Source organism: Procambarus clarkii, chromosome 66 (assembly GCF_040958095.1).
Source record: "Procambarus clarkii isolate CNS0578487 chromosome 66, FALCON_Pclarkii_2.0, whole genome shotgun sequence".
NCBI lineage: Eukaryota > Metazoa > Arthropoda > Malacostraca > Decapoda > Cambaridae > Procambarus > Procambarus clarkii.
Genome location: NC_091215.1, coordinates 19348921 through 19493099, shown reverse-complemented (window position 1 = coordinate 19493099; position 144179 = coordinate 19348921). Strand labels below are relative to the sequence as shown.

Below are 144179 nucleotides of genomic sequence, written 5' to 3'. Positions count from 1 at the left end.
GAGTTAGCCAAAGAATATGCACCCAAACAAGGATCTGACAATAAACTAGAACTGCCTGTGTATACACAGCCTGAAAATAATAATGCTCCAAGAACTCCAACAAAACTTTGCAGACCTGATAAGTGAGATCTACACTATCTATTCTATCTATCATCACTCTATCATGTGATTTAAAAAAAAACATATCTACGCATCATTCAGAAGAATCAGGAGATTCTTAGATATTTTTTGACTTGATTTATATAAAGTGAAAGTACCCAACGGGTGGGCGGGAAGTAGGTACAGTGGAAGACTAACTTCAGGCGAGGAGTGGCTATAGCAGGAGAAAGGTGTCAAGGCTTGGCCTAGGTGTCAAGGCTTGGCCTAGGAGTCAAGGCTTGGCCTAGGTGTCAAGGCTTGGCCTAGGAGTCAAGGCTTGGCCTAGGTGTCAAGGCTTGGCTTAGGAGTCAAGGCTTGGCCTAAGTGTCAAGGCTTGGCCTAGGAGTCAAGGCTTGGCCTAGGAGTCAAGGCTTGGTTTGCACAGATGCATATAGAAGCAGACTTGGCATCTGACAGTTTCACATACTTCACAGATAGATCAGTAGACCAGCAGGGACAAAAAACTGGAGCTGCAGTTAAGACAGGAATCTCTGTAAATAGTTGGAGACTCTTGAACAGGTGTTCAACTTTACAAACAGTGATGCTAGCCATTCAAATGGCTTTGAAACATGCTCTTGCAGAACACCGACAAAATATTATCATACACACAGATTCGAGAACAGCCATTGAAACCTTGCAACAAGAACACATATGTGATAACATCCATCGGATCACAAATGTCATATCATTACTGCAAACACTCAAACGACAAGGCCGACGGGTACTTATCAACTGGGTGTCAAGTCATGTGAGAATAATAGGAAATGACATTGCCGACGAAGCTGCAAAACTTGCAACGTAGACATTTACATACCACAGAGTCTATCACATATTAAGAAAGTAATTAGAAACAGAGCAATGCAAAAGATGTACAACGACCACAACACAGCAGTTGCAACATCAGGATTTACGGGTTGGTACAAGAATTCAACCAACTACGAACCAGTTATTTTGATGACAGGGAGCAGTAGAACAACAGAAGTACACTTATATCGCATCAGGCTTGGATACCCATGTGCAAGGGAAATAGGCTTACAGGTTCCAGAAGATGAGAGGAAATGTCGAGAAATGCCCGACTGACCACTGGAACATTATCTAACACAGTGCACAGTTACAAACTCAATAAGATTTCAACTTAGATTAAAAAAAAACAGAAGTTGCTGTTAAACACATGGGGGAAAATCTTACTGAAGCGACCATACGAGTCAATAATACTCTCACTCTGCCTTAGTAAAACAGAAACAAGCAACACTTAGTGGGCCAGCCAGAGGTTTACGGCCCGCGCACGAATATTCCTGCAAAAAAAAAAAAAAAACTTGGTGTAGTGTCAGGGCTTGTTCTAGGAGTCTGGCTGCTTGACTAATAATGGTTCAGGAGCCAATTATGATGTAATCTTTTTATTCCTTCTTGAAATTCTTCATTCTTGCTGGAGAAGCTATGCCGAAAAAGTAGTTCTGCCTCTCCTTCGTGACTCGTTGTTACACATGCTGCCGCCGCTGTCACTTTGTTATGGACTTGGCTAATAACCCGTTTTCCTGAATACTACATCACACTTTAACGTAAAATTTCCGTAAGGCCTGTCATGACCAGGGTATTCTTGGATGTCATATATTGTTGTTTATCAGCCTCTGTTGAGGCTGATAAACGCATAAGTCTTGCCTCCAGTCAGTAGTCAAGCAGTCCTCTCCCAGTTGCCAGCGGGTCATTTCAAAATATCTTAATTTATTAACTTAAAGTTAACACAGAGTAACAGCGATAATATATTTCATTTAGACAGTCACAATGATTAACAAAATAAAATAATAACGAGCAAAATACTTGAGAAAGTAAGTCGTCAGATGCTTAAAATAGTACAACTTACTGGCTACTACAAGACTGCGCTACCAGCTCCATATCCGCCTCACATGCAACTATTTTGTCGACATCACAACACACTGCACTTCTCAGTCGCGTCGACACACTCCTTGTCATCTTGATAACAGAAGCACCACATCATCTGTGTAATCGTGTGTAATGTACACAACAGCTGCCGACTGACTATAGTTTTCAACTCGCACACAACACAGGCACGTGGTCCTTGTTGACGGCGGCCACACAACAGTAACAAAGAAAACGCTGCAGCAGGAAACACCATTGACGCTAGTTGTCACACCCCACTGCCTGGTGGCTCTTACACCCCACTGCCTGGTGGCTCTTACACCCCATTGCCTGGTGGCCATTACACCCCACTGCCTGGTGGCTCTTACACCCCACTGCCTGGTGGCTCTTACACCCCATTGCCTGGTGGCTCTTACACCCCATTGCCTGGTGGCTCTTACACCCCACTGCCTGGTGGCTCTTACACCCCATTGCCTGGTGGCTCTTACACCCCATTGCCTGGTGGCTCTTACACCCCACTGCCTGGTGGTTCTTACACCCCACTGCCTGGTGGCTCTTACACCCCACTGCCTGGTGGTTCTTACACCCCACTGCCTGGTGGCTCTTACACCCCACTGCCTGGTGGCTCTTACACCCCATTGCCTGGTGGCTCTTACACCCCATTGCCTGGTGGCTCTTACACCGCACTGCCTGGTGGTTCTTACACCCCACTGCCTGGTGGCTCTTACACCCCATTGCCTGGTGGCTCTTACACCCCACTGCCTGGTGGCTCTTACACCCCACTGCCTGGTGGCTCTTACACCCCACTGCCTGGTGGCTCTTACACCCCACTGCCTGGTGGCTCTTACACCCCACTGGCTGGTGGCTCTTACACCCCACTGGTTGGTGGCTCTTACACCCCACTGGTTGGTGGCTCTTACACCCCACTGCCTGGTGGCTCTTACACCCCACTGCCTGGTGGCTCTTACACCCCACTGCCTGGTGGCTCTTACACCCCACTGCCTGGTGGCTCTTACACCCCACTGCCTGGTGGCTCTTACACCCCACTGGTTGGTGGCTCTTACACCCCACTGCCTGGTGGCTCTTACACCCCACTGCCTGGTGGTTCTTACACCCCACTGCCTGGTGGTTCTTACACCCCACTGCCTGGTGGCTCTTACACCCCACTGGTTGGTGGCTCTTACACCCCACTGCCTGGTGGCTCTTACACCCCACTGCCTGGTGGCTCTTACACCCCACTGCCTGGTGGCTCTTACACCCCACTGCCTGGTGGCTCTTACACCCCACTGCCTGGTGGCTCTTACACCCCACTGCCTGGTGGCTCTTACACCCCACTGGTTGGTGGCTCTTACACCCCACTGCCTGGTGGCTCTTACACCCCACTGCCTGGTGGTTCTTACACCCCACTGCCTGGTGGTTCTTACACCCCACTGCCTGGTGGCTCTTACACCCCACTGGTTGGTGGCTCTTACACCCCACTGCCTGGTGGCTCTTACACCCCACTGCCTGGTGGCTCTTACACCCCACTGCCTGGTGGCTCTTACACTCGCACACTGGTGGTGCTTGTCATTCTCTTATAAACAAAATACCGTAACACTGCAGTAGGCATATACTGGCTAATGCTACTTTAATTAAATTATTAAACAGCCCATCTGCTGCGCCACGCTGTGATCGAGCGGTAGTTGAAATATTACAGGTACTTGTGCGCACACGCACGCGCGCACAGGGGGCTAGTAGCTGATTGGACAGCGCTCAAGACTCGTGGACCTAGGGACCGGGGTTCGATCCCCGGCGGAAAAAATGGGCAGAGTTTCCTTCACCCTGATGCTCCTGTTACCTAGCAGTAAATAGGTACCTGGGAGTTAGACAGCTGCTACAAGCTGCTTCCTGTGTGTGTACTCACCTAGTTGAGTTTGCGGGGGTTGAGCTTTGACTCTTTGGTCCCGCCTCTCAACTGTCAATCAACTGGTGTACAGATTCCTGAGCCTATTTGGTTCTATCATATCTACATTTGAAACTGTGTATGGAGTCAGCCTCCACCACATCACTACTTAATGCATTCCATTTGTTAACTACTCTGACACTGAAAAAAAATCTTTCTAACGTCTCTGTGGCTCATCTGGGTACAAAGTTTCCACCTGTGTCCCCTTGTTCGTGTTCCACCCGGGCTAAAGAGTTTGTCTTTGTCCACCCTGTCAATTCCCCTGAGAATTTTGTAGGTGGTTATCATGTCTTCCCTTACTCTTCTGTTTTCCAGGGACGTGAGGTCCACCTCCCTTAGCCTTTCCTCGTAACTCATTCCTCTCAGTTCCGGGACCAGTCTGGTGGCATACCTCTGAATCTTCTCTAACTTCGTCTTGTGTTTAACTAGGTATGGACTCCAGGCTGGAGCTGCATATTCCAGGATTGGTCTTACATAAGTGGTATACAAGGTCCTGTACGATTCCTTACACAAGTTTCTTAAGGCAGTTCTTATGTTGGCCAATCTAGCATATGCCGCTGATGATATCCTTTTGATGTGGGCCTCTGGGGACAGGTTCGGTGTGATATCAACCCCCCAGATCTTTTTCTCTATTTGACTCTTGCAGGATATCACCTCCCAGATGGTACCTTGTATGCAGCTTTCTGCTACCTTCGCCTAATTTTTTTACTTTACACTTTCCAGAATTGAACTTTAGTAGCCATTTTCTAGACCTGGACCGTTTGTCCAGGTCGTCCTGTAGTCTCTGTCTATCTTCATCTGTTTTGATTCTTCTCATAATTTTTGCATCATCAGCAAACATTGAGAGGAATGAGTCTATACCCTCTGGAAGGTCGTTTACATATATTAGAAACAGGATGGGTCCAAGAACAGAGCCCTGTGGAACTCCGCTGGTGACATCTCGCCACTCTGATGCATCCCCTCTTACAGTTACTCGCTGTTTCCTGTTGCTTAGATCCACTGGAGCACCTTACATTTTACTCCTGCCTGTTGCTCCAACTTTTGTAACAACCTTTTATGAGGTACTGTGTCAAAGGCTTCCTGACAGTCCAAGAAAATGAAGTCTGCCCACCCTTCTCTTTCCTGCCTAATTTGTGTTGCTTAGTCATAGAATTCTATTAAATCTGTTAGACACGATTTACCATCCCTGAACCCATGTTGGTGGTGTGTTACAAAGCTGTTTCCCTCCAGATGCTCTACGAGCCTTTTCTTCACGATCTTCTCCATCACTTTGCATGGTATACAAGTTAGAGAAACTGGCCTGTAGTTCAATGTGTGTGTGTGTGTACTCACCTATTTGTACTCACTTATTTGTGCTTGCGGGGGTTGAGCTTTGGCTCTTTGGTCCCGCCTCTCAACTGTCAATCAACTGGTGTACAGATTCCCGAGCCTACTGGGCTCTGTCATATCTACATTTGAAACTGTGTATGGAGTCAGCCTCCACCACATCACTGCCTAATACATTCCATCTGTTAACTACTCTGACAATGAAAAAGTTCTTTCTAACGTCCCTGTGGCTCATGTGGGTACTCAGTTTCCACCTGTGTCCCCTTGTTCGCGTACCACCAGTGTTGAATAGTTTATCCTTGTCTACCCGGTCGATTCCCCTGAGGATTTTGTAGGTAGTGATCATGTCTCCCCTTACTCTTCTGTCTTCCAGTGTTGTGAGGTGCATTTCCCGCAGCCTTTCCTCGTAACTCATGCCTCTTAGTTCTGGGACTAGTCTAGTGGCATATCTTTGAATATGGGCTGGAGGACGGGCTGGTGGTGTCAGCCCGTCCTCCAAACAAAGACCCAAAAGTGATTCCATGCACCCGCCAAACCCCCTGTTTATGAATGAAAAACGGTTTAAACGACTCACAACTGTTGACGTTCGAACATTTCCGGAACAAGTGCTTCAATGACGACTTTTGTTCAAACCACAACGCTGTAAATGCTTCACACACGTACTACAAATACAAATAATCGCAAACAGAACCTAAACACATAACCTAACCTATGCACAATATGCTATTATAATATTATTTTATATTTTAGAAAATTCCCGTTTTGAATGAACTGCATGTATTTATTTATGAATGCGTCTGTGGGGTCGACCGATGGATGTAATGGACTTGAGTCGAGGACGGGTTGGGTGGTGTAGTGATCTAGAGCATTTGCTTAAGTACCAAGTGAGCAGGTTCGAATCCCCTTCGTGGCTTCTACTGAATTACTCAAAGGGAGAATTGTCGACCACTTACATGTGTGTGGCTGGCCTCGCAACCCTAACAAAACTTAAGTCCAAGGAAACTGCTTTAACACTACCGCACGTATGCGTGTGGTCTTATCCTGCTGGAAGCCTTATTGCACCAGAATAACAAGCAATAAACAGGCCTACCAAACACACAGATTAGGTATGCCTAGTTACAAATTTCTCATCTACTTTCCTTGCAATATTTTATTAAGAGTTCATGTTTTCGTGTCATCTTACACGTTAGAATTATCAGAGATCACCAAAACTCACCTGTGAACATTGTATGTATGCATGTATATGTATGCCAACGGCCATACCACGTTGAAAACACCGCTTCTCGTCCGATCAGCGAAGTTAAGCAACGTTGGATTTGGTTAGTACTTGGATGGGTGACCGCCTGGGAACACCAAATGCTGTTGGTAATAATATTTGGAGCCGGTCGGCCGAGCGGACAGCACGCTGGACTTTTGATCCTGTGGTCCTGGGTTCGATCCCAGGCGCCGGCGAGAAACACTGGGCAGAGTTTCTTTCACCCTATGCCCCTGTTACCTAGCAGTAAAATAGGTACCTGGGTGTTAGTCAGCTGTCACGGGCTGCTTCCTGGGGGTGGAGGCCTGGTCGAGGACCGGGCCGCGGGGACACTAAAGCCCCGAAATCATCTCAAGATAACCTCAAGATATCATATAGGTAAGAACAGATTAATAATATTAAATAATATGAAATCATATCATAATGATATGATATCATATGAAATCATGTTTCTGTTTATGCAAGATGAGGGTACTAGTACTATACATTTGTACATATGTCAGTTGGTCATGAGGTTTATGTATAAAATTAAACTATATTATAAATACTAACATAGTCTTGTGGCGCAGTGGTAACATACTCGCCTGGAGTTTCGCGAGCGCTTTGGCCGGGGCCAAAGGGAAAGGTTTTCCTGGCCGGGAAAGATTGACCGGGCGCCAATCTTTAACTGTAGCCCCTGTTCATCCAGCAGTGAGTGGGCACCTGGATGCTGAACGATTTGGCGGGTCGTATTCCGGGGGAAAGTAGGATCAAGGACCTGCTCAAAATGAAATGTGTGCTAGTGCCTTTACAAGAATGTAAGAACTCTTCTATATATAAATAAATAAATAAAAAACTGCGTTGCGCTCGAAAAAGTTTGAAGAACCCTTCCTTAGAGCATTCATACCTGGAGATGACATGGAGCGATCAAGACAAATGAGTGTCAAAGATCAACCCCCAAAAGTTTAGCAGAATCTTTTTACAGAAGGGGATTATCATAGAGACAAAGAGGGATGAAGGATTTAACTTGGACCTGCGTCCAAGTAAAAGTCATAACACAAATTTTAATCGTAGAGAACTTGGTCATGATTGGTGGCCCGACGTCACGGAATCAATTGCAAGTTGAAGCTGGTGTTGGAGGAAAGTGGAGTCATCACTCCTACAGCAGAGAAGGAGATCATCAACATAAAAGGTCGAGAAAATGCCAGAGGGAAGGAAGGAAGGAAGGAAGGAAGGAAGGAAGGAAGGAAGGAAGGAAGGAAGGAAGGAAGATTATTTAGAGAAACTAGGAAAGTAGTAGTGCCTTGTGGAACACCTTCGTATTGTTGAAAACAGTTAGAGAAAGTGGTACCAAGTATCACTTTAAACAAATGACCAGAGAGGAAGCTTTGAAAGCAGAGCGAGAGATTGCCACGATAGCCAAAAGAACGTGGTTGGGATAAAATATTTTATCTCCAGGTGGTGTTATAAGCCTTTTCCAGGTTTAAAAAAAAAAAAAACAGCAGCAACGGAGGTCTTCACATTAAAGGCAGTATGAATGTAAACAAAGTCCACCAAAATATCAGTCGTGCTGTGACACTTGCGGAAGCCAAATTGAAGAGAAGAGGTAGCAATAGTTTTCTAAGAACAACATTAGACGTACATTGACCATATATTCAAAAGTTTGCAAATGCAACTCATCAGGGCAATGGGGCGAAAATCCTTAAGAGAAAATTCCTCGAGCAACGGATTTCTGAATATGACGAACAAATGCCTTGGGAACTGACGAAGTCTCCCATATACGGTACCAACCACTTGGGCTGGATGGTAGAGCAACGGTCTCACTTCATGCTGGTCGGCGTTCAATCCCCGACCGTCCAAGTGGTTGGGCACCATTCCTTCCCTCCGTCCCATCCCAAATCCTTATCCTGACCCCTTCCAAGTACTATATAGTCGTAATGGCTTCGCACTTTCCCCCGATAACTCCCTCCCTCCCTTCTACATACGGTTATAGATATTCAGCAACTACAGAAAGGTGTACTGAGGGAGGAGACTAAGCATCTCATAATGAATGTCATCTGAGCTCGCTGCCGTAGAACTGCAGAGGGTCAGGTCAGACTGGAGTTCAGAGAAGAGAGATCATTATTAGGCAGCTGGTGGGGAGTGCGAACACCCAAGGAATAAGATTCAATAATGGGGCTTACGTGTAAAGAAAGTAGGAGGAAGAAGAGTACCGGAGCTAACGGATGAAAAATGCAAACCCAGTTCGTTTGCGACTAACGAACTACAGACGCCCGAGGACCATTTAGGTCCAACATCGGATCTGTCACGACAGAACCATGGAGATGAAGGATATAGGTGTTATAAAATTGACATCCACACTTCCGTGGAAATAAACATTCCATTCACCTGAACTGTATGGGTCTCGAATCGTGGACCCCATGCTTGTGAGGCCGTAGCACTATTGGCTATGAGCCAGCCCGTCCTCCAGACAAAGACACAAAAGTGATTCCATGCACCCAACAAACCCACTGTTTATGAATGAAAAACAGTTTACACACGATTCACAACTGATTTCGTTCGAACACTTCCGGAGCAAGTGCTTCACTGACGACTTTTGTTCGAACCACAACGCAGTAAATACTTCACCCACGTACTACAAATACAAATAATCGCCAACAGAATCTAAACGCCTAACCTAACCTATGCCTATATATGCCCAATATGCTAATATTATATAATATTAATTTATATTTCAGAAAATTCCTGTTTTGAATGAATAGCATGTTAAAATTTATGAATGCATCTGTGGGGTCGACCGCTGGATGTAATGGACTTGAGTCGAGGACGGGTTACTATAAGCTGTCTTAAAAGAAAAGTTTTCAGAAGCAGCATCCTGCTGCATATTGAAATGTTCAACTTTCCCTGACTACTACTGACGCCCAGAGGAATTAATGACCCAAGTCCATGTCATATAAATTGCCATCCCCCGTGGAGTCCGCTGTTCGAGACCATACAGTCCAGGTGAATGGAAGGGATAGGTGTTATGTCTGGAGCATTGTTGTTGTTGTTTTAGATTAGCTACTCAGAACGAAATGTCCATGTAGCACGGGCTATGGTGAGCCCGTAATTGAGTTCGGTTATTCGCGATAACCTTGTTACTGTGATATTTGGGTCAAAGTTTTAAATGGAGGTGGGGTTTCCTCCTTTTTCCGTTTCTTTTTTCGTTTCTGTTTTAGTGCACTGGTGCACTGGTCTCGCTGTCTGGAACAAATTTATCTGCAATTTTATGGATTTTCTTCCAGATCTGAGGGTGAGGTGTGTCAACTGTAATGGTGGAAATTGGATTTTAACAGTGTATGGATGGCCCTACGGGCTATCACACTCACCTTCCAAAACGAAATAAAAGAATCAGACGTCTATAGGCGTCAGTGCTTTTTCCAGGCTGAACACTTACAGCATAGTCTGAATTCCATGTGCAATGGCAGGTATAGTAGAGAGAAGACGACACTATGTAATGTGTGAAAAAGGAGGGTTCGAGGGAGAGGCAGATCAGAGAGGTCGGAGAGAAAAGCATGGAGGGTGAATAGATTCCAGTCCCCCTTGTCAAACTGCCATCAAAGGGCGGGAAGAGATCTTGGCATTCAATGGTCATTGCTATGGAAGTCATTAAGAATCTTCCATGTCAGGTCTATATAAATATAAGAGCAGAGAGAAAGATCAATACAGGAAAGGGTGCAAGTGCATGAGGCAACACGAGTTGGCTTACCGGAATTCAGGAGACAATTAAGATGAGGAAGAAAGATTCTATATAGGAGGCCACAGGTATTTGTTACATCATCGCCCAGAGGGCATGCAGACAGTTAAAATCAATCAAAATGAGCAGAGGAGAGGGTGGAGAAGAAAGATGGGGTCGAAAGGTGAAGGTCACAAGTGGAAAGAGAAGAGGGAGGTGGTGAAGTGACAACAAGACAAAGGGGAGAAGACTGGGAAGGAAAGGCCAGTTTCCACCATTCATTAGGATGTTGATTCATGAGAAACACCCTTGGCTTCAGCAGATCGCAGATCAAAATACTTTGGTCACGTAGCGGGGCCAAATAAATCTTGGAACGTAACAGTGTTCACAGAAATCATACACGTTGCACTCTTACCACCCATCAACCCTGGTACTGCTCACATGTGTGTGATGAAGGATTGGTGTTATGTCTGGAGCAAATTTTACCTGTAATTTTACCTATTTTTTTTCCCCACATCTGAGGGTGAGGTGTGTCAACCATAATGGTGGATACAAGATTTTGTGCACAGCTTAATGGTGCACAAGAAAAAAATGTTTTAAATTTTGTTTGTATTCTAATATTATTAAAATGGGTTCCATGATCATGGGAAAGCTTACATAAATTCCATATCACACTTTGGCTGTAGTGAAGGGAAAAAACGTCACAATGACTTCACAAATTCCTGAGGACTCCTGGAGCCATTGCCCTGGGCAGGTCGTGCAAGCCATTTAAGCGGTATTTTTTTTTTTATCAGAGGAAAGCGCCAACCCATTACTACTTTATAGCACTGGGAAGTGGCCAGGATAATGATTTGAGATGGGACGGGGGGAAAGGAATGGTGCTCAACTACTTGGACGGTCGGGGATTTTAACGTCAACCTGCATGAAGCGAGACCGTCCACCACAAGTGGTAGTGTTAGCTTAAAGTAGTGTAAATCATTTAAGCGGTAAGAGTTGCTGTGATTTATATTTTCAGACCTTCATCAATGCAACCCGTTCTCGCACTTGCTTATAGTCAATATTGGCTTATTTAATAAGTGCTTATGTAACATACTAATTGATTGTAAATATTTTAGTTTACCTTGAAAAGCTTCATAGAAAACACCGACCTCACCTAACCTTCTTAGTATGTTAAGATAAGCATCTTATTGCTTCTTATTTACAATTATTACGTAACCTATACCGTTGATAAGTTAAGTAATAATTGTAAATAAGAAGCAATAAGATGCTTATCCTAACATACTAAGAAGGTTAGGTGAGGTCAGTGTTTTCTATGAAGCTTTTCAAGGTAAACTTTAAATATTCACAATCAATTAGTATGTCACATATGCACTTATTAAATAAGCCAATATTGATGGTAAGCAAGTGCGAGAACGGGTTGATCAATGTCATCCATTGTTTTTACTTAGTTTTTACACTGATATTGTGCATTATGATGTCATAATGTGAACTGATGCATTAGGAGGTACAGAATATTGATATACACAAATAAATGCATCACTTGTAATATGTGCACCAGTATGGTTTATTTCCTTCTCATTTATATTTTTCCCCATTATTATATATATTTACACTTTCACACACTATGTACTCCATACTACACACTCGGACGTTCTGTGGGGTGTTATAATCTTGGAAGCGGTTTACAACTCTTTTACATTAAGCGGTTTACATAAGGCAACTCTGCATTCCTTGCATCTAATAGTAGCTACCTTCCATGGCCTCTCTCGCATGTGTGCACGCTTAGATAATGCACTCTTGCTCTTTTTGCCTTTTTCTTTTCGAACAATATGTTCAAGCTGTCATAAGGGCATCTTTGTAACCAAGTCTGTTTGGAGCAGTATGAGGCATTACTGCCAGGGTAACTCCTGTTGCAACATGACCTTGTCCAAACTTTACAAGCAATTGTGGCAATGGCAAGACTAAGTAAACACATTTTTGGTTTTTGCCTGAGTTCACTAAATACATGAGGTAACTGTTCAACACAGTTATAGCCACAATGTGAAAAAAACATTTTCTTTGTCCACTTAACACTTTTTACACACATTCCCAGCACAGAAATGAAAAGGAGTTCAAAAGGGTGACGCTGAGCAATAAGACTCACGTCCCTAAGACTACCTATTCCACAGCGCCAATCATGTCAAATTAATCAATCTAACGCATGTTTATATTATAGTCCATGTCACAATTTGGTTTACATATTTTACCTTTGGCTGTATGCTTCACCTTGCCATTGTCTACCATCTCACCAGTGTGAATGTTAACATATTTACTACGTGTCTGTCTTTCAAACTGCAGGAGTTTTAAATCTTATGCTACACCTAAAAACAACTCTAGTTGGTATGTGCATAACTGATAAAACAACCCTGATTAAGTGCAGTTAAAGGGTTAAGGAGGGGGGGAAGAGTGTAAAAGGTACCATTGTCACAACGAAAGACAAAGCCACTCCAGGTAACACAGAAGTCACCACTGGGGCTTGGGGTTCAACCCTGACACAGAAGTGGATAGGGGAAATGGAGAGAGGTCAGTTGGAGTAATCAAATAAATCCTGATCTGGGCCCAATGTAGCCCTATCTTCCATCAATGGCTGACTCCGAAAGGCCTTATTTCCTATCCCATGAGCCTGTATTACAGAAGTCAGTTCATTTTTCATGTATCGTTTACATAAGTTTGGGTCCCAAAGCCAAGGCATACATCCTACCAGGACACCAAGGGAGGCCGACCATTGGACAAAGCAAAAAGGGATGTGTCGTCCTAAGCAGTGCTCAATTTTTTTATCAGGAGTCCTACTGCATTGTACATTCTCCCACACTGGTGCAAAGGCCTCTTTCTCCCTCTTGCCTTAACCTGGACACCCAACCATTGTCCAAGGGTAGCCACTCATAGCCAACTCCTCCAGTGAGTGGTCCTTTGATAACTCGAACAGGACCTCTACAATAATGTAATTTTGCATGTACTGCCTGGATATGGGCAGAGGAGGGGGGCCGAGGCAACTCCCCACACCAACCCCAGGGAGTCGTATATGAGCACCTTCCCCACAACAAGGCGACCTGCAACCAAATATCTGACCTAGCTGCACAAGATGGCCACTTCATAATTTCCTGTCATTTTATCCAGTCAAATATGCCACCTGGAGTAAAGGTCAGAGGTGGTTATGAATGTACAATGTGTAAAGCAAAGAAATCTTGTAGCATTTTAATTAATGAGGATAATATGTAATGTAATGCAGGAATTTACTTTTATTTACACCATTTCTACAAAATATATAAAGCTATACATACTGTATTTTATCAATTTATTCCGACCTTTTCTACCCAATTTTCTGACAAGCTTATAATCTACATATTTCAATTAAAGTGAAAAACCATTAATGAAGTATGGCGAGGCCAACACCATCTTTTGAGGTCATTTATTAAAAAGGAACAAAATGATAAAATCTGTGAATTACACGTGTTGTGTAATTCAGTACTTGTACAAGAACATCAAGATTTATTGTTTTATTGTAAGAAGTATTATACAGTACATCAGAATTATACAAGAGTGCATGGCTCTGTGTGATGAATTGCAATAATTTGTAATGCAGTCTTTGCAAGCCATGCAAAGATTATATATATATATATATATATATATATATATATATATATATATATATATATATATATATATATATATATATATATATATATATATATATATATATGTATATATATATATACAGTACACAGTATATATATACTATATATACACACACACACACACACACACACACATATACACACAACAAGAAGCTGACTAACTCCTGGGAAACCTATCAAATCAGAAGCAAACTGCACCATTGTGTGATTGGAAATGTACCTAACTATTTCTGTCCCACCTGAGATTCGAACCTGGAATTCCTTATTGAGAGTTGACAACGAACCCAATTATACTACCAGGACCCGCATGTAAATAATGTTTTTATTTGTAATAAATTTTAGTTAAGATTATTGACATTGATCAACACTGCAGATTTTACCACTGCAATACAAAAGTAAATGTTCCTGCATGATTAAAGTACTTTGATGTAGCCTGGAATGATGGCTGTACTTCAAAATTGTTCTTTATGAATTTATTATGCATGTTTGACATATTTAGTCAACTTGGTAAACGAGCACATGACTCAGTCAATATACGGATAGCAATGAATGGGTAATGGTGCAAATCACCATTACTGAGATCACCTTCAGCTAGGTATTGCCGGCAAGCCTAACTCTCTATCTGTCTCTAACAATGACATACAATACTAAAATGTTGACCAAACCACACACTATACAATACTAAAATGTTAACCAAACCACACACTAGAAAGTGAAGGGACGAGACGTTTCGGTCCGTCCTGGACCATTCTCCAGTCAATTGTGAAATATTAATCGACATAAGAATGGTCCAGGACAGACCGAAACGTCTCATCCTTTCACTTTCTAGTGTGTGGTTTGGTCAACATATTTCAGCCACGTTATTGTGACTCCTCGTCTGCACAATACGAAAAAGTTTGCTCAGTATAGCAAAAGTATTATTTAATGTTATACATGGAAGGTTGTTTAATACTCTACAATAAAAACCACGGCAACATTATTTTCAAAACAATCTATATTAAGTAAGGTACAGTACATTGAGAAAATCCACAGGAACCGTGATGAGGAGAGGATTCTAACTTAGACGCTGGGTGTTCCCAGATGCGCGCTCTAGTTGACTACGCCACGACATGGTAAAAGAACTGCAACTTGGGTACTACTGCACCCTCAAGGATTCCAGAGGCTTCCACTGAAGCCAAACCAGGGTTTCACACAATTCCCAATGCACTCTGTCTCATCAACATCAATTACCTCCGATGTCCGGTAATTCTACCTCTGAAGCCCCCTCTTTCAATACACTGAGAAATCATGTTATTGCGATAATGGGATTTCTGTGTATTGTCAGAAGTAGAATTACTGGACATCTGCGCCAGAGTGCATGGGGGGAATTGTGAGAAACCCTGGTTTGGCTTCAGTGGAAACCTCTGGAATCCTTGAGGGTGCAGTAGTACCCCAGGTTGCAATTCTTTTACCATGTCGTTGCCTAGTCAACTAGAGGGTGCATCTGGGAACACCCAGCGCCTAGGTTTGAATCCTCATCACAGCTCCTGTGGATTTTCTCATTGATATATCATGATAATGTGATTTCTATGTGTAATGTACAGTACATTATTACTAGACATGTGAAATGTATCTCAGCACTACAAGAGACTACATAAATCAGTAAATCCATTATCTTTCTAATAAATATTCACAACCAAATTTTTACTAATCATTAATTACATACTAAATTGATGAACGAATTAAACTACTGTATTAGTAAAATTGACATCCACACTTCCGTGGAAATAAACATCCCATTCACCTGGGCTCTAGGAGACTTAAACCCCGGACCCCACACATGGGGTCCATGGTTCGAGTCTCCTAGCGCCCAGGTGAATGGTACTGTATTAGTATTGCAAATAGATAAAATGTTACATTACACCAGTCCAAGACTTGACTCTTCCCCTGAACCACTTACTTCAAGGCTAGCTTATTCATGAGTCTTTATTTTAAATTTCACAATGAATGTTTATGAAATGATTGAAAAAATTGTATCATGTTTGGGAAAACAAGCAGAAAATTATAGGTGCTATATTTTTGCCATGGTAGACTGATAAAGATGACAAATCATGAACGTATATTTTTGTTTGCTCATTAGCTTAAAGTCTCGTACACACTTATTTCTTTAAATACAAAGGACTCCGTTTTAAATGGGATAACTGGATCTGGAATCTCTTTTATTGAATTTGATTTTTCATTGAACATGAGCCTTGATATTTCTTCAAATTTGTGCCACTTTCTTATTTTTGTGCAAATTACAGAAAAAAACACTTTAAATAATGTTTAATATAAATAATAATAATTTAACATTTGTTTATGCTAATATGCATGACAATTCCTCTTATTTAGCAGATTGGCATCTTCTTGATACAGTATATTTGATCTTCCATCTGAATTGGTTTCATTGGAGCAGCAATCTAATGTACACTATACATAAGAATGCTAACAAATATATGACTCAATTGACACTGGTCATAGCAGTTAAAACCAATTTATATATTTAAGAATATTAAAGTAAATCATAATTAAATTTTCTCATTGTATACCATTTAATAAATACCCATTCTAACTTCAATAATTTAGTATCACTTAGTATAAAAAAAACACCTCTTAAAAATAACTTAAAACTTAAAATACTGTAATAAAATAAACTATACACCTTTTTCATCTAAACTTCCTCTTTATGCAGTATATATTTTCTCTTAATAGGTCATCAGTTTCTTTACAGCACTGAGGCAGCGCCACTTGTCTGGTAAATAAAATGGTTCAAAGATGTGGGGAAATGGAGTATCGAAGCCACAAACACGTTCAATTGGGGCTTCTAGATGAAGGAAGCATTCACTCTGTAAAAATTTAAGAACCGACTGTAATAAAACGCCCTTTGCTGGTGGGCCTCTCAGTAGCTTCCTGAGCTTAAAAACTCATATAGCATGTCTTAAACTGTAGCAGGCCTCTGAGACCCACCCTGACCTACCAGGAGCCAGGACCAGAATCTGGAACTTGACAAAGCAAATGAAGCCTTGGGATCCACCCAAAACAAAGAAAAAATCTACCAGAAGACTAGGTGTAACAAAACAAAACATGCAAATGTCTGAAGGAAAATAATAACTCTGACATAAACAAGGCAAACATTATTACTGTGGGGGAACTATTCTAAAGTAATGGGCCCAATTGTCACCAGATGCTAGCTCAAGTTTCAAGGAATCCTGACCAGCCACACACCACACTCACACCACAGCCTGGTACATTTCTGGTTTGTGGGAAACAACCGAGGAGCAAAAACCCAAATCAAGGATGGACTACCAAAGAACCCCAAGCCCAAATAATAGCAGTGGACCTAAAACCAATAACGAAGCCACAGCAGCAAAAAGGCCCTTCACCATGGAAATATAAATGACCTCCAGACCTTAGAGAACATGGAAAAGCCACACCGGCAACCTTGGGGTAAAAAGACTACTGGCAAAAGGAAGTCAGCACTCAGACAATGAACCAGACCAGACACAACTAGAACAGAATATCAAAAGGCACCAGGAAAGAGCAAGAAACCAGGAAAAAACCCAAGACCCCCAAAGGTGGATTCGAAAGGACTACAAGATCAGGTCACTGATGGAGAGCAAGCCACTGGAGGAAATCAAATATCATCAAGGCTCAATCACTAATCCCAGTAGCTGTGAAAGAGGAGACCAGCAAAGCACTGATCCAGAGAGCAGAGATATGCTACCCAGCTGGGAAAACAAGTGACCTAAAACTCCTGGATTGACATCAGGCATTCAGATCCCAAAAGAACATGACACAGGGGAAATGGAAACAATCCCATAACCTTTGGAACTGCCCATTAGGCCAGAGGACTGGAAACACCCGTCTGGGTTAATCAGCATGGGACAAAGGCCATAACTAGAAGCCAGGAGCCCCTTTGTCAAAATAGAACACCATCCTGACAATCAGAAATGCTACCTGAAAACTCAGGACACCTGCCGAGAAGGCAGAGAACATGGAGTCTGTACAGCACTGGGTATGTAGTGCAATGGAAAATAACCCTCCAGTTCCTATTCAGAAAAGTTGACGACAACAGGACAGCCCAAAAGAAGAAGGTAAAAACAGCCGAACGCTTACAGCACACATTAGGGGATAAGACCAAAGAGCCCAGAAGAAAACCAAGCCCCCAGAACCAACAGGTAAAGAGATGCCACTGCAACAGCTAGGCAAGCAAAATATCAGACACAAAGAAGTTAATACTAGAGAATTAAATGCATACCAGGCACAAAAAATCTCAAACTCCACACAAATGCACAACCCAGATGGGTACACTGTACAGGAATCAGTGGGCAAACAAAATGGGAACTAGCAAGCATACAGCACATCAACTGGCAAGTACACAGCATGAAAACCAGCAGTCATGGGAACTGGCAGGTACACAGCATGGGATCTAGCAGGCACAAAGCATGGAAACTGACTAGCAGTGGTGAGTACTATTAACCCTTAGGCTGTGATTATCCTCTATGGATGATCCCTAGGATACTGTGGTTATCATCATATGAAGAGTTAAGCAATTATTGTCTGGGTTTTAAATGAATGATGCAAATATGGATTTATTGGTCTCTGTGGATGTAAGTAAGAAAAGCAAGTCATAAAACAATCTCAGTGAAACATCCGATGATAAAACAGAAGGCGTCAGCAAAGTCAAGCACCCAGCTTTGACAAGTGCCAGTTGCAGCCTTGCAGAGTGCTTCCACCCAGTGAAATGTTAAATGTTCACGTTCACTATTTTAATGTTTTTCTTACATTTTGCATATAAATGAATAATGCTATAATGAAAAAATATTTTGGGGAATTTTCTTATTTTTTGTGCATAGGCAGGCATGACCATTTCTCCACAGCTGCTGTCTAATGGTTAAGGAACTCCAGCTGATCTGTTTACACCCAGATCAGACATTTTGTACATGCTGGCAGGTAAACAAATAGCCAAGAAGAGTAAACACAGAGTGCAAGTGACGGGGAATATGTAAACACTCGGCCCCGAGGGATGGAAAACCACAACTACATTTGCATCTCTTAATGATTCAGGTTTTCTTCACAGCTCTAAAGATTTATTACTTAAGCAAGACATGGGTTCACTAAGCTCACACAGTATTTACATTCTTTAAATATCCAGGTAGAACTTTATCTAATCCTGGGGACTTGTTGGGCTTAAAGTTCTGTTAATAAATTACTCCCTGGTAAAACTAAACTTTCTTCTCTTCTCTGTCTATATAAGATTTCTTCAACTGCAGGTCAAATTTCAAGTTCTTCTCTTGTAAGAAAAAATACTTGTTTAAAATATTACCAAATTTTGTCATCATTTACACTGTCCCATTGTTCAGTGGCCCAGTCTTCTCCTTAATTATAGCACTTTAGGATTTAGCTTAGCCTGCCCAGCTATATGCACTTCATATATTACTTTAGCTTCTCTTATCGTTCTTCCTAACTGCAACTAGTTATATAATTTGTTCTATATAATCTTTCCCATCTTAATATATTTGTTTATAGGTTTCTTTTTTTCCAATCAGGTCTTTTACCCATATGTTCACTCATTCTGGTTCAGTATTATTTGACCTGAATGATTTATGTAATCTACTACAATCCCCAGGTATAAATAAAATAGACTTAATAGAATGGCTTCCTTGTAGCAATGACTGTTTTACCTTCCTTACCTTAGGGTTACTAATTTCCTTCAAAGCAATCACTTATTTTGTAATGTTTAACCTATCTATTATGGCAAGATTTTGCTTGGTTTATGAAGACTTGCTTTGCAATGGAATACAAATAATTCCACTGTAAAAAAATTAATTCAATTGAAATCAGTAAATAAAAATCATCCATAGATTACTGGTGTAATCACATATGCTTGTTGCACCAGCCAAGCCTACGAGAAACACGAGAAGCATTAAAAATCAGCAATAATTAGTGTCACATCCATTTAATATTAGGGTGTCAAAAGTCTATTAGAATATCGTTAGCATACATTTCTTACATTAAACATTAAATAAGATTGTATTAGACCAATACCAAAGTGTATTAGGCATAACAGAACTTAGTGAATTTAAATACTGTAAATTAGAAATAAAATAAGAAATCATAGAGGCTGTCCCTTTTTCCATAATATGAAACTGACTTAAATGACGAGCTAATGACTTGGTGTCACATGAATGTAAGTGAGCAACAACAAAGGTAAGGATGCTGGCATCAGTTTGTCACTAGACATGCATAAACATTATTGGCCAAAAAGCACATACTAGTGCCTTTGATTGTGCCACATAATAAACATAACTGTGCCATGTTGAACTATAAGGCAAGTTGGCATAGTTAAGTCACTGTAAAATTTGGACTAAAATAAATAGCATAGTACATTATTGTGAAGAGCCCATAAAAACCTCATTATATCACTACCAAGCCATTGTCTTCAGGACCAATACAGTCATCACTTTCTTGTACTGTAATGTATAATGAATATTCTATAATGTTGATGGATCCACAACTAAATAACAATATAGCACTGTATACAGGTCTCCAATTATAAAGTGGGAAAAATCCCACAAATAGGCCAGTATTTTAAGATAACTATGAATATTACCAAGTCAGTGGTTAAAGGAATCATAAGAAAATACTGTATTTAATATTGAACAACAGTTAGTATTATTCTACAATGTAAACTAGGTTATTAACCTCCCAAGCTGCTAAGAGCTATTTGGCCTTTGTCACCCACAGGCGCATTAAAAAAACTAAATTTTTTCCTTTTATAAACCTGTTAATTTGTGTTCCCTGATCACGGAAAAAATAATAAAAAAAATCGTAGGTGGCATATTTTGGCCACAATAGGGCGGGGAAGTCTGGCAAAAAAGAGGAGCTGACTCGGCAAACGTCCGAGGCGGTTTGCTCTGCCCCAGCTGTCAGGCGGGAGTTGCCACAAAAATATAATTACCTAATTATTTCAATGTCTCTGATTGATATTTTCTTTGTTTTTTTGCTGTATTATTATTCAATAGTGTGTAGTGTAATATATTTATGTAATAAAATGTGTGAATCATCGCTGTACTCAAAATTATGGTGTGCATATTATTGATTCAATTATTGTGTTCATAAAACAATAAACAAATACTTTGTTGGTTATTACACTATATACGCAGGTTACATATAAGTATCTACATGTTTTGTTCACCATAACGAACCACAAAGTTGATATTGCGAGTCAAAAAGCAGCGAGGTGTGGCCACCATATCTGCCTGTCAGCCTCTCGCTGCCACTCCCTCCCTCAATGACTCCTCACTCGCCAACATCCTCCTCCCACCATACTGTTTTTGCTTCTATTCACTATATACAGATGTTATATGTAAGTATCTACATGTTCTGTTCACCATAACTGTTCATCTAAGCTGGTATCGTGCACAAAGAGCATAGTGGTCATCCTTACACAGCATGACAAGTCAGGAAGATGATGCCACCTCCCTCACCAAAATGGCTTCTCCCAATACTTCTTTTGCTGTTATTACACTATATGTACATGTTATATCTACATTTGTGTTCATCATAGCAAACCACTAATCTTGTATGGTGACGGCAGACAGTAACAGGTGGCCACACACAACTAATGCTCCCTTCCTCACTGGTTCAAGGTCAGACGCATTAACATTCCTCCTTCAAGTATACTGTTTGTGGTGTTATTACCCTATATACACACACATTATATATAAGTATCTACTTGTTTTGTTCACCATAACTGTTCAACTAAGCTGGTATAGTGCCCAAAGAGCATAGTGGCCACCCTTACCCAACATGACAAGTCATGCAGATGTCGCCCCCTCCCTACCCAAAATGGCTTCTCCCAACACTCCTTTTGCTGTTATTACACTATACAGTATATACACGTTATATATAACTATCTACATTTGTGTTCACCATAACGAACCACTAAGTTGATATGCTGAGTAGCAGTGGCATTGGCAGCCAGTGGCAGCCCGCCACTGGCTGCCACCCACTCCCTCCCTCCCTCCCTCACCTCACCTGACTCGCCAACATTCTCCTCCCACCATACTGTTTTTGCTTTTGTTCACTATATACAGACGTTATATATAAGTATCTGCATGTTTTGTTCACCATAGTGAACAACTAAGCTGGTATAGTGAGTCCAGACAGTAAAAGGTGGTCACACACAGTCAGCAGACAACGCTACCTCCCTCCCCACCAAGATTACTCCTCCCACTACAGCGCTAATTATCACAACAATCCTGCTATTATCAGAATCCTGGTCATTTTTATCACAGTCAGGGGTCTTCTGTAATACTATCATCGCTAAATAATAGCATGTACATATATATTTTGATATTTTTAGGCAATGCTGTGGTCACAAGCTGAACAGTAGTGCTGAGTGCGCCAGCCTTGGTGACTCACTCAGTACGGAGGCCCTGACACCCAGGAATGTTGGCCACGATTTTTTTTTTTAAATGGTGTCCATTTACAAGAGTCCTGATGAAGGTGAGGTGAACCCTGTGTATTCACGGGCCGTTTAAATCTTGCGTAGCACTCCAACACGTCATATGACATGATGCACACTTTTGGGCAAGTTACTCAACACGTCATATGACGTGTTGCGCAGTTTAAGGGTTAAATTTTAGCAATTTTTTCTTAATATTTAACTGTCATCAACCAATGCAAAGCTGTGTTATTTCATAAGATAATTATTATAAATTACAGATACTAGATCTAAATTACTGGAAACTGAAATGCAGCCATCTCGTATTGCACCAATCATCCCATTTAGACCCATTCAGAGGCTAGCCCATGATATCTGGACACCTGTGAAGATGCCAAGAACAGCTAAGCCTCTTAAAATTTAAAATTTATGCCTTGACCATGCCGACACAAAGAGGTCCACCTCCGGGAGCCCGTATGTCTGGCAAAGCCAACTGAACGAGGCGGCATTGATCGCTCATTCCGTGAACAGGGGAATGAACCGAGAGAGGCCATCCGCCAGGACATTGGACACCCCCCCCTGAACGTGAACTGCCAGGAGAGCCAAACCCCGATAACTCAGCAGACAAGTCACCCAAAGCGACCAGCCCAAAAGAGCCAAGGACCGCATCAAACCCCTGCACTTCAGACAATGAACCACTAGGGAGCAGTCCGAATGGAGCCGGATCGTTGAACCTCGAGTGACTCGAACCCTCCGAACCGCCAGTCACACTGTCATGAGCTCCTGTACTGTGCTGTGAGCCCGATGGAAGGACAGACCCCCACCGCCCCTGGCCAGCCTAGTGAACACTGATCACAAAGCCCCAGAAAGGAGACGATGCATCTGTGAACACATCGAGCGCCAAGGCACTGAACTCCGAATAACCTAAGAGGAAGCCGGCAACACAGCAGCCTATGTAAGGCTCCCAGAGGCCGAACCCAACGATCGTCAGAAAAGCGGAAATGACGTTCCCGAAGGAACCAGAACAACCGATGCAGCCACACCCAACCCAGTGGGTAGACAATCATGGCAAAGTACAGGTTCCCGCACAAACCCTCGAGCGACTGCCTCGTGGCCCGAGAGCCCTTCAGAAACAGGTGAAGGGGAAGCCGCAGCCGAGCCGCCGGTGGAAGAGACTAGGAAGCGGTCCGAGAGTCCCACACTATACCCAGCCAAGACCGAACTTGAGAGGGACCCAGATGGGACTTCCTCCAGTTCACCAGAAACTCAAACCCTGCGAGCAGGGAAAGAACCAAATCCCTGGCGAGCAGACATGCAGACTGGCTGGGAGCCCACACCAGCCAGTCATCGAGGTGGGCCAGAACCCGAACCTCTAACAGACGCAAACGGGCCACCACAACCCGGGTAAGGTGTATGAAAATGTGAGGTGCCAGATTCAAGCTGAATGGAAAACAAAAGCGGTAAGCCTGATGCCCCACAATAAAACCAAGGCAGTCTCTGAACCCCGGATGACTTAGGATGTGCCAACACACGTCCTTGAGGTCCAGGGACACCATCCAAGTGCCCGGCTCCAAGAGAAGATGGATCTGGGACAGAGTAATCATCCAAAAGAAGGGCAATAGGCCCAGGGGTTCAGACGGGACAAGTCCAGAAGGAACCGCAGGTCCGCGCAGTCTCGCTCAGAACTGGAAACAGGTGGGAAACCCACCTGATCGACAAGGTCTTTTCGACCACACCCAAGCAAACCCACTCCAAGATAACCAGACAGAGCACAGGAGAAGCCTGCCCCGCCAGCCCTGAACCCCCCGAAGAAGGAGGGGCCACCCAACGCCGCCACAGGCAGCAAGAAATGCCCCGAAACGCCCACGAATCGTGGGACCAGGCGTGAGCAAACAACGCAAGCCTCCCCCCCCCCCAATAGCCCCGTCAATGGAATGAACCACAAAAGGCCCGATGCCTCATACGAGAAGCCGACCAATGAGCAGAACGATCACTGCGCCGACCAGTTGTTGTTTGTTCCGAAGGCTGCGCCGGCTTTGAAACTGGCACAACTGGCCTACCATGACCAGAGGAAACCCAAGCCCTGGCACGACCCTTCCGGGAAGACCCCCACAGGCCCACCCAGAGAACCAACAAGTCCGACATAGGATGACAACTCAAAGAGGCCGCTTGCAGACACTGCACCACTCCATACTCTGCAAACAGCAAAGGATAAAAAGATGTAGAAAACTTAAGACCCAGGGCCCAAGCGGATTCCACGGATTGAGCGAGCACCGCCTGCTGGCACACGAGAGAAGAAGCAAAGAACAGAAACACCACCTCCCACAGGATTGGTGCAAACAACTTCAACAGGGCAGCCAATGCCCGCACCGCCGAGACCAGCGCAAAAGACACCGGATCAGCCCCAAGCACCTCCACGTCCTCCTCAAGCCAGTCCGAAGACAGCTAGAGAAAGGAAAAGAAACGCAAGACTGAAGCCAAATGGCCACGGGCGAGCAAGTCCTCAGCTACCTGGGCAGCCGAATGGGAGGGAACCTGCACGTGAAGCTGTACAAGGCCAACATCCCGAGGAACAACAGCAGGGAACGAACGACAGCAGGGGACGAACGACAGCAGGGGACGAACGACAGCAGGGGACGAACGACAGCAGGGGACGAACGACAGCAGGGGACGAACGACAGCAGGGGACGAACGACAGCAGGGGACGAACGACAGCAGGGGACGAACGACAGCAGGGGACGAACAACAGCAGGGGACGAACAACAGCAGGGGACGAACAACAGCAGGGGACGAACAACAGCAGGGGACAAACGACAGCAGGGGACGAACCAACAGCAGGGGACGAACCAACAGCAGGGGACGAACGAACAGCAGGGAACGAACCAACAGCAGGGGACAAACAACAACAGGGAAAAGACAAGGGGGCACGGACGGAACAAAAGTTGAGGCGACTAACACCCCAAAGTCTGGGTCCTTATAACCAAAACGGGGCAGCCTCTGGGCTTCCGGGTGAGCAACCAAACCTAACGCGCTGCAGCAACCTATAACGTGCATGCTACGCCGAAGCTGCCTACACCCGAATATCAAGATCAGTGAACTGGGTGAAGCAGAGTATAGTGACACCTTGGCTTACGAATGTCCCTCTTTACGAACTTTTCGGGCTATGAACCCAATTTCTTCATAAAATCTGAATTGGGTTACGAACTTTTGCCTTGGGAAACGAAGTATAGGGGTACCTCGGTTTAAGAATTTAATCCGTTCCAGGAGACGGTTCGTAACCCAAAAATTCGTAAACCGAAGCGAATTTCCCCATAAGAAATAATGGGAACTGAATTAATCCATCCCTAACTCCCCAAAAACTTCACTTCAAAGTAAATTTTATACCTAATTCACCCAAATCTACACTACAAAAGTATGTTCAAGTTATTACTTACCCTTGCTGATGACTCCTGTTGGCGTATGGAAGATGGTAAGGAGGGGGGAGGAGAAGAGGTTTTACTGTTTGGAAGGGGAGTCCCCTTCCATTATAACTTCAGACAGTGAAGATTTCTCTACAGTGCACTCTCTGGTACGTTTTGCCTGCATACCACTAGGTCCTGGTTGTGGCTCCCTGCTTGATTTTCTCACAACGAAACGATCCATTGAAGATTGTTTTTCCCTTCTTCGCAACATTTGTCTGTAGCGAGGCATCACATTGTCATTGAAAAAATTAATGCAATGGCCTACTACAGCTTTTAATGGGCGAGTCGTTTCAATAAAAGTTTGCATTTCTTCCCACATCTGACACGACTTCCTAATTGTTGAGGAAGGGACATTCTCTTCTGCCTCATCCTCCTCTGAAGAAATATCCTCAGCTGCCTCTTGTTGCTGCTCCTTTTGAAGGGCTTGATGTTCTTCGGTAGTCAGTTCTTCGTTGTGTTCTTCCACCAACTCCTCCATATCAGCACCAACCAATTCCAAGTCCATTTTCTGGCCCAGAGTAACAATTTCCTTAACAATAGGCACTTCAGGTCCAGGCTCAAACCCTTGAAAGTCTAGTTCTGACACACATTCAGGCCACAATTTTCTCCAGCCAGAGATCAGGGTTCTTTGAGTCACTTCTTGCCAGGCTGTGTCAATGAGTTTTAAAGCACTACAAATGTTAAAATGGTGTTTCCAGAATTCTTTGAGGGCGAGATTTGTGGCTTCAGTCATTTCAAAATATTTCCGGAAAAGTGCCCTTTCATAAAGTTTTTAAAATTTGCTATGATTTTCTGGTCCATAGGCTGAATTAGAGGAGTGGCGTTAGGAGGCTATCTTGAGGTTATCTCGAGATGATTTCGGGTCTTAGCGTTCCCGCGGCCCGGTCCTCGACCAGGCCTCCTTTTTGTCACAACCCCCCATCCCAGGAAGCAGCCTGTAGCAGCTGTCTAACTCCCAGGTACTTATTTACTGCTAGGTGAACAGAGGCATCACTGGGTGAAAGAAATTCTGCCCACTTTTGTTTCCACCTCCAAGGGGGATCGAACCCGGAACCTCAGGACTACAAATCTGAAGTGTTGTCCACTCAGCTGTCAGGCAGGAACTTTATTGTGAGAAAATTAAATCTGTTCAACAATGCATCTTCCAAGCCTGGAGGATGAGCAGGAGCATTGTCGAGGAGAAGCAGGGCCTTGAGTGGCAAACGTTTCTCCTGCAGATATTTTTGTATGGCAGGGCACACCACATCATTCACTCACTCCATAAAAAAAATCCTAGTCACCCATGCCTTATTATTAGCCCTCCACATCACACACATTTGGTTTTTCTGCACACCATACATTTTGAAAACCCTTGGATTTCCAGAATGATACACAATTAACCCTTAAACTGCACATGGCGTATATATACGCCCTGAGTAACATGTCCCATGGTGCGCATGGCGTATATATACGCCATAGGGTGCCAGGCCTGATTCAAATGGCCCGCGGCTACACGGGGTTCACAGTAGCTTCTTCAGGGCTCTTGTAAACAGATGCCATTTAAAAAAAAAATCGTGGGCAATATTCTCAGGTGTGAGAGGCACAGTACTGTTGGAGCAACCAAGGCCGGCGCACGCAGCATGAGCGAACAGCATTGATGTTCAGCTTGTGACCACAGCATCGCCGAAAAATGTCAAAATAAATATATAATTGTTATTATTTAGCGATGACAATATTACAGATGACCAATGACTGTGATATAAATAACCAGGGTTGTGATAATAGCAGGATTGTTGTAATAATTAGCGCTGTGTGAGGAGTGATGCTGAGAGACGGAGGGAGACAGCATCGTTTACTGACTGTGTGGCCACCTGTTATTGTTTGCGTTCACCATACCAGGTCAGTGGTTCTCTATGGTGAACACAAATGTAGATACTTATATATAATGTGTGTATTAGTGTAATAACAGCAAAAGGATTATGCTGGGAGGAGCCATATGGGTGACGGAGGTGACGTCGTCTGCACGATTTCTCTAGCTGTTTAGAGGGTGGCCACTATGCTCTTCGGGCGCTCTACAAGCTTAGGTGTACAGTTACGGTGCATAAAAAATGTAGATATTTATATATAATATGTGTATATAGGGTAATAACACTGCAAAAGGTATTGTTGGGGGAGAAAGTTTAGTGCGTGTGACCTTGAAAGAGTGAGGGAGCCGCCAGCCGCCATCTGTGTATAGCGACGACTCTTAGTGCCTGAACTAACTATATCAGCTTAGCTGTACAGTTGTGGTGAACAAAATATACACATATTTATATATAACGTCTGTATATAGTGTAATAACACCACAACTGGTATTGTTGGGGGAGAAAGTTTAGTGCGTGTGTTGAGGGAGTGGCAGCGAGTGGCTGGCTGGTGTGTGGCGGTAACTCCTCGTTGCTTTTCGACTCTCAATACCAGCTTAGTGCAGGCGATGAGTCACAATAACGTGGCTGAAGTATGATGACCAGACCACACACTAGAAATTGAAGAGACGACGACGTTTCGGTCCGTCCTGGACCATTCTCAAGTCGATTGTCGACAATCGACTTGAGAATGGTCCAGGACGGACCGAAATGTCGTCGTCTCTTCAATTTCTAGTGTGTGGTCTGGTCACCAACTTAGTGGTTCGTTATGGTGACCAAAACATGCCAATACTTATATATAACCTGTGTATAGAGTGTAATAGCAGCAAAACTATTTGTTTATTGTTTTATAAACATAATAATTGAATCACTAATATGCACATCATACTTTTGAGTATAGCGATTATTAACCACTTTTATTATATAAATATATTACAATACACACAATTGAATAATATTACTGCAAAAAAACTAAGAAAAAATCAATCGGAGACATTGAAACAATTAGGTAATAATATCTTTGTGGCAACTCCCATCTGTCAACGCGGGTGACGCTGACCGGGTCTGACGACCGCTCTGTCAACGCCCACTTTTTGCCAGACTTCCTCGGTCAATTGCGCCCAAAATATGTCACCTACGATTTTTTTTTTATTTTTTCCGTGCTCAGGGGACACAAATTAACATGTTTAGAAGACGAAAAAAAAATTTTGAATTTTTTTTTTTCTTGCGCACAGGGGTGTAAATGTCCATATGACCCCTGAGCAGTGTAAGGGTTAAGGGCTTAACACTTTCATGCGCGCGGCACTCGGGAAAAAAAAAGCGCATTGTGCGTGCGGCGTTCTGGGCACTCAAGCGTAAACACAAAAAAGTGTATAATCTTTTCACGCTCCCAACATCAATTCTCGAGCTACGTTTTTCATTTTGGTATCAATGCGTTGGCAATAAAATTCTCTACAAGATCATATGCATAAAATGTCACCAAAGCATTTGCTATCCCACCACGAATTAAATAAACACGAAGATGACTCGCCGTGACACCCAAACAGGAAGTAAATGTTCATACTCTTTCGTTTGTTGCCAGCTTCACAGTCATCCTACAGTGTTGATTTTGATATCACTGAACTCGCAATAAAATTCCCCACCCAGACATATGCCTATCAATGTCTAATTATGGTAGGGGGTGACCCGCACGAGTGTGGGAACTGGCCGAAGCGTTAGCCGTGATTTCAGCAGCGACGACACTGTTGTGATGCAGCGCTTTGAAAGTTTATACTTATTTCACTGTCCTGACATTATTTCTTGAGCTACGCATTTCATTTTTATAGCAATGTGTTCGCAATAGAAAGTTCTATAAGAACATGGGTAGAATTGGCCAACAGAGCGTCAAATAAATTTGCGGCGAATAAAATCTTACGCGTGTTTGTACCTGTGAGCGTAAAAAGTTTTTACTTTGCTCATGTTTTTCAAGTTTATACTTGTTTCACACCGTTTTTTTTGTTTGTATAGTGTTCGGAATAAAATTCCCTACACAGACATATGCCTATCAAATACAATTCCTTGGAATTCACAGCTGTAGAGATGACGGAACACACACAACCGGAACCCGCTCTGGACACTCCAACTCACACCCGCAACACCCACAAAAAAAGTTTCTCGTGTTTTGTGTATACTTACTTTAGTTTTCGTGCTACAGTTGTCATTTAGGTATCAAAATATTCCTAAGAAAATAGACTACAATACTACAACAATCTAAGACAATTATGTGTACTTACCAAAGGAAAGACGATTGTAGTAAAATAAGTTGAGCATTTTATCTCCACTCCACCTCCTTCAGGTACCGATTCCTGAAGTTGCTCAACAGATGTTCCTAGGTGGAGTGAAGCTGGTGCGGGTGGTTATTTCTTGTCCACCCAATACACCCTTTTCCTGTGATAAGTGGTGTAACACGGTATGACACAAAGTGGAACATCGCATGTCTTGCACGCTATACCAGTTTCCTTCCTGATACCCGACTTTGAACACACTTGACACCTGCGACGTATGGGGATTTTTACAAGCTCATGTTTCAATTTACAGTATAGTTCAGGCGAGTTTCTGCTAAAACAACACGTTCCTGTTGTCTCTGGGTTGGTAATACACTACAGTCTGAATCGTCGCTCTCACCTCCCGACGGGCCAAGTGTTGACGGGTCAGCAGCAGGATACACAGGACCAGTGTCATCATTTATGTCTGGAGCATGAACTAGATGTGGAGATGGTGTAGTTGTTGCAGGCCACTCTGCCTTGTCAAATTTCAATAAAGACCAAATAGCAACTTCATGGAACTGGAGCAGAGTTAGTTTCTTTCAATCATCTGTGTTGGCCTTGTACAATGCATAAGCATTTTGCAAAGCCATTTGCAAGAAATAAAATGTTATTTTCTTGGTCCACTTGTGACATTTCCTGGCGAAATGGTAATACTTTACCATTTGATCAAAAGTGGTCAACACCCTTCATGAACTTATTGTAGTCAACAATTGCCTTTGGTTTGTTCACCACAACCTGCTGTAGTCTTGTTGTTCCATCTGGCCTGCGAACTCGTTTTCGTTTCTGAACTTTGTCTGCATTGTGGAGGTTGGTAATCATAGAGACAACTCACTTGTCTTTCCACAGCAGAATGAAGGTGTTGTCCTTGCGGTGGTAGACTGTGGTATCCAAATCAATCTTAGTCTTCGCTATTTGTTGCAGGTCTTTTGGGGCGCCACGTAAGAGTCTAATTGTTCCACACGTGTAGACCCCCACTTCTCGCAACTTTATCTGTAAGGGTAACCGAGTTGTAATAGTTATCCATATAGAGGTGGTGCCCCTTGTTCAACAATGGCCGCATCAAACCAGTAACTGTTTCAATGATTGTTCTACCAATGCCAGAGTAAACCTCAAATGAATAAATGTAGCCAGATGTTGATTCGGCTAGCATATAAAATTTGACGCCATATTTGTCTGGTTTGCTTGGATTGTACACTTTGAACGACAGCCGGCCTCGCCATGCCATTGTGCCTTCATCCAAACATAACTCTCTCATTGGGTAATACACTTCTTGAAAACGGTGTTTTAGGTAGTCCATCACTGGTCTCACTTTGATCAATTTATCTGTATTGTTCACTGGCACCGCATTGCTGTTGAACGCATGAAAAAACTGCCCTATGTGTTGAAACCTTTTGCTCGCCATAAACATGTTGAAGAATCTTGTATGCCATGGTTTATTTGTCTGCCAATACATGCGCATAGTGGGGTTTTTGGTTATTCCCATCAACATACACAGTCCTAAGAATCTTGCCATTTCTTTCAACTTCACCAGTTTCCAGATATCATCGACATTTTCATTAGCCAGGTTGAATATTTGTAAAGCGTACAGATTTGTTTCATATGCCAAGAAATGAATCAACGCACGAGTAATAAACAACTGAATATATCCAAGTGCATTAGTTGGTTTTGTAATCCTTAGCCCTGGGCTTCCAGTAAAATCATCGAACACTGGTGGAATATTGTCCTCAAGCCACCCACCACTGGCCCCAGGCTGGCGAGTACGTACCGGACACGTACGCTTGCGAGGAGGCTGGGGTGCCTCATCTTCGTCACTAGGTTCATCCTCACCTGATATTTCAAAGCTGGAATCACTACCACTATCAACAAATGGGGTTATTTTCAAACGACGAGTAGGATGTTGTTTACTTAGCTGGATTTTAGGAGTGCACGCACCATGTGTGCGCCTTGTGGTGAGAGGCGGCGGTGCTGGTGCCCCCTCCTCCTCTTCCTCAGTTTGGCTTTCAGTATCCTCCTCCGTTGAGTCATCCCCATGGGGTCCATGGCCCCCAATTTCAAAATCTTCTTCTAAATCCTCACCTTCTGCATCACTTCCATCGTAATCAACTTTATCAAAGGCATCCAAGACATTGGGAATCTTGGTGGGAGTGAGCCTCACACCAGCAAACCTCCTATAGATGTCGGTAATCCTGTCTTTTCCACATGAATCCGAGCCTCCTGTAGCTGAAACACCGCTTGGGCCTGGTGCTGGATCCATTATTGATGAATGTAATTGGTTACAAACACACAGAAACGGGTAATAATCCTTGAAACTGTGCGAGTTTGGCGGCCGAGGGGAGAGAGATCCGATCGCTCCACGTGACAACAAAACAATGGGCCTGTCACGTGACCCAGTAGGCCGACGTGCCATGCGGCCTACCCGAGAGAACGGGAATTTCATGGCGCGCAGTTTGAAACAAACCCAAAGTAAATCGGATTTAAACTGGATTTTTTACAAATATTTTAAAACGGACCGTAAATGTACGACGCAACCCCACAAGCGGTATACATAAAGCGCCCGTACATCCAAGTGCAGGGGGCATGAAAGTGTTTTAATTTTCAAATCGCCACACATTTCCACACAGCACAAGCGTAAACCTATCTTTCATAGGCTTGTGTCGGGGCAATGATTTCTCCTCCTTGGTAATTTATGTCCTCTAAGGCAATCTTTTCTAGAAGAGTCCTGTCTCATCGCAATTAAACACTTGTTGCGGTAGGTATCCCTCAGCTTCTACAAAATGTTTAAATTCTTCAATAAACCTTTCAGCAGCTGGTTTGTCTGAGCTGGCAGCCTCCCCATGCCTCACAACACTATGAATACCACTTCTTTTTCTAAATTTGTTGAACCATCCCCTGCTTGCCTTAAAGTCTTTCTATCTGCACTCGTTCCAGAGGTTTTCTTTACAAGGTCTTCGTGCAATACTCTAGCTTTCTCACAAATGATGGCCTCTGAAACACTATCACACACTAACTCCTTGTTGTGCATCCAAATTAAGAACAACTTTTCCACATTAAGTATTTGTGGTCTTTGTTTCGTGATTGTTGATACGCCTTTTGCCACTTTAGCACTCATATTGTCCTTTTTCTTGGCAAGTAGAGTGCATATCATTGACATGGTTTTGTTGTACTGCCTAGCTAGTTCAACAACACGAGTACTATTTTCATGCTTACGAATGATCTCTTTTTTTTTTTTCTCTCTATGGTCATTCTCACATGTGATTTCTTGCCTTGAACCTTACCACTGGCTTTCTTGGGACCCATGGCGAGATATATAATAACTTTTATGCTCAAATGGCCAAAAATCCAACAAAAAACTGTAAATTCTTGTGAAGAATTCAGGCGGGATAGTCACTGGGCGCGAGGCACTGTTAAACTGAGGCGCGATCGCCGTGCCACCCCGTGCTAGGTCAGCCGTACACATATCAACAAACTCGTATCCCGATGCAAAGTTCGTATCCCGATTCAAATTTTCTGAACAAATCGAGCTTGTAACCCGAAAAGTTCGTAAACAGAGACGTTCGTAACCCGAGGTACCACTATGTTGATACACGTATGGCCGATCTAGCACATGGTGGCATGGCAATCGCACCTCAATTTACCAGTGCCTCCCACCTAGTGACAATCGCACCTGAATTCTTTATAAAGAATTTCATTTTATTCAGATTTTTGGATATTTGAACATAAAAGTTTTTATATATCTCACTATGGGTCCCAAGAAAGCCAGTGGTAAGATTCAAACCAAGAAAACATATGTGAGAATGACCACAGAGGACAAACAAGAGATCATTCATACACATGAAAATGGTACACGGGTTGTTGAACTAGTTAGGCAGTACAAAAAATCGATGTCAATGATATGCACTGTAATTGTTAAGAAAAAGGGCATTATGAGTGCTAAAGTGGCAAAGGGTGTATCAACAATCACGAAACAAAGAACACAAACACTTGAGGATGTTGAAAAGTTTTTATTAATTTGGATACACAACAAGAAGTTAGCAGGTGATAGTGTTTCAGAGGCCATCATTTGTGAGAAAGCAAGACAACTGCATGAATGAAGACCTTTTAAAGAAAACCCCTGGAACGAGTGATGCAGATACGAATGAGTTTAACGTGAGCAGGGGATGGTTTGAGAAATTTAGAAAAATAAGTGATATTCATAGTGTTGTGAGACGTGAGGAGGCTGCCAGCACAGACAAACCAGTGGCTGAAAGATTTACTGATGAATTTAAAGATTTTGTATAGAGTGAGGGATACCTACCACAACAAGTGTTTAATTGTGACGAGACAAGACTATTCTGGAAAAGATTGCCCAAGAGGACATGCACTACCCAGGAAGAGAAGTCACTGCCCGGACACAAGCCTATGAAAGACAGGCTAACTCTGGTGTTGTGTGGTAGGACGAGTGGCGATTTGAAAATTAAACCCTTGTTTGTGTATCACTCTGAAAATCCAAGGGTTTCAAAAAATATTATGTGTAGAAAAGCCAAATGTGTGTGATGTGGAGGGTTAGGCATGGGTGACAAGACAAATTTTTTACGGAGTGGGTGAATGAGGTGGTTTGCATTGCCATAAAAAAATATCTGCAGGAGAAAAGTTTGCGACTCAAGGCTGTGCTTCTCCTCGACAATACTCCTGCTCATCCTCCAGGCTTGGAAGATGCATTGTTTGACAAATTGAATTTTGTTACAATAAAAGTTACTTCCTCCTAACACCACTCCTCTAATTCAACTTATGAACCAGAAAATCATATCCAATTTTAAAAAACTTTATGAAAGGACACTTTTCCGGAAATGTTTCGAAGTGACTGATTCTACACACCTCACCTTCAAAGAGTTCTGGAAAAAACTTAACATTTGTATTGCTTTAAAACTCATTGACAAAGCATGGCAAGAAGTGACTCAAAGAACCCAGATCTTTGGCTGAAAAAAATTGTGGCCTGAATGTGTTTAAGAACTAAACTTTAAGGGTATTGAGCCTGGACCTGAAGTGCCACTTGTTGAGGAAATTGTTACTCTGGGCCAGAAATTGGGCTTGGAGTTGGATGGTGCTGATGTGGAGGAGTTGGTGGAGGAACACAGCGAAGAACTGACCACTGAAGAACTACTAGCCCTTCACAATGAGCAGCAACAAGAGGCAGCTGAGGAAATTTCTTTAGGGAAGGAGGAGGCAGTACAGAATGTCTCCTAACTCAACAAGTAGGAAGTGGTGCAGACTATTGGAAAAATGCAAACTTTTGTTGAAATGATTCACCACGAGCAAGCTGTAGTAGGCAGTTGCATTACCCTTTTTAATGACAATGTGATGCCTCACTACAGACAAGTGTTACAACGAAGGGTAAACAATCCTCTATGGATCGAATTTTAGTGAAAAAATCAAGCAGAGAGCCACAAGCAGGTCCTACTGGTATGCAGGCAAAACATGCCAGAGAGTGTTCTCCAGAGAAGTCATCACTGCCTGATGTTATAATGGAAGGGGACTCCTTCCTTCCAAACTTCCAAACACCTCTCCTCCTTCCCCCTTCCTCACCGTCTTTCATATGCCAACACACGTCCCCAATAAAGGTAAGTAATAACTTGTACATACTTTAGGACTGAAGATTTGTGTGAATTAGGTATAAAATTTACTCTAAAGTTAATTTTTGGGGGAGTGTGGAACTCATTAATTCAATTTACATTATTTCTTATGGGATAATTCGCTTCAGTTTACGAATTTTTAGATTACGAACCATCTCTGGTAATGGATTAAATTCGTAAAATGAGGTACCACTGTACATGCATGGAACACCACTCGCAAGACTCTGGGTCAAAGATGTCACCGACCCAACAGGCAGCATGACAGAGGCAGAACAGGCAATTGTCACCCTGAGACAAGGGAACAGAGCAACCTTCAAACTTGCACGAAGCGATATGGGACCCAGGGGACGCATCCATTGGACCACTGAGTCCCAGCAGGGGTTTCCAGGACCCTTAGATGCTCTGCTAAGAGAAGCCAAGGCAAGGTAACCGGTGCCGCAAACTGCTAAAAGCTAAACCCCTGGGGACGTGTACACACACACAGGGACCTAGTGGAGGACCACCAAGAATATATATATGTAGGAACCACACCAAGGGCAGACCCTCCATCAGGCAGAAAAAAAAAAAAAACATGGTTGAAATAAATGAAACCCCATTTTCTGGGTGGATCCCAGAGGATCCCTGGAGCTATCCGGGCTGATATCAATGTATTTGACCCTGGCATCAGTCAATGTGCACGGAATACTAGGTGTACCGGGGATCACGAGCCAGACCCTTGGCCCCCTCAGAAAGGAACGAGGAGCAATGGCCTATAGAAACCCCTGAGCGGTTGGAAGCATTCTATGTCTGCCATTGACTGGGTAAGGCATCCAAAAACATAAGCGCCCCCAAAAAAAAAAACCTACTCTGGTTAAAATATTGCTAATGAAAGCCGAACTAGTGAACAAAACTCCCCAATTGAAAGCGAGCATGGCGTCACCACGTCACTGTCTGCGCAACCTCTCCCCAGGATGGGGAGGTTATCTTAACCCTCAAACCGCTAGGGGCCCAAATGGAATTCACATTCACATTCACAAGCAAGCTAAGACCAGGAGCAACAGCAGAACCAGGGGAAAGAGGTAAAGGTAACCACACCTCGACCAGTCCTGCCTGAAGTCATTGACCCCAACGGCCTTGCAGTAGGGAAAGGGCGTCACACATATATCGGGAGACATTGCGACCACACTGACGCAATGTGGTCCACTTTTGGGAGCCTGTACGTCCAGCAGAGAAAGAGTGGGTGTCAACCGTCCATTCCGTGGGCAGGGTAATGAACCAAGACAGGCCATCCTCCAGGACACTGGACACCCCCTGAACGTGAATGGTCAGGAGATCCAAACCCCAAAAACTCACGTCACCTGAAGCGACCATCCCCAAAGGGCCAAGGACCACATCAAATCCCCGCGATACAGGCAATGAACCACCAGGGCGTAGTCCGAATGGAGCCGGATCTCAAGCTGCTGTGTGCCTGACAAAAGGACAGAACCCACCGCCCCTGGCCGGCCTGGTAAGCACTGGTCACAAACCCCCAGCCAAGAGACGACGCATCCATGAACACATTGAACAAGGGGCATGGGGGGGCGCCAAGGTACTGAACCCCGAAAAACCCAAAGAGGAAGCCGGCGATGCAGCAGCCAACGTAAAGCACCCAGAGGCCGAACCCAATGATCGCACGAGAGGCAGAAGGGACATCCCTGAAGGAACCAGAACAGCCAACGAAGCCAAACTTGACCTGGCGGGTAGAACATTACGGTAAAGTTAAGACTCCCGCACAAACCCTCAAGCAAGGGCCTTGTGACCCAGGAGCCCCCAAAAAACAGGCGAAGGCGGGACCGCAGCCGCAGCAGAGTCACCGGAGGGAAAGGCAAGGAAGCGGAAGTCCAAAACAAGGCCCAGCCAAGACCGGATATGAGAGGGACCCAGATGGGACTTCCTCCACTTCACCAGGAACCCGAAACCAGCGAGTTGGGAAGAACCAAATCCCTGGCGAGCAGATACGCTGACTAGCTGGGAGCCCATACCAGCCAATCGTCGAGGTAGGGCAGAACCGGAGCCCCTAAGAGACCCCTACGAGCCACCATGACCCGGGTAAGACATGTGAACACGGGAGGCACCAGATTCAAGCCGAATGAAAAGTAATGAAAGCATTAAGCCTGACGCCCCACAACAAAACCGAGGCAGTCCCTGAACCCTGAATGCATCAGGACGTGCCAATTCGCATCCTTGAGGTCCAGGGACACCATCCAGAGGTTCAAACGGGACAAGTCCAGAATGAACCACAGGTCCTGTTTCAGAACTGGAAACGGGCGGAAAATCCACCTGAGGGATGAGGACGTTTCGACCATACCAAAATGGGTATTTAAAAAAAATAAAAAAGACTGATGGTTCGAACTTAATCACACCAAGTAATTTGTTTAAGTGTATATAATTTGTTCACTATGATAATGAAATAAGAGAATTTTGCAAGTTTTAAAAGCCAGCAAAAAAGTAAGTGAAGCATACAGAACACATGCTTACCTGTACAGCTGCAGCAATCTCGGCCCCAAATCCATTAGTTATAGGTGCTTCATGTGCAATTAGCATTCGACCAGTTTTCTTTACAGACTGAAATATAATGATTGAAAGTTAATTAACTTTAAAGTTAACTGTGTACTGATAAATTGCTTGCAATGGACTATAAATAAAACTCTGTGAAGTTCGTATAGCAAATCTGTGATTAATTTGCCTTTTAAAGTCCTAAATTCTGTACAAAATTGAGTAATAAATATAAAACATCAATGGTCAGAACACAACAGTGTAACCAGTTATGAAGACAATGGCCCCCCTTCCTTCTCCACACAAACTCAAAATTGGCTGTCATTTGAATCAAATCTAAAAATTTATTAAGAAATTATCTGTATTACACTTCCTTTCTGGATGATTAACTCTAAAGCCTATGTAGATAAGACAAAGTACAGTACAATAATATTAATAAACAGATTAAGCACAAAATAAACTGTTATAAATAATAGGTATATGCAGTCAAGTTAAAAAAATCAATATTTCATAATACAGGCATAAATCTAAGTCTTCAAAAACCAGCATTGAATGTCATTTTGAATGTCATCACCCAGCCATTTTCTGAGTGAGCCCCAGAGACTCCCTAGAGGTATACCGGGCTGACAAGCATATATTATACTACGGCATCAGTCAATTCACTTGGAGTTCTAGCCTACTGGGGACCACGCGCCAGAACCTGGCCCCCTCAAAGAGGCATAAGCAGCAATGGCCTATAAAACCCCCATGTGATTGGAAGCATTCTATGTCTGCCATCTACCGGGTTAGGCACCCAGAAAGGTAGACTCCATCTGGTGAAAATTACTACCAAAAATTGAACTATCAAGTAGAACTCCACAATCTGAAAAATAGCAAACAAACATGATGTCAAACCTGCCGCAGTTCTGCTGTCTGTGCAGCTCCCCCCCCTCCCCGAGAGAGGGAAGGGGGGGGGAGCCCCAAACCCTTCACGTTGGCTACCCAACCCCAGTTTAGAGGCCGAATATCAACACACGAAAAGCATCGACTGGAGGGAGGGAGGGAGGGTTGCCGGGGAGCCTCCGAGACTTGTTCAGAAAATGGAGTGTCATTACATTCAAAGCTGGTTTTCTGTAGAGCCCCTCCTGCTCCCTGGAGCTACCTAACCACAGAAAAATTAAAGAGGTACTTACCCGGGAAGCGGCCGCCACTCACATCTCAACTCGAAGTTGAGACAACTTACTGCAACCTGCGACCCAAAGTGATACGTGCCCGACAAGGGCTAGGAACATTAACGAGGTAACGGGCGGCCAGGACCCCTGCTTGACCTTTAAAATTCCCGCGCCCGAATGTTGGCCCAAGACACATTACCAAAAACAGCAGCTAAAGCAACAAAGTTGCGAACATCATGGACACCAATAGACCACAGGCTGGCTGGACCAAATAACCCTGCAGACGACCTGGGAGACCCGAGCCCTGGAACAGGGAAGAAGGAAAACCCAGGTCAACCCAGAGTGCATCCCCAGCCACAGAGGCTGTGGCACGCAAATAACAGTGAAGAACCGCAACCAGACAACACATAATGCACCCCGAGCCGAACCAACCAAGCATCAACCACCCAAAGACCCCCATGAAAAGCTGCCATCTTGTTCTTCGCCAGGAAAAAGGAGATGATTGCAACCAAACAAACCTATCACCAGGACCGTAAGAGCAAAAACCCCTGCACCAGAGGAGAGCATGAAGCTCCCCCGACGTGCCCCCAGAGGTCAAGAAAAGAGCCTTGTTTAAACAATTCCGAACCGAACTTTCTACCCGAACTTTGTTCGGGTAGAAAGGGGTCCGCCAAGCATTACACCGGCCTTTGGTGGTGGGTGAGAGATGGTCCAGTTTGCTCACTGTGACTTCACAGATTCACGGCCTATTATTCCTATTATTTTGAATTGTCATAAGGCTGGAATGTTCATTGTGCTTTTGTTTTACATATCTGCACAATCAAGAAACATCTGTGTACCATGTCTGCTCCAAATGCACTCACTGCGTCAGTGATGGCTGACCAGTGGGTGGGTGGATGGATGGGGGAGCTTAGGTGGGAGGCAGTATGAGCGAGAGGGGGAGAATCAGTGAGAGGGGGAGAATCAGTGAGAGGGGGAGAATCAGTGAGAGGGGGAGAATTAGTCAGAAAGGGAGGGAGGGGGAGGTAGGGAGAGATGCTAGGAGGTAGGCAGGTAGGGAGGGAAGTAGTAAGAGGGGAGGGAGGGAAAGGCAGGCAGATAGGCAGGCAGGGTGACAGGCTGAAAGGCTGACAGGCTGACAGGCAGGCAGGCAGGCAGGCAGGCTGGCTGGCAGGCAGGCAGGCAGGCAGGCAGGCAGGCAGGCAGGCAGGCTGGCTGGCTGGCTGGCAGGCAGGCTGGCAGGCTGGCAGGCTGGCAGGCTGACAGGCTGACAGGCTGGCAGGCAGGCAGGCAGGCAGGCAGGCAGGCTGACAGGCTGAAAGGCTGGCAGGCAGGCAGGGAGGCAGGCAGGCTGACAGGCTGAAAGGCTGACAGGCTGACAGGCAGGCAGGCAGGCAGGCAGGCAGGCAGGCAGGCAGGCAGGCAGGCAGGCAGGCAGGCAGGCAGGCAGGCAGGCAGGCAGGCAGGCTGGCAGGCTGGCAGGCTGGCTGGCTGGCAGGCAGGCTGGCAGGCTGGCAGGCTGGCAGGCTGACAGGCTGACAGGCTGACAGGCTGGCAGGCAGGCAGGCAGGCAGGCAGGCAGGCAGGCAGGCAGGCAGGCAGGCAGGCTGACAGGATGGCAGGCTGACAGGCTGACAGGATGGCAGGCTGGCAGGCTGACAGGCTGGCAGGCTGGCAGGCTGGCAGGCTGACAGGCTGGCAGGCTGATAGGCTGACAGGCTGGCAGGCTGGCAGGTTGGCAGGCTGGCTAGCTGGCTGGCTGGCAGGCAGGCAGGAAGACCAGCTGGCTGGCTGGCAGGCAGGCATGCAGGCAGGTTGGGAAGGAGGCAGGTTGGGAAGGAGGCAGGCTGGCAAGGAGGCAGGCTGGCAAGGAGGCAGGCTGGCAAGGAGGCAGGCTGGCAAGTAGGCAGGCTGGCAAGTAGGCAGGCTGGCAAGGAGGCAGGCTGGCAAGTAGGCAGGCAGGCTGGAAGGCAGAGAGGGAAACTACGTGACCTTGAAGAGAGAGTATAGGATAAAGGGGGGGGTGTTGTCGGTGATGGGGGTGGTGGGGGAGAGACCGGCTCGCTCCCGAAGATAAGCCTAACACACTCGACCCGTTAGCATGATGGCAGGGAGGGAGGCAGGCTGGATAGCAGGCTGGCTGGCATGCAAAGAGGAAGGCAGGCAGGCAGGCAGGCTGGCTGGCTGGCTGGCTGGCTGGCTGGCTGGCTGGCTGGCTGGCTGGCTGGCTGGCTGGCTGGCTGGCTGGCTGGCAGGCTGGCAGGCAGGCTGGCAGGCAGGCTGGCAGGCTGGCAGGCTGGCAGGCAGGCTGGCAGGCTGGCAGGCTGGCAGGCAGGCTGGCTGGCAGGATGTGCCTGCAGGCTGGCTGGCAAGATGTGCCTGCAGGCTGGCTGGCAGGATGTGCCTGCAGGCTGGCTGGCAGGATGTGCCTGCAGGCTGGCTGGCAGGATGTGCCTGCAGGCTGGCTGGCAAGATGTGCCTGCAGGCTGGCTGGCAAGATGTGCCTGCAGGCTGGCTGGCAGGATGTGCCTGCAGGCTGGCTGGCAGGATGTGCCTGCAGGCTGGCTGGCAGGATGTGCCTGCAGGCTGGCTGGCAGGATGTGCCTGCAGGCTGGCTGGCAGGATGTGCCTGCAGGCTGGCTGGCAGGATGTGCCTGCAGGCTGGCTGGCAGGATGTGCCTGCAGGCTGGCTGGCAGGATGTGCCTGCAGGCTGGCTGGCAGGATGTGCCTGCAGGCTGGCTGGCAGGATGTGCCTGCAGGCTGGCTGGCAGGATGTGCCTGCAGGCTGGCTGGCAGGATGTGCCTGCAGGCTGGCTGGCAAGATGTGCCTGCAGGCTGGCTGGCAGGATGTGCCTGCAGGCTGGCTGGCAGGATGTGCCTGCAGGCTGGCTGGCAGGATGTGCCTGCAGGCTGGCTGGCAGGATGTGCCTGCAGGCTGGCTGGCAGGATGTGCCTGCAGGCTGGCTGGCAGGATGTGCCTGCAGGCTGGCTGGCAGGATGTGCCTGCAGGCTGGCTGGCAGGATGTGCCTGCAGGCTGGCTGGCAGGATGTGCCTGCAGGCTGGCTGGCAGGATGTGCCTGCAGGCTGGCTGGCAGGATGTGCCTGCAGGCTGGCTGGCAGGATGTGCCTGCAGGCTGGCTGGCAGGATGTGCCTGCAGGCTGGCTGGCAGGATGTGCCTGCAGGCTGGCTGGCAGGATGTGCCTGCAGGCTGGCTGGCAGGATGTGCCTGCAGGCTGGCAGGCTGGCTGGCAGGATATTTCTGCAGGCTGGCAGGAAACATCCAGAGGATGTTTGCCAGACGTCTTAATAATCAGCTAGGAACAATTAAGGACTTTTATAAAGCGGATCAGGACTTCACTTATTGGTGAGTACAAACAAAATACGGTCGCATTTACGCTATGAACCTGTCGATCTTTTTCCCTAGAGTTTTTTCATAAATTTTTCTGAAAAATTTCTTTTTACATTTCTAGTTTATTTTTCCCCTCTATTTCTCGTTTACGAAATTACATGTTAACCGACGGATCTCGTCCCCAAAGGGTTCGGAAACCAAGTGGTGCTCTGTACCACAAACCTAGAAGAGAGAAAAGAGCACACGGTCCAACGATCAGGATGGCTCAGGAGGTGCATGAGCAGGCTGGAGATGATACAACACACGAGACAGCTTGCGAAACTGGGCTAAAGTGACATCCACCCCGAATGAAAGCAGGAGCGGCTCTGCCAGCGCCGCACGATACAAGACGACAGTATTCCTCTTAAGATGACAGTCCTGAAACAACAGAGAGAGAAAGGACAAGACAACCTGATCCAAAACAGAAGACAATCTACGATGAGACCAAAAATAATGACAGGACCGCCAGGAGACTTCATATTGCTACCCAGACGAAACTCACTGGTGGGACACCATCAAAGTATCCACCTTATCACCATACAAATGGAGATAAACCCGCGTCAGAAATACCAGATGCGAAAATCAGAGAAGATCTAACCAGTCATGTACCGGACCGGACCGATCTGCTGAAAGAGGCGGAACGGCAGAAAAAGTCACCGGGTTCGGACACTGAGCAAGCAGCGCCAGAAACCAAGGCTGGGCCTGCCATAAAGTTGCCAACAGGACTACTATTCCCTGGTAAGTCTCCAAACAAGCCAGAATTTGAAGCAACAGCTGAACTGGGGGGGAAGGGGAGTACGGGCAACCCCACCTTAATGAAGGTACAGGCAACCCCACCATGACCAGTACTGCAAAAAATGTCAACCCCGACGGCCTTGAAGTCAGAGAAGGGCGCCACATATACCGGGAGATGCTTCGACCGTGCCGACGCGAAGAGGTCCAACTCCAGGCACCCATACGTCCAACAAAGCCAACTAAACGAGTTGGCGTCGACCGTCCATTCTGTGGACAGGGAAACGAACCAGGCCAGTCTGTCTGCCAGGATGTTGGACATCCCCCGAACGTGAATGGCCAGTAGAGCCAAACCTGGGGAACTCAGCAGACAAGTCCCCCGAAGCAACCAGACCCAAAGAGCCAAGGACTGCATCAAACCCCCCCCCCCCCCCCCCCCGTCCTCAGTTCAGGCAATGAACCACCAGGGCGCAGTCCGAATGGAACCGGATCGCCGATCTGCAAGCAACATGAACCTCCGAAGTGAAATCCACACCGCCACGAACTCCCGCACCATGCTGTGAGCCCGACAAAAGGACAGACCCCACCGCCCCTGGCTGTCCAGGTGAGCACTGGTCACAAAACTCCAGCCAAGAGACTACACATCCGTGAACAGATCGAACGAGGGCTCGGGGAGGCGCCACACACTGAACCCCAAAAAACCTTAAGAAGCCAACTACTACGCAGCTGACACAAGAACCCCCCCCGGAGGCCGAACCCAACGATCGCGAGAGCAGCAGAAGGGACATCCCTGAAAAAAACAGAACAGCCGCTGAAGCTACACCCAACCCAGCGAGTAAACCAGCACAGTGAAGTTCAGACTCCCGCACACTCCTGCACAGGTACTCGAGCAACTGACGAGTGACCCGGAAGCCCCAGAAACAGCCGAAGGCGGGACCGCAGCAGCAGAAACGATGCCGGAGGGAGAGACAAGGAAGCAGCCTGAGAGTCCCACACAAGACCCAGCCAAGACTGAACCTGAGAGGCAACCAGATGGGCCTTCCGCCAAGACACCAGGAACCCGAACCCGGCGAGCTGGGAAAGAACCAAATCCCTGGGAAGCAGACACGCGAACTGGCTGGGAGTTTAAACCAGCCAGTTGTCGAGGTAGGCCAGAACCCAAACACCTAACAGACGCAGGCGGGCCACCACGACCTGAGTAAGGTGTGGGGTAACACGAGGCGCTAGAATCAAACCGAATGGAAGGCAACGAAAGTGGTAACACTGACGCCCCACAACAAAACCTCGGAGGAATTGCCAATACACGTTTGTAAGGTGCAGGGACACCATCCAAACGTTCGGCTCCAACAGAAGACGGACCTAGGACAGAGTAGTCATCCGAAAGGTGAGGCAATAAACCTACGGGTTCAGACAGGACAAGTTCAGAATGAACTGGAGGTCCGTGTAGTCCCGTTCTGGGACCAGAAACAGGCAGGTAAACTCATCAGAGGCACAAAGTCATTTCGACCATGCCCAAGTGAACCCACACCGAGATGATCCAACAGAGCGCAGGAGAAGAGGCCTGCCCCACCAGCTCCGAACCCATTGGAGGAGGAGCAGCAGCCACCCAACACCATCACAGGCCGCACAAAATGAACCAAAAGGCCCACAAATTGTGGGACCAGGCATGAGCAAACAGAGTGAGCCTCCCCTTATCGCCCCAAGAACCGTGAAAGGGCCAACGTACCTTACAAGCACCTAAACAGCGCACAGGGCGATCCCCACACTGAACAGAAACAGACGGCACCAAAGGCTGCGCCTGCACAGAATCTGGCACCACTGACCTACCACGATAGTAATAACCCGGAACCATGGCACGACCCTTCCGGGAAGGCCCCGCCCACAATCTCCCCAGAGGGATAACAAGTCCAAAACAGGACGACAATTAAACGAAGCTGCTTGCAGATACTGCACAACTACTGACTCTGCAAACAGCAATGGGCAAAAAGGCGAAGAAAGCCTAAGAGCCAGGGTCCAAGCAGATTCCAGAGAAGAAGCGAGCACCGCCTGCCGACATGTGGGTCGGGAAGCAAAAAAACGCGAAACACCATCCCTCAGGAGCGGCACAAGCAACTTTAACAAGGCAGACGACGCATGCACCACCAAGGGCAATGCACCAGACCCAGAGGCAGCCCCAAGCTTCTCCACATCCAACTCAAGTCAGTACGATGACAGCCCGAGCAGGGAGAAGAAATGCTGGGCTAAAGCCAACAGGCTACGTATACGCAAATCCTCTGCGACCAATGCAGCCGAAAGGAAGGCAACCTGCACAAGGAGCTGCACCACACCAACATCCCGCAGAAGGGCAGGGGCGAACAAGCACCCATCGAGATGCTTGAATTCGCCCCCCAGGAAAACCTGCAACGCCGTTTGAGCCTCCCACCACTCAAGTGTGCTGGACTGACAGAACGAATGCCAAGCCTCCAATGAGAAGAGGGCAGTCTGCCAACCAGGATGACTCCGGAATTTCACAACAAACCCAGTAAAGACAAAAAGAACCATACACGAAGGAACGCGGATCCACTACGAAGGCATAATCCAGGTCGCGCAGGAAGTAAGCCGCAAGGGCTTCCCGCACCACATGGGACAGGGCGCAGGAAGCCGAAAACCTCCGGAAAACACAGAACCGAAGAACCCACGGGATCACCGAACCGAACCCAGAGAGGGGTAGATGCCAAATTCAATTCGTACGAGGAGGGAGAGTAGAGAACTCCACTCCTTGCAAGACCAAGCCCTGCTCCGAGGGTACAAAACCCCAGGCGGGGTCTAATGCGACCCAAGGCCCCCCAAGTCAACCCCTCCCCCGCCTCGGGAACCTCACTCCGAGGATCCAGAGCCGAGCCGTTCCCCAAACTCCCCACCTCTAGAGAAAAGGCACAAGCCGCCAAAAGAGCAGGATCGACGGAGGCCGACTGGTCAAATCCAGAAGCTTTGGCTGAAGGACCAGGCTCAAATGCCTCTGCTGCCAACCCAGAAGGGGACGCCCTGCCCCCCCTTCCCCTTGAAACCGCCAGTGTCTCAACACCAACTAGACCCTGCACTGACTCCAAAACCCTCAGATGTTCCAGAGCTGGAAGCAAAGGGGGAAGGAACCGGATGCACAACAGAAGGGGAAGGACATGGAGGGGTGGACGGAACCAAAGTCGAAGCAACTCCCACCCCAAAGTCCGGGTCCCTATAACCAAAACGAGGCAGTCTCGAGGCATCCGAGAAAGCAACCAACGTAATGCGTTACAGCAACCTAAACCTAGCAAACTAAACCATGAGAGGTAAAGGCTTGCTGTGCTGTACCCTGCGCCCGTACCAGTGACGAAAACTACCTCCTACCCAGAGGCAAACAAGGGCAAACAAAAACCCCAGTTGACTCCAAGGGCGGCCAAGTACTCAGCAGTAAAAGACACAGCGGAGGTGGATCCCAAGGTGACTTGTGGAAGGTGGCCCCAAGCCTCAGGGGCAGTACTTACAGGGCACTTAGGGAAGCAAACCCTAGGTGCAAGCAGCCAGAGTACCGAAGAATATTACTCCTGGCTCGCATACCACCCGTAGAGACAGACCACGCCACAAAGCACAGAAACAGAGAAAATCTTAAGCCAGAGGCACATGACCTGCCAATATCACATCAGCCAAGAATGGAAGGGTGGATTGCCAGCGCAAGGGTCTGGGGCTCCCCCTTTTCCCTCCCAGGAAGGAAGGGGGGGGCTTCGCAGACAGCAGTGCGGCAACATCATGATGTCATGCACGTTTGCTAATTTTCATTTGGGGAGTTCTGTCCACTTGTTCAGCTTTTGGTAGCAATATTTTCACCAGAATAGGGGTTTGTTTTCGACCACCCACCTTTCTGGGTGCCAGACCCGGTCGATGGCCAACATAGAATGCTTCCAACCACACAGGGGGTTCTATGGGTCACTGCTCCTCATGCCTCTCTGAGGGGGCCAGGTTCTGGCTCGTGGTTTCCGGTAGGCAAGAACTCCATGCACACTGATTGATGCCAGAAAACTAATACAGTACTGTATATTCATATCAGCCTGGATAGCTCCGGGGAGTCGATGGGGGTCCCCCCCAGAAAAAGTTATATGTAATCAGAAAAATAACTTTCTGTATTATAAGAAAAAACAAGTAACAAATGACATTACTAGAAATATTAAATAAACTCACATTGAAAACAGTTTCTGTGTCCCATGGCAGAATAGTGACAAGGTCTATCACTTCACAAGATACATTTAGTTGCTGACGTGCAAGTTCTGCCACTTCTCGTAGTACGTGAACTTGCGTTCCCCATGCTACAAGTGTTATGTCCTCACCTGCAGAAAATCAACATTTTAAATGATACTGTACATAAAAATGTCATCCACACTTCCGTGGAAATAAACATTCCATTCACTTGGACTATATGGGTTTCGAACCGTGGACCCCATGCGAGGGAGGCTGTAGCACTATCAACTGGGCTATGAGCAATCTTAAAAAAAGGAAAATTTCCAGAAGCAGCATCCTGCCTGCCAAACTGGAATTTTCAACTTTCCCTGACTACTACTGAAGCCCAGAAGAATTAGTGATCCACGTCAAATAAATTTATATGACGTGGACGTCGATTTTAGTCACTCAGCATTGAACTTTCTCCAAAACAGATATATCTTTTGAAGATGAGGTCTCCATCTTTCAATACAATAATCCAAGTAGGGGTATACCTGAGACATATAAAGGTGAACAACTGCCATGACAATAACTGCACTGATGATAACTGCATTGGCAAAGTAACATTTTGCAAAGATAACCACATTTACATAGTGGTAGAAAATAATAATAATAAAAAAAAATTACATAGTAAGGTAATCATTAAACGATAGTAGGAATTCATTCAAGTTTATCTTTTTAAGATAAACTCCACTACATCCATAAAGAGCTATTATATCCATATTATCATCATGCAAAACCCAGACAATAATACAGTACAGTAGTTTAAATTAATGAATGATGATAACTGCACTTTAAGGGTTAGCTGATTGTCATAATACAATATTAACCCTCATGAGTTTTATTATGTTTATATTTGCATTCATGTTCATTCAACTTACTCAGAAAGCTCATTCACTGTCACTGCCACCACAATGCAGTCTATATCTCTGACTTAGATGTTCGCGTTCTGAATGTGAGTGCACCCTTCCCACACACCCTCCTTTCCCTTCCCAATCTCTATTTTCAGTACAACTATTCTTTAATTTACCTCTGAGGAATTTAGTTCACAATGTTAAAATAACAAGGTCAATTTTATACTTGGTGAAATTCATTCTTCCTATTTTAACATTTAAAATACCTTCAACAAGGATGTCAGCTGATGAAAGTGGCATTGTGTAATCCTTGGCGGGCACCATTTCCACGGCCGAGCGATAAAGAACCTTAGGCTCAAGAAAGATGCAAGGGTTTTGGTCACGAATACATGCAAGCAGGAGTCCTTTTGCCTTAATTGGTCCTCGGGGCACAACAACCTGTTAAAAGAATTGATTATTGTTCATAATCTCAGCTCAGTATTTGGTTAAATTAAATATATATTACATTTTTAATAAGTAAAGCTAATAACAGTAGACTGTTTGGCCATTATCACTAAACTATATCAAAACTACAAATAGGAAATAAAGTGACTGATGGAAGACAGCAGTCTTCCATCTCAAGTTATACACTACATTATTACTGAAATGTAACTTATCATCTAACATGTTCTCAGATGTCAGACCAACTCTCCATATTTAAATAATTCCCTACATTATTTAACTATTTACATTAATACAATGATAAGCTTACCCTGATTCCTCAAAACATTCTTAATAATCAGAAAGCAGAAGGGCCTTGGTTAATTGCTAAGTTAACCATTAAATATGCAAAATCAAATAAATATTTAAAGTATTGTTGCTGGGTCTCCAACATTCTACTGAGCAAACAAGAGCCCAAAACTCCAAAGAAGGATACTACATGAGCAAGCTCCTCCGAGTACAAAAAGACAAACAAGACAAACAAGACAGTCACCGTGTACTATACCTTAAGGCCGGGAGTGTGAGCAAAATAAGCTTCTGGTGACTGTGAATGATATAGAGCACCATGACCAACTGCACCACATGGGGCTCGGAATGTTAAACTCCCACAGTTAAATATGTTGCCCGATCTGTAGCGATATTTTGCTGCCTCATTCACAATCTGGAGAGAAATTACAATTTAATGTATAGAACATAAATTCATATTGCTAAAGCCACAAACTATAAAGAATTTTTATAAATCTTTATCTTAATGCATCACAACCTTACAATAAAGCAAATACAACAATTCTCATTAGAAATGTTAATTTAATTTAATTATGTTAGCTTTTATTCTGGAATCGTTTTCAAGAGCCAGTCGGCCGAGCGGACAGCACGCTGGACTTGTGATCCTGTGGTCCCGGGTTTGATCCCAGGCGCCGGCGAGAAACAATGGGCAGAGTTTCTTTCACCCTATGCCCCTGTTACCTAGCAGTAAAATAGGTACCTGGGTGTTAGTCAGCTGTCACGGGCTGCTTCCTGGGGGTGGAGGCCTGGTCGAGGACCGGGCCGCGGGGACACTAAAGCCCCGAAATCATCTCAATATAACCTCAAGATAACCTACAGTTGGCGGCAGTCTTGTGTGTCGAGGTCCTCGTGGAGAGGCTCTCTGAGCATGTGTGTGTGGATGAGACATCACTGGGATCTTCTCTAGGGAAAGAGGCCTTGTGGCCTGGGGTTTGACCTAGGCGGCCCTGCCCAAGGTACATCGGGCAGGGCATATGCACTTCCCTTCTTTGGGAGGCAGTGATAGCATTTTTTGGTCCGCCTAACACAGGCCATGTTGACCTATTCCATAGATTCATTTGGTTTGGTTTCTTTCTATTTTGGCTGCCCCACCCATTTTTTCAATTCTCCTCATTCTTGAGGATGCTGTTAGATAGATTGTTTCCACTGGGGCTTTTTCTTGCCATACTATTGATCAGTTGTTTTCTCAGGGTTTTTCCCCCCCCCCCCCCCCCTTTCAGAGGCAGCCTGGTCGAGTGGGGATCTCCCCTGTTGTTGGTCAGGGCAGGTCATCTGGTTAGTTAGATTCCTGGACCGTTGCGCTTCCTGAGGAGGGTTCCTCATCTGCTTGATGTTACAACTACGTGTTGCAGAAGGCTGGTTCTGCTGGTGGCCCTTTTGTGGTTTCCTCCTTTGATACTGCTGTTGGTGGTGGGGGGGGGGGTGGAATTTGACAAATTTTTCCAGCTCTTGGTCCCACAAGTTGTGGGTTTTTCAGATCATTTCCTGTTGCTTTCGTTGGAGCTGGTTGGTTCTGTGTCTTCTCAGTGGGTGTTTCAGTTGATCCAGAAACAGGATTCAGTGGACCTCTGGTACATCCTCAGTCTCTTGGGTCTAAACAGCTTCATTCTGTGGCTGACCTGAATGACCACTTTGGGGCCAAGTCTGTTACAGACTAGAGCTTGTAAGGTGTCCCTGGACCTCAAGGACGTGTATTGACACAGCCCTATAGATCCCAGCTTCAGGGACTTGTTAGGTTTTGTTGTGGGCTTACCACTTCAGGGTTCTTCCCTTCAGCTTGAGTCTTCCTCCCCCCCTCCACATGTTTACCATGCTGGTGCAGGTCATTGTTGCACGGCTGCATCTGTTAGGTTCTGTGTGTTGGCCTACCGTGACTGGTTGGTGTGGGCTCCCAGTCAGGCCATGTGTCAGCTGCCAGGGTTCTGATTTTTTTCCCAGCTCACCAGGTTTGGGTTCCTAGTAAACTGGAGGAAATCCCAGTTGGTTCCAGCTCACCAATGGCTGAGAAAGCCAACCTCGGCATGCCTTGGTTAGGTCTCTTGCTCCCCTGTGTTTGCACCTCTTGCTCCAGCCAAAATTTGCTTCCAACCTCGGGGAAGACCGAAAGCCAAAAACAAATGGACTTGACAAAGGGGAGGACCACCACAAGCGAGAAAGCCTTGTGATGGTCCTCGAACACCGAACACTGGTAAAGAGAACCATGACAGTGCAAGAGCAGTGCTAGGGAGCACACAGGGAAGAAAACTGTGGGCATGCAGCTCCAAGCACCCTATACTCCTGGCTCATGCTGCACAAACGTGTTGGAACAGCCATAAAGCAAAAACCCACCACTTAACTAAAATAGGAAACATGAGCCAGAGTGACAGAGCAGACAGCCAGGGCATTAGCTACCATCAACAGGAACTGAGGGAGGAGCAGCCAGCTGACCCAGTTTGCCTCTTTCCCCAAATGAGGGAGGGGGAGGTGGGGCGAAAGAGTTTGCACAAGTTTCATAAATTTTTTATATATTTACATTATTTGGGGAGTTCTTTTGGGAATTTTGAAGTAGAGTATCAATATTTCTTATAACCTGTGGGTGGCCTGTTGTTTCACTGACTATGTTTTCGACTATTTGTGCTTGCTGGGGTTGAGCTTTGGCTCTTTGGTCCTGCCTCTCATCTGTCAATCGACTGTGGTTGCTTCCCCGGTGATGGTGGACATGATTAAAATCTAACTAACCTGAACGGACTGACTACTTACTGCATATATTGTCTGTATCAATACAATTTTCCCCTCTAGGGAAGATATTCCAAGATCTCAAGTTTATACTTTCTTAATAAAATGATGCTTCCATTATGAGTTAAAACGGACTTTTAAATCACGGAAAAATCATACTGATAAAAACTGCTTCATGTTTACAACAGGTCTTAATCTGGAAGTTAAGAAATGAGTCAAGAAAATTGGGAAACATTGGACATCTTTTCAATTACTATTCCTTTTAGGCCTACTTTTACCTTTTTGACAGCTGATTTGCAATTTCTCAATTTCTTCTTCTTCACGGGTGACCAAAATGCTTTTAGTTTTGAGTTTATTTCATTACATTTCTATATTTTTATTAATGTTAATTTATTAACCTAATGGAGCACAACACTAAAATTATTGTACATGAAATTGACAAGGTCAGTTTTGATTACATGCTACTGAGGCTTCATTGGTCGAAGGCCCTTAGCTTCCTGGTGAGTATAGGTCTTCCAATGTCTTTCAGTTCTCCAGCCAAAACTCCCAGTAACCCAGGTTTTGGTCCAAGTTTGGGAGACAAAAACACAAATTTGATTATGGCTGGATTGCCCAAAGGTCCGGGTTAATGGGAGCTGGAGTAACAAACTCTTACAGAAGCTTCTCTAGAAAATATTGCTGATCTTTCAAAGCAGATAGCAGCTTCAGAAGTTCCTTTATGTCAACTACTACTCCTTTGTTCAACACATTTAGGACACAAACTTGATACAGTACACTATATGCTCAAAAACACATTAACTTTCTTGGCTGAATTTATCAAGTAAACGCATTGCAAATTCCGATGAATTGTAACAGAAGCTAAGCTCCTGTTCTTCAGGAGCTTAGCCACGTTATTGTGACTCATCGCCTGCATAAGCTCCTGTAAACATATTTACCCTCAACAGTGTAACTCTGACAGTTACACGACCAAGATGTAACTGTCAAGAGATTACTGTACTTACTCCTGGACTTGATCAGTCCAGCAACCAGGAGGCCTGGTCGACGACCGGGCCGCGGGGACACTAAGCCCCGGAAGCACCTCAAGGTAGGCTAAATACAATTTTAAGGAAATCAATATGCAAACCAAGTAGGCTCAGTCATTAGCTTGTGTAAATACCTACACAAATTACAAGGAACCTGATAAAAAAAAAATTGTTGTTAGGACCATACCCAAAAAAAATTACACCATCTATGCTAAATTTGGCTATATTGTATTCGATATATTTTTAACCTACTTGATCAAATGCAGGAAAAATATAATCTGCAAATTGTATCTCAGCAATGGCAGTAGCTCCACCCACTGCAACTCCTATAGCAAATCCAGCAATCCCTTGTTCACACAACGGAGTGTTGAATACACGGTCCTTTCCAAACTTATCTTGAAGTCCTATCGTGCATCGAAAAACTCCTCCAAAACCAACATCTTCTCCAAATACCACTGAAATTTTAAAAAATACAATTTATGTTTGGTAATTCATTGTACAGTACAGGTACCCATTTATTTGAATGGGGTTACATTACTGCAATACAAAATTTATATATAAAACACTTAAATAATTCTAAAAGGTTTTCAGTACTGGACTGTATTGGAAAAAACAGCGTTGAATGTAATGAAACGCCAATTTCTGGGTGAGCCCTGGAGGCTCCCTGAAGCTATCCTACTGCCATAGTGCTATATTAGTTGGTATCACCAGTCGCAGCGTTCTTGTTGCCTACCAGGAATCAGGGCCAGAACCTGGCCCCCAAAGAGAGGTACAGGGAGCAATAGAATATGAGCACTTTACATTTAAAGTACAGTATGTCATACTTGCCATCAACCAGGGAAGGAAGGACATCATTAGGCGAATCAAAAAAAAGAGAGACCACTAGCTAGTTGAAAATTGCAAAGCTACATCTTCAAATTATCAAAGAACTCCCCCAGAAAGAAAAAGAGCAACACTCCATCCAACTAGTCCCCCTGCTCATTAGCACTACCTCTACTTCTGCAGGGGGAGGGGAAGCCGGCCCAGGTGAGCTGGCAACCAACCATTTCAGGTCTTGAATGATGAAAGCCACCGACCGAAGGAAAAGAAGGTGTCGGGGAGCCTCCAAGGCTCACCCAGAAACTGCCATTTCATTACATTCAACACTGGTTTTCTGTGGGGAGCCTCATTGGCTCCCTGAAGCTAACTACCCACAGAGAAGGCAAACAGTGACTTATTAGGGAGGCGACAGCACCGCAGATCTCAAAACAAGTGTTACGACCCTGGGTTCCTTAGTTGGAAACCAGAGGTCAAATTGAGCTCTATATAATTACTATACAGTACATTAATTCATAAGATTGGATCATGTGAGAAGGATATTTAAGTACAACAACATTTATACTCTGGCTCCTCCTTACCGCTGATGCACCTTTGTTCCTATTTTCCTTGCCAGACATAAGAGGAACTTTGTTACTCACAGATTATTCAGACTCTGAGCTTGTTGATTATTCAATGGAATATTGAACTAGTTATCAGCTATTCTAAGAACTATTAAAGTAACTAGTAACGAAGGCCGGTGAAGACTTGTATTGTTTGTAGCTGCACGATCAGCTAGGTATCTTCCCGGCAACAAGAACGTGAGAGAGTTCGGGGACTGAAGTCTGCTTCCTCCTTCTCTGGACTATTGTGTTGGGATCAACATCTCTCCTGTGTGGCTCTGTCTCCTCCTTTTCCTACTCCTCTCTTCCCTTACCCCATTCTGGGTGTATTCCACAGTTAAGTTATTTAGTATTAAGGTACCGTGTTACTGGCTAGGTGCGTGTTTTATTTATAAGTATTGTGTAGTATAAGCCAGTGTTTTTGGCATCCCTAAGTGTATTCCGTTGCAACTAGGGTACCACGTGGGGGCTTAGCTACCCCCCAGGCTGCTTCAAGCCTTTCGAGTGCCTCTCTTTAAGTACAGTATCCACTCAATTTAACGGCCTCTTTTATACCGATCTGCCGGTATTAACGACCGGTTTGGGAGCCCAGTATCTAGAGCTTGCTATACCGGTCTGCGGTCGATATTACCGACAGTCGGTATTGGGTTTGTTGTGGCATCAGCGTCCCCTCACATGGCGACCAGGCTGCCACCGACCTGGATCGTCCAGAGTCATATATTACATCTTAATTTTCTTTTAAAATGATTCACTTTAATGAAGAAAATTGTAAATTATTATTAATAAAATATTTTGAAACAGTTTTTATTAAGCAAAAGTCTTTGTTTTCTTATTAAATACCTTTTATAGTATGTATAGGCACTAGGTATTTTTTTTCCCACGGACCTAGTATGTACTCTGCCGGGCCATGTGTTCCCATTGTTTACCGTGAACTCGCGCGGCTAGCTTCAATTGTGAAGGATATTACTGTACTGTAATTGTGATCTTTTTAATTTACAAAATGCCAAAAGTTACCCAAAGGATGCGCCTGACGGTTGCACAGAAGCTGGAGTTAATTAAGAAACTTGATAAAGGATATTCTCATGCACGAGCAGCAGCAGAGTTTAACATTCAACATAATTGTCAATAGTGAAGTAGAATTAGAACTCATGTGAATTAGTAGTAAGGCTAGCTGTTGTGTGAAGTGAGTGCCTGAAAATAAGTGTACTGTACATACAGTATGTACCCTGTATACAATATAAACAATATAAAACAAGCGCTGCAGAGGATGACGTAATCTTCACAGCTTCGTAATCTTCAGCTTCATTAAAAGTAAGTCAATTTACCAATTTTATTATAGTATTACAAGATATTAATTGTTTTTTTTCAACAAAAGCTACATATTAGTCTCTGCAAATGTATATTCTATCGTCAGCAGAGAAAAGGTGAGCTCAAAATATTTCGTCTTGGCTAGCTCTCAGTGACAAGGCTCGATCGCCATTGTTATGGCATGGCCGCCACAGCCTGTGTCGTAACATTAAAAATACATTACCTGCACTGTTCAGGGTAAATCAAAACACATCTCTAAAATTTTATTAAGACAATATTAACTCACTGATTGATACATGAAATATTTTTCAATACAAAGGAATGAATCAATTTTTTCCCACCCATCTGGACTTGATCAGAGCGTGTTCACACATCATCCATGCAGCAGCCAGCAACTGGCTTAATCGTCGGCCGTGCACTAAATTGGAATGCAATTACACAATGAACTTTATTTAATTTTAGTTATACAGTATAAAATATATCCTACCTGAATGTTACTTGAAAAATTACCCGACCCGACTTAACGTCGGAAATAACGGAGCTCCGTAAATAACGACTTGGGCTCAGCCCCATATAGGCTGTTAAATTGAGTGGATACTGGACTTTACCCTAGTTTTTCCAAGTGTAAGCCTTGTATCCTGTCTATTTGGACCAAGGTAGTTAACGTAAGATAGTGTGGTAAAGTGTTTTTATTTTAGTAATGTATATGGGGGTTAGTAGAGGGTTTAATAAATAAGTTAGTTTTTGAGGTGTATCCATTAATCCTGTTGAAGTGGTGTAGGTGATTGTCTACTAGACAACAGATCTGTTTCTAAAACCTTGAAGCATTAACAGGAACCTATGTTACTTGGGGGCCGGGCCTATCTATCCCACTATTTTTTGATACATCTTGATTCAAGCTATTGGCCCTTCTGAGTAACACCTCATACTCCCCCATAACAATGAGGAAGAGTCAGACAGCTGCAACAGTGTCCCAAGGTCACACAAGGCTGCAGAAGAACTGGAACATTCACCAGAGACCAGGCGACCAGGACCCTGTTCGACCTCCAAAACCCCCACACTCGAAAATCGTCCCAAGACAAATTACCAAAGACAGCCGAAAGAGAAGCATACTTTCTAACATCAAGGGCGCAAGGGTAAACCTCAGGCTGGCTAGACTTGATGACAATGCGGACAAACTGAGAAACCACTAGCCCTGGAACAGGAAACTAGGGAAACCGGATCAACCCAGAGCGCATCCACCGACAGAACTGGTGGCCCACAGATTCTGCTCCCCTGATAAGATTCTAGCCAAGCCAGAGCCCGAAGCAACAATTGGACCGGAGGAAGCTGTACAGGAACCCCCACTGCGACCAGTCCTGCCAAAAAGCATCCACTGCGAGTGTCTCGCAGTCTGGGAACGGCGTCACGTACTGTACAACAGGAGACGCCGAGACCATGCCGGCACGAAGAGGTCCACCTCCGGATGCTCGTACATCCGGCAAAACCAAAAGAAGGAAGCGTCATCAACCATCCATATAGTGGAAAGAGGAACAAAGTGCAACAGGTCGTCTGTCAGGACATTAGACAGTCTTTGAATGTGAACTGTGTGGAGAGCTAAACCCCAAGAACTCAGCAGAATAGCTACCCAAAGCAACCAGCTCTAAAGAGCCACAGAACAAAGCAACTCCCTTCCCCCCTTCCAATTGAGACAATGAACCACAGGGGAGCAGGCCGAATGAAGCCGGATCACCATACCCCGAGGAAGCCGAATCCTCAGCAGTGCCAGTCACACTGTCACCAACTCCCACATGCCGTGAGCCTGACGCATAGACGGCCACCAACTCCCCTGGCCGGACTGGCGAGCACTGGTCACAAAGCCCCAGCCAACAGAGAAGAGGGAAGAGGAAGACGCCATGGCACCGAACCACGAAAAACCCGTAGAGGAAGTAGTAATTTGAGTGTACAATAGTAGAATGACCCTTCTCAAGGTCATTCTGGGTTGACTTGAGAATATTCAATTGTTTCCCTTGCACCAGTGTCACCCAACAGCACACATCTGAAAAAATTCTTGTTGTGTCGGTGCAAGATGTTGACCTGCTTTCACTGTGCTTAATACTAGCCACAGAAACAGCAGGACTTCAAATATGGAAATAACTGAATAGAACAATTTGGAAAGAGAGATTAGGTAATGCTGTACTGTATGTATAGACTGTGGATGTAATACCATAAATGGTTTTATTTAATAATTCAATAATAGAAGAGGAGTAAAGTCACACAGGAAGTTGTAATTGCCACTGTCTGCAGTCATACAATACAAATTTACATCTTAGTGTGTTAATGTTCGCACGTTGACCCAAAAAGTCTGGTCTTGAAGGTGACCTTACAGGCTCGGGAACATGAGCTAAGTTGATAAATTGCAGATGATTTGCTTGTGATCTCCCTATCAAACAATCCACCTCAGCTTTATGGGAAGAGCCTAGCTTCTAGCCTCCCATAAAAACAGGCAAGCAATCTCACATTTGGGACTATAGAGGATCCTCTTTCTACATTGAGGGTTCAGCATTGCAAAACCACATAACCAGACCAGTGAGGGGTCGTTGATTAGTCCACCATACCCCACCCTCTCTATCCGACTTACACTCAGAGACCCCTTGGTGAGTGATATTTGTCAGGTGATATCTCTGTGTTCCTATATTATACATTTTGTGTAATCTCAGGGGCAATCAGTCATATAGCATCTCAGTTTCCTATTTCAGTGACTGCTACTATTGGACATTTAATTAATGTTGAAATTGTCAAGTAAAGGGTAAATGTCAATCCAAATTGTTGAATCCTGAAAATGTATACAATATAAATCTATAATTTGTGAATGATTGCCTTTTAATTTGATATCCTAAGAGCTTTGATTTATTCTGATATCATACAGTGTAAGATAAAGTGAGGGAAAATCACCGAGCTCTATGTATTGAATTTAACTTTTTGAAAGATTAAGGCCTAGAAGATAATATGCAAATTTTCATGACTTAATTTTGATTGTGATCAGGACATACAGATAATTGCTGGAGAGAGAAGTTCCATTTCTTGTTTGAAAAATATATACATAGATGGTGGCAGCTCTACCCATCTTTCTCTTTCACTAATCCGATCCATTTGTGACGATGTGCATTGAATTTTGTAACTAGCTCATCCCTTTCCACTACCTCCCATAGGATGGGTATGGGGTGCAAAATAAATTAGCTAAACCTTCCTTCCAAGCACCCTTCTTCCTTTTCTTTCTCCCTTTTCTTCTTAACCCTCTCCTCCTTCCCTCCTACCATTAACTTATCGTATTATCTTATTTTCTTAGCATCTTTCCCTTCAACTTTTAGCTTTCCTCTTTACACCTCTCTCCATCCTCCTTCCTGATATCCCATGGTATTACTGCAGGGAATCATCTTACTAATATTGTAACACTGTTTAATAAATTATTTTATAATAAATATATTATAATAACAAAAATTATTAGGTCTACAAGCTACAAAAAGATTAAAGACACTGACCAGCAGTGTTGTCTGTAGCAAGGGCAGTATCCAGAGCATTGTTGATGGACTGGAACAAATTCAGTCTTTGTGTTTCTCCTGTAAGAAATCAGTTTTCACATTAACATTGGATGAGCCAAGCAAGCAGATTAAAATTTAACAATTTCCAATAAAAATGCCCTGAATTCTAAAATTAAATATCAGTGGTACATGTAAATATTTTTAGAATATAGATCAAATAATGTTCACAACAAATTAACAAATATTGGCAGTGAAAGTTAACAAACTATCTGGTTTAAGAGTAAATATCTGGTAAAAGCAAACTTTCTCAGGCTACATTGAATACTGCCGTTATCTTGAGGTTATATTGAGATGATTTCGGGGCTTTAGTGTCCCCGCGGCCCGGTCCTCGACCAGGCCTCCACCCCCAGGAAGCAGCCCGTGACAGCTGACTAACTCCCAGGTACCTATTTACTGCTAGGTAACAGGGGCATTTAGGGTGAAAGAAACTTTGCCCATTTGTTTCTGCCTCGTGCGGGAATCAAATCCGCGCCACAGAATTACGAGTCCTGCGCGCTATCCACCAGGCTACGAGGCTCCGAAGCCGTGCATTTACAATTAAAACAAAATGGGTATGCATAGAAGAATGTGACATCATATTACTGTATATCATTTATTACAGTACATAATTTTTACAGTAGCTGATCTATCTCTCATATATGGAATCACGAAAATAAAATGTTAAAAACTGGAAGGCTATATATAAAGCACTGTTACAAAATATTTAAAAGGTCCTAGATATCATTCAGGAAGCCAATACAGTACAAGCGTAGAAAGACACAAGACAAGTGACATCAAAGGAGTCGGATACACTGAAGGTTTCATCGAGGGACATGATTTAAAAGGAGCTGTGGGAGAGCAAAAACAATTGGGACAATATGAACATTGTCCCAACAATTAATGGGACAATGTAGTTCTGACATAAGATGTATTGCTCTGTCTCCCAGATAATTATTTACTGCTAGGTGAACAGAGGCATCAGTTTTAAGGAAACGTGCCTGAAAATCAAAATTGGGTCCAATTGGTTGCAAACTAACTACAGTGGCACCTCGACTTACGAATGCCCCTACTTACTATAATTTCGAGTTACGATGTAAATTTCATTGAAAAATGCGACTCGATATCCGATGGTGTCGTCGACTTACGATATTTGTTGGTACACGTTCGGGTCAACCGAGCTCGTGGTTCCCGGTCATGCGGCTGACCTGCCTCAGTATACTACAGCTACCCGCTTAGTGACGATCCCGCCTACAAGAAATTTCGCTTCTGTGGTGATTTTTTGCATTTTGAACATTAAAGTAATTATTATATATCACGCCATGAGTCCCAGGAAAGTCAGTGGCAAGGCTCAACATATGAGATCCCATGTAAGGATGACCATAGAGCAGAAACAAGAGATCATTCGTAAACATGAAGATGGTGTGCGGGTTGTTGGACTGGCTAGGCAGTACAACAAATCTCAGTCAACGATATCCACCATACTGGCTAAGAGAAAGGACATTATGGGTGCTAAAGTGATGCTTCATTACAGACAAATATTAAAACAAAGGGAAAAACAAATGTCTCTTGACAAATTTGTAGTGAGACAAACGAGCACTGAACCACAACCAGGTCCTAGTGCTATTCAGGCAAAACGTAGGAGAGAGAGTACCCCAGAGAAAACATCACTGCTTGATGTGATAATGGAAGGGGACTTCCCTTCCAAACAGTAACAACTCTCCTCCTCCTCCCTCATCACCATCTTCCATATGCCATCAAGAGCCCTCCATAAAGGTAAGATAAACTTAGGTACTGTATTGAAGTTAGAAAAAACATTGTATTCAGTATAAAATGTATTTGTATGTTAATATTTTGGAGGGTGGGGAACGAATTAATTCAAATCCCATTATTTCTTATGGGAAAAATCGCTTCGACATATGATATTTCGACTTACGATCTGTCTCTGGGAATGGATTAGCATCGTAAGTCAAGGCCCCATTGTACTCAACTTGTTGGACCAAGTTATTATATCAGGCCTGGCCCCAGGCCAGACTTAAGTAGAAAACTATTCAGAACCCCATTTCAGGAATACTCTAGGAATACCCCCAATTTAAAGTGACTAGTGGCACCACTCAGTGTTGAATCTGAAGTAACTCACTTGGTTAAACACCATCGGATCTTTCCAGTAATTTGTTGGTTGACTGCATGGACAATCTCTCCCTTGGCTAGAAGCATAGGGTTCAAAAAGGGTCAAAAGATGTCATTCTAGAGCATTACAAATCTTTTTTTTTTTTAAACCTAACTAAAAAAAACTCAATCCAGCCCAGCCCAGCCTAACAAACAAAAATAAACAGTTTTAAATGATTAATTATATATTATTATATGTGCACAAAATCATTTGCTTACCTCCAGGGCACCTTTTTAGATATTACAGAGCAAGAGGGACTGCAATATATGTGACAGACTTCCTGCCACCATCAAGGGGAACAATTTGAATTGAGCTACCTTAGTTTTCGAATTTAATCCATTCCCAGAGACGAGTCGTAAGCAGGGTAAGACGGGTCGAAAATTCGCAATCCAAAACAAATTTTCCCATAAGAAATAATGTAAATTGAATTAATCCATTCCGCACTCTCAAAAATATTAACTTCAAAATACATTTCATACATAGTATGTACACACAAATATTTTGTACTACAGGTATATTTCTTATTATCCTCACACAAATAGAAGACATCGATACAGTAACTTCCAGCATCTGCCAAATTCTGAACATTGATGTGCCACCGAAAGTACTGCATCTATCAACATCACCACTCGTGCAGTCATCGGGAGGAAAACCTTCATGCAAACTGCTGTATCGCGAAGAAGTACTGTAGTATGTACAAGTTATAGCTTATTGATGGCTCATGTTGGCGTATGGAAAACGGTGAGGAATGAGGGAGGAGAGGTATTAGTGTTTGGAAGGGGGAGTCCCCTTCCATTATAACATCAGGCAGTGATGACTTCTCTAGGGTACTCTCTCTCCTACATTTTGCAAGCATACTACTAGTATCTGGTTGTGGTTCACTGCTTGCTTGTCTTACTAAGAATCTGTCTAAAGATGCTTGTTTTTCTTTACATTTTAACACTTATCTGTAGTAAGACATCACATTGTCATTGAAAAGGTCAATGCAACGGCCTGCTACAGCTTTATCTTGGTGAGTTTTTTCAACAAAACTGCAGTTCTTCCCATACTTCACACATTTTCTTAATGAGGAAGGGACATCCTCTACTGCCTCTATTCAACTATTTTCTTAGGTTGAACCTTACCACTGACCTCTTGGACCCATGGCATGATATAAAATAATTACATAAATGTTCAAAAACAAAAAAAGCAGAAAAACAAAGAAATTCTTTACAAACAATTCAAGAGCGATCGTCACTAGGCGGGAGACACTGGTAAATTGAAGTGCAGTCGCCCGTGCCACCAGGAACCACACGCTCGATCGACCCATACGTGTATCAACAAAGTCGCAAGGCGAGGCAAAGTTTATAACCCGATTCAAATTTTCCAAAAAATTTATTTCGTAACCCGAAAAATTTGTAAAGAGGGACATTTGCTACGTGAGGTTCTACTGTATAGGCTATACCACAATAGTAGCCATGCAACTTACTTTATACACAAGATAGTTTTAAACCTTAGCAGTCCCAGTGGCGTAGGGGTAAAACACTTGTGCTATGTCCTGGGTTCGTATCCTGGCCGGGAAGGATTTAACTGTAGCCACTGTTTACCCAACAGTAAAATGGGTAAAAAAAAAAAAAAAAAAAAAAAAAAAGATTTGGCAGATTGTATTCAGGGGAATGTATTATGATTAAGGACTTACCCAAAATGCTATGCGTGCTGGTGGCTGTACAAGAATGTAAGAACTCTTGTATATATAAATAAATACAAAAATTAGAGAAAGAGCTGTGTGAAACATACCTACAGAAGACACGGACGAGCACAAGAGGAATACAGTATGGTCAAATTGTAACAAGGGATTTCCACAAACTATTAACTGTTAAAATGGTTTATAATCATAACTTCTATATCATTAGGTTTGGCTGTGTTAGCTTAGGCTGGGTTCAGTTGTGTCGAATTTGATTCATATTAAATTCTGTGTCCAAACCATCTAGGGCACAAAGAGACTTATATTTCAAGAAGGATTTCCCAAGTTTTGATATAGTATACTGTACTATGATTCGACGTTATGCTTAAAACAGGCAACACACACAAATGTGAAGACCGTGCAGCATGCATCCACAGGGTTCCTTGCAGTACCATCAGGATTCTTTACCTGTCCCTCGAACGATGGGATACATAGGGCCCTTTGCTGTAGCTGCAGCCGGTGTCAAGGGATACAAGTCGCATCGTACACAAGACGATTCACCAGCAGATTTTGAAACTTACTTAACCTAATCTAGCTCAACCCAACCTAACCCAAACCAACCTAACTTTTTTTTTTTTTGAGATAAGTATATACAAGAGTTGTTACATTCTTGTACAAATTCTTGTACTTCTTGTTCTAAACCAACAGCCTAACTTAAGCTAATATAGCCTAACCTAAGCAAATATAGCCTAACCTAAGCTAATATAGCCTAACCTAAGCTAATATAGCCTAACCTAAGCAAATATAGCCTAACCTAAGCAAATATAGCCTAACCTAAGCTAATATAGCCTAACCTAAGCTAATATAGCCTAACCTAAGCTAATATAGCCTAACCTAAGCTAATATAGCCTAACCTAAGCAAATATAGCCTAACCTAAGCAAATATAGCCTAACCTAAGCTAATATAGCCTAACCTAAGCTAATATAGCCTAACCTAAGCAAATATAGCCTAACCTAAGCTAATATAGCCTAACCTAAGCTAATATAGCCTAACCTAAGCAAATATAGCCTAACCTAAGCTAATATAGCCTAACCTAAGCTAATATAGCCTAACCTAAGCAAATATAGCCTAACCTAAACTAATATAGCCTAACCTAAGCAAATATAGCCTAACCTAAGCAAATATAGCCTAACCTAAGCTAATATAGCCTAACCTAAGCAAATATAGCCTAACCTAAGCTAATATAGCCTAACCTAAGCTAATATAGCCTAACCTAAGCTAATATAGCCTAACCTAAGCTAATATAGCCTAACCTAAGCTAATATAGCCTAGAATATATGTAGTTTCAATATACACGACCCCAGGGCAAAAAACCCCGGGGCATAACCCCCATAGCAACATACCCATAGCGGACCACTTGCCCTCTCTCCCTTACCCATGGATTCCGGCACGGTGTCAGGGAAGTAGGTGAAATGTGAAGAGCATCTCTTGGCCAGCGCATTGTATAGGGGTGAAGCCACAGTTGGTTTTAAAACCCGTTTTACTAGCATGAAGTGAGGCAACATGTTGCTGGTCCGGCGGCGCAAACAGCTGAGAGGAGGTCGCCTTCTCCCCGGATACTACACTAGAACAATACACACATGACGGATCCCACACATATATATATATATTTCCCACAGAAAATTTGTACGTTTCGTATATATATATACGTGCTCAATATTAAAACCCCAACATAATGGTATTAACAGTTAAGATCTACTTAATAGGCATATATTTATTAAATAAAGTTTAATGTTAGACATAATCCGGGTTTCATAAGAACGTCGCTCGCCGGCGTAAACACTACATATCTGAATGTCCTCAAACATGATTGAACGGACAAAACATTAGACTATGGGCCATTTTTGGGTAAACTATTATTGCATTTATTGTGATAATTATACTTGTATACCATAATAATTATTAAGGTTAAGTGCCTAATATGTAATATTAATTAATACAAACAAAATCAGAAGCCACACGCTTGTCTCTACATGTAAAAGTATTTTGGACGCTCATGTACTTGTGCGCTAGCTGGCGTTCACAACTGTTCTCGCCTACAAGAAATACAATTAATCCAAGTGTTTTTCGTATTTTTTATTTTTAATATAATAAAAATCATGAATTATTATAACTTCCCCAATTTTAGTATTTAAGATATGCAACGTTGCCCGTGTAATCACTTTCATCAAGTTATATTGTGGTTATTATGATAAACTCAAAATTTGATACAATATTATGTTATGTTGAACTTAGTTCAACATAAGAACATAATATCGACGAGAAAGACATAGTTATTATGTTTTTTCTCATTTATTTAAAATAATACTTGTGGTCGATCTCGAACCCATTGTTGATGTGACGACTTATACTGAATTTTCTAACTAGCTCATCATGATTGTAACTTGCTTAGCTAAATGAATTGTGGGGTTCAGTCCCTGAGCCCATTATGTGCGTCTGTAACCCTTTCCACTACATCCCAAAAGATGGGTATGGGGTGCATAATAAATGAACTAAACTAACTTTATTTATTTATATACAAGAAGGTACATTGCGGTGGGGTGGGGTGGTGGGGGGTTAAGAGAGTACATAGCAATGATGATTTTACATTCTAATAAAGCCACTAGCACGCACATAGCGTTTCGGGCAGGTCCTTAATCTAACACATAATTTTAAATAGGTGATTTCAGACAAAACTGACAAAAAAAAAATTACAGCTACAATGAACCAGTTGATAACACTCAAATTTTACCCTATGTATCTACTAATCTTTGTCATTATTGTGTATTAATCTAATCTTCGTGTATTATGTCAAATTTTCTTACAATGTACTTGTAAATATTTTTGTTTAAATTTTGCTGGAAATTACCTACTTAAAATTATCTGTAAGAATAAGGACCTGCCCGAAACGTTATATGAGTGCTAGTGGCTTTACAAGAATGTAAAATCATCATTGCTATGTACTCTCTTAATCCCCCCCCCCCTCCACAGTGCACCTTCTTAATAATTAGATGGTTTTTGTTCAGTCTGCTATCTAGTATTAGATTTCTAGGGTTAGAGTTGAATTCGGACACATCAGTGTTAGGAATTCTATAGACTGCTCCCACAGTCAGGACAGACTCAGCACCCTTGACTCTGACCTACATAAGGTTTTTGTCACTATCAGCCACCACAACCTTCTTCTTAAATGACATCATTATGGAGTCAGATGTCACTCCCTCCGATACCTTCAGTCTTACCTTAGTGACAGACTCCAGTATGTTTCTGTGAATGATTCCATTTCTCCCACCTTACCCATCAACTTTGGTGTTCGACAGGGCAGCATACTTGGCCCTCTCCTCTTTCTCATTTATTTATTTATTTATTTATTTATTTATTTATTTATTTATTTATTTATTTATTTATTTATTTATATACAATGTAGGAGGCATTACTTGGGTTTTGGAAAAGTTGTTCAATGTCAACCAATGGTATTTAACAATTGCAGGAGGCTGAGAGACTAGCTCTCCAATTTGCAGAAAGAACAGCTTCATATCAGTCACAGGTATGTCAGAGTAAAGTTGCAAGGACAAGTGTCGGACTACCACTTGCATGAGAATGGGACTCCACAAGGAGGAGTCCTCAGTCCTAGTCTTTTTAACATCCTTATGGAAAACCTTGTTACCATGACAATTACAGAAGGGGTTAAATTGCTAAGCTATGCTGATGATATAGCATTAGTCATTACAGGTCCTTCACTTTTAAATAAAGCACAAGGTGCATTAGATAAAGTAACATCTGAATGCAGCGTTTTAGGGCTAAAAATATCTGCACAGAAGTCTAAGGCAATGAGACTAGGCGGCAACACTCCAGACAGGTACCTACGCATTCAAGACATTAACCTTCAGTGGGTTACACAATATCAGTATCTCGGAGTGTGGATAGATTTTAAAATGACATTCAACAAGTAAATTCAATATCTAAAGGAGAAAGCAAAATCACGACTAAATATAATGAGAGCAATCACAGGGCCCCGTCTAGGAGCAGGACAAAGTGTTAAGAATGTTTTACATACACGCCGTTCGTTCCCTAGTTGATTATGCAGCACCTGCCTTACTCACTCTTTCTCCTGGTCAGTGGGCAAACGTTGAGGTTATTCAAAACGATGCATTGCGAATCATAACAGGAGCTCCCAGATGGACTAAAATACTGAACCTAAGACTAGAAACCAAGCTAACGTCGATTGAAATAAGGGTAAAAGGGATCGCTGCGTGCATGCTGACCAAGATATTGACTAGACCTAGAATCAGTTCACTTAAAGATATAATCACTGAAGCACTAACTCTGGACAGAAGAGCCTCCAATAGTAACAGGTGGACCCATTGTGCGAGAAACACCATCAATACATTCGATATAACAAACACAGTCACTGAGAAGAGTGTCGACGAAATACATGCAGACTTTGTTATGCAAGCCCCTTGGGAATCTCCGCCAGCAGACTTTAAGATTATGGTTATTGGAGGAAAAAAGAACCAGACAAATCCTCATCTGCTACGTAACATTGCACAGATGCATATAGAAGCAAACATGGCATCCGACAGCTTCACTTACTTCACAGATGGATCAGTAGACCAGCAGGGACAAGAAACCGGAGCTGCAGTTAAAGCAGGAAACTCTGTAAATAGTTGGAGGCTCTCAAATGGGTGTTCGACTTTACAAACAGAGATGCTAGCCATTCAAAAGGCTTTGGAACATGCTCTTGCTCAACACCGACAACATGTTATCATACATACAGATTCGAGAACCGCCATTGAAACCTTGCAACAAGAACACATATGTGATAACATACATCTGATCACAATGTCATGTCATTAATGCAAACACTCAAACGACAAGGCCGACGGGTACTTATCAACTGGGTGCCAAGTCATGTGGGAATAATAGGAAATGACATTGCAGACGAAGCTGCAAAACTTGCAACTAAGAGAAGAAATGTAGATATTTACATACCACAGAGTCTATCACAGATTAAGAAAGTAATTAGAAACAGAGCAATGCAAAAGATGTACAGTGACCACAACACAGCAGTTGCAACATCAGGATCTGCGGGTTGGTACAAGAATTCAACCAACTACGAACCACTTAGTTTGATGAAAGGGAGCAATAGAGCAACAGAAGTGCACTTACATCGCATCAGGCTTGGATACCCATGTGCATGGGAAATAGGCTTACAGGTTCCGGAAGATGAGAGGAAATGTCAACACTGTGGAGAAATGCCCGACAGACCACTGGAACATTATCTAACACAGTGCACAGGTACAAACCCATTAAGGTTTCAACTTAGATTCAACAGAGCAGAAGTTGTTAAACACATATGGCAAAATCTTACTGAAGCGACCATACGAGTAATAAATACTCATACTCCGCCCAAGTAAAACAGAAACAAGCAACACTTAGTGGGCCAGCCAGAGGCTTAGGGCCCGCGCAGCAATATATCCCTGCAAAAAAAAAAATCACTAGTTGTATATGAAAAGCGCTGCAATTGTTCCAAGTTTCAGTACTGCAGCGTAAATAGAAAGTGAGAAATATATTTTTTTTTTCAACGAATTTTACACATTTTCAAGTTCGAATATAACAACACACCTTTCAGATATAATTCTGTGACACTTTTCTGACACATTAGCATATAATAAAGGAGCTCTAGTTGGGGATTTTCCAAAACATCTTTAATTTTCCTAATACAAATATTCAAAGTTCCCCTCAAAAATTATGCAAATATGTCATGTTTATTGCTATTATAAAATCAATAAATGAACTAAGGAAAAAACGATAACTTGAAAGTTTAGAGACATACACTTTACTTATAAGGTGTAAGTTTCATGTAAATTGAATAAAAAATGTAAAAGTTATTCAAACGTTTATGTTAGTTGAAAATACATAAGAAAATAATAAAGTCTAAGGTGCTGCCATCTGTGGCTGAGGTTGACATTAACCAGTTTTCTCCAAAATTGGCACCCTTACAGATAGGCTTATGTACAGTCAGGTGTATAAGTTTCATGCAAATCGTCCGATAAAAAAAAAAAAAAAAAAAAAATTAACTTAAATTTTTTTCTAATAAAACTAATTATAATATTTTTTTAATGTATGCTATTGAGATAGCAAAGAGTCATAGATATGATTTCAGTTGACACTTGTGTTTGATAATCGTTTTTGACCATTTTGGAATAATTTTGACACCTATTTCAATATTTTTTTCTCCCTTCCTATTTATGCTACGATGCTGAGACTTGGGCCAGATGAAACTCTTTTCATGTACAACTCGTCAAAAAAGTTTGATTGAAATCGAACCAGTTTTCATTAAATGCATTTTTTGGGGAAATCGGGAAGTCATGCCCCCAGAGCGAAGTTCCAGGCTGGTAGGGTGGGTAGATTCAACTTTAGATCAATTTGGACCCCATAGTAGTCGTTTGTAAGTGTGAGCTTAACTAACTATGTTGCTACAATTCTGAGTGTTGATGAAATGAAGGTAAGGTCTAATCTACCTCCTTGGATGTGGGTAGGTTCATTCTTGTTTAGGATTTAAATTTCTGGTAGCTGGTCTAGTGGATGTGCTATGTGAGTGCCGGCTTATTTTCTGTTGTGTTCGAGCCCAGTGCCAAACGATGTGGGCATTAAAATCACCACAAATTATTGTGTTTGAGGTGAGGGGAGGGGGCGTGTTCAAATAACACTGAAATATCCATTTCAGCACGTGGAGACCTATAAACATTAAACACTTCAAGTCTGTTGTGTTCATAACCAGCCTACAATCGGGTGAGCTGGTTATGGGCTTGGAGATCAAGTCACATTTCACATAGATGGCACATCCCCTGGATTGTCTGTTGACCCAGGGAAGGAAGCAGCCTCGATAGCCTGAGATTTTCGGTTCTAATCCGTCTCGAAGCAAGCTCTCCTGTAGTAGCAGGATGTATATGCCTTTAGTTGCTGTAATGCATTGCAAGTGTTGCAACTTTGTGCGTACCCCTTGCACAGTCCATGGCAGGATTTTTAGTCCTCTAGGTCGTTGGAATTTGTATATATTACCGTGGCATCCATGGAGTCAGATGAACTCGCCATAGAAGTTGAAATTGGAGTTGAGGTTCGTGGTGTACTTGAAACTGACTCATCAAGGTCGATTTCAGAAGTACTGGACAGGTACTGGAAGTACCTGTTTTTAGGAGCATTTCTTGCCCTGCGTTCTTGAAGGTAAGTATATTGTTTTTTTCGAATTTCTGGAGCTTGTCCTCAATTGTCTTTCTAGTCTCTGTGGTTTGCTTGATACCGTGTTTCGACAGCAAACTTTCGACCAATTCTGTGACCAAGGCCTTAAGCATTGGCCAGCGGGGTGTCCGGTTGTGAGGGAGCACTACCTACTACTGTGCTGGTTTGGAGCCTGGCTACTCTTTGGCCCTTATCAGTGGAAACTCTGACACTCTTGCCTTCATTATCCCCCAGTGTGCTTACTGGACGCATTGGGTGGGCAATTACGTTGACCTGTTTGCTTGTGGCCCCCAGCCATTCCTCCGTCCTGGACGGAGACCTTCACATCCTCCATATGTGGGTGGAGGGCCTTATGTGCCCCCTCCATATGTGGGTGGAGGGCCATATGTGCCCCCTCCACGTGGTTTGGTTTTGGTAAGCTCCACGCTGTTTTTGTGGCCAGGGGAGCTGGTATATATTTTGGTTGGGACTTCTGCTCTGCCGTTGACTTGGGGGAAGGGGTTCGTTTGAATCCCTTTAAGCCTTTCGGAGCATCTTAAGTTCCAGGCGTAGTGTGCCTTGAAGCAATTTGGTCACTTAGCTTGAACGGGGAGGTTAGCATAAAGGCCTATCTTCGTGTCGTGAGGCTGGCTGCAAACTCCACACCTAACAGGGCGTTGGCAGCCGTCCTTGTGATGTCCAAATCTCTGACGTCTGAAGCATTCGACGGGCTCTGGGATGTAAGGCCTGTGTTGGAACACGCCCCAAATGTCTAGATCAAGCTTCTCTGGAATCCGTCCTTATACCGTGAGAATGACTTGTCGGGTTTCCTGCTTCGTGGATTTTACCTGGCATCTTTCTGTTGACGCCACTTAATTCAGCTTTTCGAAATAAGCTAGGGCCATTTGCAAGGATAGTGGAGGACAATGATTATTCCTTATTTTGTCCTCTGGCTTGAGTTCATTGCATTTCCTGTTATTCTAAGAATCGTTACAGCTGTCTCTGTCTTTGGGCTTCAGAAAATATTCGCCTCTGAGGTTTGGCTTTACTCTGATCTGGGGTACCCTCTTTGCTGGGGGTACTCTTCTTCAAGGTCCACTACTGTGGCATACGAGGACTTGCTCTCAGCATGCTGCACCTTGACTACTGGCAGTGGGGATCTAATTCACTGTGTCGGGGGACAGGAAGCCAGAGTGTATTCATACACGGTTGGCTTTTACCGTGGAAATGGGCCGAATTACTGACTATGCCCAGGATGCAACGCCACAGCAAGTTGACTACCTCCTGCGCACCTACTCACTGCTAGGTGAACAGAGACATTAGGTGAAAGGAAATGTGCCCAACCATTTCTGTCCCGCCCGGAATTCTCGATTGTGCATCGAGAATGAACCCGACTGTACCACCAGGACCCTCGTGGTCTGGGTAGGTAAGAGTATTTATTGGTAGAGTCGTCTTTTCTTGATAGGTCCTAATGGAATGGTTCGTCCTATTGGCTTTAGTCACAGAATGGTAAATGTCCTCACTGTCGGAACTGAAGAGATTCTTCCTTTTGTCACTGGGAGCAGCAACGTTGGTTTGCACACAATTGGTCTGGTGGTCCATACTATCCTAAAGGAGGCGGTCGGCCGAACGGACAGCACGCTGGACTTGCGATCCTGTGGTCCTGGGTTCGATCCCAGGCGCCGGCGAGAAACAATGGGCAGAGTTTCTTTCACCCTATGCCCCTGTTACCTAGCAGTAAAATAGGTACCTGGGTGTTAGACCACAATGAGACACATTGTGGTCTTGCCTATACTGTATACTGAGATCTTTAAGGCTGACAGTCCCCAAATGGGGGACTGTCAGCCCCAGATCAACCCCAAATATCTGGTATACTGTATAGGCTAGACCTAGGCTCTCTCTAGGGACTTGGGCTCAGGCTCTGTCAACCAAATAGTTCTGCATGTATTGAGGTAGAGGTCAGAGGTAGAACTATTTGGTTGACAAGAGCCCCGAGTGCATGGGGAAATTGTGTGAAACCTCGGTTAAGCTTCAGTGAAAACCTCGGGATCCTTGGTGGGGGCAGTAGCACTCCAGGCTGCAATTCTTTTACCTGTCGTGGTACAGTTGCTAGAGCACATCTGCGAACACCCATTGCATAGGTTTTAACCCTCTTCAAGGCCCTTGTGGATTTGTTCATTATTAATATTATTATTATGATGATGAATGTGAGAACAGATTACTGCAGAAAGTTATAGGAGGACCTTGACAAACTCCAGTAGTAGTCAAGACAAATGGTTGCTGGAATTCAATCCCGACAGGTGTAAGGTAATGAGGATGGAAGAGGAAGATAGGAGACCAGAAGGCATCTACACCATTAGGGAAAGGCAACTACAGGAATCAGAAAGAAAGCTTTGGGAGTGGATATAATTCTGACACTCACACTGGAGGTACACAAACAGGATAACATTGGCCACATATGGGATTCTGGGAAATATAAAAGCATCATTTAGGAACCTGAATCAGGACTCCAAAGCAATCTACACAACATTTGTTCGACCAATATTGGAATATGAATCATATGTATGGAATCCACACCTTGTGAAACAAAGCCAAAATTTAAAAGTACAAAGGTTTGCAACAATATTGATGCCAGAGCTAAGAGGGCAAAGCTACAAACTTAGGCTAATGGAACTAAATCTCCCAACCCTAGAGGATAGAATGAACAGAGGGGATATGAGCATAACTTATAAGATACTGAGGGGAATAGATTAGGTGGACTAGGATAGCCTTTTCAGACTGGGAGAAAGCAGGACAAGAGGCCACAGGTGGAAGCTGGAAACGCAAATGAGCCGAAGAGACGTAAGAAAGAATTTGTACCTCTCTATGGATAGTTAACAAGTGGAATGCTCCACCAGAGGAAGTTGTGGAAGCCACCTGCATCCACAACTTTTAAGGCCCGATTCGACAAAATTTTTAAACTCAGAGTACTGTAGTTAGGCTAAAACGCAACGGGTACAAGACTAGTAAACAGGGCATAAAGAGCTAAACCTCACTTACCCACAGACACCAATAGGCAAGTACTAATAGTTAAGTACATCAGATTTGATTTACTAAGCTTGTTGCATTTGTGTAAAAGCAATTTAAGCTCCTGACATTGTTCCTAGGGAACTGAGAGATTGCTCCTGAGAGACTGCAAACATATTCCATACATTGTTACTTAGATTATGTGCCTGTTTGAGTGGTGGAAAAAGCCATCACTGCAGCTGAAAGAACCGGACACAACATCCTCAGGAAACAAGAGGCAAAAAATTAAAGGATAGAATAAACAAGGATAAGCTAAATGATGGACCAGCACGACAGTCAAGTAAAATAAAAGTCCACTACAGACTTGAAAAAAAAAAAAAGAGTAGGCAACTTCCCAGTGGGCACCATTGGTTGTAACATTGGTCTCTTTCAATCAATGGAATCCACTGGGTTCAGCAGTGCTTTTCATGCCCCATCTGTAGGCAACAAAGATTCAACTGCAGGCAACCCAGCTAAGGCATCCAAGCTGCCATAAAGCTGACTGGAGAACCGCTCCATGACAGCCCAACATGGAAAACCACGGCCAAGCTCACATGAGTCCTGTGATTCTCTACAATATTAGGCCCAGAAAGTGAAGGGAACATAACACAGCTGCCATGTACCCACATCCTTGGCCAAAGATAGTGCAAACAGGCAAGCCTGAAGCAGCCCAAAGCCAACACCACCCAAAAATGCCTGACAGACCACACTCACCGTAGGTCATTCGACAATTCGGGTATGGAAAAAGCTATTCCAGGCTCCCAAGGAAAAGAGGGATGCTCACAAGCTAGGACATATCAGAAACGTCATACTGCAACCAATAAGCAGCCAACCTGAATTCAAAAGAAGACAGGAATTCAAAACCTTCTCATATATGACACCTCAGTGGACTCTCTTCAAACTTGAAAGTGCAAATGAGGACTAGGGGGCACAGAGGACTCCATCTCAAGTAACAATCGGTTACAACAAATACTACGTATATATCAAACACTACTCGTTAGAGGGAACCAACAACTAATCAGGGTGAAAACTCTGGACACCCCAGGAAAGGTGAGCACCATAACCTACTCTGGTTATGGCTGGCATTAATTCTTACCTCTGATCATGGTGTACATTTCTGAGAGGGTTTGAGAGTCTGCCCCTTGGGGTTTCCCTCTCTCGAGGGGCTTTTATCTTGTATACTGCACGTATTTTGGGATGTCTGCAGGTTGCAGTGGTTGTGGATGAATGTGATGTTCTTTTTCTTGGGGTGTAATTACCTAAGTGTAGTTACAGGACGAGAGCTACGCTCGTGGTGTCCCGTCTTCCCAGCACTCTTTGTCATATAACGCTTTGAAACTACTGACGGTCTTGGCCTCCACCACCTTTTCACTTAACTTGTTCCAACCGTCTACCACTCTATTTGCAAAGGTGAATTTTCTTATATTTCTTCGGCATCTGTGTTTAGCTAGTTTAAATCTATGACCTCTTGTTCTTGAAGTTCCAGGTCTCAGGAAATCTTCCCTGTTGATTTTATCAATTCCTGTTACTGTACTATTTTGTACGTAGTGATCATATCACCTCTTTTTCTTCAGTCTTCTAGTTTTGGCATATTTAATGCTTCTAACCTCTCCTCGTAGCTCTTGCCCTTCAGTTCTGGGAGCCACTTAGTAGCATGTCTTTGCACCTTTTCCAGTTTGTTGATGTGCTTCTTAAGATATGGTCACCACACAACAGCTGCATATTCTAGCTTTGGCCTAACAAAAGTCATGAACAATTTCTTTAGTATATCGCCATCCATGTATTTAAAAGCAATTCTGAAGTTAGAAAGCATAGCATAGGCTCCTTGCACAATATTCTTTATGTGGTCCTCAGGTGATAGTTTTCTATCTAGAACCACCCTTAGATCTCTTTCTTTATCAGAATTCTTTAAAGATTTCTCACATAATATATAGGTTGTGTGGGGTCTATGTTCTCCTATTCCACATTCCATAACATGGCATTTATTAACATTAAATTCCATTTGCCAAGTGGTGCTCCATATACTTATTTTGTCCAGGTCTTCTTGAAGGGCATGACAATCATCTAAATTTCTTATCCTTCCTATTATCTTAGCATCATCAGCAAACATGTTCATATAATTCTGTATACCAACTGGTAGATCATTTATGTAGACAATAAACATCACTGGTGCAAGAACTGAACCCTGTGGTACTCCACTTGTGACATTTCTCCATTCCGATACATTGCCTCTGATTACTGCCCTCATTTTTCTATCAGTCAGAAAATTTTTCATCCATGTTAGAAGCTTACCTGTCACCCCTCCAATATTTTCCAGTTTCCAGAACAACCTCTATTGTAGAACTCTGTCAAAAGCCTTTTTTAGGTCCAGATAGATGCAGTCAACCCAACCATCTCTTTCCTGTAATATCTCTGTGGCTCGATCATAGAAACTGAGTAAATTCGATACACAGGATCTTCCAGATCGAAAACCATACTGTCTGTCTGATATTATATCATTTCTCTCCAGGTGTTCTACCCATTTAGTTTTGATTAGTTTTTCCAATACTTTCACTATTACACTTGTCAATGATACAGGTCTATAATTGAGGGGGTCTTCCCTGCTGCCACTTTTGTAGATTGGAACTATGTTAGCCTGTTTCCACACGTCTGCTACGATTCCTGTACACAGGGATGCCTGAAAGATCAGGTGAAGTGGAAAGCTGAGCTCAGATGCACATTCTCTCAGAACCCATGGTGAAACGCCATCTGGGCCAGCTGCTTTGTTCTTACTGAGCTCCTTTAGCATATTTTCCACTTCATCTCTAGACACCTCTATCCGCTCTATGTTGTTCTCTGGAATTCTTATTGTGTCTGGTTCTCTGAAGATTTCATTTTGTACAAACACACTTTGGAACTTTTCATTTAATGTTTCACACATAGGCTGTGTGTGTGTGTTCCAGTTCCAGCAGAGAATTATGCCTCTCCTCACCAAGTTTTCCCAGGTTGATGGTTGTTTTAAGTTTTTGCATTTCACTCCCGTGCCTGGAAAAACCCTTCCATTCTTTTTCAAGTTGGGTGCCAGTAGTTTCCCTGCAGGTCATTTTCAGAGAAGGTTCTTTCTTTTCTAAATGTTTCTCAGCTTTGTTGTTTGCTGCTGGTCGCCCTTCTGTCTTCACCAATTCCCCCTTACCAAGTTGGTGATTTTTTGTCAACCCTGATATTTTGTTTTTTGCGGATGCCTCGCCTCCCCTCCCCCAATTTTGGCAACACCCTTTTTTTTTGTGCGAGATTTTGTGGGTGGCATCTACTGAGGTTCAGAGCTTGCTATGTTGCTTTTGTGGCCCTGTTCAGGCTCATATACCCTTAGTCTCTCGCTGTTTTCATCGATGTAGGGCACCAAGTGCTGAAAATTTGTTTGCCACTTGCACTCTCCCTTCATTTCTGGTCATTCCCAATTAGGGTCCAGGCCACCCCATGTGTGTATGCTTGTCTGCTTTGCCCCCCCCATCCTTGGGTGACCCCAGAGCATTTTGAAGCATTGGGGCAGCATTTTCCATGGGTTGGGGTTTGAGTGGGCTTTTCAGGGGGGGATTACCTAGGGCAGAGACAGTTCAGCTTCGAGACCCCAGCTGGTACTTCATGATATCTTCTGGCTGTTTGTAGCAGCCAATGTTCACATGTCTTACACCGAGGCACTTTTGAGGACTAATCTCCTTGGTTATTGTTGATACCTCTAGTTGGGTTCTTGGCTTTGCCCTTTTGCCTTCTTTTTTGTGATGAAGCTTTGGGGGCAGTGGCAGGTCCAAGGCAGCCATAAAGAATGGGGCATACACACCAGGTTGGCCAAAAAAACACGAACCTAAAAAAGAACAAACGAGCACAGGCCCCTACATAATCTAACTGAAGTCCAATCCCACAAAGGAGTGAAGTAATATTAACAGCTGGCATGTGAATGACTGTTAGCTTGCAGGGATCCTCAGGTCACTGGGGCTGCCAAATAGCATAGAGCCCTTGTTGTTAATTAGCAGTTGGACCTAAACGACATGTGTACATCGTTCACATCTGTGTTGGAAATAGTTAACGCAGTTGCTTGTTTTCCTGCAGTCTACCTTTCTGTTTTTTTCCTTCCAATTGCTGTGGTAATTTTGTAACCTCAGAATCCCCTTGCCTGTACTTAAGGGACCAGGGTTTTCTTCTGGTCCTTGGTAGGCACTTTTAAGTCATTAAGAGACTGGTGGTGCAGCCTGTTCTCATGATTTGCCACAATGTACAAATACAACCTAACCAGAAACATACGAACCCATGCAACCCACGTAATTTACCGATGCATAGAAAAACATGGATATTTGTGAAAGCAACACTTCACAGTACTATGTAATTTGTACAATGGGGACCAAGATGTACAAAATGAGACATAGTAGTTTTGAGGCACAAGTTGGGTTGGGTACCCAAGGTGCCTAGGTGGGCAGGTAGCTCAAGGAGACACAGAGGGGAAGCCATCCCAGAAAAGGTCATTCACACCTTATCTTTAGTATAACTATTGTAATTACCTACAATACTGTAGTTTATTGTAGATTGTATTGTAACTACAATAATTATATTGTAGTTATCTTTTATATAACTACAATAGTGATGCCTCATTCATGTTAGCTTTTCCACATTTACTATATCATGATCAGTATTTGTGATAAAATTTAACTAACTATCCTCTTTTTTATTTTAATTCAGAATGTTTAAGTAGCTTCATCAACAGCTGAATAAATCATCCATGCTATAAAAATATTTATTACTTCACATTCTAAAACATTGTTTCTGAAATCTTTTGTACAATATCATTCTAACTTAATTTTTTTGTTAGCAATTTAACAAAACTCTGAACCTTTTGGATGTGTGTACTGAACAATACTGTGCCTCATACAGACTAGTTAATACCAACCTGTCTTGATGTAACATTCCCACATTTGGCATCTAAACTAACTTACAGGAGTCATTCCCCATTAATTTGGAAAACATACCATAATAATGTAACCTTTTCATAATTTGCATAACTGACATAAGGAAAAAAATTTTGACTCAAAGTAGATTTTTTTTTTAGGCAAATCAAGTAAAAAACCAGCGTTGAATGTAATGAAACAGCACTTTCTGGGTAAGTACTGGAGACTCCCCAGAGCTAATTGGGCTGATAAGTATTATTAGACCGTGGCATCAGTCAATTCCAATTGGAGTTCTATGCCTACCGGGGATCACAAGCCAGAACCTGGGTCCCTCAGAGAGGTACGATGAGCAATGGCCTATAGCAACCCCCATGTGGTTGAAAGCATTCCATGTATGCCATCGACTGGGTTAGGCATCCAGAAAGGAAGGTGTCCCAAAACAACCACCACCTGGTTAAAAATTGCTACCATAAACAGAACTATCATGCAGAACTCTCAATCTGAAAACAAGCAAACAAGCATGATGTCACAACTGCCCTCTGCACAGCTGCACATGTCAGCCCAAGATACATTACCAAACACGGCCCAAGTCCAACCAGCCCAAGACACATTACCATTACAAATATGCTAAAGCAGCATATTTGCGAACGTCATGGGCATGAGGATAGAACGCAGACTGGCTGGACCGAATAACCCTGCAGATGATCTAGGAGACCCGAGCCCCGAAATGGAAGAAAGGGAAACCGGGTCAACGCCAAGCACGTCTCTGGCCACCAAGGACGTGGCGCACAGAACAAACTGGAAAAGGTGCATAGACATGCTACTAAGTGGCTCCCAGAACTGAAGGACAAGAGCTACGAGGAGAGGTTAGAGGCATTAAATATGCTAAAACTAGAAGACAGAAGAAAAAGAGGTGATATGATCACTACGTACAAAATAGTAACAGGAATTGACAAAATCGATAGGGAAGATTTCCAGAGACCTGGAATTTCAAGAACAAGAGGTCATAGATTTAAACTAACTAAACAAAGATGTCGAAGAAATATAAGAAAATTCACTTTCGCAAACAGAGTGGTAGACAGTTGAAACAAGTTAAATGAGAATGTGGTGGAAGCCAAAACTATCAGTAGCTTCCAAGCGTTATAAGACAAAGAGTGCTGGGTAGACAGGACACCACGAGCGTAGCTCTCATCCTTTAACTACACTTAGGTAATTAAAACAGCGCCCAAGAGCTGCAACCGGACACAACACATGATGCACCCCCGGCCAAATCAACCAAGCAACGGACAAAAGGGTGACAACCTAAGAGCCAGGGACCCCGTGGATTCCAAGGAGTGAGTGCATCCCCCTGCAGATTCCAAGGAGTGAGTGCATCCCCCTGCAGATTCCAAGGAGTGAGTGCATCCCCCTGCAGATTCCAAGGAGTGAGTGCATCCCCCTGCAGATTCCAAGGAGTGAGTGCATCCCCCTGCAGATTCCAAGGAGTGAGTGCATCCCCCTGCAGATTCCAAGGAGTGAGTGCATCCCCCTGCAGATTCCAAGGAGTGAGTGCATCCCCCTGCAGATTCCAAGGAGTGAGCAAGGAGTGAGTGAGCGCAGACAGGAGAGATACATAATAATTTATGTGTGGAAAATATTAGAGGGGCTGGTCCCAAACCTGCACACAGAAATAACATCACATGAGACCAGGAGACATGGCAGGCTGTGCAGAATGCCCCCATTGAAAAGCAGAGGTGCAACAGGTACTCTGAGAGAGAATTATCAACATCAGAGGCCCAAGGCTGTTCAACACACTTCCACTTCACATAAGGGACATAACTGATCGACTCCTAAGTGTTCAAGAGAGAACTGGATAAGCACCTCCAAAGGATACCTCATCAACTAGGCTGTGATTCATACGTCAGGCTGCGAGCAGCCGTGTCAAACAACCTGGTTGACCAGTCCAGCAACGAGGACGCCTGGTCGACGACCGGGCTGCAGGGACGCCAAGCCCCAGAAACACTTCAAGGTAAGGTAAACACAGCCTGCTGGCACGTGAGACGAGAAGCAAAAAACAAAGACACCACATTTTTCAGAATCGGTGCAAATAACTTCAAGAAGGCAGCCGCTGAGGAAAGAGCACCAGACACTGGCCCAGAAACCAGTGCCTCTACATCCTCCTCAAGCAAGTTCGAAGACAACTCGAGCAGGGAAAAGAAATGCAAAACTGAAGCCGAGTGCCCCCAGGCATGCAAATCCTCAGCTACAAGGGACACCTTGTAGCTGCACATGAAGGATGGGAACCTGCACATGAAGCTGCACCTGGCCAATATCCCTAAGAGGAATGGGGGCAAATAAGCACTCATTGAGGTGCTCCAATCCCCCCCCCCATTTCCCACCATTCAAGCGTGCGGATCTGACAGAACAAATGCCACACCCCCCCCCCAAAGAAAAGAAAGGGCAGTCTGCTAACCAAGATGACTCTGGGATCTCGTAACGCGGCCAATTAGAAAAAGTAGAGCCAAACTCAAATGCGTAAGGGTTCATTATCGAGGCTCAATCCAAGTCACGCAGGAGGTACGCCACAAGGGTCTCCCAAACCTCCTTAGGCGGGATGTGGGAAGCCGAAAACCTCTGGAAGGAAGGGACCGAAGAACCCAGAGGAATCCGGAGAGGATCGGAACCCATATCAAATTCCAACAGTGGGGGTGGGGGGGGGGGGGAGATTAAACCCCTCTCCCTGCAACAAGCAGCCCCACATCGTGGGGTACCAACACCCAAGTGGGGTCAAACGGGGCCCAAAGCCCCCCCCCCCCCTCAAGTCGTCAACTCCCCAGTCCAGGGATCTTCAACAGCAGGACCCAGGGCAGAGCAGCTCTCCAAACCCTCCACCCCAAAAGAAAAAACAGAGTCCAACGGAAAAGCTGGGAAAAGTGGGGTCCGCTGGTCAGACCCCGACACCCCGGCTGGAGGATCAGACTTGACTGCCTCCGTCGCCGAACTGGATGGGGCAACCCGAGACCGCTTGAATCTCGCCACCATCTAAACCCTGCCCCAACTCCGAAACCCTCAGATGTTTGGGAGCTGGTAGCAGGGAGGGAGGAGGGGGGAGGGGGAAGCAGGATAAACAACAGAGTAAGGACGAGGCATCGCAGACAAAACCAAAGTCAAAGAGACTAAAGCCCCCAAGTCCAGGCCCCTATAACAAAAGCACGGCAGCCACGAGGCATCCGGAAAGAAATGCAACCGAGCGCATTGCAGCAACCAAAACCTTGCATGCAGTACCGAAGCCGCCTGCACCCGATTATCAGTATTAGTGGACTGGGTGAATTGGAGCACCAGTAAGGAACATTACTCGCAGGACTCTGGGTCAAAGGTGTCATCGACCCAACAGGCAGCATGAAGGTACCAAACCTGTGCCCCCCCCGAGACAAGGGGACAGAGCAACTTTCGAACTCGCACAAGACAAGATGGGACCCAGAGGATGCATCCATTGGACCAATGAATCCCAATAGTCTTCCAGGGCCCTTAGGCTGACTGCTAAGGGAAGCCCAGGCAAGGGACTGCTAACCAGTTGGCCCAAATTACCGAGAGAACAATTAACGCTGAAACCCTGCGACGTGTACAATCACGGGGACCTAGTGGGGGACCACCAGAATAACAGAGGGTGGACAATGACCAAGGGGCAGACCCCACACCAGGCAACAAACAAAAAGAAAAAGAAAACCCCGCAAAAGTACAACGTCCCCAGGAGGAACAGAACCGGCTGCTGTGATAATAGTTGACAAGCTGCACAGTATCTTGAGACAATACTACCTCCTACCCAAGGTCACACGACAGCTATAAAAAGCTCAGCTGACCTGAAGAGCGGGCAATCACAAAGCAGTAAAAGATCCCTACGTAGGTAGTCCAGGATGACTTGGAAGACTTCTAGAAGATAACCCCCAAGCTGCAAGGGCAGTATTTACAGGCCATACAGGAAGATGGCCCTAGGTGCATGCAGCCCCAGTACACCATGAATTACTCCTGGCTCACACACCACCACATAGCGGAACACTGCCACCTAGGCACAACACTGCTCAGAGACAGGAGCCAGAGTCAAACAACCGCCATGCAACACATCAGCGTCAGAACTGGGGTTAGATGGCTGGCATGGGCGTCTGGGCTCCTACTTCCCCCTTTCCAGGGAGGGGGGAGCTGCGCAGACAGCAGTGCAGCGGCAGTTGTGACGGCCTGCTTGTTTGCTTGTTTTCGGTTTGAGAGTTCTGCTTGATAGTTCGGTTTTCGGTTGCAATTTTTAACCAGGTGGTGCTTGTTTTGGGACGCCTTTCTGGGTGCCTAACCCAGTCGATTACAGACATGGAATGCTTCCAACCACATGAGGGTTTCTATAGGCCATTGCTCCTCGTGCCTCTCTGAGGGGGCCAGGTTCTGGCTCGTAGTTCCCGGTAGGCAAGAACTCCAATCGAATTGACTGATGTCACGGTCTAATACAGTACATACATATCAGCCCGGTAAGCTCCAGAAGGCCAGAGGGGTTCTCCACAGAAATTTTTTAAAATTATTTCTCATACTCATCACAATTCATAGTACAAAATATAAATAAAATTTCTTTATCACAAATATAGAACTACAGTATATTAAAATTTTTAACAAAAACATGTAACTGAAGGATAAAATACATACATAAAAAATATTTTGAAATTTACTTCACCAATATCGTATACAGACAAAAAGGCACCAACTGGAAAACAAAAGAAAATTAAAAAAAAAAAAAAAATTGATGTTAATTAAATTTAAAATTTTTAATCATATAGTTTAGCCCAAATAATGAACCTATTACATTTTGCATAATACCTGAACAAAATTACTCTTGATATATTCTAAGCAAGTTTTTATACCACTTGCATAAGTAGGTATAATGATTAAAACTACGTATTTCATCACTTCATTAGCACCACAGATATTTGTTATACTCTATCTTTGGATCAAATCAGTGCATGTAAATTTTTATTCAAGAGCAAATAATGTTACACATTTTTTCTGGCATAGCTCACTGTGTTTCCTTCGCTTAGATAACCGGCACGAGCAAGGTTTAGTGCACATGCCAGGCTTCTCGGTGACCCTCACAACCTACTAGGGACAAGATATTCAATAGTATCTTGCTAACCCTCATGTAGGCCAGGCAGCATGTGGGGCGGGTCACAAACCCACAACCAAGAAAACTACCCACCATGACACATCAACATTACAAAACATTCATTTTAAGACGTGTCAGAAAAATAGTGAATTGTCAAACAATCCTCAAATTATCAACGAGAAGGTTGGGGAAGACCACCTAATTTTTTTGCCTGGAATGGCTTAGTGCATAACAAACACTTGGCTCTGGCGATCTTTTTTTTTTATAACTTCACAACCCATGTGTTGGGGAAGGGGGGCAAGTTCCATCTTTAAGAAAGCATGCTACTGATTTCATTGTCTTAGTATACCTCTGCATCAGCTTCACTCCAGAGCCTCCTTCCCTGACACCATCCTCCAAGGGGGTTTCCTTCACTTGGTAAAATTCTTGAATATGACCTGTTCAGATCAGTACAGTACTGAGAAACTTTACCATTAAGCATGGCTTTAGAACAATACTTTTAACTGGGTGTTGCAAGAGGATATATTCTTAGATTATATTTTACCCTCAAACATACCAGCGATACCAAGAAGCATGAAACGACAAGAAGCTTGTTGTTGTTTCAAGAAGCTTGAAACAACAACACTGCTGTTGTTGGGCTTAGCCCAACAACAGCAGTGAGGAAACAGGCAGAAAGAAATTTTGAGAAAGGGATAGCAGACAAATGTAAAACAGAACCAGGCCTATTCTTTTTATTTTTATTATATATATATATATATATATATATATATATATATATATATATATATATATATATATATATATATATATATATATAATATATATATAATATATATATAATATATATAATATATATATAATATATATATAATATTGAGATATATACAAGAGTTGTTACATTCTTGTACAGCCACTAGTACGCGTAGCGTTTCGGGCAAGTCCTTAATCCTATGGTCCCTGGAATACGATCCCCTGCCGCGAAGAATCGTTTTTTCATCCAAGTACACATTTTACTGTTGCGTTAAACAGAGGCTACAGTTAAGGAATTGCGCCCAGTAAATCCTCCCCGGCCAGGATACGAACCCATGACATAGCGCTCGCGGAACGCCAGGCGAGTGTCTTACCACTACACCACGGAGACTAATATATATATAATATATATATAATATATATATATATATATATATATATATATATATATATATATATATATATATATATATATATATATATATATATATTTTCATTAAAAGCAAATTGTAGGTAAAGGATAATATTCAGTTTGAAAATGGGAGAGAGATTCATGGAAAATTAAAAGGAAATGTGTGAAACATTAAATGAACAGTTCCAAAGTGTGTACAAAATTAAATTTTCATAGATCCAGACAATAAGAATTCCAGAGAACAACATAGAGCACATACAAGTGTCTAGTGACGAAGTGGAAAAAATGCTCAAGTAGCTAAGTAAGAAAGTATTTGGCCCAGATGGAGTTTCACCATTGGTTCTGACATCAATTTTCGTGTTACATCTTTCATTTTGGTATCAAATTGTTCTCAATCTAAAAGCATGCATTATAAAACTAGTCCCATAATAATAGCATAATAAATAGAATTTTAACAAATAATAAAAAATTTGGCCCAAAAACTTGTTTATAATCTTTCCAGTGTTCTGACATCAATTTTTGTGTTATGTCCTTCATTTGGGTATCAAATTGTGTGCAATCTAAAGGTGCTCATTTTAAAACCACTCCCAGATTGATCGGATAAAATTAAAATTTTTAACAAATATTTTAAAATGTGGACGCCACTCGCATCACCGACTCTGACTCTGGAGAAAAACGATTGCCGCCAGGGGAGTTATCAGAGTGCAAAAGTGTTAATGCCTCTAACCTCTCCTCGTAGCCCTTGTCCTTCAGTTCTGGGAGCCACTTAGTGGCATGTCTTTGCACCTTTTCCTGTTTGTTGATGTGCTTCTTAAGATATGGGCACCATACAACTGCTGCATATTCCAGTTTTAGTCTAACAAAAGTCGTGAACAATTTCATTATTATTTCTCCATCCATGTATTTAAAAGCAATTCTGAAGTTAGAAAGTGTAGCACAGGCTCCTCACACAATGTTCTTAATGTGGTCCTCAGGTGACAGTTTTCTATCTAGAACCACCCCTAGATCCCTTTCTGTCAGAATTCTTTAATGATTTCTTACATAATTTATAGGTTGTGTGGGGGTCTATGTTCTCCAATTCCCCATTCCATAACATGGCATTTATTCTCATCAAATTACATTTGCCAAGTGTTGCTCCATATACTTATTTTGTCCAGGTCTTTCTTCTTGAAGAGCATGACAATCATCTATGTTTCGTGTCTTCCCTATTATCTTACCATCATCAGCAAATATGTTCATATAATTCTGTATTCCAACTGGTAGACCGTTTATGAAGACAATGAATATTACCGGTGCAACAACTGAACCCTGTGGTACTCCACTTGTGATATTCCTCTAATCTAATAAATTGCCTCTGATTACAGCCCTCATTTTTCTGTCGGGAAATTTTTCATCCATGTTAGAAGCTTACCTGTCACCCTTCCAATATGTTCCAGTTTCCAGGACAACCTCTTATGTGGAACTATGTCAAAAGCCTTTTTTAGGTCCAGATAGATGCAGTCAACCCAACCATCTCTTTCCTGTAAAATATCTGTGGCTCGATCATGGAAACCGAGTAAATTCGTTACACAGGATCTTCCAGATCGAAAACCATACTGTCTGTCTGATATCATATCGTTTTCCTCCAGGTGTTCTACCCATTTAGTTTTAATTATTTTTTTCCAATATTTTGACTATTACTCTTGTCAATGATACAGGTCTATAATTGAGGGGTCTTCCCTGTTGCCACTTTTTGTAGATTGGAACTATGTTTGCCTTTTTCCACACATCAGTTACATCTCCTGTACACAGGGATGCCTGAAAAATCAGTTGAAGTGGAATGCTGAGCTCAGGTGCACATTCTCTCAGAACCCATGGTGAAACTCCATCTGGACCAACTGCTTTGTTCTTACATAGCTCCTTGAGCATTTTTTCCACTTCGTCTCTAGACACTTCTGTGTGCTCTACGTTCTTCTCTGGAATTCTTATTGTGCCTGGTTCCCTAAAGATTTCATTTTGTACAAACACACTTTACCTGGTTACCTGGTTATACCTGGTTGATGGGGTTCTGGGAGTTCTTCTACTCCCCAAGCCCGGCCCGAGGCCAGGCTTGACTTGTGAGAGCTTGGTCCACTAGGCTGTTGCTTGGAGCGGCCCGCAGGCTCACATACCCACCACAGCCCGGTTGGTCCGGCACTCCTTGGAGGAATAAATCTAGTTTCCTCTTGAAAATGTCCACGGTTGTTCCGGCAATATTTCTTATGCGTGCTGGGAGAATGTTGAACAACCGCGGACCTCTGATGTTTATACAGTGTTCTCTGATTGTGCCTATGGCACCTCTGCTCTTCACTGGTTCTATTCTGCATTTTCTTCCATATCGTTCACTCCAGTACATTGATATTTTACTGTGTAGATTTGGTACTTGGCCCTCTAGTATCTTCCAGGTGTATATTATTTGATATCTCTCTCGTCTTCTTTCTAGTGAGTACATTTGGAGGGCTTTGAGACGATCCCAATAATTTAGGTGCTTTATTGCGTCTATGCATGCCGTATATGTTCTCTGTATTCCCTCTATTTCAGCAATCTCTCCTGCTCTGAAGGTGGAAGTGAGTACAGTACTGAGCAGTACTCAAAACGGGATAACACAAGTGACTTGAAGAGTACAACCATTGTGATGGGATAACTTTGGAAGTGTTCATTTAATATTTCACACATTTCATTTTCATTTTTTCCTGAATTTATTTCCCATTTTCAACCTCTGAATATTATCGTTTACCTGCAATTTTTTGTTTATGAATTTATAGAATAAACCTGGTTCTGTTTTACATTTGTCCACAATTTCTTTTTCAAAATTTCTTTCTGCCCCTCTCCTCACTGCTGTGTAGTTGTTTCTCGCATCTTTGTATCACTGGTATGTTTGGGGGTTTGGCCTCTTCCTGTATTGATTCCATTTTTGTGTCTTTTGGTCTCTGGCCCTCTCACAATTTGTTGAACCAATCTTGTTTCCTAGGTTTGCATCTCTGCTTTGGTATAAATTTTTTTGTGCCTTTATCATATATTTCACAAAACTTAACATACTTGACATACTTCACAAAACTAGGACATTTACTTCGTCCTAACAGCAAGTCTTTCCAGTCAAATACCTTAAAGAAATGTCTGAGTTCTCCATAAAGATCTCTCCGGAAATCAGTTTTTTCAACTGCTTCAACCTCATTTTCTTCAAGATTGTAATGCATTGCATACTTTATTCCTAAAAAAAACATGGTCACTTTTACACAGCATAGTGTATATCATACTATATGTTATAACAAGCAGTTTTCTCGGTTGTGGGATGATCTCTTGTCCCAACTTACTTCCTGCTCCATATGAGGGGGATAAGACAGCTGAATAGGTCTTGTCCCTGGCAGGTAAAAAAAAGTCCAGCTAAGAGCCTGGTGAGCCACTACAAGCAATTACCTGAGAGATGATGTTACTGTATTGCTGGACAAACCTGGCCCTGGCTGAGCTTGGGGCATAGAAGAACATGCCAGACTGACTACTGTACATATAAACTACAGAATCTAAATAAGGGCAACCACTTAAATGCAACCCAGACATTTTATTTCACAGCAAAATAAAATTTGCAATTAGCTTAGCCCAAAATATCTATATCCTCATTATCATTTTCATTTTGGTCATGCTGTTGTGCACACTCTTGAGAAGTAGCAGCTGAAAGCCACACCACCTCTTCATGTTCAAAAAGTCCACTTCTCTTTTCTTTCATTAGCTGTCTGTATTCTTTCCTGGTTCTAGTACGCTGCAGTTGTAAATCTCGTGAAAGGCACTAAAAGATAAAAGAAAATGGAGAGCATGTAATAAGACATTGTAAAAAATGATGTTACCTAATCATATAAATTTTACTACATATGCCACAACAAATTATACCTTAACAGGAGAAAATACTGAAAAATGTTACTCCTCTAATATCAGCATTCTGAGCCATCTATATTCCCCTACAATTAGGAAATTTTACAGGAACCATGAAGTTCAAATTAGCAGTTGCTACTTACGGTACTTGAATTGAGAACCATGAAAACAGCCTCTGCATGCATATACTGAATCAGTAAAATACAGAAAGAAGCAAGTACAGTAAAGGAAGCACTAAAAAACAAAAAAAAAAAGTAGATAATTTTGTTTACTCTTGCACTATCATGATATCATGATTTGGACAAGGGCATTATTATATAGGAGGAAACAGTAGTTTAAATGGCACTGCCAGGATGAGAAATCCTTGTAAATTAGGTGCCCCAAGGCTCTGCCCTGGGATAGCAGCCCGTCCTCCAAAAATGGGGAGGTAAATGTAACAGCCCCATAACAGCCCCCATAAATGCAATTATGTACTATATACGACAGTCAAGAAATGTACTTATTTTCACTTAGTATTAAACCGTGCTGTCAAATATATTGTGAATATTTGAGTTTACCTGAAAAACTGAATAGAAAACCACGACCTAACCTAACCATCTTAATTTTTTAAGGTAAGCATTTTATTGCTTTTTAATTACAATTACTACTTAACCTATAGCTATACTGATATTACAGTTTTATAAAACTAATAAAACTAAAATATTTCAATAAATTGTAAAGTAACTCAGGATATTTTCAAATTTTGTATAAAATCTCTATTGTGTAATAAAACTGAAAAAAATTCCTGATATTTAAAACTTGTGTATAGCAAACTGAACTTTAAAACTTCATCCTAAAATTCTGAGTGTCTTAATAGAAAACAAGGAGAATAAATGGGGAGGTAAATGTAACAGCCCCATAAGTGCAATTATGTACTATGTATGACAGTAAAGAAATGTACTTATTACACTTAGTATTAAAACGTACTGTCAATTCAAAGGTTAGGTTAGGGACAGGATTCAGCAGCAATATTTGCAAATCTGCAAATGATACTAAAATTTAGCAGGAAATAGATTCAGAAGACTCAAAATCATTTCAAGATGCTCTAGCTAGGCTTTTGAAACAGTCAAAAGATTGGAAGATGCAGATACATGCTAACAAATGGAAGATTCTCAGGCTATTTAATGATGATGAGTTACAGGATATCAGCTGGATGGTATTGAAATGGCTAAGTTTGATTGCAAAAAAATATCTGGGGGGGTCATGATTAGTAGGAATTTTAAGTAAAAATATCAGTGCAATAATGTTCAAAATAAGGAAAATAGAATATTGGGATTTGTCTCTTAGAAGTGTTAGTACCTACCTATTACCTAATGTTATTCTTCAACTGTATCTTGCTTTTGTTAGGCAACATTTAGATTATGCAGTTCAATTTTTTGGTTGCCAAACTATGGATTGGACAAAAATTTACTTCAACATATTTAGTGAAGGATGGAATTAATCCAACAAATTAGAAACCTTACATAAGAAGAGATTGAAAAAACCAGCGTTGAATGTAATGAAACACCATTTTCTGAGCGAGGCCCGGACACTCCCTAGAGCTATCCGGGCTGATATGAATGTATTAGACCATGGCATCAGTCAAAGCAAATGGAGTTCTTAGGCCTACCGGGAACCACCAGCCAGAACCTGGCCCCCCTCAGGGGGGCACGAGGAGCAATGGCTTATATAAACCCCCATGTGGTTGGAAGCATTCTATGTCTGCCATCTACTAGATTAGGCACCCAGAAAGGTAGGCAACCCAAAACAAACCCTATCTGGTTTACCCTTACACTGCTCAGGGGTCCTTGGGACATTTACACCCCTGTGCGCAAGAAAAAAAAAAATCAAAAATTTTTTTCGTCATCTAAACATGTTAATTTGTGTCCCCTGAGCACGGAAAAAAAAAAAATCGCAGGTGACATATTTTGGGCGCAATTGACCGAGGAAGTCTGACAAAAAGTGGGCGTTGACAGAGTGGTCGTCAGACGCAGTCAGCGTCACCCGCGCTGACAGATGGGAGTTGCCACAAAGATATTATTACCTAATTGTTTCAATGTCTCCGATTGATTTTTTCTTAGTTTTTTTTTGCAGTAATATTATTCAATAGTGTGTATTGTAATATATTTTTATAATAAAAGTGGTGAATAATCGCTATACTCAAAAGTATGATGTGCATATTAGTGATTCAATTATTATGTTTATAAAACAATAAACAAACAGTTTTGCTGCTATTGCACTCTATACACAGGTTATATATAAGTATCTGCATGTTTTGGTCACCATAACGAACCAATAAGTTGGTATTGAGAGTCGAAAAGCAACGAAGAGTTACCGCCACACACCAGCCAGCCACTCGCTGGCACTCCCTCTTCACACGCACTAAACTTTCTCCCCCAACAATACCAGTTGTGGTGTTATTACACTATATACAGACGTCATATATAAGTATGTATATATTTTGTTCACCACAAATGTACAGCTAAGCTGATATAGTTAGTTCAGGCACTAAGAGTCGTCGCTACACACACAGTCAGCTGGCGGCTCCCTCACTCATTCAAGGTCACACGCACTAAACTTTCTCCCCCAACAATACCTTTTGCAGTGTTATTACCCTATATACACATATTATATATAAATATCTACATGTTTTATGCACCGTAACTGTACACCTAAGCTTGTAGTGCGCCCAAAGAGCATAGTGGCCACCCACTAAACAGCTAGACAAATCGTGCAGACGACGTCACCTCCGTCACCCATATGGCTCCTCCCAGCATAATCCTTTTGCTGTTATTACACTAATACACACATTATATATAAGTATCTACGTTTGTGTTCACCATAGAGAACCACTGACCTGGTATGGTGAATGCAAACAATAACAGCTAGCCACACAGTCAGTAAACGATGCTGTCTCCCTCCATCTCTCAGCATCACTCCTCCCACAGCGCTCATTATTACAACAATCCTGCTATTATCACAACCCTGGTTATTTATATCACAGTCATGGGTCATCTGTAATATTGTCATCGCTAAATAATAACAATTATATATTTATTTTGACATTTTTCGGCGATGCTGTGGTCACAAGCTGATGCTTGTGACCACATGACCGCAGCATGATGCTTCGCTCATGCTGCGTGCGCCGGCCTTGGTTGCTCCAACAGTACTGTGCCTCTCACACCTGAGAATATTGCCCACAATTTTTTTTTTAAATGGTATTCTGTTTACAAGAGCCCTGAGGAAGCTACTGTGAACCCCGTGTAGCCGCGGGCCATTTGAATCAGGCCTGGCACCCTATGGCGTATATATACGCCATGCGCACCATGGGACATGTTACTCAGAGCGTATATATACGCCATGCGCAGTTTAAGGGTTAAAAACTTGCTATTGGAAGCCGAACTGTTGGACAGAACTCCCAAACTAAAAACGAGCAAACGAGCATGATGTCACAACCGTCACTACATTGCTGTCTGCGCAACTCACCCCTCCCTGGGAGGGGAAAGGGGGAGCTCCAGACCTCCTGTGCCAGCTATCCACCTCCCAGTTCAGAGGCTGGATGTCAAAAACCACGAAAACCGCCGACCAGAGGGATGAAAGGTTGCCAGGGAGCCTTCAGGTCTCACCCAGAAAATGGTGTTTCATTACATTCAATGCTGGTTTTCTGGGGGGGAGCCCCTTCGGCTCCCCGGGGCTATTTTACCAAAGATAAAACAAGAGGGACTTACCCAGGAGGTGATCGCCACTTGCCCCTCAACTCAAAGTTGAGACAACTGGCTGCAACTACCGACCCAATGCGACACACGCCAGGCTAGGGGACAGGAACATTAACCCTTAAACTACACAACACATCATATGATGTGTTGAGTAACTTACCCAAAATTGTGCATCACGTCATATGACGTGTTGGAGTACTATGCAAGATTTAAACAGTCCGTGGATACACGGGGTTCACCTCACCTTCATCAGAGCTCTTGTAAACAGGCACAATTTAAAAAAAAAAAAAAATCACGGGCAACATTCCCAGGTGTTAGGACCTCAGTACTGAGTGAGCCACCAAGGTTAGCGCACGCAGCATGAGCTCACAGCACTGCTGTTCAGCTTGTGACCACAGCATCGCTTAAAAATGTCAAAATATATAAGTACATGTTATTATTTAGCGATGATAGTATTACAGAAGACTCCTGATATGTCCAGGATTCTGATAATAGCAGGATTGTTGTGATAATTAGTGCTGTAGTGAGATGAGTAATCTTGGTGGGAAGGGAGGTAGCATTATCTGCTGACTGTGTGTGACCACCTTTTATTGTCTGGACTCACTATACCGGTATAGTCGTTCCCAATGGTGAACAAAACATGCAGATACTTATATATAATGTCTGTATATAGTGAATAAAAGCAAAAAACAGTATGGTGGGAAGAGAAGGTTGGCGAGTCAGGTGAGGTAGGAAGGGAGTGGCAGCCAGTGGCAGACTAGCTGGTGTGTAATTACCTAAGTGTAGTTACAGGATGAGAGTTACGCTCGTGGTGTCCCGTCTTCCCAACAGTCATATAACGCTTTGAAACTACTGACGGTTTTGGCCTCCACCACCACCACCTCGCCTAACTTGTTCCAACTGTCTACCACTCTGTTTGCCTCTAACCTCTCCTCGTAGCTCTTGCCCTTCAGTTCTGGGAGCCACTTAGAAGCATGTCCTTGCACCTTTTTCAGTTTGTTGATGTGCTTCTCAAGATATGGGCACCACAAAACCACTGCATATTCTAGTTAGGCTTTGGCCTAACAAAAGTTGTGAACAATTTCTTCAGTATTTCGCCATCCGACTTTGGCATCAGTCATGTGTATGGAGTTCTAGAGCCTACCGGGGACCACGATCAGAACCTGGCCCCCTCAGAGAGGTAAAGGGAGCAATGGCCTATAGAAACCCCCGTGTGGTTGGAAGCATTCTATGTCTGCCATCGACTGGGTCAAGCATCCAGAAAGGTAAGCATTCCAAAACAAACCCCTATTCTGGTTAAAATTGCTACCAAAAGCCAAACTAGTGGATAGAACTCCCAACAGAAAACATGGAAACTAGTATGACCTCACATGTCACCGCGCCGCTGTCTGCGCAGCTCACCCCTCCCCGGGAGGGGGAAGAGGGAGCCCCAGACCTCTCACGCCAGCTATCCACCTATCAGTTCTGAGGCTGGATGCCAAAACACACAAAAAACTGCCGACCTGAGGGAGGGAGGGTCGCCGGGGAGCCTCTGGGTCTCGCCCAGAAAATGGCGTTTCATTACATTCAACGCTGGTTTTTTGGGGGGATCCCCGGAGCTAACCACCAACAGAGGAAGGTCAAAGGGACGGAACCGGGAGGCGGACACCACGCACCCCTCAACTGAAGCAAGACAGCCGGCAGCAAACGCCAACCCAAGGTGAGACAGCCCCGAAAGGGCCCGGGAACAACACGAGACAATGAGCAGCAAGGCCCCTGTACGAACACCAAAAGATCCGTGCCCAAATGACAGCAAGGACACGCCGCCCAGACGGCAGCAAGAGCAGCAAAGCCACGAACGTCACGGGCATGGGGAAAAAACACAGGCAGGCTAGCCACAATAACATATCTGACAACCCTGAACACCTTCACCCGCGAACAGGGAAGAACGGAACCGGATCAACTCAAAGCGAACCCCGGACCTAGAAGCTGTGGCACGCAAATAACAGCAGAGGGCCACCACTGAACACAAAACACAACACACCCCCGGCCCAACCAAACACCAACAAACCAAGGACCCCTCTGGAATGCAGCAGCCCCATCCAGTGCCAGAAAAGATGGAGACGGCTGCCACCAAACAACCAAAACACTAAGATCGAAGGAGCAGAAAACCCCTGCAGAGGAGAGCAAGAAGCCCAGCGACCCGACCCCCAGAGGCAAATGCCAACAGGAAAATGAGCCGACAAAAAACAAACCGGAACCGAAGGGGTACCACCAACTGAGGAGAAGACAAAGCACTCTGACCAGAGACCAGGACGGTGCAAGTGGTGCACGAACAGGCCAGAGGTGAAACAACGCATGAGACGGCTTACGAAATGTGCAGAAGCAACATCAAGACCGAAAGCAAGCCGAAGCGGCTCCTCCAGCGCCGCACGAAACGAGGCAACAGTATGTGGCAAGACGACGGCCTTCAACCCCCACCAGAAAAAAAAGCAGACGCTAACAACTGCAGCCACCTAAGAAGGTACAGGAGAAAAAGGAAGGACTGCCAAAATACCCCATACTGCCACCAAGAAGAAGTACGCAAGTGGGACACCAACAACGAAGCCACCAGACCACCAACCGGAGGCGAGACACGCGAGGCAGAACGTAATCAGCCCCGACAAGGCTCATCCGAGCCCAGGAAAAGGCGGAGCCGTGGGTAGATCTCGGGCGCGACAACCAAGCCCAAGCCGGCGCAAAGGAGATGGAACGTCTGCCAAACGGAAAGCTCCCCAATGCAAGCAAGCCTGCCAGGAGAACAGAAACAACGGGTCCGACAAGAGACATTGAAAGACCCTGAAAACTCAACAGGCAGAGCAAGCCAGGAAAACCGAAGAAGGCGTAAGGGTTGCCACCAGAACAGTACCCGAACCAAGGGGTACAAGCAACGAAAACAAACCAAGACACATAAGCGCCCCATATGACACAGGCTGAAGGAACGCCCAAGAAGCCAAGGAACGCACGAAGAAAACCCCTGCGGCAGAGGAGGAAACAAAGGGAATGCACAAGGAAGGGAAGCGGCAGAATCCCCCACCCCCCATACAGCAGCCAGTGTATGCAAAACCGACCAAAAGGAGACACCAGGGAAGCGACAGGGGAGAGGCAGAATGAATGAGCCAAAACTCAAACCCCAGGAAACACAACCAGAGGTGGACAATCAGGCGTGGACAGAACCCCACGCACATGGAAGGGCCAAGCCAGGGACCCGAAGACCACGATAAATAACAAGCAAACCCCCATACGCCAACCCCAGGCACAAAACAGCAGCAAAGTGCCACACCACAACCGGACACAGGAACAAGGACACGCCACCGCGAAACATGTTACCAATGCACACATGCAGCAGCAACATGCACCACACGCAACACGCAACATGGAAGTAGCAACTTGCCTCTGCAAAGGCAGAGAACGGTGTAGGCAGACCCCAGACAGGGCCAACGGAGACACGACAGAACCCAGCAGGCCCAGGAACCTGCACACCAGGCGACCAACAACCGAGATACCTGCTCGATACCTACTTGGTGGGGTTCTGGGAGTTCATTTACTCCCCAAGCCCGGCCCAAGGCTAGGCTTGACTTGTGAGAGGTCGGTCCACCAGGCTGTTGCTTGGAGCGGCCTGCAGGCCCACATATCCACCACAGCCAGGATGAGCCGGAACCTCTATTCGAAAACAGGCTAGTGATCTTTTGAAGTCCACGGATGCACCGACAACATGGTGCATGCACGCAGGGAGGACGGTTAACAACAGCAGACCTCTGATGTTCATACGGTGGTCCCCGAATGTGCGTATGGCACCACTGCACTCCACTGGTACTATCCCGCATGTTCTCCCATATAGGCGGGACCCAAGAGCCAGAGCTCAAACCCCGCAAGCACAACCAGGTGAGCCCTACCACGTGAGTACATAACCAGCACCACAACCCCCACACCTCATAACATGAAGAGGTGGGTCCCCTGAATGACTCTAGCATGGGTTGGACATGCCTATGAGTGGGGCTGGAAGGGTTGAAAAGGGACAGTCACCGGTGTGCCAATGGTCTCATTCGTACATAAACATACCTAAATAAAGACAGGTATATAAACATCTCCGCATCCAGCGCCCGGCCGAAAGATGCCAGACCGCAGAAACTCACCTGTTGAACGGAGGAACGAATGTGACACGACAACAGTGCTAAGAAGATCCTGGGAGCACCGCCAGGTGAAATAGCCAGAGCCGGACACGCAGGAGTAGGGGCGAAGGAGGAGGCCCACACCCATGACACAGGGAAAACCACGGCATCCTCTCCACAGCTGTAATCCAGGACACCCCCGGAGCGATGGGGCACATACCGGAGAAGAGAGAGAGGCAAAGTACCCGAGAAAAAAGGGCGGAAAACACCAGCACTGAAACATACCGCCCAGACCAAAACAAACTCCCACGGCACATGCACAGGACATGCTGGCCGAACCGCACAACCCGCCTTGCGGGAAGGTGCCAACCAGGACTACTGCACAAGAAAAGTAGCAAAACAGAACACAACCCTAGGGAACCGCGAAGTAGAAAAACCAACCCATCACACACGGAACAGGAGCCAAAAGAGGAAGCAGCGACAACATAACCGGCCAAAGAAGCGTAGACGGAGCCCAATGGGAACTCAACTGGGCCACGAGTATCCCAACTGGGCTACAAGTAGCCCAATACGGCAACCCGGACTAGGAGCCGACAGACGTTGTAACAACTGAAGCTGTTTTAAAAATAAGTAATTGTATGGGAGACAGTGGGATACGCCTTTGTACAAAAGTGAGTCACGTTGTAGTTTGACCTGACCCAAGCACGGGGCATCCCCTGGGACTGGCGGTTGAAATACAAAATGGCCGCCACCTTTGTCTTAAAGCAACGTATAATGAATTATTTTACAGAATTCAGTAATTTAGAGAAATTAGTCTTTATTCATATTGTATTCATACATATTCAATAGTGTTCCTGTTTAAAGTATTAAGAGTATCCTAAATTGCCAGAATACTTTAGTAAGTCACCATCAGTGACATCACGAGCCGGGACTAGTCCTTGGCGCGGAGTGACCTTGACGACCTGGCGATCACGGGTCATCAGAGGTTTCCACATTTAGTAATTCTCAACGGTCAAATAGCCATTTTGTAATCGGAAATAGCTCTTCCCTAAGATGCCTGTGCAATTACCTTCAGTTCAAAAGAGTTCAACCATCTGGATCATTCCATACAACAGAGATTAGTTGTTCAACTTAAATCCTGCTAGTAACTTAGTAAGCCAGGCGCAGGAATACCCCCCTCGGGCTAGTGTTGAGCAGAGGGAGGAGAAATCAGTGTGGTCGTGGTCAGCAACTGGAGAAGGTCATCCACCTGCCTCTCCCAATAGATCAGCCTCCATCGAGCTGGTCGACATAAGAGGTATAGTTGCTATAGTTTGGTATAGGAAATTAGTTCATCTCATGCCTTAAGTCAGGAAGTGTTAATGATAGGGAGTGCTTTGATTTAGATTTTGTTTTAGATTTTGAATAAATTATTTAGTTAGTAATTTGCATTTTATTATTTCCATTTCATGTCCCCATTGTCTAATGTCCTTGTCACGTGGTCCCCATGAGGCCGAGTTTTCGTTGGGCCACAAAGCCTAACACAGATTAAGAATTCAGTTATCCCTTTGTTTGTTAATATTTCCCACACTTAACGTAGATTCTTCACTCCTATTCCAAATAACTGGGGACCAAGCCCCAAGGTTTTTTGAGAGCATAATCGGTCCAGACCTCGGTTATTGCTCCCAGTGTTAATGGTCTCGTGGTGGCGGCATAAAGGAGATTCTAAAGTTTGCTTGGGGGTCTAGTTCCACGCCATAAGGCTGTAGAATCTTAACCGGTCAAACAGTTTAAGACCACGTGGCGTGGAATTCAGCTAGAGTATTAGCTCTGGGGTCCCTTGGATTGAAGAGAAACAAATTAGAATACGGGTAGAGTTAAGGGTTAAAGGACAGAGGAGAGCCGATACCCCCCCCTCCGTGTTACAACGTTCCAATAATACGGGAAGTAGCGAAAAACCTTCCCGAACCCTCGAGAACACAGAAGCAAACACCAGTCCCGAAGGTACACAAAGGCACAGTCGCACCCGAGACCAAAAGTCACATAGAACCCCAAGAACGGGGAAACATGACGAAGATACCCCATCCCAAAAAAGGGAGGAGCAACAGAGAAGAGCACCCACCTACAGGACAGAACCAACCGACTCAAAGGACAAGGAACCAAGCCCGGGGAGGGGGTCAACGCCCAACAACTCGTACGGTGAGGGGGAGGAAAAACCCCTCTCCGCGTAATCGCAAGCCCCGCCTAAAGGGGAGAAAAAAAACCTGCGGGGTCCTACGAGGCCTAGGCCCCTCTAAGTCAGCCCCTCCCCAGCCCCGGGAATCCACACGACAGGCCCCGGGGCCAAGCCGTCCCCCCAAAGCCCCGGCCGTACCAGAAAATCGGGGCAGCCGCGAAATACTAAGGAAGGGAGCCCACTGGCAGACTCTTACAACACTGCTGGAGGAACAGGCTCGAATGCCCCCGTCACTACCCTGGAAGGGTAAGTCCCCGAGACCACCCGAGTCTCAAAACCATCGAACCCCGCCCCGAACCTACAGACAGTATGGAACCGAATGGAGGCAGGAAGGGGGATCCAGGGAAAAGACAAGGGGGTGTGGAAGGAACCGAAGCAACCAACATTCCCAAGTCCCAACACAAACCAAAACGGGGCAGCCCCGGGGCTCCCGGGGAGCAAACAAACGAGAGTGTTGCCACCACCAAGGCTCAACGTGCAACGCCCCTGCTGCCTGCACCCACTTGCACAACTGGGTAACTGAGCCACAACGAGGAACAAAACTCGCAGGACTCCGGGTCAAAGGTGTCACCAACCCCACAGGCAGCAGACGGAGGCAAAACAGAGTCACCCTGAGACAAGGGGCGAGAGCAACCCTCAAACTCGCTGGAAGCAAGGGGGGACTCCGGGGTCACATCCATCAGTCCCGCGCACCCCCAGGGGTTTCCCAAGGTCCCCGAGCGTTTACTATAATAGGACTCGTGCTCAAGTAATCCCAGGCAGGGTACTGCTAACCGGTGCCCAAAGCTACCAAACAACTTTCTAAGAGCTGAACCCCTGGGACGTGTACACTCACAGGGGACCTAGCGGGGGGAACCACCAGAACAATACTCAGAACACAAGGGACACAGGGGACAAGAACGAAGGCAGACCCCCCACCAGGTAGATAAACAAAAATAAAAATAAAACCCCGCAAGAGGACAGCGTACCCAAGAGGAACAGAGCCGGCCGCCATGTAGGTGAAAACAGGCTGCACAGCACCTTGCTCCCCACCAGCACAAAACTGCCCCTTACCCTAAGGCGAACATGGGAGACAGAACACCCGAGCACACAAAGAGCGGCCGAAAACCAAGCAGTAAACGGCCTAGCAAGGGTAGAACCCAAGGAACTTGTGGAAGGTGGCTCCAAGCCCCAAGGGCAGTACTTACAGGGCATCTAGGGAAGGGAACCCTAGGGGCATGCAGCCCGAGTACTGGAGACTCACTCCCGGCTCACGCACCACCTAGAAGACAGACACCACACTCTAGGCACAGTGCCGAAACAACTATTGGAGCCGGAGCACACAACCAGTGCCTATAGCATCAGCCGAAGAACTGATGGGTGGATAGCCGGCGTGAGAGGTCTCGGGCTTCCCCTACCCCCTCCCGGGGAGGGGGGGGGAGCTGTGCAGACAGCGGTGCGGTGATGTCATACTAGTTTGCTTGTTTTCTGTTGGGGAGTTCTATCCACTAGTTCAGCTTTTGGTAGCAATTTTAACCAGAATAGGGGTTTGTTTTGGAATGCTTACCTTTCTGGATGCTTGACCCGGTTGATGGCAGACACAGAATGCTTCCAACCACATGGGGGTTTTCTATAGGCCATTGGTTCCCTTGCCTCTCTGAGGGGGCCAGGTTCTGACCGTGGTCCCCGCTAGGCCCTAGAACTCCATACACATGACTGATGCCAAAGTCTGACATTAGCACATCAGCCTGGTAAAGCTCTGGGGAGCCGACGGGATTCCCCCCAGAAATCAGCCGAAGTGGTATGCTGAGCTCAGGTACACATTCTCTCAGAAACCATGGTGAAACTCCATCTAATCCCAACTACTTTGTTCTTACTTGCTCCAAGAGCATTTGTTTCACTTCGTCTCTAGACACCTCTATGTGCGCTATGTTGTTCTCTGGAATTCTTTTTGTGTCTGGTTCCCTGAAGATCTCATTTTGTACAAACACACTTTGGAATTTTTCGTTTAATGTTTCACATAATTCATTTTCATTTTCCATGTATCTATCCCCCATTTTCAACCTTTGAATATTATCCTTTACCTGCAGCTTGCTTTTAATGAATTTATAGAAAAGGCCTGGATCTGGATCTGATTAATGGTCTGCTATACCATTCTCAAAGTTCCTCTCTGCCTATCCTTACTGACGTGTAGTTATTTCTCGCATCTTTGTATCGCTGGCATGCTTGGGGGTTTGGGCTCTTCCTATAATGATTCCATGCCTGTGTCTTTTGATCTCTGGCCCTCTCGCAATTTCTGTTGAACCAATCCTGTTTCCTAGGTCTGCATCTCTGTTTTGGTATGAATGTTTGTGTGCCTACATCGTATATTTTGCAAAATATGGCATACATCTCATTTATTTTCTTACCTAGCAACAAGTCTGTCCAATTATACCCATGAAAAAAATTTCTAAGTTCCCCATAGCGTCCTCTCTTGAAATCGAGTTTAACAACTGTTTCAATGTCCCCATTCTCTACTAGATTATATCGCAAAGCGTATTTAATGTCCAAGAGGATATGATCACTCTTTCCCAAGTGAGGAAGATACTGGATGTCAAATACCTCTTCTTCTTTCGTGGTAAATACTAGATCCAGTATTGACGGAACATCCCCTTCCCTCATTCTTGTGGCCTGCTTGACGTGTTGATACATCATTGTCTCCAAGATGAGGTTCACAAATCTGCAAGTCCAAAAGTCCTCTGTTCTTACTTCATAGGCCTCCTAGTCTATTGCTTTAAAGTTGAAGTCTCCCAGTATCAACAGTCATGATTTATTTTTATCTATCTCCTTGTACAATAATCTCTCATGACCATTATGAGGCCCTCTCGTTTGTCATCCAGTTCTTCCTTTGCCTATGTGTTGCTTGCTGGTGGACTGTAGGCACTTAAAATTATCAGCTTATCATCCTGATTTCAGACCTGCAATGCCATTATGTCAATATCTCGTGGTTTTCAAATATTAACTCTCTTACGTTCAGGTGTTCTTTCACCAGCACAGCCACTCCTGCCTTCCTAGTTTTTCCTGTCATGTCTCAAAACTGAGTAGCCCCTTGGGAGTACGACTTCATTTAATATATTTCCTGCAAGTTTTGTCTCTGATAATGCGACAATATCTAGGACATTAAGCTGAATTATATCTTGCAACTCCAAAGTTTTGACCTCACTCCATCTATGTTGGTATATACAACTTTCAGGAACATGTTCCCTTTCTCTTTGCTCTTTACTCCCCCTTCCACTAATGATTTTGTTGCCTTGTTTTTATGTACCATTTCATAAGCTTTCCAGTCCCTAACACTTTGTAGAAAAAAGAATTTCTGTCTTCTTCATTTCTATCCCCATTTAGACGTTTTGCTTCAATGAGGTTCATTTTCAGGTTTTCTTTGTCCTCCTTAGAGAGGTCTTGTCTTATTGACCAAAGTTTGCCAACCTCATCACTCTGCAATTTCCTAGCATTTCTAAGCACTTCCATCATGATTTTCACTCCATTAAACGTCACCTTTAAGGGGCGGTTCTTGTCTTTCTCATATTTTCCTATTCTTCTAAAATCACTGATATTTTCCTTTGAACCTTCTCCTAAACCCACTATTTTCTCTATGATTTTTCATATCTTCTCCTGCTTGGTCCACCCTAGATGAAATTTCCTTCTCTAAACATCCAAAAATGATTAAGGACTTACTTCTATCTGCAGTGTTTTGTACTAGTTTACTGTTGGTAACCAATGTGGTGGTCACACCTTGCAGCTGTTTGACTCAGCATACCAACTTGGTGATTCCTTATGCTGAACAAAAATGATGTAGATTTGTGTTCCTCCCGCACCTTATGTGGTGGGATGTGAGAGGCCGAAAACCTCCGGAAGGAAGGGACCAAAGTACCCAAGGGAACCCGGAACCGAACCCGGGGAGGGGTTGACACCATATCAAACTCGCACTAGGAGGGGAAATAAGAAAACCCCACTCCCTGCAAGAACAAGCCCCGCTCAAGAGGGTACCAAAATCCCAAGCTGGGTCAAACAGGGCCTAAGCCCCCCCTCAAGTCATCCCCCACCCTGCCCCAGGAACCTCCACACCAGGACCCGGGGCAAGCCATCCTCCAAACCCTTCGCCTCCAAAGAAAAGGTAGAGGCTGCCGGAAAAGCTGGAATGAAGGGGGCCCATTGGTCAGACCCAGAAGCACCGGCTGGAGGAACAGGCTCGAATGCCTTAGCCGTCACATCAGAAGAGGTATCACCCCGAAGCTGCCCGAGTCTCACCATCCTGCCCTGACTCTGATACCCTCAGACGCTTCAGAGCCTGAAGCAGAGGTTAAGGACAAGGGAGTGCGGACGAAACCAAAGTCGAGGCGACTAACACAACCAGGTCTGAGTCCTAAGCCCCCAAGTCATCCCCCACCCTGCCCCAGGAACTCCACACCAGGACCTGGGGCCAAGCCATCCTCCAAACTCTTCGCCTCCAAAAAAAAAAGGTAGAGGCTGCCGAAAAGCTGAGCAGCCTCAGGGCATCTAAGTGAGCAACCAACCTAGGCACTACAGCAACGGTGAAGCTACCTGCACCCGAATATGAAGATCAGTGAATTGGGTGGACTGGAGTATAAGCAAGCAACACCACTTGCAGGACTCTGGGTCGAAGGCGTCCCCGACCTAACAGGCAGCATGACGGAGGCACATCCGGCGATTGTCACCCTGAGACAAGGGGATCTTCAAACTCGCACGAAGTGAGATGGGACCCAGGGGGACGCATCCATTGGACCACTGAGCCCAAGTGGGGTTTTCCAGGGGCCCTTAGATGCTCTGTTAAGGGAAGCCCAGGCAAGGTTGGCTTCCACTGAACATTGCTAACCGGCACCCCAAACTACCAAACAAACTACTAATTGCTGAACCCCCGACGTGTACATACACATTGAGGGGGTTCAGCAACGACGTGTACATACACGTCGGGACCTACCTGAGGAGGTAGGTCCCAAGAATACAAATAGATAAGGGTCAACACCACCAAAAGCAGACCCTCCATCAGGCAGAAAACCCCGCACAAGTACAACGCCACAGGTGGAACAGAGCCGGCCGCTGTTATATGGTGAAAACTTGCACAGTACCTTGCCGAGTACCTTGTTACCACAGTACCATGCTACCAGTGACGAAGCTACCTCCTACCCAGAGGCAAACAGGAGTGCATGAAACACCCCAGCTGACTCCAAGGGCGGGCAATCACCGAGCAGTAAAAGACCACAATGGAGGTAGGTTCCAAGAGACTTATGGAAGGGAACTCCAAGCCACAAGGGCAGTACTTACAGGGCATCTAGGGAAGATAACCCTAGGCGTATACAGCCCGAGTACTGGTGAAATTACTCCTGGCTCGCACACACCATAGGACAGGACCACACCGCAAGGCACAGCGCTGGTAAACGTCTGGAGCCAGAGTCGCACGACTGCCAGGTCTCACACCAGCCCCAGAACTGGGGGTGTGGATAGCCGACGTGGAGGGGTCTGGGGTTTCCCCTTTCCCCTTCCCAGGAAAGGGGGAGCTGCGCAGATAGTGGCACAATGACAGTGAAGTCATGCTCATTTGCTCGTTTTTCGTTTGGGGAGTTCTGTCCAACAGTTCGGATTTCAGTTGCAGGTTTTTAACCAGATAAGTTATTTTTGGAGCGCCTACCTTTCTGGGTACCTGACCCGGTCGATGGCAGATATAGACTGCTACCAACCACACGGGGATTTCTTTAGGCTATTGCTCCTCATGCCCCTTTGTGGGGGGCCAGGTTCTGACTGGTAGTCCCCGGAAGGCCTAAGAACTCCATTCACTCTGACTGATACCAGGGTCTAATACATTCATATCAGCCTGGATAGCTAAGGGGAGCCAAAGAGGGCTCCCCCCGACCAGAAAAAAATGGAAAAAGGACAACAAAATGCCAAAAGAGTTGGACATCATCTCATCAGATATCCCCCAAGAAATGCACATAAAACAAACAAACATAACAGCACATGCAAAGCAAACAGACTTAGCAGCCTTTTGAATACTAAATAGAGGCCAGTTGGACCAGTCCTGGAGCATGCAACAGCAGTATGGAACCCCCTGTTTAGTACTACACATGAAAAACTGAGAAGCTTCAGAGATTTGTCACAAAGGTGATACTGGAAGAATGAAACCTGAACTACAAGGACACGTTCAAAGAACTGAATCTACAAACACCAAAGGGATGAAAAAACCTAGAGGAGAAATAGTTATGCAACCAATATACTGTACTGACACACAATTAAGATGAACAAAGAATAAAGTGAGAGAAGATTGCACCAGAAACACAAAAGTGAAGAAGAGGGTTGAAGAGCACAATAGGCAATAACACCTTTACAAATAAATGCAGTAAAGAGATTATGTGTACAACAATTGATCATTAACATTTATGTTAGCACAGAGTGACTGCACCCACAACTGTACCTTTGGCTAGGGAGACTTCGGTAAACTTAACAACTTTTCTGTTCCTGATGATGGATATTCACCAAACGAATACTGACTGATAGTACAAAATGTGGGAATAATAAGATCAATTATTAATACATAAAATGCAGTACAATATACAGAACTTCCTGTTTTTAACTTAAAATTAAAAATTACCTTTTTTCCTTTTTTATTTTGCTGATCATATTGAGCTAAGTTCTTTTTGGAGCTTTGAGTAGGTGTTGACAAGTGAGTCATGCTTAAATGATCATGTCTAGGAATCTTTGTAGACTGTTGGTTCCTTATAGACTTAATGGTGATGCTCTGACTCGAGCCACGGCTTCCTTTAAGTTTCCCAACTCCTACGATTTTGTGTTCATTTGAGTTGTGCAGTAAATGATAATTTTTCCTCGAGCTATTGTTATCCTTGCATTTCTGTGGTATTTTCGTGGACTGAAAAAAAAAAAAAATTAGTCTCATAAATGGTATGTAAAGTCACCCACCTTCAGACACATAGGAAAGTTATTGACATTATCAGTGGCCTAACAATCAAACTTTAGAATGAGGCACCATATGTCTGAGACACTCATGACTACCAGAAACCAAAACCAGGTACCACCAAAAAACATTAGCACAACAAAATAAGTGCCTTTTTCTGTGGAGGAATCTCTGTGGCTCCCTATTGCTAGCTCTAGACATATCAAGTCACACCAGGCCCATGCAAGTCAACAAATGCCTACTGGGGACCACAAGCTAAAACATGGCTCCCTTCGGAGGCAGGAAGTCTGTTCACCCTCACCAAGGCAACTATCAGAAAGGTAGAGCAAAGCAAAACGAACAATAGAGGGATAAACGTAAACAACTTGGCCAACGTTCCACCCAATAATAAGGTCTTTCACCCAGTAGTTCCCCATCATCAGGTGGGCAGCAGTGGAGATCTACAGGCTACATGCATTGAGGAGCAACAGGCTTCACTAGAAAAACCCTCTAGTCAATTACCTAGTGCAGCCATGGCTATTTCTTCTTCTCAAGTCACTAGCAAGCCCAGGGGTCTCAAAATTTATCCAGATAAGTGTTGGTCATTCTTTGGACTTTGTCCTGTGTTGGCTCATTTACTGGTGCACAGTTTGAATCACAGTTGCTACCCCAAGGGGGGTAGAAATAGCCAAGCTACTCTATCCCTTTGAGATGTATTTCTTGCTTATCTCAATAACCATACTTGAACTTGAACTTGAGTTTGAATCTTTTGTGTTTGCCTCAAGAGCATGTATTTACAAGTCTCACTTGTTGTGTGGACTTTGAAAAACTGTTCACTTCAAGCTGCACGTATCTATAGTTGACTTCAATTGGGGCTCGCTGGTGTTGACCCTGACTTGGTTACCTTTTCTGGTTGGTTTGGGTGTCCATCCCTGAGAGGTGCAAGGGTTTGTGACTTCTATGCAAGACTCAGGGTTAGGGAACATTGGGGTTTCTTTGCTTAGGGGAACACATGATTGTTTTTATGTACTGTAGTATGTTGCTGATGCCCTTCGCAACTGTACCTGTTGACTGAGCTGCATTCAATATCAGTCCTTTGTATTTTTAATGGTAAGACCCAGATATATATATATAATGTACAGAATAAATTGTTGGTACATGGCCCCCAAGCATGGAATCTTTGCTTGGTATTTGCCTTTAGGTCCTGGAGAGCAACCCCCTTGGTCTTTGCCGTGGTTCAGGATGAACCCCCCCACCCCACCCCCCGAGCCCACACTCGCTGATTGCAAATTTAGAGATGCTCACCAGTCTTACGGAATGCCAATGTTCATTATTACTGCATACTTTATGGCATTTGTTGGGTGGTAGTTCACTTCCTCCCTGAGGAAAATGATAGGATGGAGGATGAGAACATTCAAAGTCTGGGATCCCACCAATGTTAAAACCATTTAAATCACTGGTGCTGTCCTACCGTGAATACTACTCATTACTTAGTCCCACTTCCAGAGCAGGAAAGATTGCTGACAGAGGAATACAGAGAACATATACGGCACGACTAAGCATGATATAACATCTTAATTATTGGGACCATCTCAAAGTTCTCAAAATGTACTCGATAGAAAGAAATGTTTATACATATAATAAATGTACCTGGAAGATACTGGAAGGTCAGGTCCCAAATTTACACAGTAGAATAAAAACATATTGGAGTGAAAGATGTGGAAGGAAATACAGTATAGAATAGATGCAATGAGGATCAGAGATCCCATAGGCACAATCAGAGAACGCTGTATGAACATCAGATGTCCACAGCTGTTCAATAATCTCCCAGTAAGCATAAGAAATATTGTCAGGACAAAGGTGAACCTCTTCAAGAAGTAATAGGTAAGTTTCTGCAAGAAGTGTTGGATCAACAGTTTTGTAGTGGATATGTGGCTTGGTGGCTTGGCTGCTCCAATCAACAGCCTGTTAGATCTAGTTATCACAGGTTGACCAAGGCCTGAGGCCATGCTTGGAAGAGTAGACTCCCAGAATCCTATCTAGGTAAAGTCCAGCTGCATCTCTGATTTTACTTAGCTCCCGTCCAAAGAGGTTGGGGGGAGGGTCCCTTCTTCAATCCTCTCTATCCCCTTTCTGGCTCTACGTTCTTCAGTGACTATGCATTGTGTTTTCCATGTGATGTCCTTTGTGTGTGTGGGGGGGGAGGGGGAGGCGTTGCTCTGGTGTCCTTTTCTATAGTCAATGCGGGGTTTTTACCCTACTCTTCCCCGAGTGGGGTCTCACAGGCAGCTGCTGCTATATGGATTTGTTTTCCCATGTGTATTTTGCAGTTCAGTATTGGTGTGGATATCCGAGTTGTCCCTTGTGGTGTTTTTGGCCTCTTATTTCCGGCCTCCCATCAACTCGTAGAGAACCAGATTCTGATTGTGGTTCCTGGTATGTCGGCTTTGATCTCAGTGGCCTGGTGCAATGATTTCCTAGACGTGACAATATCAGGACTTAAAACTCAGGAAGCCGTGGTGAACCGTCCCGCAATAGTTACTCACCTCAGCTATAAATGTACTGTGCCCTTTAAGGGTTAAAAGAAAAAAGTATATGGCATTATGAACATAATGTAATATTAAAATATACTATACATATACAGTATTGTAATGCATGGAAGCATATGAATTAGCAAAACACATATTGAGCTTTAAATAAAGAATATAATGCATCACAATCTCTTACCTTACTTGTAAATAACCTTGTAGAATTGGAATCACTATTTTGTAGTCCTTTTAAATAACATCGTATGCTCTCCAACTTTTCATTGTCTAGAATAGATAGTAAATCATCACCAGAAGTAAGGGATATATCAGACGAGTTGGAGCCGAGAAGATTAAGAAGATCAAGCTTTTCTCGAATATCCAGAGACTGGGATAGCACAACACCTAGTCCTTCACCAACTGCCCACTGCTCACTGCTACTAAGCTCACTCCTGATGAGAAAGAAATATATGCTAAAACCCATCCTTGATTTGTATAAAACAATCAATAAAAGTTCTCTATGGAAAGCCTAACACCTTTCCTGATCCATTCAGTCAATGAATCCCAAAATAATGAAATAAATACTTGTTGTATTTGTATACTTGTATACAGTGGCACCTCGACATACGATTGCCCCTACTTACGATAATTTCGAGTTACGATATAAATTTCATCAAAAAATGCGACTCGACATCCGATGGTGTCGTCGACATCCGATATTTGTTGGTACACATTCGGGTCGGCCGAGCGCGTGGTACTCGGTCACGTGGTCCGACCTACCTCAGTTTACTACAGCTACCCGCTTAGTGACGATCGCGCCTATAAGAAATTCCGCTTTTGTGGTGATTTTTTGCATTTTGAACATTAAAGTAATTATTATATAATACGCCATGAGTCCCAGGAAAGTCAGTGGTAAGGCTCAACATATGAGATCTCATGTAAGAATGACCATAGAGCAGAAACAAGAGATCATTCGTAAATATGAAAATGGTGTGCAGGTAGGTGAACTGGCTAGGCAGTACAACAAATCTCAGTCAACGATATCCACCATACTAGCTAAGAAAAAGGACATTATGGGTGCTAAAGTGATGCATCATTACAGACAAATGTTAAAACGAATGGAAAAACAAATGTCTCTTGACAAATTTGTAGCGAGACAAGCACTGAACCACAACCAGGTCATAGTGGTATTCAGGCAAAACGTAGGAGAGAGAGAGTACCCCAGAGAAAACATTACTGCCTGATATGATAATGGAAGGGGACTCCCCTTCCAAACAGTAACAACTCTCCTCCTCCCCCATCACCATCTTCCATACGCCATCAAGAGCCCTCCATAAAGGTAAGAGTAACTTTGGTACTGTATTGTAGTTAGAAAAAAACATTGTATTCAGTATAAAATGTATTTTTATGTTAATATTTTGGAGGGTGGGGAACGGATTAATTCAAATCCCTTTATTTCTTATGGGAAAATTCGCTTCAACTTCCGATCCATCTCTGGGAATGGATTAGCATCGGAAGTCGAGGCCCCATTGTACTTGTTGTAAATAATGAAATAAATACTTGTAAATGCTTGTTTCAGATTGCTTAGTTGTGCTTGACAGTTCGGTTTTCGGTAGCAATTTTAACCAAGTGAAGTTTGCATTGAGACGCCTACCTTTCTGGGTGCCTAACCCGGTAGATGGCAGACATAGAATGCTTCCAACCACATGGGGGTTTCTATAGGCCATTGCTCCTCATGCCTCTGAGGGGACCAGGTTCTGCCTCGTGGTCCCTAGTAGGCTAGAACTCTAAACAAATTGACTAATGTCATGGTCTAATATATACATATCAGCACGGTATAGCTCCAAGGAGCCGAAGGGGCTCTCCACAAAGACTTCTCATCAACTTGAAAAAACATGTTAAGCACCTTAAATATCTACACATTCTAATACAGTGGCACCTCGACTGCCCCTACTTACGAATTTTTTGAGTTATGACCCCAATTCCGTCGAAAAATGCGATTCGACTTACGACCTTTGCATCGACTAGCAACTTCGTTGATTCACGTATGGGTTGACCGAGTGAGTGGTTCCTGGTGGCACGGGCGACCCCGCCTCAGTTTACCAGAGCCGTCCGCTTAGTGTCAATCGTGCTTGTAAAGAATTTTTATACTTTTTTTTTTAACATAAAAGTAATTATTATATATTATGCAATGGGTCCCAAAAAGTCAGTGGTAAGGTTCAACCTAAGAAAACACATGTGAGGATGACAACAGAGGAAAAACAAGAGATCATTCGTAAACATGAAGATGGTGTGCAGGTTGTTGATCTAGCTAGGCAGTACAACAAATCTTTGTCAACGATATCCAACGTACTTGCTAAGAAAAAGGACATCACGAGTGCTATTGTGGCAAAAGGCATGTAAATAATCACGAAACATAGAACACTAACACTTGAGGATGCTGAAAAGTTGTTATTAATTTGGATACACAAGGAGTTAGCGGGTGATAGTGATTCAGGGGCCATCATTTGTGAAAAAGCAAGACTACTGCATGAAGATCTTAAAGAATACCCCTGGAACGAGTGATGCAGATACAAGAGAGTTTAAGGCGAGCAAGGGATGGTTTGAGAAATTCAGAAAAAGAAGTGGCATTCATAGTGTTGTGAGGCATGGGGATGCTGCCAACTCAGATAAACCAGCAGCTGAAAGATTTGTTGGCAAATTTAAAGATTTTGTGGAGAGTGAGGGATACCTACCACAACAAGTGTTTAATTGCGATGAAACAGTCATTCTGGAAAAAGACTGCTGAAAACATTACTCAGGAGGAAAAGTCATTGGCCAGACACAAGCCTATGAAAGACAGGCTAACTTTTGTGCTGTGTGGTAATGTGAGTGGTGATTTCAAAATTAAATCCCTGCTTGTGTATCATTCCAAAAATCCAAGGATTTTCAAAAAATATAATGTGCAGAAAAGCACGTGTGTGTGATGTGGAGGGCTAATAGTAAGGCATGGGTGACAAGGCAATTTTTTTCACCGAGTGGGTGAATGAAGTGTCCATCAAAAAATATCTGCAGGAGAACAAGTTTGCCACTCAAGGCCCTGTTTCTCCTCAACAATGCTCCTGCTCATCCCCCTGGCTTGGAAAATGCATTGTTCGAGGAATTTAGTTTTGTTACAGCAAAGTCCATTCCTCCCAACCCACTCCACTACTTCAGCCAATGGACAAGAAAATAATTTCCAATTTTAAGAAACTTTATGATAGGGCACTTTTCCGAAGACGTGTCAAAGTGACAGATGCCTCACCCTCAGAGAGTTCTGGAAAACCATTTTAACATTTGGAGTGCTTTAAAACTCATAGCCAAAGCCTGGCAAGAAGTGACTAAGAATCATTATCTCTGGCTGGAGAAAATTGTGGCCTGAATGTGTTTCAGAACGAGACTGTGGGGTTTGAGCCTGAACCTGAAGTGATTCTTGAGAAAATTGTTTCTCTGGGCAGGCAATTGGGCTTGGGGTTGGATGGTGCTGATGTGGAAGAACACAGCAAAGAACTGACCACCAAATAACTCCTAGCCCTTCATAAGAAGCAGCAGCTGAGGAAATTTCTTCAGGGGAGGATGAGGCAGTACAGAATATCCCTTCTTCAATGCTTAAGAAGTGGTGTGCATGCCTTAACCTTTTCAATGACACTGATGCCTCACTACAGACAAATGTTAAAAATGTAGGCAAAAACAAATCTATGGAAAGGTCCTTATTGAGACAAACAAGCAGTGAACCACAACCAGATCCTAGTGGTATGCAGACAAAACATAGGAAAGAGAGTACCCCAGAGAAGTCATCTCTGCCTGATGTCATAATTCAAGGGGACTCCCCCTTCCAAACAGTAACACCTCTCCTACCCCCCTCCCTCCTCCTCACCGTCTTCCATACGCCAACAAGTCCTCAATAAATATAAGATATACATACTGTATTGTAACTAGCACAAAAAAACAGCGTTGAATGTAATGAAACACCATTTTCTGGGCGAGACCCAGAGGCTCCCCGGAGCTTTACCAGGCTGATATGCTAATGTCAGACTTTGGCATCAGTCATGTGTATGGAGTTCTAGGGTCTACCGGGGACCACGGCCAGAACCTGGCCCCCTCAGAGAGGCAAGGGGAGCAATGGCCTATAGAAACCCCCGTGTGGTTGGAAGCATTCTATGTCTGCCATCGACCGGGTCAAGCATCCAGAAAGGTAAGCATTCCAAAACAAACCCCTATTTTGGTGAAAATTGCTACCTAAAGCTGAACTAGTGGATAGAACTCCTCAACAGAAAACAAGCAAACTAGTATGACGTCATACGTCACCGCGCCGCTGTCTGCGCAGCTCCCCCCTCCCCGGGAGGGGGAAGGGGGAGCCCCAGACCTCCCACGCCGGCTATCCACTCATCAGTTCCGAGGCTGGATGTCAAAACACGCGAAAAACCGCCGACCGGAGGGAGGGAGGGTTGCCGGGGAGCCTCCGGGTCTCGCCCAGAAAATGGCGTTTCATTACATTCAACGCTGGTTTTCTTGGGGGAGCCCAATCGGCTCCCCGGAGCTAACTACCCACAGAGGAAGGTCAAAGGGACGGAACCGGGAGGCGGACACCACGCACCCCCCCACGGAAGCAAGACAACCGACAGCAAATGCCAGCCCAAGGCGCCACAGCCCCGAAAAGTCCCGGGAACAACACGAGAACAACGAGCAGCAAGGCCCCCGAACGAACACCAAAATTCCATGCCCGAAAGACCGCAAGGACACGTCGCCCAGACGACAGCGAGAGCAGCGAAGCCACGAACATCACGGGCATGAGGGGAAGAACACAGGCAGCTTAGCCGCAAGAACACGGCTGACAACCCGGGACACCATCACCCGCGAACCGGGAAGAACAGAACCGGATCAACGCAAAACGCGCTCCGGACCCAGACGCCGTGGCACGCAAACAACAGAGGAGGGCCGCCACTGAACACAAAACACGACACACCCCCGGCCCGACCAACAAAGCACCAACAAACCCTGGACCCCTCCAGAACGCAGCAGCCCCACCCCGCGCCAGAAAAGATGGAGACTGCTGCCACCTAACAACCAAAATGCTAAAACCGAAGGAGTAAGAAAACTCAGCGACCCGACCCCCAGAGGCAAATGCCAAAAAGAAAAAGAGCCGACGAAAAAACACACCGGAACCGAAAGGGCACTACCAACCGAGGAGAAGACAGAGCACACTGACCAGAGACCAGGCTGGTGCAAGCCGCGCACGAACAGGCCGGAGGTGAAACGACGCACGAGACAGCTTACTAACGGTTCAGAAGCAACACCAAGACCGAAAGCAAGCCGAAGCGGCTCTGCCAGCGCCGCACGAAAAGAGGCGACAGTATGTGGCAAGACGACGGCCCCCAACACCCACCAGAAAGCCAAGCCGAGAGTAAACCAAGCTAACAAGAGTAACCACCTAAGAAGGGACAGGAAAAGGAAGGACCGCCAAAATACCCTATACTGCCACCAAGAGAAGCACGCAGGTGGGACACCTACCACGAAGCCACCCGTAATTATAAAAAATGTGGAACGCTTCACGATTTTGCGTGTCATCCTTGTGCAGGGGTCATGCTAATCTTCTCTGTATCGTTCCAATTTTAGCATATGTACTGCCGAAGCGAGTACTGAACCAACCCCACAACCCCCACACCACACAACATGAAAAAAGGTGGGTCCCCAGAATGACTCTAGCATGGGTTGGACATGCACATGAGGGGGACAGGAAGGGTTGAAAAAGGGACAGTCACTGGTGTGCGAACGGTCTCAGTCGTACAAAAATATACCTAAATAAAGACAGGTATATAAACAACACCGCATCCAGCGCCCGGCCAAAAGACGCCAGACCGCAGAAACTCACCTGGCGAACGGTGGCACGAACGTGAAAAGACTCAACCGTGCCCAGAAGAACCTGGGAGCACCGCCAGAGCCGGACCCGGCCGGACCCGCAGGAGAGCAGGTAGAGGCAAAGGAGGTGGCCCACACCCATGAAAGGGAAAACCGCGGCGTCCTCCCCACAACTGGGAACCAGGACACCCCCGGAGCAAAGGGGCACAAGCCGCAGCCAGGGAGAAGAGCGAAAGGCGAAGCACTGTAGCAAAAAGGGCGCAAAACACCAGCACTGAAACACCGCCCAAACCAAAACAAACTCTACGGCGCATGCGCATGACACGCTGGCAGAACCGCACAACCCTCTCTGCGGGAAGGCGCCAACCAGGACTACTGCACTAGAAAAGTAGCCAAAAGAGTAAGCAGGAACAATAAAACCGGCCAACGAAGCAAAGACAACCCAAAAAGGAACCCAACCGGGCCACAAGCAGCCCAACAGGGCTACAAGTAGCCCAACCAGGCCACAAGTAGCCCAAAACGGCGACAAGGACGAGGAGCCGACGGACGTTCCAATAATGCGGGAAGTAGCGAAAAACCTTCTTGAACCCTCGAGAACACAGAAGCCAACACTAGTCCCGAAGGCACACTAAGGCGCAGACGCACCCGAGACCAGAAGTCACGTAGAACCCCAAGAATGAGGAAACGTGACGAAAACACCGTCCCAAAAAAGGGTGGGAGGAAACATCCACCCACAGGACGGAACAAACTAACTCAAAGGCCAAGGAACCGAGCCCGGGGAGGGGCCGACGCCCAACAGCACGTACGGCGAGTGTGGAGGAAAGACCCACTCCGCGTAACCACAAGCCCCGCCTAGAGGGGAATAAAAAACCCCACGGGGTCCAACAGGGCCAAGGCCCCCCAAGTCAGCCCCTCCCCAGCCCCGGGAACCTACATGACAGGCCCCAGGGCCGAGCCGTTCCCCCAAAGCCCCGGCCGTACCAGAAAACCGGGGCAGCCGTGAAAACACTAAGGAAGGGAGCCCACTGGCAGACCCTTACAACACGGCTGGAGGAACAGGCTCAAATGCCCCCGTCACTACCCCGGAAGGGGAATTCCCCGAGACTGCCCGAGTCTCAACACCATCAAAACCCCGCCTCGAACCTACAGACAGTAAGGAACCGGATGCAGGCAGGAAGGGTGATCCAGGGGAAAGACAAGGGGGCGTGGATGGAACCGAAGCAACCAACACCCCCTAGTCCCAAAACGAACCAAAACGGGGCAGCCCCGGGGCTCCCGGGGAGTAAACCACGAGAACGTTGCCACCACCAAGACTCAAGTGCAACGCCCCTGCTGCCCGCACCCGCTTAGTCAGCACAACTGGGTAACCGAGCCACAACGAGCAACCAAACTCGCAGGACTCCGGGTCGAAGGTGTCACCGACCCCACAGGCAGCAGACGGAGGCAAAACAGAGTCACCCAGAGACAAAGGGTGAGAGCAACCTCAAACTTGCTGGAAGCGAGGGGGGACTCTGGGGTCACATCCATCAAACCCGCGCGCCCCCAGGGGTTTCCCAGGGTCCCGAGCGTTTACTATAAGAGGACTCGCGCTCAGGTAATCCCAGGCAGGGTACTGCTAACCGGCACCCAAAGCTACCAAACAACTTTCTAAGCGCTGAACCCCCGGGACGTGTACACTCACGGGGACCTAGCAGGGGGTACCACCAGAAAATACTCAGGACACGAGGGGCAAGAACGAAGGCAGACCCCCCCACCAGGTAGATAAACAAAAAGAAAAAGAAAACCCCGCAAGAAGACAGCGTACCCAAGCGGAACAGAGCCGGCCGCCATGATTGGTAAAGACAAGCTGCACAGTACCCTGCGCCCCACCAGTGCAAAAAACTGCCCCTTACTCTAAGGCGAACAAGGGAGACAGAACACCCGAGCACACAAAGAGCGGCCAAAAACCAAGCAGTAAACGGCCTAGCAGGGGCAGGACCCAAGGAACTTGTGGAAGGTGGCCCCAAGCCCCAAGGGCAGTACTTACAGGGCACCTAGGGAAGGGAACCCTAGGCGCATGCAGCCCGAGTACTGGAGAATCACTCCCGGCTCACGCACCACCTAGAAAACAGACACCACACTCTAGGTACAGTGCTGAAACAACCACTGGAGCCGGAGCACATAACCGGTGCGTATAGCATCAGCTGAAGAACTGATGGGTGGATAGCCGGCGTGGGAGATCTGGGGCTCCCCCTTCCCCCTCCCGGAGAGGGGGAAGCTGCGCAGACAGCGGCGCGGTGATGTATGACGTCATACTAGTTTGCTTGTTTTCTGTTGAGGAGTTCTATCCACTAGTTCGGCTTTAGGTAGTAATTTTCACCAGAATAGGGGTTTGTTTTGGAATGCTTACCTTTCTGGATGCTTGACCCGATCGATGGCAGACATAGAATGCTTCCAACCACACGGGGGTTTCTATAGGCCATTGCTCCCCTTGCCTCTCTGAGGGGGCCAGGTTCTGGCCGTGGTCCCCAGTAGGCCCTAGAACTCCATACACATGACTGATGCCAAAGTCTGACATTAGCATATCAGCCTGGTAAAGCTCCGGGGAGCCGACGGGGCTCCCCCCAGAAAGACTGGTATTCATAATAAAATGTATTTTTAAGTTAATATTTTTGGGGGTGAGGAATGGATTAATTCAATTTACATTATTTCTTATGGGAAAATTTTTTTTAGACTTGCAAATTTTTGAGTTATGACCAGTCCCTGGGAACAGATTTAATTCGTAAGTGGAGGTACCGCTGTATTGCAATAAATAAAGTCTTCTATAAATCTAATGCATATTTTTAACAGTTGTTCGTTTGTTTGTTTTTCCAAAGGGTTTGGAGAGGATGGAGGAGGAAGAAGGGTGGGGTAGTGAAATTCTTGGAAGAGGATTTGGATGTTACACAAATTTAACAAGGATATGATAGCCTAAATTTATATTAAGTAACTCACCACTTAATGCTGCTATCCAAAATATTAAAGACTTTTTTTTTTCTTGGAGAAATGCCATTTTCCTTAGCAGATGCTTTGTACTTCTGATATGTGGAAGCACATCGATGATTTGGAGGGTCAGGCATGGTGCAAGGCAGTGCATTAGAATTGGGCAATAGTTGGGATGATGTAGTCAATGGAAACCTAAGTGATTTCTTGTGTTTTCTGAGGCGGTTGGCCCTCTTTCCAGTGCACTCTTTAATTTCTGTCTCAAACTTCAACTTTCTTAAACTATCTTGTGCTAAATAAGTGGACTGGGCTTCAGAGTTCTGTAACTCTTCACTAAACAAATTATCAGGTAGTACACAACTCAGAGATGAGTCCACCAAACTATTATCAAGACTTGAAAACATCATACAAGACTGAGGTGAATCTGAAGTTTGAAGGTCTTCAGGATTTGCTGAAAAATGGTCAGGTAATTTAGCAACCGAGAAAGATGTGAGGGATGAGGACGATCCATTTGATATATTACTCTCTACATCATTGGCCAAACTGATTTCTTCATCTGCATGTAATGAATTAGCAAGAGAAAATACACCAGTCTCACCTGGAAAACAAAGAAATTACTGCTTTAGTTACACAGTACACAATAATCAAACAAAATTCTCTTAATTATTAACATTAGCATTTGAGACTACATATTTGAAAAATACAAATTCTTCAAATTCCCACAATGCGGCATCAAACCTTTTATTAAAACCAGCAATGCTGCATGGATACTACAGAAAACAAAAGCACTACAACAATAGGACTGAGCATATGATGCATCACCAGCCAGACAATCCAAGTGTCAATGATTAATGGACTGGTCTGGAAGACAGAAGAAAGAGGCTGCAGGTGAAGAAAAATATCTCCTGGCACAGAAACAAAACAAAACTTTTTTTTTATGCGCCAAAAATAAATTTTTCACAAATTCTTTTTCTTCTTCTTAGTGTTAAATACCCTTCTCTGATCATATATCAGCTGAAAAATTTTCACTTGTGTTCTTACTTTGGCCGCAGTGGTGTCTAGAAAATGGGGCACGACGTCACGGCTCTGTGGTTGCCCGTGTGGTAGAACTCCGGATGCAGTCGCACGCCAGAATCAACACGAGCGAGTTGTCACAAATTTTTTTTGTTCATTTTTTCTACACAATTAGAAATGTATTTATATTGTGTTTTCTTGCTAATCCTATGTATATTGAACAATATTCTGGCAGTAGAACATCCGTACTGTTCCAAGGCACTGTGTTACATGTATCACACATGTGTCCACAAATATTGATCATACTGTATTTTCAATATTTCATGTTCATATATGTACATTTATAACATATTTACACACTGTACACTATCACACACTATACACATTCCCTATCAACACCCTTAGAACTCCGCGAGTGTGTGATAATCAGAGAAGCAGTCGACGAGGCATAGGGGAACTTTGCACTCAACGCACCAGGTGCAGGTGCATCTTCGCTTGCGTTCCCTACGTTTGTGTGTTCTTGCAGACAACGCAGGCACATTTACCCTTGTCCCGTGATCCTGTGCCTGGCATATAACCAAACTTGTATACACCCAGAATTTTGTTACCCTCGAATCTGTCAGGAGGTGCGTGTGGCATTGTTGCTGGCACCTCATGTGTTGCAACAGAGCAACAATGCTGTGAATATCATAAGTAACATTGTGTTCACTGATATCTGAACATTGTACAGTCTTTATCACAATCAGGTTCATCTATGACACTATCAATGCAAAAAAATTAGTTACCTATTTTATTCATTACTAAGTGGTGCGGTGGCCCCCCTAACTGCACAGTGGTGGTATGAGCTGCTCCTGCATGTGTCACCCTTACTCAGGCTCAGTACTGAGGCTCTCAGCCAGTACGAATACTGACTATTTTTTTTCAAGATGGCGTCTGTTTACTGGAGTCCTGAGGCACAGGCTGTAATCCCTGTGTAGCCACGATTGTTTTGAATCGCTCCCTATACCTAAATGCGCCATATGGCACTCTGCACACCCCATGATTTGGCACCTTTAAGCACTCTGCACAGTGCAGTAGTTAAAGAAGGCTGCTGATGCAGAAGCAGCAGAGACCAAAACCCACTCAAGAGGAGCCTCACTGAGCACCCCAATGTCCTCCAAGAGTCAATCAGAATGAAGTTCTAGGAGACTCAAATGCACTACAGAAGCCAAGTGTGGCAATGCAATGGGAATGCTACACTGGTAATTTCCGTATAAGTGGACAGGCAACCTGGCTACCCAAAGTCAATGGAAAGGTCTAGAGAGCAACAAGGAAGAATTAACTGTACCAAACTCAAGGATAAACTTAAGGCAAAGTGGAAAACACCCAGCAGAAAAGGGTAAAATGAAGAAAAACTTAAAAAGGGACAAAGTCTGGAACCCCTTACCACTTAACCGCAGAGAATGAGCAACCAGGAACAATCGCAACACCAACGAGATATGCAAGCTGGAAGCCGCAGCTTCTTCCAACAAATTGTTCCATCAATGTACAGTACTTTGTTTATTCGACCTACCCAGTGCGCCAGGTAAGTTGCACTAAACATAGTGTACCCTACTAGTAATAAATGCTCCTAACCTAAGGAAAGACTGACAGTCCAAGACAACTGGCTTACCTTAAGGGTGAGAGCCACCTCAAGCAAGGAAACCCCTAAGGAATTTGTATCCTGAACACACCAGGGAAGATAGCCCTAATAGTGCAAGAGAAGCACTTAATCAGCACCCAAGGAAAGGAACCCTGAGCACATGCAGCTCCAAGTACAGTATCCACTCAATTTAACAGCCTATATGGGGCTGAGCCCAAGTCGTTATTTACGGAGCTCCGTTATTTCCGACGTTAAGTTGGGTCGGGTAATTTTTCAAGTAACATTCAGGTAGGATATATTTTATACTGTATAACTAAAATTAAATAAAGTTAATTGTGTAATTGCATTCCAATTTAGTGCACGGCCGACGATTAAGCCAGTTGCTGGCTGCTGCATGGATGATGTGTGAACACGCTCTGATCAAGTCCAGATGGGTGGGAAAAAATTGATTCATTCCTTTGTATTGAAAAATATTTTATGTATCAATCAGTGAGTTAATATTGTCTTAATAAAATTTTAGAGATGTGTTTTGATTTACCCTGAACAGTGCAGGTAATGTATTTTTAATGTTACGACACAGGCTGTGGCGGCCATGCCATAACAATGGCGATCGAGCCTTGTCACTGAGAGCTAGCCAAGACGAAATATTTTGAGCTCACCTTTTCTCTGCTGACGATAGAATATACATTTGCAGAGACTAATATGTAGCTTTTGTTGAAAAAAAACAATGAATATCTTGTAATACTATAATAAAATTGGTAAATTGACTTACTTTTAATGAAGCTGAAGATTACGAAGCTGTGAAGATTACGTCATCCTCTGCAGCGCTTGTTTTATATTGTTTATATTGTATACAGGGTACATACTGTATGTACAGTACACTTATTTTCAGGCACTCACTTCACACAACAGCTAGCCTTACTACTAATTCACATGAGTTCTAATTCTACTTCACTATTGACAATTATGTTGAATGTTAAACTCTGCTGCTGCTCATGCATGAGAATATCCTTTATCAAGTTTCTTAATTAACTCCAGCTTCTGTGCAACCGTCAGGCGCTTCCTTTGGGTAACTTTTGGCATTTTGTAAATTAAAAAGATCACAATTACAGTACAGTAATATCCTTCACAATTGAAGCTAGCCGCGCGAGTTCACGGTAAACAATGGGAACACATGGCCGGCGGAGTACATACTAGGTCCGTGGGAAAAAAAATACCTAGTGCCTATACATACTATAAAAGGTATTTAATAAGAAAACAAAGACTTTTGCTTAATAAAAACTGTTTCAAAATATTTTATTAATAATAATTTACAATTTTCTTCATTAAAGTGAATCATTTTAAAAGAAAATTAAGATGTAATATATGACTCTGGACGATCCAGGTCGGTGGCGGCCTGGTCGCCATGTGAGGGGACGCTGATGCCACAACAAACCCAATACTGACTGTCGGTAATATCGACCGCAGACCAGTATAGCAGGCTCTAGATACTGGGCTCCCAAACCGGTCGTTAATACCGGCAGATCGGTATAAAAGAGGCCGTTAAATTGAGTGGATACTGTACATGAAACTCCCAGATGACCCGGCCTGCCTTTTCTCCTCCCCACAAGCAGGGAAGAAGGTGGGGCTAACTAGTCGCATTAGTTTCACAAATTTTTGATCATTTGTTTACATTGTAAACAAAAGTTTGAGGCTGTGGTCTCATTTCTAAGCCAAACAGTAGTCTGTTTTGTGTTGCTGACTTTCTGGGTGCCTTCCCTTGGTGGTGATAGACATTGAATAACTTTATAAAAGGTTTTACAGTGCCACTGTTCCCTGCGCCTTTCTAAGGAGGCCAGCTCGTGGTCCCTGGTAGGTCAATTAGAACTCCATGACTGATGGCACCTCGTAGTATAGCACTGTATCAGTGTAGCAACTTCAGGGAGCTACAAGAGGCTCCCTCCAGAAGACGCATAAGACAGCTTGCGAAATGGCACTATGCAAGTATTGACTTGGAACACAAGCAACAGCAGCACCGCCAATGCCAAATGATAAAAGGTGACAGTGTTAGGAAAAAATACCAATCAAGAAACAACCAAGAGAAAATAGACAGGACAGACCTGACCGAAACCAAAGGAAGGCAATGAGAAGACAAGAAGTGGTGAAACAAGCATCGGGCAACTTCATACTGCAGCTGTGAGGAGAGACACAGATGGGACACCAACACTATCTGCGCACTTGCCATACAAATAGCAATAAACACGCATAAAAATCTAGATGCAAAAATTAGAGAAGTTCAAACCATCAAAGTACAACAACAGACCGATCTGCTGGAAGAGGCACAGCTGCAGGAAAATGCCCAGGTTCGGACATCATGCTACTAGCACAGGATACAAAGGCTGGGTCAGCCACCTAGGATCACTCTTCCCGTGTACAACTCCAGACTAGACGGCACCTGGAGCAACAAATGAACTGGGAGAAAAATGTAAAAAGTGCCCCCACCTCAACTAATCCAGTTGAAAAGCGTCCAGGGAACAGAGCCACGTAAGAGGAAAGGCACCGATTTCATGCCAATGCGTAAAGGTCCACCTCTGAGTGACTGAACACTTGCAGAGCCAACGGAAAGATGCATTGTCGACAGTCCATTCCGTGGAGATAGGATGGAAGCCAAATAACCCCTCTGCGAGAATATTGGACACAACCTGTATGTGAAATGCTCAAAGAACCAAACCCCAAGTAGCCAAAAGCTGATCTACTTTATCTAAAGCTGATCTGATATTCCACAACAAAACCTAGCCAGTCCATGAACCTGGAATCTATGGTCTGACTCCAAATAAGGGGGACAAATCGACCAACTCCACCAAAAGCTGCCGGAAACAACCTGAAAAGCCCACAATTTGTGGGACCGGGAGTTGGAAAAATGAGTCAGATTCCCCCCAAATATCAGCATCAAAAGGACGAACTGCAAAAAGGACAACACGAACCCTGAGCAGAGCCAGTCTTCTGCGACATGTAGTTGCAACATCGAGCAAAGGAGAAACCCTTCATTGGAAGGGTAACAGTCCAGGAATCTAACCCACCCAATGACCTACTCTGACCCAACAGCAGGCGAGATTCCCACTCAACCAGACCACTGTTGAAAAGGGGCAAAAAACCTGAGAAAACAATTGATCAATAGGATAGCAAGAAAAAGCACCAGTGAAAACAACCTATGCAAGAGCATCCCCAGGAAAGAGGAGAGTTGAACAGGGGGAAGTGGCCAAAACAGAGAGACCAAGCCAAATCTTGGAGACCGAAGACCTCGTACTGCAACCAATAAGCCGAAACAGACCTGTACTCAAAAGAGGCTGGATCCATCATGGAAAATCATGGAAAAAAAACAGCGGTGAATGCAATGAAACCCCATTGTCTGGGTGAGCCTCTGGAGCTATTGGATTGATATTAGCTATATTAGTCTGGGGCTTCAGTTGATTGGAGCTCTGCCTCCCGGGGACGGCGAGCCAGAACTTGGCCCCCTCAGAGCGGCACAGGGAGCAATGGCCAAAGAAAAACTGTTTTTGGGAGTATTCTTACAATGACCCGGGTTAGGCACCCAGAAAAATTAGGCGTCCCAAAACAAACCCCACCTGGTAGAAAATTACAACCTAAGACCGAACAAAGACCCAGAACTCCCCCCAAAAGAAACAAGGAAACAAGCAAATGTCATCAGCCTGGCAACCATTTGTTCGCATTCCCAGGGAGGGGGGGGAGCCCCGGATCCCCACACTGGAAGCCCACTCCTCAGTTCAGAGACTGAACTAATTAAAACGAAACCATCGACTGGAGGGAGGGAGGGTGACAGGGAGCCTCTAGGGCTTATCCAGAAAATGGCGTTTCATTATATTCAACACTGGTTTTCTGTAGGGAGCCCTGTCAGCTCCCAACCCGTTCTCGCAAATTTAATAAGTCAATATTGACTTATTAAATATGTGTATAGGTGACATACTTAACATAATAGATACCCTTAAAAAGATTCATAGAAAACACCGACCTTACCTAACCTACTTAGTATGTTAAGATAAGCATCTTATTGCTTCGTAATTACAATTATTACCTAACCTATAATAGGTATAGGTTAAGTAATAATTGTAATTACCAAGCAATAAGATGCTTATCTTAAGATACTAACAAGGTTAGGTAAGGTCGGTGTTTTCTATGAATCTTTTAAAGGGTATCTATTATGTTTAGTATATCACCTATGCACGTAGTTAATAAGTCAATATTGACTTTACGAATTTGCGAGAACGGGTTGCAGCTCCCTAGAGCTGCATACTCAAAGATAAGTAAAAAAAGGACTTGCCCGGAAGGCAGCAGCACTGCATGCAACTCAAAGATGAGAGAACTGACTGCAACCAGCAGCCCAAGGCCACACAAGAAAGACTTGAACCCAAAACATTTACCAAATAACAGGCGGCCAGGACCCTGTTTGACCTCCAAAACCCCCCAAGCCCGAATGTCAGCCCAGGACATGTTCACAAACACAGCAGCCAGAGCAGCAAACTTACGCACATCATGGGCACGAGGGTAGACTGCAGGCTGGCTAGACTTAATGACCCTGTGGACAACCTGAGAGACTCGAGCCCTGGAACAGTAAACAAGGAAAATTGGATCAACCCAAAACGCCTCCCCAGTCACAGAAGCCAAAGCGTGTAGGTAACGTCGAAGAGCTGCAACCAGACACAACACACGATGCATCCCCGGCCGAATCAACCAAGCTTCAATAACCCACGGACCCCACCGGAAGCCCGCTGTCTCATTCTTCGCCAGAAAAGAAGGAGAAAGCAGCAACCAAACAAACCGTCCACCAAGACCAAATGAGCAGAAACTCCTGGGCCAGAGGAGCACATGAAGCTCACTGACTCAACCCCCAGAGTCAAAAGTCAACAGAAATAAAGTCTTCTGAAAGCAGTCTTGGATTGAAGGGGGGGGGCCCACCACAAAATGAGGGAGAGAGAAAGAAGAGCGCCCGGTCCAAGGACCAAGATGGCTCAGGTGGTATATGAGCAGGCCGGAGGTGAAACAAAGCATGAGAAAGCTTACGGAATGGGGCAGAAGCAACACCCACCCCAAACGCAAGCTGGAGAGGCTCCGCCAATGTCGCGTGATAAGAAGTGACACTATTCAGCATAAGATGACGGTCCTGAAAGAGCCAAGAAAGAAAGGACAAAACAACCCAAATGGAAACAGAAGACAACCTAGGAAGAGAAGGGGGAATGGCGGAAAGAACGCCAAGAGACCTCCTACTGTTGGCGAGACAAAGACCGCAGGTGGTACACCATAAACAAAGCCACCTGATCACCATACAAGTGGTGATACACATGCATCTAAAAGACCAAACATGAAGAGCGAAGGAGGGGATTGAACAAGCCAGGTACCGGACCAGCCCGATTTGCTGGAAGAGGAGGAGCAGTGGAAAATGCCCCGGGTTCAGACACCGAGCAAGCAGCAATTGAAACGAAGGCTGGGCTGGTCACCATGGGCCAACAAGGAGAACTCTCCCATGATAAGACTCCAACCGAGCTAGAACAGCTGGACCAACGGAAAGAGGTACAGGTAACCCCACCTCGACCAGTCCTGCCAAAAAGCATCCACCGCAACTGCTCTGTAGTCGGGGAATGGAGCCACATATCCCAGGAGATGCCGGGACAATGCCGACATGAAGAGGTTCATTTCCGGGGAGGTGGGGGGGGGGGGGGGTGAGTGGCTGGCTGCCATGACGTTTGGACACTTCTCGGACGTGAACAGCTCAGAGAGCTAAACCCCAAGAAACCAGCAGACAAGTCACTTGAAGTAAGCAGCCCCAAAGAGCCACGGACCGAAGAGACCTCCCCGTGGTTCAGACAATGAATCACAGAGGCGCAGTCCAAATGGAGCCGGATTGTGTGAGCCTCGAACACCCTGAACCCGCAAAACTCCCACACAGTGCTGTGAGCCCGACGGAAAGACTAAGCCCACCGCTCCAGGCTGGCCTGGTGAACACTGGTCACAAAGCCCCAGCCAAGAGATGAGGCGTCCGTGAACACATCGAGCGAGGATTCCGGAAGGTGCCATGGCACCGAACCCTGAAAACCAGAAGAGGAACCTGGCGACTCAGTAACCGATGTTAGGCCCACGGGAGACGTATCCAGCAGTTGAGATGGAAGGTATGGCCCCGAAGGAACCAGAACAGGCACCAAAACCAGACCCAACCTAGTGGGTAACCCAGCACGCGAAGTTCAGACTTCCGCACAACTGCTTAAGCAACCGCCTTATGTCCCGGGAGTCATTCAGATACAGCTGAATGCAGAACTGCAGCCACAGCAAGGCCGCAGCAAGGAGACAGAGAAGCTTACCGAGAGCCCCAAATGAGGCCCAGCCAAGTCCGAACCTAGGACGGAACCAAATTGGACTTCCTCCAGTTCACCAGGAACCTGAACCCAGCGAGCTGGGAAATGACCAAACCCCTGGTGAAAAGACAAGCAGACTGGCTGGGATCCCATACCAACCAGTCATCGAGGTAGGCCAACATCCAAACACCTAGCAGACGCAGACGGGCCACCACGACCCGGGTAAGATGCGTGAAAATGCGAGGTGCCAGATTCAGGCCAAATGGAAGAAAATGAAAGTGGTAAGCATGCTGCCCCACCACTAAACCTAACCAGTCCCTGACCCCCGGATGAATTGGGACATGCCAATATGCATTCCGGAGGTCGAAACACACCATTTAACAACCCAGTACTATATATATAGCAGTACTATACCTACTATGTAATGCGAACACCACCTGACCCCTTAAAAACTTCCAGACAACAATGGGTAAAATGGAGTACGAGCGGGTAGCACGTTGTAATGGGGGCCAGCCTTTAACCTCACTACTGGTTAAATGCTGGTCGTTATTAAAGAAATATATACAGAAACCACAGTTCTGCTGTGTAACCTTCCGCAGAATTCCTAGAGATCTAAACGTTTGACCATTTAGATATCACCAACTCAAGGACACTGTATCCTCTATGCTATTCGCCACCGCCACCTGCAATGTTCTGAGTAAATCCTTCAATTGACGGAAAGCAGGATACCATCAATTAAGCGTACCATGAAACTCTATCCTCATATAAAACTATTATATGGAAAGGAATCTCATATAAACTATTATATGGAAAGGAATCTCATATAAACTATTATATGGAAAGGAGGGATAAGCTTACGTTAATGTGGACATTGAATGAAAAGGGATTATCTTTTTAATTAAGTAAATGTGTGTTGACTTGCATGAGGAAACTTAGGTGTAGACACGAGGCTTGCGTTCAACAGTAATGTGAAATAAACGTGGGGGAAAATTCTACTAAACACCATAAATTCTATAACTATTTATTAAACCAAAATTATGCATCAAAATAATATAAACCTGTGATTAGCTCAAGGTGAAACTCTCCACCCCAGTGGCTAGGCCTCTCTGGGGTGAACTCCTGAATACACCAGAGAAGGTAACTCTGGGCAAGAGCAGTGTTTGCAGGTACTCAGGGAAGAAAACCCTGAGCCCATTTTTCCCAAATTGCAACAACAGCCAAGCCCACACAACAAGCAGAACAAAAGCACACACATGAAGCCATAGATCACATCAAAAATACATAAATAATAAAAGCAAATGGCCCCTGCAAGACAACAGAGTCCAAGTATGAACCTCATCTAGCTTGAAGCAATGGGGACGAACTATCTGTCCCACTATCTGATGGACTGAAACACAGACAGCTCCAAACAATGCGTCATCAGCAACAGAACTGAGATTGGGAGCCGGCTGGGGCCAAGCCACCTGGTAATGGTAATCAGTACTAACGAATTTGCAAGCTAGTTTCAGTAAATCCCTTGTTCTCTGTGAATCATTTGCAGAGTGGCTTGGTGGTTTCGAGGCTTTGTTTTCTATGAACCCTCCAGTTGCTTGTAAAGCTTCAATGACTTTCTGGAGGCATTTTCCGGTACAGTACTGTGGTGCATTGTCACCTGCTCCCTGTACCTCTGTGAAGAGATAAGGTTTTGGCTATGGTCATTGGGACCAAACTGAACTCCTGCGACTGATGTGACCTTTTAGTGTAGAGCAATATTGGCAAGATAGCTTAAGGGAACCACTAGGGGCCTCCCTCCAGGAAGATACTAACATAGGAGAACATAACCACAAAACAGATTATCTAATTATGAACAACTAGTTTTTGTTTTACCTGGGAATCCTATGTAATCCACTTGACGAAAAATATTACGCACCTTCAATGCATGTCTCTAAATCTGTTTCAAATAAAGTTGTTTGTAGAACATGCTCAGTGTCCCAAACAAAGAAATTTTCTTCAATTATGTTACTTGGAGGACCGAGAGATGGAGAACTGTCAGTAGAGACTTGCAATATATTGTCCACTCCTGAACAACACTCCCAACTGAAAAGAAACTAAATTATTTTAACTATAAATGCAATAAGAACCTACGTTTAACTAAAATAAAACTGAAAGCTCAGGCACAACACACTGCACCCATCAAACTCTAGAAAACATTGCTAAAGTGTTTCCCAAAACATCCCAGAGCATCAACTAGAATTACTGTACATGTTTTAAGTGACAAGATTCTGATTTTATTAATATGCAGGGATATGAACACAGTACTGTACTACAATTTAAAAACTTGGTGTTTTTATAAAAAAAACTAATACTGTATTTAGTTAGCATGTGTTGGATAATAATATCACCGCAGTGTTGGTATATTTGATATTTTGGTTTATTGTTGTCAGGGAAAGGAAAAACTGTATAACCATGCTCAGTAATTTTACACAGGGCCCACTACCATTCAAGTTAGCCAAACATTTCCCTTAGCCAAATTTCTTACTAGGAATGTACAAAAAATTAACATTCATCAATTTTTTGTACCACAACCCGGCCGCTCCCGCGGTCTACCCGGCCGCTCCCGCGGTCTACCCGGCCGCTCCCGCGGTCTACCCGGCCGCTCCCGCGGTCTACCCGGCCGCTCCCGCGGTCTACCCGGCCGCTCCCGCGGTCTACCCGGCCGCTCCCGCGGTCTACCCGGCCGCTCCCGCGGTCTACCCGGCCGCTCCCGCGGTCTACCCGGCCGCTCCCGCGGTCTACCCGGCCGCTCCCGCGGTCTACCCGGCCGCTCCCGCGGTCTACCCGGCCGCTCCCGCGGTCTACCCGGCCGCTCCCGCGGTCTACCCGGCCGCTCCCGCGGTCTACCCGGCCGCTCCCGCGGTCTACCCGGCCGCTCCCGCGGTCTACCCGGCCGCTCCCGCGGTCTACCCGGCCGCTCCCGCGGTCTACCCGGCCGCTCCCGCGGTCTACCCGGCCGCTCCCGCGGTCTACCCGGCCGCTCCCGCGGTCTACCCGGCCGCTCCCGCGGTCTACCCAGCCACTCCCGCTGTTTACCCAGCTACTCCCGCTGTTTACTGTACTTGAAAATGATAAATGTAAATTCATTCACATTACCTGAAGACTTGGGTAATCGGAATTAGGATTACTGAGCTCTTACAGTACATAGGCTTATCAAGGTCTCCCTTGGTGCTCTACTAACCTTCCCCAGAATGTAACCCACAACAATTGCCTAACTCTGGGTACCTATTTACTAGGTGAACAGAGGCTCAGGTGAAAAATATATGCCCAACTCTCTGTTCTTTCTGTGGGAATAAAGTCCAAGACTGTTGTGAGCAGACAACGTAGACCACTGTGCTACAGGACCCATTATGTCAGGTAGATATGGATTGGCCTCCTTTTCAAGTTCTTGAATGACTTTTCAGTTCTATAGGTGCTAAGTTATGTTATATTGTAGACAGCTTGCTAACATACTTTCTAATTAAGGCCAATAATGACTGCTTTTAACGATCTTCCTAATAAAGGCTAAATCTGTTCATATATTAAGCACAGCAATGGCCAGCATGTTCTCATAGGTCAGTCTTGGCTGTCATTAGCCCTTTTGAGATTGGTTCAAGTGACAGTCTGTCAGACAATCTGATGCAATTGCATGTTAGCTGTAGGGGGGTCCTGTGGCACAGTGGTCTATCTCCTCTGCTCACAACCAAGGATTTTGGGTGGGAATCACACCAGGGCTGAGACCTACTCAAACCCTACTGAGAGTTGAAACCAGAATCTGGCTCTCTTATTAAATCCAAGGGAGCATTGGGATCAGAGATCAACCCAAAACTGAGGAAAAAAACACCAGAAATAAGTGCTTCAGAACTAGCAGGCAATTAACAAACCTGAGCAAAATGCCAATCATAAAAGCTGGGAATTTCCTCACCATGATATGCCAAACTCACTACCAGATTGCAACCAAGGTGACCCAGGGTACCCCACCAGCTACCTCATTCAGAAAATTCCCCAAACTCCAACAGGACATGAAGAGAACAGAACAGGTATGAGGAGCTTCTGAGTGACCCCACCAGAAAAAAAACATTCCATTACATTCAATGGTAGATATCTGGAAGGGACTCCCTCAGTAGCTCCTACAGTTAACTCTCAATGATATCTTGGCAGACGAGGCCAATGATTCAGACTGCGAAGAAAATGAAGCAAACAAAAAAATGGTCAAGGCAGAGCCCTGGGAGCAGAAAGCAGAACAGAAAAATGAAAGTGAAGTGAATCAGAGTGAAATGCCCAAGCACAATACCAGAGGGACAAGGTCAAGTAACAATCTCAAAAGAGCATGATGTCAAAACCCTGATTGAACACAAGAGGCTTGAAAACCTGAAATACCACTGCAGACTGATGGCAAAGAAAGGCAGCTCCACCAAAAATCAACAAAAAGGAAAAATCCCCCCCCCCCCAGGTGGAGACATGAGACCACACCCCACAGTCTTTGCAATGGTCGGAATCCCAGAAATAAACTGACCATATCCAGGCCCACAGCCTGGGAAACAGTCAGTGACCACCCTTGGAGGGGATAGAAGGCCCTACTGCCTCTGTCAAAGCCCAGGGCAAGGAAGCCCCCAACAACCCTCTATCCAGTCACCTGTAGAGCCTCAGGCTCAAGCCCCTTACTAGCCTATATCAGTGGAGGAGGCTGGGAAGCTAGACAGTGGATGAACTGGTCTTTTACAGCCAAAAGAAAGGAGGCTACAGCAGGCCAGAATCTTTAAGCATAACCCAGCAGCCCAACCACAGACTGGTTAGAAACCATGCGAAAGGCCAGTTTGGGCAGGATCAAAATCAACACTAATACACAGCACACACCAGAGGGTGAAAGGACTCTTGGACCTAACAGGCAGAGTTATGGAGACAACAACAATGTCCATCCGAGTCCAAAAACCATGCCAGATACTCTGGAAAGTTACACACAGCAGTCATTCACAGTAATGGTTAAGGCAGCCAAAACAGTTCAACACGCTGTCCTGACCACCCCCTTTACCTTGGAATTAGAGATACTGGTTGACTGACTCCTCAGACATGGAGGATGGGTGCAAGGAAGCACCTTGACTGAACTTGCTAACTGCATATGCAGTCACCAACAAGAGCAGTCACTTACGCTACCCAAGAGCACCATTAGCAAAAATGCAAGGCTTGACTGCACCATTGGCTAAAGTGCAAGGCCTCTAACCACACAAGGGTTAGAGGCAGGTATGATGCCCACACAAGCACACAGTGACATATACGCCCCCATCAACAGACCAGGCAGTGCGGAGCAGACCCATGCAGCACCTAAAAGTGAGACAGCTCAAGAGGAGTCAGTTTGTGGAGAAGGAATCCTGAACCCCAACAGGAAGGTAACTCTGGAGAGGAAAGGGAGATGGAAACCAATCACCAGGGCCCACAGCAGGAGCAAAATGTAAGCATAAGACATACTGAAGGTGGGTGGCACCAAATATGCACACGAAGCTATAACTGGACAGCAAAGCAATAGTCCCACATGGGCTGTATAGTAGCCCATGTGGGGGCTACTATACTCACTCTGTAACACCAAGCAAATGAAGAGGTAGCTGGCAGATACATACCTTGAGTCGCTTGTACCGCCTTCTAGTGGTAGGCAAGCAAATTACTGTGAGAATAATCCCTAAGGCTATAAATGTTTGGCAAGTTTTCCTCAGTTTTCCTCAGTGTTATTAATTACCTAGCAGTTGCTTGTTTTGAAGCACATATTTCCAAGAAGATTTTCTTTTCCTTGTGGAACAAACCCACAAGGGCCGTGATGAGGGTTTGAACCTACGTCCGAGAGGATCCCAGACGTGCCTTGATCGACTGTGCCAGGACATGGTTAAAAGAATTGCAACCAGGAGTTCTACTGACCTCACATGAATCCTGTAGATCCTGCAGTCTCTCCGAGACACAAACCAGGGTTTTACACAATTCCTGCATGCACCCGGGCTCTGTCAATAAGCTATTCTACCTCTTCGCCCTTACTTCATTACACAGAAATTACAATAGTGTGATGCATCAAATGAACAAATCCAAAAGGGCCATGATGAGGGTTTGAACCTACATCCGAGAGGATCCCAGACGTGCCTTAATTGACTGCCACATCAGTCGATTAAGGTCCGTCTGGGATCCTCTCGGACATAGGTTTGAACCCTCATCAAAGTCCTTGTGGATTTGTTCATTTGATGCATCATGCTATTGTGATTTCTGTGTGTAGTGTAGATTTTCTCGGCGTTGGATTGATCCTCGATACCAAAATATCCCTCGACTCTATGGGAGAACTAGATTTGATCCTAGCTCCCAGAAAAATAAACATGTGGATTACCTGGTGTCAAACATATCCAATGTGTTCATTGTATTTAAGAGCAAATCTGGAGATGAGGAGGGCATGGTTGTAGCAGCACACCCTAGTCTTTCATTTGACATCTGCAATGGGAAAAATAATTTTTAATTATCTTCAATATTCTCTCTCATTTTACAGAAACGAGCCAATTGGTTCTTAGAACAAATGTAGTTACAGTAGTATACAAGAAGGTACATTGGGTTTATGAGAGTACATAGCATGGATGTTTTTACATTCTTGTAAAGCGACTAGTACACACAGCATTTTGGAGAGGTCCTTCATCTAACAGAAAATTTTAAGTAGGCAATTTCTAGCAAAATTTATAAAATGTTACCAGGTACATTGCTAGAAAATATGACAGAGATTGGTAGGTACATTAAAGTAAAATTTGAGGGTTATAAACAGGTACATGGTAGCATAATTTGAGGATTATTTCAAGGTATAATCCAATAAAATATGCATTCAATATAACAATCTTGATACAAGATGATAGCAATGATTACAATGGTAAAGTTGTATGGCTTAGGTACATATATTGTGGGATTGGGTAGCTCTAAATACAGTGCAAGTTTAAAGCACATGGTAGGAAATTATGAAGAAATTAGGTACTTTTTGGTTTTGTTTTTGAATAAGGCAAAAGTTGGACAACTTTTCAATTCATTAGGGAGTGAGTGCCTGCACAAGTTTATGCTAGTAAAACTCCTAAAAATATTGATACCATAACAACACAAGCAATCAACAGACTGTTGAATTTTAACCCTTTAACTGCGCAATGTGCCTGCAGGCACACGTCTGGAGTGCGCAACGTGCCTCCGGGTATTTTTATTTTTAGAGTTTCATTCAAAACTCCCGCGGCTATATGGAGTTCACATCAGCTTCCCCAGGGTTCTTGTAAACAGACGCCATCTTTAAAAAAAAAACCTTGGGCCACATTCCCCGGGTGTGAGAGCCTCAATACTGAGTGAGCAAACAAGGCTGGCTGGTGTCAAAAAGGTGACATCCCTAGGGTCAACACTTGCAGCAGAGGAGCTCCAGCATATTTCAACAATCCTAAGTATTGTAGTACAGGTTGATGGCAGTGAGTGCTGTCCCAGAGAACATAAAGGTATAGTGCTCTTGAAAAATAGGTGAGATAACAGGAAAGTGCTAAGGGAAGTGAAAAATCGGATGAGAAAAAGTTGCCCTAGTGTTTACAGTGCAGAGAAGAACATTCAAGATGGCCACTGGCAAGGGAAAAACAAAACAGAGCTTGATTTTGAGTGATTCAATGAAGAAAGCATTGATATTAGCAGTCTACATAACAAGTTGGTAAATTTAGATACTATAGTGAACTCTCATGGAGAAATAATTAGTAAATTGAAAGAAAGTAATGACCATTTGAATAGCAAAGTTTTATGTCTTGAGGGTTTAGTGAAAGACTTGCGCAAGGATAAGAATCAATTGGAAACAAATTGCAAAGCCATGGAAGAAGAAAATAAACTCTTAAAAATAGCTTTGGAAGAAGTTAAAGTAAATTTAAACATAAATGACTACAATAGGTTAGGCAAGGAAATTCAACAGGAGAAACAGCTTTTGTCAGCACAGATGGAGGAAGTTACACAGGGAATAGAACAGTGCAAGAAAGATATGCAACTCACTTATGCACAAGTGGCCAAGGAGAAGGAAAAAATGGAAGAAGCAGTAAAGGAAGTCAAACACTGCAGCAACCAAGATAAAACAAACATTAGGCTAGAAGTGAGGAAAGAATTGGCATCTAACCCGAAGTTGGTGCAAAACACAGTTGATCGGAGTAAGTCCCTGATCATTTTTGGCTGCAAAGAAAAGGCGATAACATCTAGGTCAGAAAGAGCTGTAGAAGAAGCTAAAGTAGTAGATAAAATTGTTGGCCTCGTAGAAGGTCTTACAACCATAGAGAATGTGTGCGACTACAGGAGAATAGGCAGGTACGTAAAAGGGAAAGATCGACCTTTGAGGATCACCCTAAACGGTGCCAAACAGATGGAAGAAGTACTAAGGAATGCTAGAAAATTGCAAAGTGATGAGGATGGGAAAGGGTGGTCGTTAAGACGAGATCTTTCAAAAGAAGATAGAGAGAAGCTGAAACTGAACCTCGCCGAGGCAAAACATTTAAATGAGAGCAGGAATGAAGAAGAAATAAATTCTTTTTTCTACAAAGTGATAGGGGTAGGCAAACCAGTAAAGTGGTACATAAAGGCAAACCAACAAAATCAATAGAGAGAGGGGGAGTGAAGAATAAGGAGAGGGGGAACAAGTTCCTGAAGATTGCATACACCAACATAGATGGAGTGAGATCAAAGATACTGGAGTTAAGTGATGTAATACAGCTGCAGACACCAGACATTGTTGCACTCACGGAGACAAAACTTGATGTAATTTTAAATGAGGTCATATTCCCAAGGGGCTACTCAATTTGGAGACGGGACAGAAAAATTAGGAAAGGCGGTGGCGTTGCTGTGCTGGTAAAAGAACACCTAAAGGTGAACAAAATAATGACTGCCAATCCACAAGAAGTTGACATAATAGCACTAGAGATCTGCCATGAGGATGATAAACTAATGATAATAAATGCATATAGTCCACCGCAGCAGCACATGGTCAAAGGAGGAGCTAGATAGTAAACGTGAAGGTCTTATAACAATAATGAGAGAGATTATAGCGAGAGCGGATAACGATAGATCACGACTGTTGATAGTCGGTGACTTCAACTTGAAATCCATAGACTGGGAAGCATATGAAGCTAAAACAGAAGATTTTTGGACCTGTAAATTTGTAGACCTCATCCTGGAAACATTCTTGTTGTAATAATCCGCCTTGTCTTATCTCTCTCGACCGCGCACCCCGCTACTACCACTGAGCTAACCGTGCAATCTCCGCTCTTTCTATGGTAATAACAGATGCTATCGATCATGTAAGATGTTAACACTCGGGCCGTCATACGAAGACGTAAACCAGTAAACCGAGGAGAGAGAGAGAGAGAGAGGAAGAGTGAGGCAGAGCGAGAACGAGAGCAAGGGAGGGAGAACGAGAGCGAGTGAGGGCGAGGGAGAGTGAAACAGAAAGATAGAGATAATCGTAGTCATAGCCTATCGTATGAGTTACCGAGTGACGCTGCCACCACCCTGAGTTACCGGACAGGGGACCGGAGTGAGAGTCGTAGGTCTTGCAGATGGAATAACCTACCAGGACAGGTGTAGGGGACAATTGAACGGTACAAGGATCCTGGCCTGACACTCGAATAATCCTGACCGCTTGGGAACTATAGTGTACACAAGAATACGGCGGGACACACCCAATACTAACACCTCAACACGGAAGATGAACGGGGGGAGGAGTACTGGATAATTAAGAACACTAGGTCACTGGGGCAAAGGGGACGGTAGGCCCAATATCACTAAGACAAGGAACCATTAATACACATTTTATAACACTTAATATATGACTTTATTTGAAATAATTAAATAAGACACTCCCTAACTATATTCCCTACTAGAGGCTATGAGTACTGAATGAGGTGCTTTAGTACAAGAGAGCCGTACTTACTCGTATGTTGTTCCACAGTTTTCCTGGAGATGATGTTCCTTCCCCGAGTCCACACACACACCTCCCTACTGGGCTGCGCCCACTCTACTCTCTCTGTAGCATGATCTGCTCCCCAGCTGAACATGAGGGTTTTACATTTGATGTTTAGGGGTTAATCCCTGAAGATTATCATGACGGCATCAACTCTGACCTCTTCGTGATTCGATGACCGTTGACCTGACTCTATGGCTAACTTGTACAGAGGTGTAACTTTTACATTGTCTGCCGCCGCCTGACTGCCGCCAGTGGTTTGTTCATCCTCCACGTGGCTTGTTCATGCTGTTATGATGTTCATGTTGTCCTATGTACTGCTCTCTTGTTACATTGTATCAACATGTTAAACAAGCTACGAGGATGAGGGAAGGGGACGTTCCCTCCATGCTAGATTTGATATTTACCAGGAAGGAGGAAGAGATATTTGACATTCAGTACCTTCCTCCCTTGGGTAAAAGTGACCATGTCTTTTTGGGAATAAAGTATGCAATGCGTTATAAGCTGGAAGAAAATAAGGAGGTTGAAGCAGTTGAAAAACCAGACTTCAGGAGAGGACATTATGGTGACCTTAGAAATTTTTTTAGTGAGTATAATTGGACAGACTTGATGCTAGGCAAAGAAGTGAATGAGATGTATGTCAAGTTTTGTGAAATATATGATAAAGGCACAAAAAAATTTATACCAAAACAGAGATGCAGAACTAGGAAACAGGATTGGTTCAATAGAAATTACGAGAGGGCTAGAGACCAAAAGACACAAAAATGGAATCAATACAGGAAGAGGTCGAACCCCCAAACATACCAGCGATACAAAGATGCGAGAAACAACTACATGGCAGTGAGGAGAGAGGCAGAAAGAAATTTTGAAAAAGGGATTGCAGACAAATGTAAAACAGAACCAGGTCTATTCTATAAATTCATAAACAACAAATTGCAGGTAAAGGATAATATTCAGAGGTTGAAAATGGGAAATAGATTCACGAAAGATGAAAAGGAAATGTGTGAAACACTAAACGAAAAGTTCCAAAGTGTGTTTGTACAAAATGAAATCTTTAGGGAACCAGATACAATAAGAATTCCAGAGAACAACATAGAGCACATAGAGGTGTCTAGAGACGAAGTGGAAAAAATGCTCAAGGAGCTAAGTAAGAACAAAGCAGTTGGTCCAGATGGAGTTTCACCATGGGTTCTGAGAGAATGTGCACCTGAGCTCAGCATTCCACTTCAACTGATTTTTCAGGCATCCCTGTGTACAGGAGCTGTAGCTGATGTGTGGAAAAAGGCTAACATAGTTCCAATCTACAAAAGTGGAAACAGGGAAGACCCCCTTAATTATAGACCTGTATCATTGACAAGTGTAATAGTCAAAATATTGGAAAAAATAATTAAAACTAAATGGGTAGAACACTTGGAGGAAAACGCTATAATATCAGACAGACAGTATGGTTTTTGATCTGGAAGATCCTGTGTAACGAACTTGCTCAGTTTTTTTGATCGAGCCTCAGAGATTTTACAGGAAAGAGATGGTTGGGTTGACTGCATCTATCTGGACCTAAAAAAGGCTTTCGACAGAGTTCCCCATAAGAGGTTGTTCTGGAAACTGGAACATATTGGAGGAGTGACAGGTAAGCTATTAACATGGATGAAAAATTTCCTAACTGACAGAAAAATGAGGGCCATAATCAGAGGCAAGGTATCCGATTGGAGGAATGTCACGAGTGGAGTACCTCAGGGTTCAGTTCTTGCACCGGTAATGTTCATTGTCTACATAAACGATCTACCAGTGGGAATACACAATTACATGAACATGTTTGCTGATGATGCTAAGATAATAGGGAAGATAAGAAACTTAGATGATTGTCATGCCCTTCAAGAAGACCTGGACAAAATAAGTATATGGAGCAACACTTGGCAAATGGAATTTAATGTGAATAAATGCCATTTTATGGAATGTGAAATTGGAGAACATAGACCCCACACAACCTATAAATTATGTGAGAAATCTTTAAAGAATTCTGATAAAGAAAAGGATCTAGGGGTGGTTTTAGATAGAAAAATGTCACCTGAGGACCACATTAAGAACATTGTGCGAGGAGCCTATGCTACACTTTCTAACCTTAGAATTGCTTTTAAATACATGGATGGAGAAATACTAAAGAAATTGTTCACGACTTTTATTAGACCAAAGCTGGAATATGCAGCGGTTGTATGGTGCCCATATCTTAAGAAGCACATCAACAAACTGGAAAAGGTGCAACGACATGCCACTAAGTGGCTCCCAGAATTGAAGGACAAGAGCTACGAGGAGAGGTTAGAGGCATTAAATATGCAAAAACCTAGAAGATAGAAGAAAAAGAGGCGATATGATCACTACGTTCAAAATAGTAACAGGAATAGATAAAATTGATAGGGAAGAATTCCTGAGACTCGGAACTTCAAGAACAAGAGGTCATAGATTTAAACTAACGAAACAAAGCTGCCGGAGAAATATACGAAAATTCACTTTTGTAAACAGAGTGGTAGACGGTTGGAACAAGTTAAGTGAGAAGGTGGTGGAGGCCAAAACCGTCAGTAATTTCAAAGCATTATACAGTATGACAAAGAGTGCTGGGGAGACGGGACACCACGAGCGTAGCTCTCATCCTGTAACTACACTTAGGTAATTACACTTAGGTAATTACACAGCACTACTGTTTAGCTTGTGACCACAGCATCGCCTAATAATGTCAAAATATATATATATATATGACTTGTATTATTTAGCCATGATAGTATTACAGAAAGCCTGAGTGTGATGACTGTGTACAATGTTCAAATATCAGTGATTCAATACAGTTCACGATGTTCACAGCGCTAGCCACATCACCACAGCATTATTTCGTCCATCTAGGAATCTTCAAACGACTTCCTAGGTTCCTTTTCAATATTAACTTGTGGTCAATTATTAATTTACAGGATTTAGTGACCAGTATTGTGATAACAGCAGGATTGTCATGATAATTACCACTGTGTAGTATTGTGAGAGGAGGAATTGTGGTGAAGGAGCGTGGGAGAGAATCGAGGTAGCCTCACTGTGTGTGTGGCAGCCACTCTTGTTTTGCTCACCATACTAGCTTAGTGGTTCGCTATGGTGAACACATTTGTACATGGGTATATACACTGTGTGTATATAGTGTAATAACAGCAACAGGAGTATGTTGGGAGGAGCTATTTTGGTGAGGGAAGTGACGTAATCGTAGCGTTGTCTGCTGTGTGATTTCTCATGCAGTGTATGGTGGCCATTGTAAAGTTTGGACACGGCTTACTTGCATAGTTCTGGTGAATAAAACATGTATAGGTATACATAACACATGTAAATAGTGTAATAAAAACAATAACAGTATGGTGGGAGGAGCAATGTTGGCAAGTAAGATGTTGGAGGAGTGAGGGAGAGTGGTTGGTGTGGCAGCTGACGTGTGGAGTTCTGAGTGTGTTGATGGTGAATGTATATAGTGTGTGATAGTGTATAGTGTAAATAGATTGTATGTATACATAAATTAGCATGATGCATGGGAAATATGTGCAACATATGTGTACACATGTGTCATGCACATAACACAGTGTCTTCAGACAGTACGGATATTCTACTGCCATAATATAATGTACGTGTTCATTATACATAGGATTGGCACGAAAAAACAGATAAAATGTATTTGGAACTGTGCGCAAAAAATTAACAAAAATATATTTGTGGCAACTGGCTCATCTTGAGCCGGGCGCCCTACTGGCCCCCGGGGCATAGACTACGGACGACCAGGGATTGATGACATCACGCGCAAACTTATGGACCCCATAGCAGCCAAAGTAAGTACAATTTTGACTTTGTTAACATATCCATACTCAGGGAAGGGTTTTCGACACTTTCAAAAAAACAGAATTTTTTCCAGAAAATTTATTTCCTGCGCACTGGGGGGGGAGATTGCCATATTTGCAAGCCGTGCAGTTGAGGGGTTAATACAAGCCTAATAATTGAGGAAAGACATCTTGCAGTGTTGCTGTGCTACGTTGGGATTACCATAGCTTAGGCCCACATTTCTGGCCGCCAGCTAAATTTTTTCAAGCTTTATCATGATCTTGTAGCCCAATTCCACTCTGACCCCTTTATTAAGTATGCAGATATCTCTGACGCCTTTATTAAGTATGCCTAGATATCTATGTCTGGCTTCAGAGACAAGCACTTCACAGTTTGACAGTAAGATATAACAATATTTAACGATACAGCGATACACCGAGGCGAAAATTGTGTGTACAAATATTAGCCAACACCCAGACATACCAGAGCCATGTGGCTGGCTAGCACGTTCTCGCTGTCACCGTCTTATTTAATAATAGACTCAAATTCACCTTAATTATCAATATTCACATACTTACTCTGGAAGTAGGTGAAAATGTGTTTAGATACGGTGAAGAGTAGACACTGGCCATACTAAGGGAGGCGAGGCGAGGGCGAGGCTGGCGGCGGCCGGATCAGCTGTGAATCAACACCAACAACAACAAGGTGCATGTGCTCACCTATCCCTGCAGTGTTGCCAAATCCCACTTGCTAAACGTAGCGAATTTATAATTAAAGTAGGCCAATACTTTCTTTAGCGGGTGATATGGTTTTCAGAGCAATATATTTTAATACACTGAGTAGCATTATATGATTTTGCTGCAAAAGCCGCAATATTTCAGGAAATTAGGAAAGACAGAGGAGCACTTACTGACACAAAGGCCAGAATAAAGCATGAGTATTATTATTATTATTATTATTATTATTATTATTATTATAGTAATAATAATAATAATAATAATAATAATAATAATAATATTTTATTTAAGACAAGTACATACATAGATGCAGTTACAAACATACTTTTGGATTTATAGATAGAGCTAGTACATGCAATACCTAAAGCCACTAATACACATAGCGTTTCGGGCAATTGAAATTGAAATTGAAATAAGTTTATTGAGGTAAAATACACACAAAGGGATGAGGTATCTCAAGCTATTCTCACCCCGTTCAGTACGTGTTCAAATCAAATCAAATCAAATGTTTATTTAGGTAAGGTACATACATACAAGAGATTTTACAAAGAGTGATGGATTTATAGATAGGGCTAGTACATACAATATCTAAAGCCACTATTACGCAAAGCGTTTCGGGCATAACGCTTACATAACATAATGGGTGTTCATACATATATAGACACACATGGGTTTCGGGCACTTTTCAATTTCTTTCTTCATTATGCACCCAATACCCATCCCGTTGGTGGTGGTATAAATGATTACAGAGGCACATAATCGGTTCAGGAACTGAACCCTCTAGTTCGTTTAGCTAAGCAAATAAAAATTTTTACGCTAGTTACAAAATTATTAATGTTATGTATAAATGTACACATTCTCATACATATATGTATATTGTGACGGTAAAGCGTTGGTGTTCGGCTGTTTCAAAAGCTAGGGGCAGGGCCTCGTCACATAAAGAAAAAAAAAGAGAAAAGCTGGAACTTTCGTCTGTGGTAAGGTAATGGGAAGACACACAAAACACAAGTAAATTTAACAATGAAATTTTACGTACGTTAGAAAAACAAGACATGAATAAAATTGGGCATAAAATGTAACAGACAAGTCAACAAACAAAATAATAAGAATAATCACTGGCAAATGAAAAGTTACGTTAAGACAAGTGAGTAATAGCAAAATATATATTAGTGCCGGAATATTGGCTTCGAGCTGCCACCTCCCTTAGTACACGTAAGCGAAGGCTTAGTCTACCAATGAGACGTGTCAACTGCAAGGAGCACTAGGATATTCTGCCTTCTCTGGGTCGCTGTAGTCCAGACATCAACTCGTGGCGGAGGGTGGTGGGGCAGGTGCGACTGGACACCAGCCAATCAGCGACAGGCAGGCGATGGACAAGCAGTTTGCCGGTTAACGGTGGCGGGGCGAGCAGGTGTGCTGGATACGTTTTGCTCTCTGGGCAAAACGTTTTGGAGATACTTGTTGGATATATCTTCTACATTATTTGTTGATGTGACGTACTTTGGAGGGAAGAGCAGGCTCAATCTCTCTTGAAAGAGATTATCGTCACAATAAATATATATATATATATATATATATATATATATATATATATATATCGTACCTAGTAGCCAGAACGCACTTCTCAGCCTACTATGCAAGGCCCGATTTGCCTAATAAGCCAAGTTTTCATGAATTAATTGTTTTTCGACTACCTAACCTACCTAACCTAACCTAACTTTTTCGGCTACCTAACCTATAAAGATAGGTTAGGTAGGGTTGGTTAGGTTCGGTCCTATATCTTCGTTAATTTTAACTCCAATAAAAAAAATTGACCTCATACATAATGGAATGGGTAGCTTTATCATAAGAAAAAAATTAGAGAAAATATATTAATTCAGGAAAACTTGGCTTATTAGGCAAATCGGGCCTTGCATAGTAGACTGAGAAGTGCGTTCTGGCTATTAGGTATGACATATATATATATATATATATATATATATATATATATATATATATATATATATATATATATATATATATATATTAGTATATTTTGGTAGCAGTCTTTCCTGTAGACATATATTATTAAATATGACCGAAAAAGTAAGATTAATAATTCTAACACGAATTTTCTCAATCTTTCGTACATTTCTTTTCACTGTTGGAGGTAATTCAAAAATCAATTCTCCAAAATTCATTTTTATTTCTAGTCTGACGCGACACTTGAGCGTCCTGCTGAGCATGGCTTCATATTTTGGTTTCTTTGTTATTTCCTTCTCACTGTCTCCGTCTCGCTGTCTTTGAATATTTCGTCGTTTATATTTGTTCACTACTGCTTGATACGGCCTAGTATCATCCCCACTCACACTCTCCAGGCCCAGTGCAGGATCGTCCATCACCTAAGCAGACCGCCTCAGCCATTTCCTCGATGGAAGCAGACCGCCTCAGCCATGCTCAGCAGGACGCGGGAGATGCAGACTAATGGAAGGAAGAGGCTGTTGTTCCCTACAGCGTGTCAACTGAATTTTCATCAAAAGCTGGAGTGGACGATTCGTTTGGCTAAGGAGTTTTTTTTTAATATGAACCACTATTCAAGAAGGGTGCTCACCGGCCCTACATAACAGTTGGGACAGAAAAGGCTGTGGAACACCTAACGAAGGATGGGTTTTGAGAATATTGTGATGGTTACTCCTGAAGAAGGTATGATGCACACCAAGATCATAGTGTTTAAGTATCCAACTTAATTGGATCCTGATTATCTTCTTCTCAACAATGATAGTGTTGTTTGGGCAAAGAGGAACAGTGTTCGTGGTGAAAGACAAAGTCAGGTTGTTGCCTTGGTAAAGGGTGAGGCTCCATAAAGAAATTTTATGCAAGGACTAGGCTACAGGAAAGTTGCACTATATTATGCATGAAGTGTTCTCGTTGGGGACATATGGCTTGGAAATGCCAGTTTGACCCCCGGTGTCGGTACTGTGGTAAGAAACACGACTCTCGAGTGTAGAGTCAAGATTAAAAACGGTGAAAAAAATAGTCCCATCTTGTTGCAATTGTCGAGGCAGCCACAATGCTGGTTATTATCTATGCCGAATGAAGCCTCATTTGAGAGACTCTAGGACGGGTCCTACAAGTAGGATAGATGTATCCTCGAAGGAAGGAAAGATTGTGCAGCAGGAACATAGAGGAAACAGCTGGAAGCTAATGGCAGCGCCTATGAACAAAGTATCTACGGGCTCACCATAGCCCGTGCTACTTGGAACTGCTTGTTCCAAGTAGCGAATCTTTAACAACAACAACAGCCTATGAACAATGTGTGGGAGAAAGGAACGGAGACAGTTAAGGCGAGCCTTGGGAAAGTAGGAAATGCAGGTGAAAAAATTAAACCTTGTGGAAACAAGGTTCAGGACAATACAGTGAACTCGGAGGTTGGTATTCAAATATTGGAATATCTAAAAAAAACTAGACAAGAGGATTGAGGCATTAGAAAAATTAGTTATGGAGGGTAGACGGGGTGAAGATGGCGGTGAAACAGGACGTGAAATGGAAAGTGAAACAGGACGTGAAATGGAAAGTGAAACAGGACGTGAAATGGAAAGTGAAACAGGACGTGAAATAGAAGGTGAAACAGGACGTGAAAGGGAAAGGGAAACAGGACGTGAAATGGAAAGTGAAACGTGCGTAGAAGAAAGTAAGGAAGAACATGACGTATTGATGATAGAGATAGTCAGGAAAATGAACTTTCTAGTATTGTTAGCGGTGTTCAACCTTCTGTAGTGACAAATGTTGAAACAAAGGT

At 44.3% G+C, this 144179-nt stretch overlaps 3 protein-coding genes and 2 non-coding genes across 6 annotated transcripts in view; 1 reads left to right on the top strand and 4 right to left on the bottom strand.

Annotated features, from left to right (window-relative positions):
• Positions 1–2235, bottom strand: part of LOC123769144 (probable G-protein coupled receptor Mth-like 3) — a 139665-nt gene extending 137430 nt beyond the window's left edge. Inside the window, exon 1 of the mRNA XM_069309838.1 lies at positions 2000–2235. The gene's annotated coding sequence lies outside the window, so the exon portion shown is untranslated. The remainder of the gene's footprint in view (positions 1–1999) is intronic.
• Positions 2236–6533: 4298 nt separating this feature from the next.
• On the top strand, positions 6534–6652 carry LOC123769415 (5S ribosomal RNA). The gene has a single exon (XR_006774247.1). It is a non-coding gene; the product is annotated as a 5S ribosomal RNA (ribosomal RNA).
• A 9833-nt stretch (positions 6653–16485) lies between these two features.
• Positions 16486–64763, bottom strand: BckdhB (Branched chain keto acid dehydrogenase E1 subunit beta). Its single transcript, XM_045760098.2, has 8 exons — positions 64557–64763; positions 59252–59329; positions 53257–53459; positions 49488–49643; positions 48769–48940; positions 47613–47758; positions 38127–38213; positions 16486–16771 (listed from the first exon to the last, which is right to left on the bottom strand). Exons 1-8 carry the CDS (start codon positions 64684–64686, stop codon positions 16631–16633), a joined length of 1113 nt encoding a protein of 370 aa, XP_045616054.1. The 5' UTR covers positions 64687–64763; the 3' UTR covers positions 16486–16630.
• A 22584-nt stretch (positions 64764–87347) lies between these two features.
• On the bottom strand, positions 87348–140393 carry LOC123769142 (uncharacterized). Of its 2 annotated transcripts, none has more exons than XM_045760095.2 (7): positions 140243–140393; positions 132222–132322; positions 127758–127924; positions 116882–117467; positions 108234–108483; positions 105207–105482; positions 87348–88422 (listed from the first exon to the last, which is right to left on the bottom strand). In XM_045760095.2, the coding sequence occupies exons 1-7, from the start codon at positions 140294–140296 to the stop codon at positions 88231–88233; spliced, it is 1626 nt and encodes a 541-aa protein (XP_045616051.2). In that variant the 5' UTR covers positions 140297–140393; the 3' UTR covers positions 87348–88230. The 2 variants fall into 2 exon arrangements, with proteins under 2 accessions (XP_045616051.2, XP_045616053.2); XM_045760097.2 differs by having other exon boundaries at positions 88178–88422; positions 116882–117320.
• On the bottom strand, positions 113583–113689 carry LOC123769416 (U6 spliceosomal RNA). The gene has a single exon (XR_006774248.2). It is a non-coding gene; the product is annotated as a U6 spliceosomal RNA (small nuclear RNA).
• Positions 140394–144179: the final 3786 nt, after the last annotated feature.

Coding starts and splice junctions, on each gene's coding strand:
- BckdhB (XM_045760098.2), bottom strand. CDS start 64,686: ATGTTGCCTCACTTCATGCTAGTAAAACGGGTTTTAAAACCAACTGTG. Junction 49,644..53,256: donor TTTTTCCTGCATTTGATCAA/GTAGGTTAAAAA, acceptor ATTTCTCTCCAG/ATTGTGAATGAGGCAGCAAA. Junction 48,941..49,487: donor CTCACACTCCCGGCCTTAAG/GTATAGTACACG, acceptor TTCTTTTAACAG/GTTGTTGTGCCCCGAGGACC.
- LOC123769142 (XM_045760095.2), bottom strand. CDS start 140,296: ATGGCCAGTGTCTACTCTTCACCGTATCTAAACACATTTTCACCTACT. Junction 105,483..108,233: donor CAAGGTTATTTACAAGTAAG/GTAAGAGATTGT, acceptor TTTTTTTTTCAG/TCCACGAAAATACCACAGAA. Junction 88,423..105,206: donor AAAATAAAAAAGGAAAAAAG/GTAATTTTTAAT, acceptor TTTATCTTTTAG/TGCCTTTCACGAGATTTACA.